At 40.5% G+C, this 144,179-nt stretch overlaps 1 protein-coding gene and 1 long non-coding RNA gene across 2 annotated transcripts; one reads left to right on the top strand and one right to left on the bottom strand.

Annotated features, from left to right (window-relative positions):
- Window positions 1-17,130: 17,130 nt before the first annotated feature.
- LOC131403263 (uncharacterized) lies at window positions 17,131-26,564 on the bottom strand. The gene is made up of 3 exons (XR_009219348.1): window positions 26,473-26,564; window positions 19,586-19,633; window positions 17,131-17,229 (listed from the first exon to the last, which is right to left on the bottom strand). It is a non-coding gene; the product is annotated as an uncharacterized LOC131403263 (long non-coding RNA).
- Window positions 26,565-34,524: 7,960 nt separating this feature from the next.
- LOC131403245 (centrosomal protein kizuna-like) lies at window positions 34,525-101,353 on the top strand. Its single transcript, XM_058537519.1, is given in 10 exon segments — window positions 34,525-35,122; window positions 35,567-35,882; window positions 65,992-66,105; window positions 73,813-73,960; window positions 81,376-81,432; window positions 82,059-82,110; window positions 82,113-82,217; window positions 83,344-83,409; window positions 98,057-98,161; window positions 101,253-101,353. Coding segments are annotated over 10 exon segments (1,662 nt in total).
- Window positions 101,354-144,179: the final 42,826 nt, after the last annotated feature.

The following is a 144,179-nucleotide window of genomic DNA, read 5'->3' on the forward strand; positions in this document are numbered from 1 at the left end:
TCCTTAAAAATCAAGATAAAACAATAAAAATGTGTACAGTTTCTATTTCCTAATTGCACTCTGACTGATAAGAAATATTTCTTGGAAACCCCTTCCTTAGCAATAGTTAGAGCTCGGCCACACTCTTTTCAATCTACATTGTGTGCTGTTCTGTGAGTGTATCACAATTTGCTTTCCCACCCCCTTGGAGCAGATTCCTGGTGTTTGCAAGCCCTGATGGACACACACGCTCCCTCTGCAGATTACTGCAGAAACTCAGTTCCACGAATGCTCTTACTTATCATTCTATCTCAAAGGCAGAAGGAACAGCTAGAAGAACTGTCACCCTAGACCTTCAGACACTCCCAGAAGTAGAACCAGAGGAAGATGTGAAAGTGCAGAAGCTTGGAGAGGAAAATAATACATCATCACATTTGCTCCCCAAGCACAGGGCCCACGGGCCAGAATTTCAGGGAAGTGGATCTGCAAGAATCTAGAGAAGAAAAAACGTGAGCCTCCAGGCCTAAGCCTCTGAGAAGGAAGAGGTTCTAGAAGGAGAGGGACGTCTGAAGGGTACAGCCCAAATCAGGGACAATAAATTCTGTGAGCTTAGAGGACTGGCTTTTCTGGCAGATCGCATGAGTTTCACAGGATTAGTTTGCTAGGGCTGCTGTAACAAAATATGACAGTCTACGTGGTTTAAACAACAGACATTTATCGTCTCACCGTGCTGGAGTCTGGAATTCTGAGATAAGGTGTCAGTGGGGTTGGTTTCTCCTGAGGCCTCTCTTCTTGGCTTACAGACGGTCACCTTCTCCCTGTGTCCTCATATGGTCTCCCTTCTGTGCATGTCTGTGTCCTAATCTCCTCTTCTTATGAGGACACCACTCATATTGGATTAGGACCCACCCTAATGACCTCATTTTACCTTAATCACCACTTTAAATGCCTTGTCTCCAAATACAGTCACATTCTAAGGTCCCGGGGGGTTAGGGCGGCAACATACCAATTTGGGGAGACGCAATTCAGCCATAACATCCGCATTCCAGATCCAACCATGTAATATGTGACCTTAACAATTGACAGTCTCTTTGACCCTCAGTTTTCTCATCTACTAAAAAATATTTGTCTACTTCACACAGTTATCTTGAGGACTAAATGAAACAATGCACAGAAAGCATTTGGCAGAGTAGGATGTACACAGTAAATATCTATCAGCTACTATCACTATTACTATACACTGCATACAAATATGTACATATATTATTTTTACAGGATATTACAATGAGGCTCTCTCTTAATTTGTCTGCAGCCCGCAAATGTGGGAGAACATAATAAGAAGAAACAAGAGAGCATTAATATTTCATCCAAGCAGAGATTGCAAAGGAGGTGACTAATAATGAACCTTCTGATTCCTTCGCCGAAGGTTCAGCAACTGTTTCTGTAAAGGGCCAGGTAGTAAATATTTTCAACTTTGCAAGCCATAGGGTCACTGTTGCAACTCCAGTGTTATAATGTGAAAGCAGCCATCGATGTTGTGAATGGATGTGGCTGGGTGCCAATAAAACTTTATCTGTGGACAACAAAATTTGAATTTCATATACTTCTCATGTGTCATGGAATATTATTTTTCTTTTGACTTTCTTTCACCATTTAAAAATGTAAAAACCATTCACAGAAGCACTATTCCCAATAGCCAAAAGGTAAACAGAGCCTAGATGTCTATCAATGGATGAATGAATAATCAAAATGTGACATAGCTATATATTGGAATATTATGCAGCCATGGAAAGGAGTGAAGCAATCCACAAACAAAATGCAGGAAGATTGGCAACAGATGTTAGCTCAGGGTGAATCTTCCTCAGAAAATGAAAAAATATATATATATATATTTGTTAAATGCCCAATAATCTAAAACATTCTAGTTATTAGAAAATTAGTTAAAAGTCACAGCTGTTACCAACAGGTATCTGATTATCTCCAGACTTCATGCTCCTTATGCAGGGAGAATTGTAGTCCTGGATTTAGGAAGAGCCCTCAGGAGAGAGAGGCTTTCTGTTGTTTTCACTGCACTCCCTGCCCAGAGAATGAGATTTCCAATGAGACAGGTGAGTATATGCTTTACAGAGACTTTCTCTACCTCTCTGTTATGTCCGTTATTCATCCGAGGAAATATTCTGGATGAGAACTGCAGAGTTGAAATGCTTCCTTAGTCAATTTAGTAATTGACTATTATAACAGGCCACTCTCCTTCTTGAATTAAGTTCATGTATCCTAAATAAAAATCAAATCAGCATTCCAAATCCAGCTATATTTTATAAGAAGGCCATATCATGACTAAGCTTGGGTCATGCCATGTAATTCAGTACTCTAGTCCCTGAAAAGGGAGAAATAATAACCTCGATAACTGCAGAAAAGGACATTTAATTAAATTCAACACCATTTGTGTATTAAAAAATAAACAGCAACAACAAAAACAACTCTTACAAAATCAGGAATAGAAGGGAACTCTGTCAATCTCATAAAGAGTATTTACAGAGTCAAACTTTATGGTGCAGTGTTGAAATCAAGGATAAGAGAAGAACGTTCATTATCATTGCTTCTACGAAACACACACTGGAGGCCCTGCTTAATGCAATATTGGCAGGAAATGATACAAAAGGAATGATTTATTGGAAAGGATGAAATAAAACTGACATTATCTTCAGCCGCTCCTCGGCTCAGCGGTTCGGGTTCGTCTCTCTCCGATTTCGCGGCCACAGTTCGGCTCTTTCCGTCTCTCCCCGCCAGGTCCCGGGCTCCGCCCACAGCCTGGTCCCCGCCCCTTGCCCCGCCCGCACCCTTGTCCCCGCCCACAGCCCCGCCTCTTTAACTGGTTTCCACCCACAGCCCCGCCCCTAGACCTGGTCCCTGTCCCTGGTGCTGACCCAGCCCGCGGACCGGTCTCACATTAACTCTAGAAACTAGACACCTCCCCCGAGGCTGGGGTGAGAGGCCCCGCCCCGCCCCGCCCCGTCCCCCCCGCGGCCTCAACCCGGAGCCCCCAATCGTCCGTCCTCCCCGAACTTCTCTCCTCCCAGACGCCCGCCCGAGACCGGAAGCGGAAGCGCGGGCGGCGCCCTGGATGGAGCGGGAGGTCTGCGCGGTGTGTCCAGTCTTCTCGGCGCGGACGGGATTCCCCTGGACCTTCGGCCGAAGGGGCGACGCGCGGTGAGCGGCGGGCGGTCCCGGCTCCGGTCGCGGTCCAGGGAGGGGCCTGGGCCGCGGGCAGCCCCGTCAGGGCCCGGCGTCCCCCCGTCCCCCCGGAGCCCCGTTTCCCCGGGCTGTTCGCTCAGGGCGCCCGAGGCTGCTGTTCCTCCCGGCTCCGGGCGCCGCCGGCCCCTCCTCAGAGTCCCCGTCACCGTCCTCCGTGTGATTTTGTCCGCAGGGCGCTTATCCGCGTCTGGAGGCGGTGTTTGGGTTGTTACAAATGGGGGCGCTCCTGGCATCTAGAGGGGGAGGCAGGGATGCTGCTCAGCGTCCTCCAGGGCCCAGGACGGCCCGACAGAGAATCATCCGGCCCCAAATGTCAGTGGTGCCGAGGTTGGGAAACCTGCTCCAGGGCCTGAAAATCTCCCGAGCCCTGAATGAAGTGTGGAAATTGTTTACAAGTCAGCGAGTCACTTACAGGGGCCCTAAATGACAAGCTTGTTTAAAGGGTCCAGAGTCAGCAAAAAGTCTCTGTCCAGCCAAGTGAGTTGAGCGACACAAGTGCACACAGCACGAAGCTGCTTCCTCCCATCTTGGGGAGCAGGTGACTGGATAGGAATCGGAAAAATCCAGTTTCAGCCAACAGTTACAGTTAAATCAGTAAATACAAAAAAGAAAAGTGAATTGGGTGGCCTTTCCATCCAACACCCTAGAAAAGGCCTCAAAAGCTTGTTTGCGCTTTTCTTCTCCCCTCAGACACGAAAACATCCGTGGAGCTCAAGTTTGAGGTGAAAGCAGGCTCAGAGTCCACCTGTCCTCGCTGATCCATGGATTTCTGTGTGACCAGGTGAGTACCCTGTGGACCTGGTACCAACAGGTTCCGGCAGCCTCCGCTGTGCAGAAGACCTGCCAGTGGGCTTTCCTGGGCTCAGGTTGTCACCACATGGACACTGAGAGTGAGGGTATCTTGAGAAAAATTATTGATGTTTGATGGATTATATTCAAGGGAAAGATGGTAAGCTGTGTGTGGTTCTGTGTGGTAAATATTTCAGTAAGTACAGTTATATGCAAATAAGAACACATAAAACAAATGTAAATAACTGCAAATGTGTATTATAGTAGAAAATATAGATTTACTTGCATTGCATAATACTCAAAAGTCAGGATTTATATATAATATAAATACAGAAATGTTTTGCGTGTGTATGTAGTATTAGAAGACATCCCATTAAATATTAGCAGGGATACTCAGCAACATTCCTTAGACCCATTCAACTTGACTTCTAAAGTCCTATAAATCCTCCACAAAAATTTGAAATAAAGGAGCATTCAGGGAAAAAGATGATTGGAACTTCTTTGTATTAATAACAAATTTAACATTGAATTTGCCAGTAGCCAGATTTATTTTGAGCATTTTTTTCTTTATGACATTTCAAATCATTTGGAGGAGTACTAAGCAACACTGTAGATTGCAGGGCAGGGCACTAGTCTCTAAAAAACCTGTTCTCACCACCTTGCCTTCTAAAGGGAATTAACTTTGTTTCTTGAAACTTTTCTGAAATAACGGTCTGGTGATTCATGTTGCAGAGAATCTTGTTAAGTAATTTTGTATTTAGTTGTTGGCCTCTACTAATTGTGTGTGTGTGTGTGTGTGCCTTTTTCATTCTAGCTTTCCTGTGATGTTCTTGAGGGGAATGTGTGCTTGTCATGCAATAGATAGTCTTTGAGTTTATAATTTATGGTGACCCACCATCCTCGTTTATTCAGGACAGAGGGGTTTTCCAGGACACAGGACGTTTAGTATTCAAACCAGGGCAGTCCTAGACAAACTGGGATGGTTCCTCATCTGATGAGCCAGGCTCTGGGCCACATGCATGGGGACCTGGAGAACCAGAGAGACCTTGTCCCACCTCCGTGGAATTTATATTGTATTTGGGAATTTGGATTTTAAACAGTTAATGATGAGAGTAATGTGGGAGTTTGGCACAAGGGGACTCAACCTGAGGGGGCAGGGAAGCCCTCTTGAGAAGGACTGATATTTAGCTTGAGAGCTAGAGTTTGGACAGGATTTAGCTAGTTGGAGGGTTAGACTGGAGTGAGGATGTGGGAGTGTGTTCAAGAGAGCGTTTCAGACAGAGGGACCCGCATGAGGACACCCCTGAAGCAGAGAGCCTGGTGTGTCCATGAACTGAGAAGAGGGATGGCTGAGCCGAGTCAACACAGGGGGAGGGGTGTGAGCCACGCCGGCGATGGGGGACAGGCAGGACCAGATCAGGGGTGACTTGGGACTCTGTTCTAAGACCAGTGGGAAGACTCTGGAGAGATGCGAGTAGAAGGAGGATGTGATTAGCGTTTGGTCTAAGCACGTTGGTTCAAATGGATTTCATGGTTAAGAATGTAGACTTAAGAGGCAAGATGGGAGGTGCTGGGAATAAGATGAGGAATAAGATGATTGTTCCCTAGGCCTGGGTGATGGCTGTGGAGTATTAATCAAATAGAAAGAAAAGACCTTGGAGGGTAGAACCGAGAGAACGTAACGTTACTTTCTTGCCTGCATGTGTCAGATGGCACAGGGCAGAGACTGTTCTCCTCGCTGCTGTCCGTGCAGAGCTGCAGGCACCCCCTCACCCAGGGCTGTGTGTTCACCCCTCTTTGTCACTCACAGGCCCCCCTCCACATCCTACAGGAAGTCAGGCCTTACTTGTGAGGGGGTTGTCTCACATGGGAGACACCGAGGAGAGCCTCTCCAGACATCAGAGCAGCCCCTTCAGCCTCTCCCTCAGCCTCCTCCCTTCCCCTCTCTCGCTTTCCACACCCAGAATGACCCCTGCTCAGTATTCCATGTCCCCAGGTTCTCCCTCCCCCAGGCTTGAGAAGGGTGGGGCAGCCACTGGGGTGGACATCATCTGCACCTTCCACTCTGACCCCCGCAGGTCCCGGGCTGGACAGAGAGTGACTCTACTGGGAGCCGTGCCATGAGACCCAGGGCGTCACCCACCTGGGCTCCCTCACCCTGGACGGGGACAGCCTCTACGTCAGTGGTGAGGGGCTGTGCTACAGCCACACTCTCTCTCCCAGTCAGAGTTCTGTGTTGCCTGCGTTGCTCTAAAGTGAGCTATGATCCATCTCTCTATGCTCCTGGTCTGGGATCAGTCTCCTCATCACTGTGTGATCACTGGGTCCAGCCACCTTCCATCTCGTTGCCTCCCCCCCTGAACACCACTCCCCTCTTCCCCTCCCCTCTTCCCCTCCCCTCTTCCCCTCCCCTCTTCCCCTCTGCTTTCCCCACAAAGCTCCCTACATCCTCCCTCTCCCTTAATCCTTTATGTTCACCCCAACTCTTGCTCAGCTCCTCTCGCCTTCTCTCCACAGATTACACCTATGGAGCCGCAGCCCCGACTACCACCAGTGAGTATTCCTGGTCCTGATCTCCTGGGTCCCGTCGACATTTGGGGTTGGGGAGCACTTGTTCTCCTTCACCCGCTGTCCTTGGTGAGGGAAGCACCTGGAAGGGCCCTAATTCATCCCTTCTCTCCCTCCCGGGTTCTGGTGGAGAGTCCCAGCCCAGTGTGAGAAAGCCTTAGACACAGACGTGTTCTCCACCACATTCTGACCCCATGTGGTTTTCACTTTAATTCTCCTAAAGCCCCGCCCTTGGTCCTCCTTTTCCAGGTATCCCATCCGTCTGTCCAGTTTTCTGCCCGTCCATCTGTCTCTCCTCCGAGTTCAGTCTCTCTTGTTCACCTATCTCTCTCTCTCGGGCTCCTCTCATCCACAGGCTTTCTCATCCCTCTACTCACACAGTCATCCGTCCCCTCACTCTCATTTATGCTTCACCTGTGAATGGTGGTCCTGGCACAGCCACTGCTGGAGCCCGGGTGAGCCTGGGGGCTCCTCCCACTCTGTCCCTCCCTGATGACAGCCCTCGCCACAGCTCCCGAGCCAGCCACCACGTCCCTGCATACTTCATCATCACCTGTGCCACCAGAAGCCACCACAGGTATCTGGGGGCCCCTTTTCCTTCCCAAGAGAAGCTCTCCGGCCCCACTCCTCCACCAGCCAGTTGTGATCCAGGAGCTGGGAAGCCAGGGTGTGAAATTCTGGTTTTAGGGCAATCATGCTGATCACAAAGATTATACTGACGATTCAGTCTAATGCCAGCCCTCAGAGAGCCCCTAATATTGTGAAATTAACACACCATTATAGTATGATGTGGGATGTTTTGGGGAGAGGCGCCTGGCATAATTTGGAAGGGAAGAGCTTGCTAGAGAAAGTTTCACCAGAATGGAGTCTTTGAGAATAAGTAGGAGGGACCCTGGAAACTAGAGGATGAAGGGTTTTCCTGGCAGAGAGGATTCCATGATCAAAGGCTCCGGCCAGAAACAACATGCTGTATGATGAGAATTGAAATGAATTTGGATTGCGTGAAGCATAATGTTTAACCCGCAGTAGATGGATAAAATGAGACTGAAAGGTCAGCAGAAGCCAGATTGAGTAGAGCCTTGAGTGCCAGGTCAAGAAGGTTGAACTAAACACTGAAGGCCATAGGGAGCAATGGGTGGTACTAGAGCAGTGGTGGCCCTAGTGAGGTATTCATTTCAGAAAGATTCTTCTAGTAGTCATGTAGAACATCCTTTAGACAGAGCATCCAGTGAGCCTGCTGGGGTGTTGGTCCCGGTGAAGGAAATTAACACCTAAGCTGGGACAGGGATGGAGAGAGGGAGTATATGTGAGGACCAGTGTGCAACTGGAATTTGTGTTACTGGGAGGGAGGAGGAGCTGAGCAGATGTGCTGGTTCTGACTTGGGTGACCACACGGGTGGGTGGTGGTGCCACTGGGAGAGAAGACGACAGATGATAATGAGTGCAGGACTCTGGTCCTGCTCTCAGTGATGGCCATCGCTCTCCCTCTCGTCTTGCAGCTTTGGGGCACAACCTGAAGTCCCTCACAGTCACCTTCCCCATCTCCACCCTCAAGTATTCATCAGACAGGAGCAACGGCTCAGCCACGTTCAACTTCACTGAGAGGGTCCTGCAGAGCCTGGTGAGACCCTGGTCCCAGCAGCTCCCGTTGGGTTAATCCCACCCAGCCCCTCCCCCAATCCCTGTCCCTCCTGCTCCTCCTCCTCCTCCTTCCTCCCCAGCTGGATCCTTGTTCAAGAAGAGCAGCCTGGGCCTCTTCTCCTTGAGTTGCAGACTGGTCTCCCTCAGGTGAGACCCTCCCCTGATTAGTTGCCCCTAATGACCACTTTTGTCACCACCCCTCTCTGTCTCGCCCCTGTCCTCCCATTTCCTCCTTCCTGTTCTGACCCCCACCCCAGAGGTTTCCGGACCTCTCTCTAGAGTCCCCACGTCCCTCTCTCCCCAGGCCTGAAAAGGATGGGGAAGCCAGCAGTGTGGACGCTGTCTGCACCTACCATCCTGACCCCGTGGGCCACCATGCCTGTGTGCTGGGAACGGAGAGTCTCCACCTGTCTGCTCTTCCTCTTGGTGGCTCCAGGCTCTGCAGCACAGAGTTTATCCATCCAGAGAGAGCACCAGCTACATTTCCACATCATCAGCTGGAACCTCAGCAACCCGGAGCCCACATCCTGGGAATACACCGCCCTGCTGAGGGACACCCAGGACCAGGTGGGTTCTCCCCTGTCCCGTCTCTCCTTGCCCTGAGGGCACCGTCATTCCTCCATCTGACTTACATCTGTTACGTGATTGTTTCAACCCTTCACTTTCCCTGCGTACCTGGGTTCTCTCAGTGTCCAGAGGTGATGTCCTAGCTGCCTTCCCCATTTCTCACGTGGGTAAACTGAAGCTCAGAAAGGGGATTATTGTGCCTAAGGTCACACAGTGAGTTAGGGGCAGAGCCAGGATTTGAAGTCAGGTCTCCCTTGCCCCAAGGTCTGTGATCTTTCACTGGCTCCAGTGGCCCCCTGCATCTCCAGGAGACCTCCATCTTCTCACCCACTCTCCCTTGTGTTTGTTCTAGGTCACCAAGCTTTAAATGAAATTACATGAGAAATTCAGTTCCTCACTCACACACACTAGCCACATTTTAAGTGCTTGATAACAACATGGGGCTAATAATGAGTGTATTTGGTAGTGCAGGCAAATGTTGACATTATTGCTGAAAGTTCTCTTGGACAGGACCCAGAAGCAGGGAATCTAGAATCAGGGTAGAATTCCAGAAACCCTTGTTCATCCCTTGTGTCCTTCCAGGTCGGTCTCCCATGGTAACCACACTGGGTGGACTCACTGTGTACCTAGCCGCCTTGGCACAGAGACTGGATAGAGTTGCCATCTATGAGGAATTCCTGCGGCTGACCAGAAGGGTACCCAGCTGCAGAACTTGACCCTGGACGGAAAGAATGCCCTTGGGGATGGTAAGGCTCCCTGGTCATTGGGGAAGAAAGTGAGGCCTTTCTAGGGACTCTGGAGGCCTGGGACTGAGAGAACACTGAACTTGCTCAGGCTGGCAGGAGGTGGCATAGTCCCCCAGTCTTTACCCACCATTGAGAGAGAGAAAAGGACACCAGTGTAGTATGGGAGGCCCTCACCTTCTCCTAGACAGCTCAGTGACCTCAAGCTAGTCACCTCCCCTCTACGGACTTTTGTTTCCTTATCTCTGCACTGAGAGCCACTGGGCCAGATGGTCAATGAGGGCCTCCAGCTGTGTGTGAAGCAGACTTACAGGTTTGGGGGTGGATGTGGTTTCTGATCCACAGGCTATAGTTTGCCAAGTCCCGCTCTAGGTGAGCACCAATGCACTAGAACTTTCTGCAGTGGTGGAATGTTCTATATCTGTGCTGTCCAGTGCATAGCTGCATGTGGCTGTTGAGTGCTCGAAAGATGGTATTGTGACTGGTCTTTATTGTTACTGATTTTTAATGTTACTGAGGTTAGAATTTTTATTTTATTTAACTAAAATTAATTTTAATTCAAAAAGAGACTTGTTGCTGCTGCATATCAGACAGCACACCTCTAAGAGGTTGTCTGGGTAGAGGCACAAGTAGGGTGACCTGCACCCCTCCCCCCATGCCCACTCCCTCCTGGAGTTTATGTTGTAGCTGGCAATAACAAGAATAGAGAATTGAAACTTATCAATTATTTGATCTGAACAAACTCATATTTTTAGGGGGTAACCAGAGAAGACTTCCTGCAGGAAATTACATTGTAGGTTAATCCTAGGAAATGAATATTAAGCAAATAGATAAAGGAGAAGGGGATGATGTGTTTCTAGGCACGGAAGAACAATTTTGAGTGGGAATTTACGAATTTAGAGAGATCACATAGGCTTGCCAACTGTGATGACCCATTCTCCCCCCCGGCCGTCATAAGATAGTCCAACCCAAATTCAGTCCTCTGTGCCCAGAGGTATTAATTTGGTTTAATTTATTACATTTTTGTTCTGTGATAATGGCCTTGGATTTTGTAGCAAAGTGTGCTCACTTTTTAGAGATGGAAAGTAAAATGGGGTGAAACATCATGATGTCTACTTGAGTTTAATATTTCATTGAAAACATGGGATGAATCAAGGGTGGCAAGTGTTAATAATTTATACATTGATGAAATATTGTTTTAATTGGATGGAATGTACATTGTTAAATCTAGATGATGGATGTTTATGAGACTGTTCCCTTTATTTTTCTGTGTCTAAAAAGTTTTATTAAAAAGAGTGAAACACACTCACATGCATTCTCCATTTCATTCACTTCCAGAATATTCTCCCAACAGAGATGACACCTTGACTGAGAAGCATGGTAAACCTGCAGGAAACCCCAGCCCATGGTAGGGGGCGAGTATCTTGATGCTGTGCCTCATTGAAGAGAACCATGCGCACAGGGTCTTGGATGATGAGGAAAGTTGGCCAACCCTTGTCAAGGACGGTTGAGGCACAGTGGGGTCAGCAGGAGCCCTGGGGCGATGACAGGAGGTGGCTCACCCCACCACTTGTCTCCCCAGACCTCCCCTTCTGGACCCTCATCCTCATCTGCTTGGCAGGCCTCCTGGTGCTCATCACAGGCCTGATCTGCTGTCTCCTGGTAAGCCATGACGTGTTGATTGTCTTCTTACCATTGGGTTGTAATCGCTCTTTATATATTATAAGTACACGTCCTTTTCTAGGGATATGTTTTGCAGATGTTTTCTCCCAGTCTGTGCGTGGCTTGCCTTCTCCTTCACAACATGAGTCATTGGGGAAATATAAGTGACAGTCATCATGAGATTCTACCACACTTGAGAATGGCTAAAATTAAAAAGACTGACTATAGCAAGTGTTGTTGAAGATGTCAAGTCACTGAAACTCTCATCGAGTGCTGGTGAAAAATAGCTTGGATGCGTCTTTAATAATTACATACGTCTATCCAGCCATTCCTCTCCTAGGAATCCATCCAAGGGAAATAAACTCATATGTCTACACACAGACTTGTACACACATGTTGATAACAACCTATTTATTCTAGACAAAAACGGAAAACAACCAAAATGTCCATCTACTGGTGAACAGATACACAAAGTGTGGTATATCCCCACGGTGGAATACTATTCAACCATAAAAAAGAATGAATTATTTTTTTTCTTTTTTAATTATTTTATTGAAATTATAAAGGGTGTTAACATTGTGTAATTTCGGGTGTTCATTATTATTTGTGAATTTCTGTATAGACTGCATCATGCTCACCACCAGTAGTCTAACTATTATCCATCACCATGCATATGTGCCCCTTTAACTCTTTCACTCAATGCCCAGCCCCCGTCCCCTCTGGTAACCACTAATCTGTTCTCTTTATCCCTGTGTATGTTTATCTTCTGCGTATGAGTGAAATCATGCATATTTGATTTTGTCTGGCTTATTTCATTTAACATCCTACCCTCAAGGTCCATCCAGGTTGTTGCAAACACGATGATCTTGTCTTTTTTTCTGGCTGAGTAGTATTCCATTGTATATAATACATACCACGTCTTCTTTAAGCATTCATCTGTAGCAGGGCGCTTGGATTGCTTCCATGTTTTGGCTATTGTGAATAATGCCGCAGTGAACACAGGGGTGCATAAATCTCTTTGAATTGTTGATTTCAATTTCTTTGGATAAATACCCAGTAGTGGGATAACTGGAAGGTATGCTATTTCTATTTTTAATTTTTTGAGAAATCTCCATAGTGTTTTCCCTGGTGGCTGCGCCAGTTTGCATTCCCACCAGCAATGTGTGAGCGTGCCCTTTTCTCCTTATCCTCTCCAACATTTGGTACTTTTTGTCTTGGGAATTTTAGTTATTGTGACAGGTATAAGGTGATCTCTCATTGTAGTTTTGATTTGAATATCCCTAATAATTAGTGATGTTTTACATCTTTTCATTTGTCTGTTGGCCTTCTGTATATCTTCTTTGGAAAAGTATCTGTTCATATCCTCTGCCCATTTTTAGATTGGATTATCTGTTTTTTTGTTGTTGGGTTGTATGAGTTGTTTATATATTTTGGAGATTAACCCCTTGTCAGATATATGATTTGCAAATATTTTCTCCCAGTTGGTGGGTTGTCTTTCCTTTTTTTTTTTTTTTTTGGTGAAGAAGATCAGCTCTGAGCTAACATCCATATCCATGGTAATCCTCCTCTTTTTTTCTGAGGAAGACTGGCTCTGAGCTAACATCTATTGCCAATCCTCCTCCTTTTTTTTTCCCCCAAAGTCCCAGTTGACAGTTGTATGTCATAGTTGCACATCCTTCTAGTTGCTGTATGTGGGACGCGGCCGCAGCATGGTGGGAAAAGTGGTGTGTTTGTGTGCGTCTGGGATCCGAACCTGGGCCGCCAGTAGCAGAACGTGCACACTTAACCACTAAGGCTCGGGGCCGGCCCTGTCTTTTCGTTTTGTTCATCGTTTCCTTTGCCTTGCAGAAGCCTTTTAGTCTCATGTAGTCCCATTTGTATATTTTTTCTTTTCTTTCCCTTGCGTGAGTAGACATGGTATTGGAAAAGATGCTGCTAAGATCGATGTCAAAGACTGTACTGCGTATATTTTCTTCTAGGAGTTTTATGGTTTCAAGTGTTAGATTCAAGTCTTTATCCATTTCGAGTTAATTTTTGTGTATGGTGGAAGATAATGATCTACTTTCATTCTTTTGCATGTGGCTGTCCAGTTTTCCCAACAGCATTTATTGAAGAGACTTGCCTTTCTCCATTGTATGATCTTGGCTACTTCGTCAGAGGTTAACTGGCCACAGATGTCTAGTTTTCTTTCTGGGCTTTCAGTTCTGCTCCATTGATCTATGAGTCTGCTTTTGTGCCAGTACCATGCCATTTTGATTACTATAGCTATGTAATATATTTTCAAGTTAGGATTGTGATGCCTCCAGCTTTATTCTTTCTTCTCAGGATTGCTTTGGCTGTTCGAGGTCTTTTGTTATTCCATATATATTTTAGGATTCTGTGTTCTATTTCTGTGAAGAATGTCGTTGGAATTCTGATTGGCATTGCATTGAATCAGTAGATTACTTTAGGTAATATGGACTTTTTAACTGTGTTTATTTTTCCAATCCATGTGCATGGAATATCTTCCCATTACTTCAGGTCATCATTGATTTCTTTCACTAATGTCTTATAGTTTTCATTGTATAGGTCTTTAACCTCTTTGGTTAAATTTATCCCTAGAGACTTTTTTCTTTTTGTTGCAATTGTAAATGGGATTGTATTCTTGAGTTCTCTTTCTGTTAGTTCATTATTAGAGTAGAAATGCAACTGATTGTGGTAAGTTGATTTTGTACACTGCAACTTTACTGTAGTAGTTGATTATTTCTAATAGTTTTCTGATGGATTCTTTATGGTTTTTTCTATTTACAGTCATGTCATCTGCAAACAGCAAGAGTTTCATTTCTTTCTTTCCAATTGGGATTCCTTTTATTTCTTTTTCCAGCCTAATTGCTCTGGACAAAACCTCCAGTACTATGTTGAATGGGATATGTCCTCTTGGTGGAAAGTCCCCTTTATCATTATATACTGCCCCTCTTTGTCTCTCATAGTCTTTTTTATCTTGAAGTCTGCTTTGTCTGATATAAGTATGGCAACACCTACTTTCCTTTATTTGCCATTTTCTTGGAGTATTGTCTCCCATCCATTCATTCTGAGCCTGTTTGTTTTTAGAGCTGATATGTGTTTCCTGGCGGCAGCATATCGTTGGGTCTTCTTTTCTAATCCACCCCACCACTCTGTGTCTGTTGATTGGAGAATTCAATCGATTTACATTTAGAGTGATTATTGATACATGAGGGCTTAATCCCACCTAATCTATATTTCCATTGTTCCTCTTCCTTTGTGTTTCTGACTACCATTTCATTTTGGGGGTTTTCTGTGGCAGTTTTCTCTATTTTTACGATCCAAGGCTCTGCTCTGATTTTTTGTTTGCTGGTTACTCTGAGGTTTGTATGAAGATCTCATAGATGAGACAGTCCATCTTCTGATAGCCTCTTATCTCCATTAGCCTAAGCAGGTTCCATCCCTTTCCTCTTCTCCTTCTGAGTTATTGTTGTCACAAGTTATTCATTTTTGTGTTGTGCGTTTGTGACTAAGTTGAAGTGTTTATAGTTACTTTTGATGCCTTCCTTCCCTTCTTCTTTTAAGTTATAATTAAGTATTTGCTACCCTGTTGTGAAACAGAGCTGTAGCTTTCTGATTCTGTCTATTTATCTCTTTGCTCAAAGCTTTGTAGACATTTGCCTTCTTTTTGTTTCAGGTATGAGGGCGTTCTTGATCATTGCTTGTATGGGAGATCTCGTGGCGATGAACTCCCTCAGCCTTTGTTTATCTGGGAAAACTTTTATTTCTCCATTGTATCATAAGGATCATTTCACTGGATAGAGTATTCTTGGCTGAAAGTTTTTTTCTTTCAGTATTTTTAATATATCATTCCATTCTTTCCTTGCCTGTAAAGTTTCTGCCAAGAAATATGCTGAAAGCCTGATAGGGGTTCCTTTGTAGGTTATTTTCTTCTGTCTTGCTTCCCTTCAAATTTTTTCTTTGTCATTGTCTTTTGCCAATTTTACTATTATACGCCTTGGAGAAGGTCTTTAAGCATTGATGTAATTAGGCGTTCTGTTGGCTTCATGTATTTGTAAGTCCGGTTCTTGCCCAGGGTTGGGAAGTTCTCAGCTATTATTTCTTTGAACAAGCTCTCTGCTCCTTTCTCCCTCTTTTCTCCCTCTGGAATACGTATAATTCTTAGGTTGCTTTTATAATTGCGTCATATATTTCTCCAAGAATTCCTTCATTTTCTAAAAATCTGAGTCCTTTCTCCTCGTCCACTGGAAGCATTTCTATATTTCTATCCTCTAAATCACTTATTCTTTCAACCATGATATCAGCTCTATTTTGTAAGGATTCTAGATTCTTTTTTATCTCATTAATTATGTTCTTTATATCCAGAATTTCTGCTTGTTTTTTTTTTAATAGTTTCAGTCTCTTTGATGAAGTATTCCTTTTCCTCATTAATTTTATTCCTGAGTTCATCGAACTGTCTGAACATTCTTGTAACTTGGTGAGTTTCTTTATGACAGTTATTTTGAATTCTCTGTCATTTAGATTGTAAATTTCTGTGACTTCAAGGTTGGTTTCTGGAGATTTGTCATTTCCTTCTGCTCTGAATTGTTACTGCAGTTTCTTATGGTATTTGATGAACTTATCTTTTGCCTGCGTATTTGTGGTAGTATCAGGTCGCAGACTGGTGAGGGTGGGCCTCTTTACATAGTCTATGGAATTGAATGCTAATCTCTTCCACAAACAGCCGTGTGAACACATCCAGAAATAATGCTTAACTAGCTTTCTGGGCATCCCTTAGCTCTGTCAAGTTGACACCTGAAATTAACCAAAAAGGGTCAAGTTACAGAAGTGAGATGGGGGGATCTTTCACTGGGTCAGGAAGGAAAAGGACTGAGGTGGTTTTGGAAGGATCTGGAATTTTCTGGACTTTCTCGAAGAGCTTTGATAGAGCAGTCTTAGCAGTCATGGGGAAGGAAGCCTATTTCAGAGGGTCAAAGAGTGACTGAGAAACAGAAGGGCAGAGAGGGAGTGGAGGTGGACGGCTGTGCCTTGTGCCTCCTGACAGTGGCCTCTGGATTTAACACAGTGATGGCTCCGTCCCAGAGCCCACAGCTTTGGTGTGGGGCTGACTCCTCACTAGGACTAGGGTGTTCTAATTCCTCAGTGTGAGCTAATCTGCATATTCCAAATCCCCAATGTCCTAGCAATGGGGTGTCAAATGGCCCTCTCTGGTCCAGCAGGATCCAGGCACAGGACCCTTTATGGAACAGGAGGAGGAGCTGGGTATACACGGGGTTCTTACTTGCCAGACCTGGAGTTCTGGGGAGTGGAGCTGAGCGAGGTCACAGTGTAGGAGCCGCTGACAGGGTTTGAGGCCACCTGGGAGGAGAGCAGAGTAGGGGTGGGCATCAGGGACGGTCAGGACAAGACCTGCCCCCTCATTTGTATGCTGCATCTCTGTGCCTGGACACAATCTACTCCTCAAGTCTCGTTACCAAGAGCTGATTTCTTCCCTCATTGACTCTTTTCTTCCTTCTTCTTATATTGTTAAATTATTTTAAGTTAAATTTAGCTGGGTTTTCTCTCCCATACATTTAAAATTATTCCTTACTGATTCTTAGATGGAGACTGTGATTTCAGTGAGTTACAATGAAAAATGAAGGAGTTCAGGGGTGATAACTGTGGACCTGAGAAATTTAAATGATGGCATCGGGCATGGTCCATGATCTTCAGGATAGCCATATGATAAGCCACATGATAATCAGAATTTTTAAGACAAGGTACTGTTAGGTTTTATGGTTTGAGTGAGAACAAAGGGAGAGGCCTACAATTGACACACAGTTTACACACAGCAGAGAACCCTCCCTCACCTCTTCCAGCTCCTGGTGGTTCCTGCTTCCCTGTCTTGTGGCAGCAGATCTCCAATCTCTGCCTATGTCTTTCACATGATCTTTTTCCCTCCATGTCTCTGTGTCCTCATCTCTTCTTATAAGGATGCCAGTCACTGAATTGAGGGCCCACTCGTTTAATCTTCTCAGCAATCCTGGAGGTAGATACTGTTGTTATCCTCATTTTATAGGGAGCCTCAGAGGGGTAAGTTAACTTGTCTAAGACTGTACAGCTAGGCAGAGGCAAAAATCAAACCCTGACCATTTGGCCCCAGCAGCCATACTGTTAGCCATCTTGCTGCACTGCCTTATAAGTGAGCATGGGTGAAAGGCTCTTCAAAAGTTGGGAGGAATTCCTGATCAGATAAAAACATCCTAGCTACATCATGTGAAATATTTCAATTATTTATTTAGATTCTGCATTTTTATCTAACTCTGGGAGCTAGTGAAATGGTCTCCCTTAGTGCTGTAATATTCCAGCTGAATCAGGTGAGCCGTGAAAAGCAGAGTGCCCATCTCTAAACTGCTCACATTTCCAATAAAAGGAGCATCCATTTGAGTTGGCTTTTTTGGAGAGAAGAAATACCTTCAAGCTCCACTGAAGAAAACTTCAAGCAAGAAGACAGATGTGTGCCTAGTGTGCAGTGGCTTTGCAGTGGCTTTGGCTGTGGATTTGAGCCATGTCAGGAGAGGTGGTAGAGCTGTGAGCGGAAGAAGCCCCACAGCAGGAGACGCACCAGACGAAGACACCCCAGCGTTACACAGTGGGAAGAGTTCCATCCTGAGAGGACAGCCTGCAGCTCCCAGGATCTGAGTAGTATTCATAAGACCAAGGCAGCCACTGTAGAGCCCAGGCTTATCTCCAAGGGGTGAAGTGACCCGTGTTCTGGAGGGGACACCTGGTTAAAATAAACATCCTGGCAAGGGGAAAGGAGTCATAAGACTATCCTGAAGTGCCCATATTTAAAGAGGAAATGACTTAGGTTGGAATTGCCGGGAAGCAGATCCTGAGACAAGGATTTGAGTATAAGTAGTTTATGTAGGAGGTGGTCCCAAAAATCCCAAATAGAGGAGAGAGGAAAGTGACAGGGCCGATAAAGAGTGTGACTGAGTAGGTTACCTCTGTGAGCAGCTGGAGCTCAGTCCCCTTACGGAACCTTGGAAGACTGTAGAACATGCCTCAGAGTTATTGCACACGGGGGTGGGAAAGGGAGGCGTTTACCCTTCCCCTCCCGTCTGTCACTGACTGAGTGTTGTGCCTGGCTCCACTTCTGGCAGCTGCACAGCAGCGAGGGAAGTGCTCCGGCCAGGAGGCATGGGTGCTTGTAGGAGGACACTGTGGGCATGTACTGGGGTGGTGAGGGCCCCAGGGATATGGGCCTGGCCTTGTCATACTTGCTACAGGAAAGAACAGTAGGGGAAGGGGGTGAAGGAGTTGGGTTCTTACTTAAAGTTGTCTGTATAAGCCTCAGTTTCTTATCCTTGCTGGCCCACAGTGCTTCCTTCACCAACAGTCCCCTTGAATCACTGCTCAGTTATACACAGTGCACAAGAATCTCCCTAATGTGCGGCTCTGAGCGGTTGCCCAGGTTTCTAATACCAAGCCATTGTGCCTTCATGGGGATGGTGACCCCTCAGCTCTGCCATCCTCAAAGATGTGACTTCATTTGACCCAGAGCGATGACAAGTCGAAAGGTAGTCTCTCTGTGTTCAGCTGGACCTCTTTTATCTTAATAGCTTTTAATTCATGTGTGTTTCTATTCAGAAAACAATTAGAAATTAAACTGAATACACAAACAGTTTTTCAAGTCCTGGCCCTAAAACTAGATCTGCAGGCCTGTTTTCAGGAGAGGGTAGTAACTGCTCTTCTCTCCAGGCTCGCTAGACCATGAGCTCCCGTGGGGCAGGGCCCAGGGCCCCTTCCCCTGCTACACCTGGTGAGTGAGAATGGCCCGCTGACTTCAAAGAGGGAGAGGAGACAGCTATTCTCTTTGAGCCAGGTGTGCACGCCTCCCATTTCACATGGAGTTAGAGGGCAAATGAAGTTTGAACTCTCCACATCCTGCTTCCTTTTAGGGGTGCCTTCCAGGTGGGTAGTGGGGAATGTGGCTCAGATTTACAGCTAACACTTACATTGGTCTTACTGTGTTTCAGGTACTAAGGTCTTTATATGTGTGTGTATATAAATATTTATAAATATACACACAAACATAAACATATACACACTCTCATTGCAACAACCTTACAAAGTAAGAACTATTTTTGTACCCATTTTACAGATTAAGAAACAGAGGCCAAAGAAGTTAGGTAACTTGTTCCCAGGTCACACAACTGGTCGGTAGAAGAGCAAATCTCAGCAGACTGGTTCAGAGCCTTAATTAATAAATATATCTACTCACTTTTCAGTTACTGGAAGAAAGATTTCACTTAGGAAAATGATGAGAGGGAGACTTTCTTTAAGGGATTTAGCTTCTCTCGTAGTCAAGAAAGAAAATAACAATAAAGTCTTACCTTTTGTGGAAATGTTTGGCTACCCAACTATCGTTCCTTTCGCCTTCTCTGTGGTGAAATTATGGGACAAGTGTGTTAGGTGTCAAGGCTCTTACAAGTGAGAAAGCTGTGTTCATACATATAGGTGCACATCTTACAGTGGAGTGATGGGGAAGAGAGAAAAAGTGAACGAGAATGGGAAAAGGAAACATAAGTCGATTTTGCATGAGGCAGATAAATTTTGTGAGTAACAGTTTCTTTTCTCCTTTTGATAGTACAAGGGATTACAGAGGCCTCCACAGGAGAACAAATATTGATTTCTTGTTCTTTAGAAGACTTTCCAAACTTTGTGTACTTATATTCTATGAAATACTGTATTAGTAGAAAAGGACAGCCTGCTTCATATAGTCTGAAAAAAAATGTTAGTGCCTAGAACTTTTTTTGGAAAGGAATCTAGCAATAACCATCACAGTTAATAGCCATATATACTTTATCCCAGCCATCCAACTTTTGGTAATCTATGCTCTAGGAATAGAAGCTCTAGTTAATTTAATAATGTTAATATAGTGAAAAAAAATTAAATATATGAGGAAGGAATGGACAGGTGGTTAATCCATTTTAGGAAAAAGGAGCCTGCCTGTGGATGAGATTGCTTTTTTAATTGTGGTAGAGTATGAGTTGCTTTTATCTTTACTCAGGTCTCTCAGAATTAGAAAATGGAGTTGGTGTTCTGTCTCTCTGTGGTAATTCTTTAGTGAACAGGGAACTCTAAGAGACATAGTTATATCCTGAGTCACCCTATTTGGGAATTTCCAAGCAGATACAGGGCATATTAAATTGTATTATAAAAGAATGAGCTGTTGCCTTGATATTCTCAGACACTTGTTAAGCTTCTGTTCTTTACTTGAAACCAAGACTTAACTTGTATTGTTTTGATGAAGGCAGTTGCTTTGGCTTAGAGTTATTGGGGAAAATGTTGAACAAAAAATGTTCCATCATTTTTGGAAAATCACCTACTGGTACAATTTAGGAATGCTGAATTTCTCCTGAAGCTTCTGTCTGCTTTTCTACTCTTCCCATTTACCCTACAGGGACTTGATTTTATTTATCAGGTACAAGTTCCACTTAGAGTCTATTTTAGTAGATCTGGTTTTGTACTGGTTGTATTTACTAAGAAATTAGACATAGACTTCAGATTCATTATTAGGGATTTTTATTTATTTTTTCAAAAAAGCTATGGTTCAGTAACACAATTTGAGTTTAAATGATTCAGTTTTGAGAATTGTAGCATAAGAAATGGGCACTGGAGTGCTTGTGTCTGGGTTTGAATCCTGTGACAGAGAGCAAATTGTTCAACCTTGCTAAATCTTGTAAGAGTGGGGATAATAATAATGGTTGTTTTGAAGATTAAAAAAGGTAATAGATATCTGCTTGACATCTGGTAAGTGCTTGACAAATGTTCACTGATCTTGTCACCACCACTCTTACCACTGTCACCATCATCACCATCTTTATTCTCCACTAGGTTAGCCATACTTTGGTCCTGGCTTCTTGCCGCTGATCTAGGATAGTGGAGAGGCCAGCTATGGGGGTAGAGAGGCTAGCTATGAATTAAAGAAATGGGAAGTAAAGCCCCCTGGTGGTAACAACTCATAATATATTGATTTTATAGTGATTTATCCTACAAAATAACTTAGAATACATCCTTTGAAGCCTAAATTTAATGGATCCATTTTAAAATTTAGATAGTTCCAATGACTATTGGATTTAATGGCCAGAGACATCTCTTTGTGGCCTCAGTTGAGAAAATTTGGTTGTGTCTATAATCTGTCACAGTGGCAAAAAGGAAAGAACAGTTACAAATCACATTGGTGTGGTGTCTTAGTTGGCTCAGGCTGCCATAACAAAATACTACAAACTGGGTGGCTTAAACAACAGAAATGTATTTTCTCCCTCTTCTGGAGGCTGGAAGTCCAAGAGCACGGTGCCAGCAGGGTTGGTTTCTGGTGAGGCCTCTCTCCTTGTGTTGCATGTGGCCACCCTCCTCTGTGTCCTCATATGGCCTCTCCTCTGTGCCTGTGCGTGGAGAGAGAGCGATCTCTGCTGTCTCTTCCTCTTCTAAGGACACCAGTCCTATCAGATTAGGGCTCTACCCTTATGACCTCATTTAACCTTAATGACCTCCCTAAAGGCCCTGTCACATTGGGGATTGGAGCTTCAACATAAGAATTTGGGGCCAGCACAATTCAGTTTATAACACACGGTAAAGTAAAATAATTCCTTCAGGATTGTTATATGTGTTTTTATTAAGGGATATTTTTGAAATCTTCTTAATGTAATTTAAGGACTTGTTTATGTGGAAACTAAAAAGTGATAATTATACTGTGTGAAAAGCTGAAAATTTAGTCTGACAGCTCTGTTTCCATTCTACATTCACCTTGATGCTTCCCAATTCCCTTGTCTGGGGAAAAAATATATTAAGAAAAAATTAAAATTTCCTCAGCATATTGTAAAACGAAGTATAACAAATATTTTTTCAAAGTACAGTAGTGGTCAAGATCCTCTTGCTTTGAAAATTCCGGTTAGTAATTATTAACCGAGACATCATTACAATAATTCTAAACTTGCTGATATCTCCTTATATATGTCCCCTCTTTTCCTCCAGCAAAGAGGAATGCCTGATTGAAGAAGTTACCTTCTGTTCCTTAATAAGTATTTTCAGTTGTGTTTGTTTGCTTTGCTATCACTTTGCCCAACTCTCAATATTTTTTAAGAAATTGCAGATGGGTAACTGTGACAGGAAAAGGAAGAACTGAACTAAAATCTTTGATTATAGATTTACCTCAAGCACTCAACTACAGAAAGTAATAGGAAGGCGTAAAAAAGTTGATCATTATGTCAGATCCTTAAATTCTGATACACGATCCTTCTTTCGGCAATAACATCTGTCTCTCAAAAACCTGTCAATTCCTAATATTATTCTAGTGTCAACAATAATGTGAAACGCGACATTCTCTCTTCAGCTTCCCTGGTTCAGAAACTGCTTTGAGAAGACGCATAATTATGTTCAGAATTTTAAGATTCAAGACCACCCTATTTCCTGTTGCTAAGCAAACCAACTGACAGACTATTTTAAAAAAGAAAAGAGACGCCTGTCTTTGTGCCTGTTCTCGGCAAGTGGGAAATCTGCCAACCTGCAAAAGCCCAGCTTGTATTTCGCTAGAGCCAATATTTTACTTTGCAAATGTTGAGCCCGTTCAAATGTAGCATTACCTTATGGTGAGCAGGAGTTAATTTTTGCAGATTTCTTGTACATTTTTTGTTATAAAAGTTTAAAGTATTGCTGGTGGGCATGTAAAATGGTACAGCCACTTTGGAAAACAGTTTGGCAGTTTCTCAGAATGTTCAATATAGTTCCCATATGACCCAGCAACTCCACACCTAGGTATATACTCAAGAGAGGTAAAAACATGCACACAAAATCTTATGTGCAAATTTCAAAGCAGCAGTATTCATAACAGCCAAAAAGTGGAAACAACTCAAATGTCCATCATCTGATAAATGGAGAAACAAAATGTGGTATATCCATGCAATGGAATATTATTTGGCCGTTAAACGGAAGTACTTATAACTGCTACAGCATGGATAAACCTTGAAAACGTTATGCTGAGTGAAAAAAGCCAGTCAGGGGCTGGCCCAGTGGTGTAGCGCTTAAGTACACGCGCTCTGCTTTGGCGCCGCCGGGTTCGCAGGTTTGGATCCCAGGCACAGACCTATGCACTGCTCATCAAGCCATGCTATGGTGGCATCCCATATACAAAACAGACGAAGATGGGGACAGATGTTAACTCAGGGCTAATCTTCCTCAGCAAAAAGAGGAAGATTGGCAACAGATGTTAGCTCAGGGCCGATCTTCCTCACCAAAAAAACGAAAAAGAAAAAAGCCACTCAAAAAAGACCACCTATTACACCTATTGTATAATTTTATTGATATGAAATGTCCAGAAGAGGCAAATCTTTAGAGACAGAAGGTAAGTGGTTGCTAGGGCTGGAGGTTGGGGAGGATGGGGAGTGATTGCTAAAGGGTATGGAGTTTCTTTCTGGAATGATGAAAATGTTCTAAAATTGATTGTGGTGATAGTGGCACAGCTTTGTGAATAAACTAAAAAACTGCTAAACTATATAGTTTAAAAAGATGAATTGTATGATCTGTGAATTATGTCTCAATAAAACTGTTTTTAACAGTTTCAATTAAGTTAAATTTGTTAAATTTGGGGAAAAAAAGCCAAGAAGACAATGTTCATTTTCCTGGCATAATCCTTTACAAACAGATTTTGGGTAATTTCTTTTTCCTGTGTTTAGATTGATCTTTACATAGGTATAAGCATACTGAATATATAATTTTTTTTTCATTTACCATATTTCAGCATTTCCCTTGATGTGACATAGTCTTCATTTGCCTCATTTTTATGACTTCCTAATCTTGCCTATTTTGTTGTCATATAGGTCGCTTCCAACTTTTCATGATTATAAATAATGCTGCAAATGAACTTGTTTGTCCACGTAGCTTTTTTTTCTGTTAGGTTTATTTCCTTACAATGTTTCCATGTAGAATTATAGAATCAAAGGCAACAAGGATATTTAGGACCCTTAATGTCTGACTCTTTTCCAAGAGGATTCTGCCTGTTTATTCTGCTACCAAGAATGCAAGAGCTTCTATTTTACCTATCATTCATCAGTACTGGGGGTTATAATTTTTTAAGTGAACTTTTCATTCTAGAATAATTTTAGGTTTGCAGAAAAGCTGCAAAGATAATATCAAGATTTCCCTTGAATTCCTTACTCAGTGTCCGCCATTGTTAACCTCTTACATTATAGTGCCACACTTGTCAAATCTAAGAAACCAACATAGGTACATCACTATTGACTAAACTCCAGACTTTATTCAGATTTCACCAGTTTTTCTATTAATGCCTCTTTGCTGTTCCAGGACCCAGTCCAGGATTGAGTGTTATAATTTTAATTTAAAAAAATTTAATGTAATGGGTATAAAATGATATTACATTGTTGTCAGTCTTGTTTTTTGTTTTTTTTAAGCCAAGTTTTTAAGGGAATATTTCTAACTATTTTGTTTGATAGGAGAAAGATTGGAAGTTAATTTCCCTCCCAATAAACTTAGTTTATCGGGGCTGGCCTGGTGACACAAGCGGTTAAGTGCGCGCGCTCCGCTGCAGTACCCAGGGTTCGCTGGTTCGGACCCCGGGCGCGCACCGACGCACCGCTTGTCAAGCCATGCTGTGGCGGCGTCCCATATAAAGTGGAGGAGGATGGGCATGGACGTTAGCCCAGGGCCAGTCTTCCTCAGCAAAAAGAGGAGGATTGGCAGATGTTAACTCAGGGCCCATCTTCCTCACAAAAGAAAAAAAAAAACTTACTTTATGAAAGTGTTATTCCTGTCACTTGAAAACTAGAAACACACTTCTGCGGTCTTCCTGCCAAAAATGCATAACCAGAATGTAACCATGAGGAAACATCAGTCAAACACATATTGAGAGACAGTCTACAAAGTAGCCAGCCTATATTCTTAAAAAGATGTCAAGGTCAAGAATGACAAAGACAGACTGAGGAGCTGTTCCAGATTAAAAGAAATTTAAGAGACATGACCCTAGATTGGATCCTGAACCTGGAAAAAAGTTGGCTACAAAGGAGATTGTTGGGCCAATTGACAAAATCTGAATGTGGACTGTGGAATGAAAAATAAGATTGTATCAATGTAAAATTTCCTGATTTTAATCATTGAACTCTGCTCATGAAAGAGAATGTCCCTGTGGACATTTGGAAATACATACTGAACTGTTTAGGGGGAGAGAGGGAAGATGTCTGTAACTTACCTTCAAATGGTTCAGGAAAAAATAGTATGCATATATATAAACATACTCACATGCATGTATGTAGAGGGAGAGAGAATGATAAAATAAATGGGGCAAAACATAAACAATTGTTAAATCCAGCTAAAGAGTATTAGGGAAGTTTCTTGTATGATTCTTGCAACTTTTCTGTAAGTTTGAAGTTATATCAAAATAAAAAGTTACCCCTCTCCCCCTCCAAAAAAGTAGAACTTTTTTCCCTATTGAGTCTCCTAAATAATTTTCTATTTATTCCTATTGGGTCTCAGCAGATCCTCAAATACAAGTTGCCTCCTTTGATCCTTATGGGGGAATAATGCACCAGACTGATTTTTATGCATAATTAAGGGTAATCTTTTTATAACTCCTGATTTATTACATGCCACTAAAATATAATGTTCTCATTAATTAGTGTATTACTAGAGTTTGTTGAGGACCCAGAGTTCCATATTCTAAAAAGTCTGGAATTCTTGGCAAAATGGCACTTAATAACTACTTGCTATCACAGAGAATTGTAACTTCTCCTGTTTTTAGGAAGTACCCACTGTTAACAGTGCTTTTTTGAATTGGTCATTGTTTTCAGTTCCTGTGGTTACGGAAGCGTTTACTGTAAGTTAAATCATGGTTTTGTGCTACTTTTGTTGATCGCACAGGTTACCATTTAGACTCTTGTTGTTTCTCTCCGCTTCTTGGCTCTCTGCATTCTTTGTCCAGTGGAAATGGGCCTGGAGTCTTCTGCCTCTCTTAGTGGGTCAGAGGAGTTTGAGAACTACTGGTTGCAAGGAGTAACTCAAGGCACTTCCTTTGGCCCTCCCAGGTGGCTTTCTCATCTCTGAGACAGGCCTACACCTTTGCTTTATGTCTTGGCCTTTAACAGACCAACAAAGAGGGAGGGACTGCTGTGTACTCCCTGAGCTGGGTTAGTAATTTCTCTGGTATTGGTTCATCAACACTCCCTAAATGAGTCTTGAAAGTGAAATATCCAGGGCCTTCCAAACTCACAAGTCTGGTCACTGATTTGCCTCAGGTCTTCACTAAATGACCGCTATTGTGTACCTACTCTGAGTCCTCACGTGCAGCCAGCTGAAGCTCAAGCACAGTAGCACATCACTTGGAGCCATCTTTATAAATAACTTATTTTGAGAACAGGAAAAATGAAAGTAGTTGTTACATTAGGGTACTGGTAATAGGTGATTTTTGCCTGTTTTAAAATTTGTCTTTGTTATTATATCAGCTTTTCAATTACAAAAGGAATAGAAGACACATTGTATCACAAATACTGTTCATATTGATAAATCAGAATGTTGATTAATATAATTTTGCTAATTAAACCATATGGTATAATGGAAAACTCTTAGGAATGACGTAATGGCCTCTTTGGATGGTGAAATTGCAATATCCTCTAAGGCAATCTTGACCCAACAATTTTATTTCTAGGAAGCTGTCCCACTAGTATTGTCACGTTTGCAGATAGACATACACTCAAGGATATTGTTGCAGCATGGTTTGCAGTGGTAGATGGTGGGAAACAAACCAAGGTCCATCAAAATGAGACTGGTTAAATAAATTATGGTGCATCTATAGAACAGGATAATATGCAGCTGTTAAAATTGCAATATAGTCTCTTTGCCAGTCCAACAAGTAAGAAACTTAGAAGTCACCACTCCATCCTAACAAGTAAAAACACAAACAAACCAAAAAATCAGCAACTCTTCTTCAGTCTGTCAGAGAAGTGAGATCATAGGGCAGTCCACTACTCCTAAAATTGGAGGGACCGCCAGGTGCATAGAGAAAACACAACTTACCAGAACAGAGCTGAAACCTCTACAATAACCAGTGCTGAGAGAGAGAAACCTCAACTGTAACTGACAAATTGCTGGAGGCTCAGTGTAAATAGGTTCAAGAGATTAAAAACTCCAGGGGGACTAGTCATAGGGAGACTCCCCTCTTTTGTGAGTTTACAGGTCCTCACAGTGAACATCGGAGAAAAATTCCCTCATAATTCAGGTAGAGGAATGGGGAAAAGGAACCATTTTTGAAATGCACTAGAGCATTCTGTTCTTAGCAGTATCTGCCCTCAGGAGAAGCTATTTAACCAGAGCCTAACTGATCTAGGGGAAGGGAAATACCCAACTCCAGAAGGCCCTAGGCTTCTATGTGGAGAAAAGGAAATAACCAATTCCAGCCCCTTCTACCCTTGAACCTAAAATTGCTCTAAAAAGATGATGTCTTAAAAATCAATTGACTTAGATGCATGGATTTATTTCTGGACTCTCAGTTCTGTTTCATTCATCTGTATGTCTGTCCTTATACCAGTACAGACTAGAATTACTCTAGTTTTGTAGTAAGTTTTGAAATTGGGAAGTGTGAGTCCTCCAACTTTGCACTTCTGTGGAAGATTTTTTTGGCTATTCTAGGTCCCTTGTATTTCCATATGAATTTTAGTATCAGCTTGTCAATTTCTGAAAAAATGCCAGCTGGGATTTTGATAGAGATTGCTTTGAATCTGTAGATCAGTTTAGGAGTATTGTTGTCTTATCAATATTAAGTCTTACATTGCTTGTACACAGAATGTGTTTCCATTTGTTTAGGTCTCCTTTAATTTTTTTCTTCAATGTTTTATAGTTTTCAGTGTATTTGTCTTGCACTTCTTTGTTAAATTTATTCTGTTGTATTTTATTCTTTTTGATGCTATTGTAAATGGAATTGTTTTCTGATGTCAATTTCAGATTGTTTATTGCTAATGTATAGAAGTACATTATTTCTATTTATATATTGATCTTGTATCCTACAACCTTGCAGAACTTGTTTATTAGCTCTGTTTGTTCCTTGTGGAGTCCTTTATATAAGATCACGTTATCTTCAAATAGAGATAGATTTACAGTGATGCATCACTTAACGATGGGGATATGTTTTGAGGAATGCATTGTTAGGCAATTTCACTGTTGTGCAAACATCATAGAGTGTACTTACACAAATCTGGATGGTATAGCCTACTACACACCTAGGCTATATGGTACTAGTCTTTTGGAACTACCGTCATATGTGCAGTGCGTCATTGACTGAAACATCATTATTCAGCACGTGACTACTTTTTCTTTTGCAGTTTAGATGCCTTTCGTTTCTTTTTCTTGTCATACTTCCTGGCTAGAATCTGCAGTACAGTGTTAAATAGAAGTGATGAGAGCAGACATTCTTGTGTTAATCTGAATCATAGGGAGAGAGCTTTCAATCTTTCACCGTTGACTATGATGTTAGCTGTGGGTTTTTCTTAGATGCATTTTATCAAGTTGAGGGAGTTCCCTTCTATTCCTAGTTTGTTGAGTGTTTTTTTCTTATCATGAACACGTTGGATTTTGTCAAATGCTTTTTCTGTGTCTATGGAGATAATTATTCAGAGGGATTGTCTTTTATTCTATTAATATGGTATGTTACATTACTTGATTGTCATATGTTGAACCGACTTTGCATTGCTGGGATAAATCCTCCTTGATCATGGTGTATAATCCCTTTTATATGTTGCTGAATTTGGTTTGCTAGTATTTTATTGAAATTTTTTACATCTATATTCATAAGAAATATTGGTCTGTAATTTTCTTGAGACATCTTTGTCTAGTTTCAGTGTTAGGGACTGGCCTCATAGAATGAGTTGAGAAGTATTTCTTCCTCACCTGCTTTTGGAAGAGTTGATGAAGGATTAGTGTTAACTATTCTTTAAATGTCTGGTAGAATTCACCAGTGAAGCCTTTGGTCCTGGACTTTTCTTTAGGGGAAGTTTTTTGATTACTAATTCAATTGCTTAACTTGTTATAAGCCTATTTAGATTTTCTATTTCTTCTTGAGTAGATTTTGTTAGTGTGTGTCCATCTAAGAGTTTGTCCAGTTCATCTAGGTTATCTAATTTGTTGGCATACAATTATTTTTAGTATGCCTTTATAATATTTTTTATATCTGTAAGGTAGGTAACATAGTACCCATTTTCATTTCTGATTTACTTAGTAATTTAAATCTTCTCTCTATTTATTTATTTATTTATTTATTTATTTATTTATTTGTCAGTCTAGCTAAAGGTATCTCAATTTGTTGATCTTTTCAAAGAATCAACTTTTGGTTTTGTTGATTTTCTGTATTGCTTTTCTCTTCTCTAATTCATTTATTTCTGCTCTAATCTTTATAATTTTCCTCCTTCTGCTTGCTTTGGATTTAATTTGCTCTTCTTTTTCTAATTTCTTAACATGGAAGTTTAGGTTACTGATTTGAGTTCTTTCTTCTTTTTTGATATAGACACATACAGCTATGAATTTCCCTAGTCTAAGCACTGCTTCTGATAGGTTTTGGTATGTTGTGTTTTCCTTTTCATTCATCTCAAACTATCTTCTAATTTCCCTTGTGATTTTTTCTTTGACCCATTAGTTATTTAAGAGTGTGTTTTTAAATTCCCACATATTTTTGAATTTGCCAAATTTCCTTCCTTTATTGATTTCTAATTTCATTCTATTGTCAGCAGAATTCATACTTTCAATCCCTTTAAATTTATTGAGACTTCACTTATGGCCTAACATATAGAATGTTCCATGTGCAGTTGAGAAGAATATGTATTCTGCTGTTGGGTGGGTTGAGTCTTCTGTATATGTCTATTGGGTCTCATTGGTTTATAGTTGTTCAAGACCTCTGTTTCCTTATTGATCTTCTATCCAGTTGTTCTATCCATTATTGAATGTGGGGTATTGAAGTCTCCAACTACTATTGTTGAATTGTCTATTTCTCCTTTTAATTCTCTCAGTTTTTGCTTCAGGTATTTTAGGGCTTTGTTGTTAAGATATGTGTAGATATATAGATATAGGTATAGATATCTGTTTCTCATTGTTATAAATTTGTCATAAACTGATCCTTTTATCATTATAAAATGTCCTTTGTCTCAAGTAACAATTTTGTGTCTTAAAGTCTATTTTGTCTGATATTAATATAGCCACTCTAGCTTTCTTTTGGTTACTGTTTGCATAGTATATTTTTTCCATGAGGCTTTGTTCATATACCCTTTTCTGTCTCTTTGCTTGGAACCTCTTTGTGTCTTTGAATCTAAAATGAGTCTCTTTAGACAGCATATAGTTGGATCATGTTTTTTATCCATTCTACCAGTCTCTTACCTTAATGGTAGTATTTATTCCATTTAAACTTAATGTCATTATCGGAAAAGTAGGATTTGCATTTGCCATTTTGCTCTTTGTTTTCTATATATCTTTTTTTGTTCCTTTAATCCTCCATGCTGCCTTCTTTTGCACTAAATATATATTTTCTAGTATACCATTTTAAATCTCTGTCATTTATTTTGCTGTGGGTACCTTGCTGTCATAATTAATATCTTAGCTTATAATAATCTAGTTTGGATTAATACCATTTTAATTTAAATAGCATACAAAAACTTTGCTCCTATATAGCTCCATTCTTTTCCCACTCCTTTGCGATGTTATTGTAATACAAACTTAATCTTTATATCTTATATGCTACTCATCAACATAGATTTATAATTACTGCTTGATGCACTTGTCTTTTAAATTATATAGGAGAAGAAGAAGAGTTACAAACAAAAAATATATTTATGCTTTGTTTTATATTTCCCAATGTAGTTACCCTTACTAGTGCTATTTATTTCTTACTATGAATGTGAGTTACTGTGTAGTGTCCCTTCATTTCAGCCTGAGGGATTCCCTGTAGTATTTCTTGTAGGGCGGGTATGGTAATGACAAATTTTCTCTGTTTTTGTTTAGCAAGGGATACCTCAATTTCTCCTTCATTTTTGAAGGAAAGTTTTGGTGGATATAGAATTCTTGATTGACAGTCTTTTTCTTTCAGCACTTTGAGTATGTTATCCTACTGCCTGCTGGCTTCCATGGTTTCTGATGAGACATCAACTGCTAATCTTATTGAGGATCCCTTATATATGAGGAGTCACTCCTCTGTTTTCACTTTCAAGATTCTCTTTTTCTTTGGCTTTCAATAGTTTGATTATGATGTATCTAGGTAAGGATCTCTGAGTTTATCATACTTGGACTTTGTTGAGTTTCTTTAAAGTGTAGATTAATGTTTTTCATCAAATTTGGGAAGTTTTTGCCATTATTTCTTCAGAATTTCTTTCTGCACCTTTTTCTTTCTCGTCTCCTTCTGGGACTTTCATTGTGCCTATGCTGGTATGCTTGATGGTGTCCCACAGATCTCTCTCTGTTCATTTTCCTTCATTCTTTTTTCTTTCTTTTCCTCAGTCTGATAATCTCAATTGACTTATATTCAAGTTTGTTGATACTTTCTTCTGCCTGTTTATATCTGCTGCTGAACCCTTCTAGTGAATTTTTTATTCTGGTGATTGTACTTTTCAACTGCAGAATTTCTATTTGGTTCTTTTTTTTTTTTAATAATTTCTATCTCTTTATTGATAATCTCTTTTTGGACATTGTTCTCATACTTTCCTTTATTTTTTTAGACATGATTTCCCTTAGTTCTTTGAACATATTTAAAATAGCTAATTTAAAGCCTTTTTCTAGTAAGTCCAACATCTGGGCTTCCTCAGGAATAGTTTCTTTTGACTGCTTTTTTTTTTTTTCCTGTGTATGGGCTTTATTTTCTTGTTTTTTTTCATGTCTCATAATTTTTTGTTAAAATTTGGACATTTGAAAATAATAAAATATGACAACTCTGAACATCTGATTCTCTTCCTCTCAGAGTTTGTTGTTGCTGTTTGTTTACTGACTTTCTGGACTAATTATGTAAAGTATTTTTTTGTCATGTGTGGTCACTGAAGGGTCTATTCACTTATTAGTGATCAGCTAATGATTAGACAGAGTTTTTTGAAATGCCTAAAACCAGTAAGTTTCACAGTCTTTGACAAGGGGCTTTGAGTGTGTCTTCAGGCACACCTTCAGCCCTCATCCAGACAGTTTACAATTCCACCTTGACCTTTGCTAAGTGCTTGCACAGAGCCTCAGGGTAAGCCTGAGGTGAGAGCTTAGGCCCTTCTCAGGACTTTTGCTGAGCATGCCCAAGGCCTGAGGGTGCAGGTGGCCATCTGGATTTCCAGGAGTATGTTGGAGCTTTTCAAAGCCCCCTATGGACATCTTGTTAATCAGCTTTTCCTTTTAAGGTTTTTGGTTAGCCTGTTGTTTGCCCAACTGTTATCTACTGCCCAACTTTTATATACAGCCTTGATGTTAAACAATTGTCTCTGATTTTTTTTTTTTTTTTTGTGAGGGAGATCAGTCCTGAGCTAACATCTGATGCCAATCTTCCTCTTTTTTCTGAGGAAGACTGGCCCTGAGCTAACATCCGTGCTCATCTTCCTCCACTTTATATGGGATGCCGCCACAGCATGGCTCGACAAGCAGTGCGTCAGTGCATGCCGGGGATCCAAACCGGCAAACCCCGGGCTGCCGCAGCAGAGTGTGTGCACTTAACCGCCTGCACCACTGGGCCGGCCCCTGTCTCTGATTATTTTTGACAAATACCCCCAAGGAGAAGGCTTTTTGCACTGTGTGAGCTCCAAGTCAAGTCAAATAAAGACAGTCTTGTGAGTGTAGCCTTCCAGGAAACCACCAGATAAGTCACGTAATGACAGTTCTCTGAGAATGGGGCGTTGAAGGAATTCCATCTCTTTTCCACTCCTTCCAGTAGCTGTTAGACTGCTGGGTTACAGGCTGTGGATTTTCAAAGTTACCGCAGACCTGAAGAGTGGGAAATGAGAATAGGACAAGTTAAAGCACCATAAAGTGTACTGTTCCTACCAAGATTCAGTTGTTTTTCTTGAGTAAATGCTCCCCTGATTGCTGCAAGCCTGTGGTTAATCTCCGGAATTCTAAGTTATTTTCCAGTGTTGAAGATGTTTTCCAGTGTCACTGTTTCTTTTATGAAACATAGAATTTTGAGAGGTTCTTATTCTACCATTTTCTCTGACATCTCTGTTCATTTGTTTTTAACATCCAAGTTGTTTCTTTTATTTTTTGGAATAGAAGAGATGGTATATTTGAAGAGAAGCAACACCTGATTCTGTTGCAGCTGTGTTTATAGCATTTTCTGTCTGAACATTTGGGCCTCAGTTTTTCCATATGCAGAAAAGGGGTGCAAATACGTCTCCCCATCTATTCTGTAGGGCTCTGTGAACTAAATGCTACTGTATATGTGGAGATGCTTTGGTCTCTTTGGAAGAAAAGCACTTAAATTCCTCAAGGCTTCAGGGTTGTTACTTCCAGTTCTGCTTCCCACTGTGTGTCCTTGATCAAGCCACTGAACCAATTGCTTCTGTTTCTTTTTCCACCTCTCCCCTCCCCTCTCTCTTTTCAAGGAAGAGACAATGTTCATTTTCCTGATAGACATGCCAGTAAATTTAAATTGCTTTAAATGTATTTAAAATGATTTGAAGATGTTCAGGAAAAACTGTTGTTATTTGAGGTTGACTAGAAATTATGGCTGTTTGCACATATGCAGAATATTTTAATGCAATCTCGAATGTGATTATTGGAGGGTTTTTTATATTACACATAATACCAGAAATAGAGTTTTGAAACCTCTGGTAGTCCTTTGTATGCGTCTCTCTCTCTCCCTCTCCCTTTTTTTTTTTTCCATCAGGTACCTTCCTAGCTCCATCAAATCTGAGCATCTCTGAGGAAAGAGGCTAGAACTCACAGCTGTTTTTTTTGCTTGTGGCAAAATATACATAACATAAAATTTACCATTTTAACCACGTTTAAGTGTACAATTCAGTGGCGTTAATTACATTCACATAGTTGTGCAATGTATGCATTTCTTTTTGAAAAATATAGATTCCATAGTTCCTTGACAATATTTGCTTTGTGAACCAACACTGTTTTTAAAATTAAAGAGTATGGACTATACCAGTTTTTTGCTCATTCGTTTTGTAGGAAGCCATGAGTTTTATAAACATGGTAGCTGTTGATTTCAATGGTCATGCTTCCTTTACCTCATTTCATTTCTGAAAACAACCTAAACAACCTAATTGTTCATACACAATACATTTAACTCACGTCTCTTTTGGTGCTGCAGGTTGCAATGCAGGCAGGGATTAACTTGGGGACAGCTGTGTCAAGAGGATTGTATCAACCAGCAACAATCTTTATGGGCCGCCAAATGTCAGCCATCTCAAGCACTGGAGATGTTAGTACAGAGCGGAAATCTCCCCAACCCACGAAGAACTTCAGAACAATTCCTGACCCATGTTCACAGCAACAGACAGCCCAGAGCAGTGATGTGACAGACAGCTATGTAGTCTGCACTAATAGTGGCACACAGTGCTTAAATAAGTCTGACAAAATAGATGGAAGGACATCTCTTCAGATTGATGAGAAAATGCCAGTCACAGCCAGCCCATTGTCTGAGGAGGAAGAGACTCATTGCTTGGAGATAGGAAGCAACTCACATCACGGCAAGAGTAATTTATCTGAAAGCAGAAAGTCTGCTGAACTCCATTCCCTGTTACGGGGAAGATTACGTCCAGGGAGCAGAACCACTGATTTAAAGTGTGACAGTTCCAGCAGATCAGGGGCATCAGAGGGAGATATACTGACACGGGAACATATTGAAGTCAAGGAAGACAGTGCCAGACTACCAGTCGCTCCGATATCAGTCTCAGAATACTGTGCATCTGAAAGTAAGTGTTCTCAAGAGAAGCATTCTGCTCAGGAAGGTTTCTCAGGTGGGGTGAGAGGCTGAGATTGTTTGCTGATTTTTGTTGATATTTAGTTTTTCTGGGTGGTAGTGGTCTTATGTAAGAACAAAGTGTACTCTCTAATTTTATCTTTTGTCAAAAAACAAAGTACAGTGCTGACTTTGCCAACAAATTCCATTCTAATGAATTCTTAAATATGTATGTGGAAATATTCTTACAAGCGAATTCTCTGATTTTTAAACTCATTGTTATATTTTTAATATATTTAATAAAATATTTTTAATGAGTTTTTAAATACTGTAATTAATCATAGATTGTTTCTACATGTTTTAACTGATGAATAATCGCACTCCGTGAGGTGGAACGTCTTACCTCGCTTCTCCCTGCACTTAGTGATCAGTAGTCTCTTCATATCCCCTGTTACAGATCATCCTCCTCACGGGGACCCCGAGGCACAGAAGCCCTTCAGGAAAATGCAGCAACAGCAGGAAGAGGAAGGTCTGAGCAGCAGCAGTGACCTCACAGTTGCCGTAAGTGAAGATGATCTGATTTTAGAGAGTCCAGAACCACAGCCAGATCCCAGTGACAAGATGGAGGGAGAAGATGGAATAGAGGCCTTAAAATTAATCCACTCTGAGCAAGAAAGAGGTGCCCTATCCACCGAAAAACATAATTGTATTTTGCAAACTCTAAGCTCTCCTGATTCAAAAAAGGAATCCTCCGCTAACTCACCAACAAGAGAGTAAGCCATTGAATTTTTTTTTACTATTCTGTTTTTAATTATAGACATTTTTAGAGATCATTCCACTGGGAATGTATTGTCGAACACTCAGTCATGAATGTATAAGTTCCTTACTCATAAATAATCTCTTAGCAAAGGTCTAATTTGCTTTCTTTTCTTTTTTTATAAAATAGCTTTAAAAGTCTGAATATCATTGAAATCATGGTGATTTGCAGTTTATAATTATATCCAAACAATCCCTGGTTAATTCATAAGTCATTCCCCCCACCCCTACCCTCCAGCCTTTTAAGAAAACAAATCATTTTGAAGTTGTGGTAACACAGAAGGTGACAAACGGTTAAACTTACTAGGAATTCAGCTTTAGAGGCTAGGAACTTTGTATCTAATTAATTTGCTTAATCCTAATATCCCTTGCCATGGTGTCATTTTTGTCATACGATTAAATATGAGTTAATAAGTTCTTCTAAGTGTATATCTAAGCCAGCTTTCCTTTTCTGAATGTAAATATGAGAACACTGGAATCTTTAATGTTAAATAGGAACAACATCAGTGTTATACATTTTGAGCACTTATTATAATATCCAACTCATGAAAGCTCATGTATAATTTTTTATTATTGATTGGAGGTACTAGGTGGAATTGTGTAGAAAACATGGAAACTGTTGAAAACCAATTCTGCAATGAAAAATAACTCTAATAGCATCAAATCTCTTTTAGGAGTGGAAGGAACCTACGTAACAAACTAAGGTAGATCTCGCCTTTTAAAAATGAAGAAATCAAGGCTAGGGGCATAGGAATGACACGGAGGCCGTTGGGGCAGACCTTCCATACAGCCTGCCTCCCCAACCCACATGCCACCACTAGAATTTTCTGTTACACTGTGATGCCATCACTCTTTCTTTCCAACAGTCCCAGCAACAGTGAAAAGCCAAGTGGGCATCCTTGTATATGAGGGGATATGTTCTCTTTTAGAGCAGCATTGCACCTTTAATGTATTGCCTCTTACCATTCATTATCTACTTATGGTGAAAATTTTAATTTATAGTCTGATTGACTTTAAAGTGATGTTCAAGAAATATTTATTAATAGCACATCCAAGTACAAAGTACTTGTACTGTGGATGGAAGAACCAACATGGTTCCTGTCATTGGGAAATTTGATTTATTAGAGTGGCAAGCCAAATGGATTTTTTTGTGTGTGTGTGAGGAAGATCGGCCCTGAGGTAACATCTGCCAATCCTCCTCTTTTTGCTGAGGAAGACTGGCCCTGGGCTAACATCCATGGCCATCTTCCTCCACTTTATATGGGACGCCGCCACAGCATGGCTTGACAAGTGGTGCGTCAGTGCGCACCCGGGATCCAAACCAGCGAACCCCGGGCCGCCGCAGCGGAGCGCATGCACTTAACCGCTTGTGCCCCCGGGCTGGCCCCCCATTGGATTTTTCTAGTAAGAATACTTCTCTCGTCAAAGAGGTACAGGTATTATATACTACATCATCAGAAACTTTATTACTAGAGATAGAATGTATCTGTTTTGGGTTTCGTATTTGTAGGCTTCTTTTTATAGCAATTCATTGGACCAGTAAGTAGTTTGGTGGATTAACTGGGGGACTAGCGTACTTACCCAGGACTCAGGCTTTTTCTGAGATGAAAAAAGTTGGGTATGTGTATAGAATTAAGAATGTTCTCTCTCTCCTTCTCCTATATGACTGACTTTTTCCTATGATCTTAAAGCCAAGTTCCTCAGAATTTTGGGATATAGTTTTCCAAAATTTGTTAGAAAATATGGGCATTTGGGGAATTTTTGAATAGTTTGTCCTAATGGAATGGTCCCAGAATGAAAGGTCAGTCACCAATGGTTGTTTTCTGTCTGTTACCAAATTTGAGCCCATTGATTTTTCTGTGGTAAAAGTACTACCCAGGGGCCGGCCCTGTGGCTTAGCGGTTAAGTGCGCGCACTCCGCTGCTGGCGGCCCAGGTTCGGATCCCAGGCGCACACTGACGCACCGCTTCTTGGGCCATGCTGAGGCCGTGTCCCACGTACAGCAACTAGAAGGATTTGCATCTATGACATACAGCTATCTACTGGGGCTTTGGGGGGAAAAATTAAATAAATAAATAAACAAAACAAAAAAAAAAGTACTACCCAGGAATAGGTTGAAGGTGGTTTAAATGATCCTGGTTAACCTGCTGACATCCTCACCGCTTTTGAGGCGCTGCGTTCTCTTATTTCCTCTTTAGCATGAGCTCTTCTCCTTGCTCTGAGGGTTAATTATTCATCTGAGACTATAGTGTCATATTTACAGAGCTAATACTATGACCTCAAAGGTTCATTATCTCAGTTTACTTTAGGGTCTGTTGGGGGCCTGGAGAAAAGTCACTTGAATGAATTTTAGTTAACAAAGATCGAGAGATGGGACAAAGGAAGACACATAGAAGGATCTGAACAGGAAAGCGGAACCTCTGATTTGATGAGAATGATGATAGATACTATGTTTGAGCACATCTATGTGCCAGCTGAGTTGCTGACCTTGAACATAAAACTTGGTCTTAAGCTTCCTGGCAGTGAAGGGAAAATAGATGTGCAGTATGCAGCGTAGTTTCCATCTGAGGAGAAAAGTGAAATCAAGGGTGACTTTTGGTGGTGTTTTCTCTTGTTTTTTGTTTGTTTTATTTAAAAAAACTTTTTAACAGCTTTATTGAGATATAATTCACGTACCATACAATCCACCCATTTAAAGTGTATAATTCAAGAGTTTTTGGCATATTATATTATTAATATTTAAATGCTGTGTTAAAATGTATATAACATAAAATTTTCCATTTTTAAGTGTACAATTTAGTGACGTTAATTATGTTCATGATATTGTACAACCATCACCACTACCTATTTCCAAAACTTTTTTGTCCCCCTTATATATTTGTCCTTTTGGTCTATTTCAATTCACATAACATTTTCAAGATTCATCCATGTTGTAGCAGGTATCAGAACTTCATTCCTTTTTAGGCTAAATAATATTCCAGTGTATGGATATACCACATTTTGTTTATCCATTCATCTGTTGATGGACATATGGATTGCTTCTCTGTTTAAAAGCCAAGCATCTTTGAGAAGGTTCATGACCCACCCCCATGGATATTTCCAGATAATTGAAGACCAGCTTGTGCTTCCTGCACAGTTCCTTCATTGCAAGCTATAATTCACATTTCTCACAAGGAAGCATACTAGAATGAAGCTGAGTAAAAGCAATGTTGTTAAAAAGGAGGACCTTGAATCTCATTGTTAAAGAGTAGTTTGCTGCAAACATTGGTACAAAGCTCCATGACCTAAAACACCAGACATTTATTATTTTTCAGGTGCCAGGTGGTTGGCCCAGTGTCATTTGGGGCTACAAGAATTATTTGGCCAGATGTCCCTTATCGTCCAGTAGAGTAGTCCAACCTCAGTCACCTGGTGGTGGTAGCAGGGTTCCCAGCACAGCAAGAGGGCAAGCCCCAGTGCACAAATGCTTTAAAGTGTCTGCTTGTGTCAGGTTTGCTCATGTCCCATTGGTTAAAGAAAGTCACAGGACCCAGCCTAGAGTCAAGAGGTGAAAAAATATAATCCACCTCTTGATGGGATGAGTGGCAAAGTCACATTGCAAATGATTGCACACAGGAATGAGAAGATTACGGTTGCTTTTTGCAATCCACCACAGTACTTGAGGACAAATTCAAATGAAGATAACCTCAGTGTGAGTCAAAAGGGTCAGGAAAGGTTTTATCCCAGGGTGTTGATGCAGCATCTTGAAGGCTGTAAAGGCTTGAATAAGAAGGAGGAGGGAAAGGAGTGAATGAGGTCTGGAGGAAGAGTGCAAGAAGGAATGCAGATACAGAGAACACAAAGGGCGTGGGAGGGCAGAGCAAAGCGTGTGACTAAGGGCTCATTGAGCAGGGCTTGTTGGAGTAAAGGTTTAAAATGTTGCCTGGGTCATGTTTGAGAAAGACCTTGAATATCAGGGTAAAGAATTTAAAGTTCCTTCTCTGTGTTTTCCAGAACTATTGAAGGTTATTTTAAGAGAAGAGTGGTATGGTGAGTAACTTGATTTAGGAGAATTAATCTGACATCATTAGTTTCATCAGGATTAATTGTATACACTGGTGGGCAGAATTCTGAGATGGCCCCTGAGGTTCCTGCCCCCTGATGTACACTCTGTATAATCCCCTCACTTTGCGTGCGGGCAGGACTGTGAGTTTGAAGGATTTCCTTTCTGTGATTAGGCTATGTTACGTGACAGAGGTGAAGAATTTTGCAAACATAATGAAAGTCCCCAAATCAGTTGACTTTGAGGTAATCAAAAAGGAATTGTTCGGGGTGGGCCAGACCTAAACAGATCAACCTTTAAAAGGGACTGGGCACTTACTGAAATCAGATTCAAAGCAGCTGAGATACTCTCCTGTTCACCTGAAGAAGCAAACTTGCCATCTTGTGACGAAGGCCACGTGGCAGACGATGGTATGTGCCCTGTGGGAGCTGAGGGCCTCAGTCCTATAGCCACGAGGACCTGAATTCTGCCAACAACCAGTGAACTTGGAAGAGGACCCTGAGCTTTAAATGAGATTGCCTATGAGGAGATGATAAAGATTAAATGAGATCATAAGGGTGAAGCCGTTATCCAATGGGGCTGGTCTCTTAAAAGAAGAGGAAGAGACACCAGAGCTTTCTTTCTCTGCCATGTGAGGACACAGTGAGAGGTGGCCATCTGCAAGTCTCACTAGGAACCAAATCAGCTGACACCTTGATCTTGGACTTCCCTGCCTCTAGAATTGCAAAAAATAAATTTTTGTTGTCTAAATCACCCAATTTGTGATATTTTGTTATGGCAACCTGAGCAGACTAATAAACCTGGCTAGAGGTTTATCCATTTTGTTGGGTTTTTCCCCAAAGAACCAGCTTTTTGTCTTTTGATTTTCTTTATTGTTTGCCTATTTTCAATTTCATTGGTTTCTGTTCTAAATTTTATTACTTCTTTTCTTCTGCTCACTTTGAATTTAATTTGCTCTTCTCTTTTCTAGTTTCCTAAGGTGGGAGCTTAGATTATTGACTTTTAGAGCTTTCTTCTTTTCTAATGTGTGCATTCAGTGCTATAAATTTCCCTGGAAGCACTGCTTTCACTGCATCCCACAAATTTTGATAAGTTGTATTTTCATTTTCGTTCAGTTCAAAATATTTTTAAATTTCTTCTGAGACTTCCTCTTTTACCCATGTGTTTAGGAGTGTGTTGTTTAATCTCCAAATATTTTGAGATTTCCTAGCTATGTTTCTGTTATTGATCTCAGTTTAATTCTGTTGTGGTCTGAGAACATACTTTCTATGACTTCTGTTCTTGTAACTTTGTTGAGGTGTGTTTTATGGCCCAGAATGTGGTTTGTCTTAGCAAACGTTCCATGTGACCATGTGTATTTTGCTGTTGTTGGATGAAGTATCTTATAAATGTCGATTAGATCCAATTTAATGGTGCTATTCAGTTTAGCTATATCCTTGCTGCTTTTTACCTGCTGGATATGTTAGTCACCGACAGAGGTGACTAAATATTCAACTATAATAGTGGCTTTATCTATTTCTCCTTACAGTTCTATCACTTTTTGCCTGTGTATTTCAATGCTCTGTTGTTAGGTGCATACACTTTAAGGATTTTTGTGATATTCCTAGGTGTAGATTTTTTGGGTAATTATCCTACTTGGTGTTCTCTGAGCTTCCTGGATCTGTAGTTTGGTGGTATATGTTGTTAACTTCGGAAAATTCTTAGCCATTATTACTTCAAATATTCCTTCTGCTCCTTTCTCTCTTTCTCCTCCTTCTGGTATTCCCATTACTTGTATGTTACACCCTTTGTAATTATCCTACAATTCTTGGATGTTCTGTCCCATTTTTTTTTCATTCTTCCTTCTCTTTGCATTTCAGTTTGGGAAATTTGTACTGACATATCCTCAAGCTCACTGATTCTTTCCTCAGCTATGTCCAGTGTATTGGTGAGCCCCTCATAGATGGTCTGTTTTGAGTTTGATGTTTAGTTTTTTGGTTTTGAAATTATGTAGACCATTTAAAATTAATTATTTTTTATAAACCCCTGTATTAAAGAACCAAACTGTTCTCTCTTCTAGTTATAGTACCTTAGTTGAAAATCCCATTTTGTAATTCCATTTTGAGTCAACCAAAATTTCCTGAATACCTAGTAGGCCCAAAGCTCTGTACTGTGAGGTATGGGGTTGTAGCAATCTGAAATATGGCTGCAAATTCTTCAACACTCCTCTTATTAAAAGATGGGATCTCTCTCCCCTTCCCTTGAATATGGATGGGCTTATGACTGCTTCAACCAAATAGAGCATGGTAGAATTGATCCTCTATGACTTCCAAAGTTGAGTTATAAAAGGCCGTGCAGTTGCCACTCTTTTTGCTGGAACATGTGTTCTTGGAACCCTGAACCACCATGTAAGAAGTCTGACTATTCTGAGACTGCCGTGGTAAAGAAATTATGTGTAGGTGCTCTAGACTGTGGTCCCAGCTGTGCCCATCCTTGCAGCTATCCCCTCCAAAGTACCAGACATGTAGGCGAAGCCTTCTTGGACCCTCTACCAAGTGCATCCACCAGCTGATATCACTGAATAACCTCTCTCAATAATACCTAAAACAGAAGAATCCACTCAGCCAAGCCCTGACTGATTTTCTGATCCACAAAGTCATTAGATATAATAAAATGGTGGTGTTTTTTTTTTTTATTATTGTTTTTTGTGTGTGTGTGTGTGTGTAAGGAAGATCAGCCCTGAGCTAACATCCATGCCAATCCTCCTCTTTTTGCTGAGGAAGACTGGCCCTGAGCTAACATGCATGCCCATCTTCCTCTACTTTATATGGGATGCCGCCACAGCATGGCCTGACAAGTGGTGCGTGGTGCCCACCCGGGATCCAAACCCAGGCTGCCAGCAGCGGAGAGCGCACACTTAACCACTACACCACGGGGCCGGCCCCAAAATGGTTGTTGTTTTAAGCTACAAAGCTTTGGGGTAGTTTGTTACGAGTCTATAGATAGCTAGTATAGGACTTTGTTCATTTAACATTAAATATTTACTGAGTGCCTACTCTGTCCCAGGCACTACTCTTGCTCTTATGGTATTTATGATCATGCGTGTGGAGGGGAGGAAGAAAACACAAACCAATAAACAATCTGTGTGAAAATATTATGACAAAGAACGAGCAGGTTAAGTGCATAGAGAATGCATAGATGCAATTTAGTGTAGGATACTCAGGGAAAGTCTCTGTGGTGATTTGACATTTGAGAGGAGATCTAAAGTGAGTGAGAGTAAGCCACATTAAATTGTACCCATGCCTTCTCTGTCTATTTAACCTGCTTTATTCTTTGTTACCTTAATTTTCACCCTGGTATATTTGTTTGTTTATCAATTTATGTTTCATTTCTCTCCTTCAGTGTCTTGGAGATGAGTGGGATATATCTTGAGGAAGAGAATACCATGCAGCAGGAACAGCAAGTACAGAGGCCCTCTAGTGGCAGCATACGTGGTGTTTCTAGGAACAGCAAAGAAGCCAGTGCAGCTGGACCACAACAGGTGAGTGAGGAAGGTAGGAGATGGAGTGAGAGAAATATCAGTGGGCCACATCACAAAGGGTCTTGTAGGCTGTCGGAAGAACTTTGGATTGTGCTTCAAGGGAGGTGAAGAACCACTCTGGCTGCTTAATGGAAAATGAACTGTAGGGGACAGGGTGGGAGCAAGGAGACCTGTTTAGAGAATATTACAGTAATCTAGGGAGTAGGTGGTGGTGCCTTGGGTCAGGGTGGCAGCAGTGAGAAGTGTCAAATTCTGGATATACATATATTTTTTGTGTTTAAAAAAAAATACAGGGCTGGCCCCGTGGCTTAGCGGTTAAGTGCGCGCGCTCCGCTGCTGGCGGCCCAGGTTCAGATCCCGGGCGCGCACTGACGCGCCGCTTCTCCGGCCATGCTGAGGCCACGTCCCACGTACAGCAACTAGAAGGATGTGCAACTATGACATACAACTATCTACTGGGGCTTAGGGGGGGAAAAATAAATAAATAAAATAAAATAAAATAATACATAACATGAGATCTATCCTCTTAACATTTTTTAAGACTTTATTTTTTGGAACAGTTTTAGGTTCACAATAAAATTAAGAATTAGGTACAGAGATTTCCTATATACCGCCTGCCCCTACACATACATAGCCTCCCCCATCATCAATATCCTACACCAGAGTGGTACATTTGTTACAACTGATGAACCTGCATTGACACATCATAATCACCCAAAGTCCACAATTTATATTACAATTCACCCTTGGTATTGTACATTCTATGAGTTTGAACAATGTATAATGACATGTATCCATCATTATAGTATCATAAAGAGTATTTTCACTGCCCTAAAAATCCTGTGTGCTCTACCTATTCATACCCCCACCCCCACCCCCTGCTAACTACTGATCCTTTTACAGTTTATAGTTTTGGCTTTTCCAGAATGTCATATTCTTGAAATCGTATAGTATGTAGCCTTTTCAGATTGGGTTCTTTCACTTAGTAATATGCCTTTGAGGTTCCTCCATGTCTTTTTGCGGCTTGATAGATCATTTCTTTTTAGTGCTGAATAATATTATGTTGTCTTGATGTACTGCAGTTTATCCATTCACCTACTGGAGGACATCTTTGTGACTTCCACATTGTTGGCAATTATGAATAAAGCTGCTGTAGACATCCATGTGCAGGTTTTTGTGTGGATGTAAGTTTTCAGTTCATTTGGGTAAATACCGAAGAGTGCAATTGCTGGATTGTTTGGTAAGACTATGTTTAGTTTTATAAGAGGCTCCCAAACTGTCTCCCAAAGTGGCTGTACCATTTTGCATTCCCATCAGCAATGAATGAGAGTTCTTGTTTCTATAATCCTTGTTAGCATTTGTTATTGTCAGTTTTTTTGGATTTTAGCCATTCTAATAGGTATGTAATGATATCTTCTTGTTTTAATTTGCAGTTCCCTAATGACATATGATGTTGAGTATCTTTTCATATGCTTATTTACCATCTGTATATCTTCTTTGGTGAGGTGTCTGTTCAGATCTTTTCCCGTTTTTTAATTGGGTTATTCGTTTTCTTATTGTTGAGTTTTAAAGAGCTCTTTGTATATTTTGGATATAAGTCCTTTATCAGATGTGTCTTTTGCAAATATTTTCTCCCAGTCTGTGGCTTGTCTTCTCATTCTCTTGATGTTATCTTTTGCAGAGCATAAGTTTTTTAATTTTAATGAAGTCTAGCTTATTAGTTATATTGTTCCTGGATCATGTCTTTAGTGTTGTATCTAAAAAGTCATCACCAGGGCCGGCCCCGTGGCTTAGCGGTTAAGTGCGCACACTCTGCTACTGGCGGCCCGGGTTCAGATCCCGGGCGTGCACTGACGCACTGCTTCTCTGGCCATGCTGAGGCCGCGTCCCACATACAGCAACTAGAAGGATGTGCAACTATAACGTACAACTATCTACTGGGGTTTTGGGAACAAAAAAAAAAAGGAGGAGGATTGGCAATAGATGTTAGCTCAGAGCCGGTCTTCCTCAGCAAAAAGAGGAGGATTAGCGTGGATGTTAGCTCAGGATTGATCTTCCTCACAAAAAAATAAAAAATAAATAAACAAATAAAAAGTTATCACCATACCCAAAGTCATCTAGGCTTTCTGCTGTGTTATCTTCTAGGAGTTTTATAGTTTTATATTTTACATTTAGGTCTGTGATCCATTTTGAGTTAATTTTTGTGAAGGGTGTAAGATCTGTGCCTAGATTCATTTTTGTTCATGTGGATATCCCGTTCCAGCACCATTTATTGAAAAGTTAACATTTTTACATGTACAGTACAATATTGTTAACTGTAAGCACACTGTTGTATACCATATCCCTAGAACTTTTTCATCTTGAATGACTGAAACTTCATACTCATTGAACAGTAAATCCTCATTTCCCTCTTCCCCCAGCCCCTGGCAACCGCCATTCTACTTTCTACTTCTATGAATTTGACTACTTCAGATATCTTATATAAGTGGAACCAACCAGTGTTTGTCCTTCTGTGACTGACTTATTTCGTGTAGCATGATGTCCTCAAGGTTCATGCATGTTGTAGCATCTGACAGGATTTCCTTCTTTTTATGGCTAAATAATATTCCGTTGCATTTATATACTACATTTTCTTTATCCATTCATCTGTCGATGACATTTAGTTTGTTTCCCCCTCTTGGCTATTGTGAATAATGCTGCAGTGAACATGGGAGTGAGGCTGTGTCTCTGAGATCCTGATTTCAGTTCTTTTGGATAAATACCCAGAGTGAGATTGCTGGATCATATGGTAGTTCTATTTTTAATTTTTTGAGGAACTTCCATGCTGTTTTCCATAGCGGCTGCAACATTTTACACTCCCACTAATAGTGCACAGGGTTCCAGTTTTTCCACATCCTCAACAATACTTGTTATTTTCTTTTCTTTCGTTTTTTTTTTAATAATGGCCATCCTAACAAGTATGAAGTGATATCTCATTGTGGTTTTGATTTGCATTTCCCCGATGATAGGTAATGTTAAGCATCTTTTCATATACCTGTTGGCCATTTATATATCGTCTTTTGAGAAATATCTATTCAAATCCTTTCTCCATTTTTTTTTTTTTTTTTTTGTGAGGGTATCAGCCCTGTGCTAACAGCCGCCAATCCTCCTCTTTTTTTTTTTTTTTTGCTGAGGAAGACGGCCCTGGGCTAACATCTGTGCCCATCTTCCTCCACTTTATATGGGACGCCGCCACAGCATGGCCTGCCAAGCAGTGCGTCGGTGCGCGCCCGGGATCCGAACCAGCGAACCCCGGGCCACCGCAGCGGAGCGCGCGCACTTAACCGCTTGCGCCACCGGGCTGGCCCCCTTTCTCCATTTTTTAATCAGGTTATTTGGTTTTTTGCAATTGAGTTGTTAGAGTTCCTTTTGTATTTTGGATGTGAACCTCTTACCAGATATATGGTTTGCAGATATTTTTTCCATTCTGTAGGTTGCCTTTTCACTCTGTTGATTGTTTCCTTTGCTGTGTAGAAATTTTCTAGTTTGATGTAGGCCCACTTATCTATTTTTGCTTTTGTTGCCTGTGCTTTTGATGTCATATTTAAGAAATCATTGCTAAGACCAATGTCAGGCAGCTTTTCCCCTATGTTTTCTTCTAGGAGTTTTACAGTTTCAGGTCTTACGTTTAAGTTGATTTTTAAGTCTATTTTGAGTTGATTTTTGTGTATAGTGTAAGATAAGGGTCCAGTTTTATTCTTTTGCACGTGAATAACAGCACCATTTGTTGAAGAGACTATCTTTTCCCCATTGTGCCTCCTTGATGCCCTTGTCAAAGATCAGTTGACTATATATATGTGGATTTATTTCTGGGTTTCTATTCTGTTCCATTTGTCTGTGTGTCTGTGTTTATGCCAGTACCATACTGTTTTGATTATTGTAGCTTTGTAATATGTTTTGCAATCAGTAGGTGTGACTCCTCCAGCTTTGTTCATTTTCTCCATGTTATTTTGGCTATTCAGAGTCCTTTGTGGTTCCATATGAATTTTAGGATTGGTTTTTCTATTTCTGTGAAAAATGCCATTGGAATTTTGATAGGGATTGCATTGAATGTGTAGCTCACTTTGGATAGTGTGAACATTTTAACAATATTAAATCTTCCAATCCATGAATATGAGATATCTTTCCATTTGTCTGTGTCTTCTTTAATTTCTTTCAGCTATGTTTTGTAGTTTTTAATGTACAAGTCTTTTGCCTCCTTGGTTAAATTTATTCCTAAGTATTTTATTCTTTTTGATACTATTGTAAATGGGATTGTTTTCTTTGGATTGTTATATAGAAATGCAGCTGATTTTTGTATGTTGATTCTGTATCCTGCAACTTTACTGAATCATCAGAGTATAAATGCACTTTAAAGCCGTGGACCCTGAGAAGAACATTAGGCAATGAGTGTGAATAGGAAAGCAGCCCAAGGCCTGGCTCCACATTCAAGGTCAGGAAAATGAGCAGGAAACAGCAAAGGAGTTTGAGGCGAAGCTGCAGGGAAGAATCAAGAGAACCGAGAAGAAGTTGTGCTGCAGATGCCAAGTGGAGTATTTCAAGTGAGGTTTAGAAGGATTAAATAACCTTAGAGGTGCAGCTAGCATTCGAACTGACCGCCGGATGCCAGAATTCATGCTCTTAATTTCTGTGCTCTACCATGCAAATCACAATCATAATGGTGATATACCCTTCAATAGCACCCACTCTGTGCCAGGCACTGTTGTGAAAAGCTTTGTTTATAATAATCCATTTATTCCTATCATCATTACCCTTTTACAAAGGAGAAAACTGAGACACAGAGAAGTTATGTTCAAAGTCACAAAGTGGCTCAGTGTACTTTGAGCTCGGCCGTCTGGGTCCAGAGTCTGTATTCTTAACTGATACCCTGGGCTGGTTCCCAGTAACTCTCTACTGCCTAAAAAACTGGAATATCAGAGATAATATTTCATTAGGTTGAATAAGGAAGCTCCAGAAGCAAATGAGATTATTTAATTAGGAAAAGAAAAGAAAACTAAGCGGTGGCAATTTGACCTTTGGCTCTGTCCGTATTGATTTTTGTGCCTTCCAGCCTCAAATAAGCTGAGGAAGTGCTGTGTGCCCTTCTTCAAGCCCGAGCAAAGCACTCGCAGAGTTGCTTTGTTCTTTCCCCCCTGGAGTATGGCTGAAAGCAAAACGTAATGCTGCCTTTTACACTAAATAAGTGAAAGCCTTGGTTTCTCAGGGTCATAAAAATGTGATCACATGAAGTGAATCTCCTCTAGTGATTTTAATTTAGCCCCTCTTCAAAGTTAAATATGGGAAGGAAGTTCTTGCATCTGAAATTCTTGCATAAAACTGTGTTTCTTGTAGCATTTACCCGCAAGTCACTCTAAGCGGAGCTGGCAGCATGTTTATCGATTCAGTGTTCCTTCAGATGTGATGATGCCTTCAGGTGTCTGCTTCACTTGCTTTTTTTCTTCACCACTGTCTCTTGTTTTTCCTGGACCTGACCTCTGCCCCTCAACAAGTGGCCCCCTGAGCTTTTTCTTGCTGCCCCACAAATGATCGCTTTTGTTCCCAAAGTAAGGTTGTGCATTACACTTTTGAAAAGATAACCTGGTGCCAGCAGGTGGGGCTGTCAGTGTATCCCCTTCCTGTTCTGCCTGGCACTTCATTCCCCAGTCTTGCCTGTGCCTCTCCTGTTAGCTCACCTACTTTGATCTGAAAAATCTAAGACTTTCCTTATCTTTATTTTGGTTTAAATTTTTAAAAGTCCAGAACCAGGCTTCCAAGAGGGCAGCAGTCCTCAGACCAGATGGTCAGCAAAGTAGGCATTAACTGTCACTCAGTGTCTGTGCGGGAGATGTTAAAAGAAGTCTCCATTGACCGACCTGAACCTGGTTCCCCAGCCTTTCCCACCCTTCTCACCATAGGCTTCTGGCCTCAGTCAGAAGAGGTGGGTGCCCTAGAGCAAAGACAGGAGTCGGGGATACTGAGAACACCTGCAGAGGTTAAACCAGAGGAACTTTTAACATTTCTTGCAAGACAGGTGCACTGATGAAAATTCTCTCAATTTTTGTCTACTTTTTCCGTTTCTTAAATTCTTATACATATATTGATGTTTTCATTCATCTTGAGTCAATTTTGAAAATGTAGAGTGTACTAGAAAAATTTTCTAGTTTCTTAATACTTTTTTAAGTTTTCAAATTTGTGGGCAGCTTTTATATTTTACATTTTTTTTTCTTTTTTTCTTTTTTTTTTTTTTTCTGAGGAAGATCATCCCTGAGCTAACATCTGTTGCCAGTCTTCCTGTATTTTGGGTGTGGGTTACCACCACAGCATGGCTGCCGACAAGTGGTGTAGGTCCACGCCCGGGAACTGAACCTGGGCCGCCAAAGCAGAGCATGCCAAACTTAACCACTAGGGCACGGGGCTGGACCCTATATTTTAGAATTTTTACCGTGTCAATAATTATGTTTCTTTTTCATTCATAATTTTATGTCTGCCCAACTTTTTTCATCAATCAATCCTGCATGAGATTTGTCTATTTTATTAATTTCTCCAAATAATCAGATTTCATCCCATCTGTTGCTTTTTAAAAATCTCGTTTGTTTCTGTTATTATCTTTATTATTCCCTTTTTACTTTGCTTGGTTTTACCAGGTGGTTTTTTCTAACTGAGTTGAATGCCTAATTTTCAATCTTTCCCATTTTAGAACATATACTTTTGAGGCTTTAAATTTCCATGTAAGTACTGCTTGACTTGCACCCCACTGGTTTTGACAAATAATGCTATCACTCCCATTCAGTTTTAAGTATTTTAATTTAATTATCTAAATGTTTATAATTATTATATCTTTTTCTTGACATAGGTATTATGTAAAATGATTTTTGGTTGTTTCTAAACATATTAGGGGAAAAGAGGATTCTCTTTTCATTATAGATTTCCAATTTTATCACATTGTTGGCAGAAAATGTGTTCTGAACAACATCTGTGCTTTGGTCTTTGTTGATTGGCCATAGTAATGGCCAATGTTTATAAATGCCCATAATGCTTGAAAACATGTATATTCACTCTTCATTGGGTAGGGTTCTGTATGTTTCCGTTAGCTCGAGCTTAATAATTACATGATTCTAATCACCTATATATTTACTAATTTTTGTTTCATCTATAAGTTTCTGACCTTTCAAAATCTATTGTTAATTAATATTTTTACTTTCTTTCCAGACAGTATAAGTACCTTAGAGACTGGATCTCCATTTCTTCCCCATGGGTCTGCTTCTGTTTTCTTTTCTTTCTCTCGCTTTTTAATCACTCTTGTCTTGTTTTTCTCAAATCTCTGGCAATTTTTGAATGGATATTGTGTAGGAGCATTTTGGGAGTGATTTGAGGACAAGGAAGTTTTCCTCCTCTAAAGAGGATTTGCATTTGCTTCTGGCAGGCGCCTGGGGCACAAGTGATCCTGGGTCCCTTTCATCCAGGTTGAAGAATTGAGACAGTGTGAAGCCAGGCCTTGGTCCCTTTGAGGGCCAGACTCAGTTTCACCATTATCCACAGGAAGCAGCCCTTTGAAGTTCCAGTTCAAAGTGTGGGTGATTTATTAGGGTTCCCCTTCGTTGGTAGACCTGGACTTCAGTTTTTATTCTCCCACTCTGTGGGATTGCCTGGAGCTCCACTCAGCTTCTCAGACTCTCAGCTGCCTTTTCTGGAATTGGCACATGCCCTTCAAAGAAAAATTGCCCCAGATGTTAGGCTTATCTCTCTGAATTTCCTTTTTTTCTAGGTTTTGATCCTGTAATTTATCACTGCCTTATCTCTCTAAGCTATCAAAGAGATATTTTTTATACTTTTTTTTGTTCTTAGTGCAAGGATTGGCCTGCATTACCTAGGATGCCTTTACAAGAAGCAGAAGTCCTTGTCATGTGCTCTTTTTAAAATGAATTTTATTATTGAAGTATAGCCTACATACTAGTGAACAAATCATGAGTGTACTGCTCCATTAATTATCACAGAGTGAACACAGCTGGTAACCCCCACCCAGTCAAGAAATAGTATCAGCACCCTGAAGCCTACCTGGTGTCTCTTCTTCCCTTCTCCCTCATAGTCGCTTCCACTTGGCTGCTGCTTCCTTTCTGAAGGCCGGGGAAACCAGATATTGTTTGGCCACTTTCAGTTTTAGTTATGAAATGCATAGCTTTGACAAAGTCATTTCTAATTTAGTTTGTCTTTTACCTTTTAAATCTATTGGTGGAACAGTTTTCTCCCCTTCCATTTCATCTTTCTTTCCTTGTGATGAGCCCTCCCAAGTCTTTTAACAATTTGTCCTTTTAGATTATACACAGTACTTTCTTATTTTATTATGTGTGGTTACTAGAAAGCCTTCCAAACTCATAACCGTCTGCTGACATGGAGAATATGTGATTTCAGAATATTATGTTTTGTACACATTTATGAAAAATTATCCAGAATATGAACCTGTTCCCTTTTATTTCTCCTGTCAGGCTAGCCCTGTCCCTAATTCCCTTTCTTTAACTAGAGAGGATCACAAGAAACAAATCAGGAACTTACTGATTTGTTTGGAATGTTCTCTTTCTCTTTCCCTGCTCTAGACCACAGGAAGACTGGCAGAGCCATGACCTTTTGTGATTATAGTCTTGGATCTCCTTTTGACCAGTATCATCTTTTGACTAATTAAATTTGACTTCAAAGTTCTAGTTTACTATCTTCATCAGATTGATTTTTTCAGCTAAAGCACCTGGTACAGTGGCTGGCACATGTTGGCATTTGATAGTTAATGGTAATCTGATAGTGTGGTTCTGGAAGTCAAGATGCAGGGACATACATGACATATAAAGGGAATGGCCAACCTCTTTTTTTTTTTAAGTCAGAAATGAACTTGGCTTCTGTCTCTCCTACTCTGACTCTTAGCAATTTGATAAATTTAATTTCTAGCATCAATGAATCAGAATCCTGACAAAATGGACAGTTTGTTTTATTTAGCCCTTTTCACTGAGAAGTGTTGGGTATGATGCCCTGTAAGTAGAGCTTGTGCTTAGCATCAGTACATGAGGTCACCAGCGAGGCTCCAGAAGTCTGCGAGTTCAACCAGGAAATCATCATCCAATTGGGTGTGATCAGAAGTTTTCCTAAAACCTGAGATACCTTCCAGAAACAAGATAATCAGGGCGGAAAATTGATCATAAAGGAAAATCGTAGACCAGGGAGCTGTAAGAGGCTCTCTGAAGCAAGGATGTGTGAGCAGCTGGAAAAGGGTCAGCTTGCAGCTGGGGAAAGGGAAGGCGAGAGGCAGAATTGAGCAATTATGTACTGGGTAGTACTGTTCTGCGGAGGAGGGTGCTGAGTCCGGGGTGGACAACTTGGGAAATGTCCTCTGGAGTGGGACAGTGGTGTTTTACCACACTTCACTGTGGCCTGACTGAAATCTTTAATCTTTTGTTAGAGTTAGGCTTAAGGTTGTTATATAAACTTGATATGCTAATGTTTATAATAATGGTAATAATTTCGATCATCTTTGAGTGCTTACTGTGTACCCGATGCTGTGCCAGCTGCTTTACATACATTATCTCATCTGCTGCCTCAGCCCTATGCAGTGGAGGTGTCGTTACCTGCGCTTTACTGATAAAGAGACCTGGAATCTTTTCTGGGCCTATGTCTGGTGAGAGGAGTTCTCCTGCACTCAGGAGGGGCAGGTGGGCCAGGCTGGCTTTCCTAGTTTTATGGCTCCAGAGCTCCCTCTTCTGTTGTTCTCCCAGAATGTTTGTATGTGGCCTCTTACTTTCTTAGATCCCTTGGCTCTTTTCCCCTCCTCCACTTGAAATGGGAAGATTCTTCCTCTGCCGTTATTGTCCCAGTTAAGTTCAATTTAGAGTTCACTCCCAGCAGCTTCTCCTCAGTGCAGAGCTCTACTGAAAGGGCACTTAGACTGGTAAGGTTCTGGAGTGGTAGGGCCCGGATTGCTCCTGCACCTACCGCAGTCCCTCTGTTCTAACCCTTGAAATGGACCTGCAGCCCCCTTCCAGATGGGCTGCCCTTCTCACCTCAGCCTGCCAGTGAGTACCACTTGACGATGTGGAGGTTCTTGCATTCTCAGGAACGTCATTCATACTTTTGCTGTCCCTCCACTTCCTTCTGTACAATTGCAGATATAATGGGGGTTTAGTTGCTATCAGTAGTTTGTTCCACTCACTCATATTTTGTCACATAATTTTGTCATAGATATTATGCATGAATTTTTGGTTTGCTCTCCTAGTTGTTCTATCTTTTTTTTTATATTTATATAAGGGAATTCAGGGAGATTTTTAAAAATAAAGGCTGTGCTGCCACTGTTTTCCTAGAATCCCTCTTATCATTTGATGTTTAAGTGAGTTACAACATTTTTGGGGAGATGTCTCAATGGAGTGTTAAGAGGCCCTATCCCAGCACTCCGGGAGCCAAATAAGAGATGTAGAGGGAGAGGAGGGAGGAGGCGATTGGGGAGAGGGAGAAAGGGAGGGCAGGGGGAAAGAGAGACTAGGGAGGCTGATGAGAGAATATAGCAGGCCTGCATCTCTGCTAGGGAGGGAACCAGCAGCCCAAATTCCACGAGGGCTGCAGAAAAATGAGACCTCTTTCAATACAAATTTGAGATCTAAAAGTAGTTTATTCTGAGTGGAACAAGTTTACCTATGGTTTCAAAAGTTGGAGAGGAGACTCTAGGGGTCAAGTCTTGGTTGTTTAAGATTCAAATAAGGTAGGAGAGACTGGAATATGGCCAGGTTTCCAAGAAAGTGGGGCTAACAGCAAACAAGCCTCAGGGAGAGGCCGTGTGTCAGTGTTGCAGTCAGCAGGCCCAGCTGAGCCTGAATTTAGTCCAGCCCAGGCTCCAGATGTGAGTGTAGAAGCCTCCAGATAATTCCAGTCACCTGTGTTCCACATCACCCCATGATATTCAGACTGAGGTCCCTGACATTGCAGAGCAGAGACAAGCCACCTGCCCTGTGCCCTGTCCAAATTCCTGACCCGCAGAAGCCATGAGCATAACAAAAAGTTGTCGATTGTTGTTTTACACCACTAAATTCAGGTTAGCTATTACAAGCAATAGAAAACCAGAATAGCCATGGTGATTGGTTTGGCTGATGAAAGGAGATTAGCCATTCCAGATTTTAAGAGAGGAATGGCTGGAGCACAGGCCTGAAGACAGACCAGCATGGCCCATGTCTAGGGAACTGTTGGTCACTCCAGCTGAAGGAGTGGCTCATGTGGCAGAGTATAGCACCACTGCAGGCCAGGGGAACACATTCAGGGGCTACAGGGGTCTTTTTCTTATCCCTCCACACCCAGCACATGAACAGCCCCTCGATCCTGCTTTGTGCTGGCCCAGCCACACCAAGAGCAAAGATTCTGCTGTTACTGGTATTTATAAAAAGGAGACATGGTAGGGGAGCAGAGTGACAGGGGTAGGATCGTCATTTTAAGATACCTCCCTTAAATTCTTTTCAATGAAATGTAAATTTGAATTATGGAAAAGCCATCCATCAGAGTTCTTTTTTCAAACTTGGCTTTCTGGCCTTGTTGAACATTTACCTATTAATTATCTTGATATACCAGGCTACAAATAACGGGAACACTGTCTCGAACTGCCTTAAACAATAAACACATTTTTGTTTATTTCTGGAAGTCCGGGAGTAAAGCAGGCCCTGGGATTGGTTGATACTGCCCTTCACTTTTGTCATCAAAGACCCAGGTCCTTTCCGTTTCCCTGCTCTGTCATCCTCAGTGCTGACCTCATCCTTAGGCCAGGAACAAGATGGTGGCAGCGGTGTTCTTATGGACTGAGTTGTGTCCCTGCAGAATTCATATGTTGAAGCCTGAACCCCCAATGTGATGGTATTTGGAGATGGGCCCTTAGTGGGTAATTAAGGTTAGATGAGGTTATGAGGGTCAGGCCCTCGTGATGGGATTAGTGCCCTTATGAGAAGAGACCTGAGAGAGCTCTCCTCCTCTCTCTGCCCTGTGAGGACACAACAAGAAGGCAGCCGTCTGCAAGCTAGGAAGTGGGCCCTCACCAGGAACCAAGCCAGCCAGCACCTTGATCTTAGACTTGATCAGTTCCTTATGGCTCATCTTCCCTTTTATTCTCTTAAACTTGTATTTCTCACCTTTTGAAGAGCAGTTGTTGAGCTATTGGTGATAGGCTTCTAGAAAAACGAAACTTATTTTAAGGTGGGATTTGATAAGGAACATTTGAGCTTGATAACTGAGTGGGAAAGCTTCCATTCAGTGATGGCTTCTGTGAGGGAATCTGTGCAGATAGGCCAAGCAGATAAGAAAAACTCAAAAAGCAATAAGTGAGACCTTGATATGTTTTCTTGTGCTTTTGTACTGAATCTCACTGTTTTGAGTCCCAGTTAGGAGACTTACAGTATTACTTTAACCTACAAGAGAGATGTGAGGAGCACTTCTGAACACCTTGTGTTTAATGGCCTTCAACTAGTTGTCTAACTTTTTTCTATTTTCCTTTGTCAGCGTAAATTCATTTTAATTTGCTTGTCATTTTTGTGGACTGGAAGTGTGTTTGAATCTGCTGCTTAAAACAATGCTAGATTCGTTTTCTTTAGTGCAGTGATTCTCAGATATATTCCAGTAGAATTCTCCTGCTATTGAGTCAAGTGGTCTTTTCCAATTTTTAGGAAAATAAATCTTTGTAATTTTGAGAACTTCCTCAAAATTATTTTAATAAAACTTTGGTTACCTGCTATAGCTTGCCTACTGGAAGAGAAAATGAATGAGAGTACCAAATGAATAATAATGAAAAATGTGAAATCAGCTGATCCTGTTAGGTTTGATAGATTGGTTTTTCATCATGGGTATTTGTGTTAGTGGTTTGATTTTTATATTGTATATTCATTGTCCGCTAGTAAAAATGTTCCTAATTTGTGTGATGAAATGACGTATATCAGTACTTCATGATATTTTACAGAAAGTTCTAAGAATTCCAGGTGTTCTGCCACCTTAAACATTGAAAAGCACTACTTTCTAGGATAATTGAATCCCTAAAAGAATTTCCAGTGCTGGGTCTGGGATTGATGGTGCTTGCTGATCAGATGTTATATATTACATGGATGTATGCTGGACATGGTTGTTTTGGAGCATTATTACATCTGTAATCATGGGCACAGCTGAAACTGGTTTCTGCTGTTTTGAAAGGTGTACTTACCTGGAATTGGGGATGTGCTTGTCTTACATCCCCTGAACTTTCACACTGACGAGAAGCCTTTTCACCTGGCTCCCAGGGTCTACCCAGGAGGGCATTATTTCCTAGCTTGCATCCCGCCTGCCTTTCCTCCCGGTTAATCCCCTTTATTCATTCATAATGATGGTTTGTTATCATTCACTTTCTTGTTTCTTTTGGCTTCCTTTTAGCAGCTTCTTAGGTGAATGAGCATTTGAATAATAAATTGATTCAGCTTCTTCATTTTAATACAGTATTGGCCCTCTGAAGGAGCCAGCAGAAAACCAGCACAATTTTGTCAGTAATTCTGTCTTTGATTTCTACCATACTCACATAGCAGGAGGCAATCATTAATAGCCAAGTGTTCAGTCTCCTTCCTGCTGGTGCCCTCCCAGGGTGCTGCCACTCCCATCTCATTGTCATCATGGAGGTGGGCCCGGAACACTGAGTCAGAACCCAGGGAGGGACCTGCCCTACAGGTCTGAGCTCTCCCTCAGTGGAGGGTGACTGCCCTAGACCCCATTCCCATTCATCAGAGTTAATTGGCTTCTAAGGAGACTCACTTATCCCAGAGAAGTGACATACTAACTTATTTCAGAGTCTGAACGTTGCCTGAGCCCTCAGTAAGCCCATCCACCATCCCATCATGCCTTCTGATTTGCCTTCTCCCTGGATCCCCTCACGTAGCATAATCTTTGCCAGCCCAGTCTGGTCCTCCTTGTCTCTTCTCTTACAGAGGCACGTACACCCGCACCGGCACATACACACATGTGGAGACAGACGGAGAGCCGTGTGACAGCAAAAGTCTGGTGTTTTGTTTTATGATCCTCTGTTAGTCCTTAAGCTCCAGCAAAGATGATTCTACCCTGAAAATATCAGATGCCCTTTTACAAAAAGCGCCCTCTAGAGTTTAATTATAGAACCAATTATGATAATGTCTAATAAAAAAATTTATTATGTTCATAGTATTCTTTAAATTTAGTCAAAATACAAGGCCTGATTGTATTACATTTCTGAAAGGTGTCGGGGGAAGAGGGGGAATCTCCCTCTGTCCTTTTCCTTAAGGTTCTTATGGCTGGCCAAATAACAAGACAGGTTAGCAGGAGAAAATAATACCAAGTTTAATAACATGTATACATGGGAGAAAGCAGGGACACTGCGTTTATCAACACAGTAGCAGAGATTCTCGTCTTAAATACCATGTCCAACCAAAGACAAGGAGGATGTTGGGGGCGGGGGTGTTAGTTACAGGAGATTATCACTAAAGCACTATAAACAAGAGTAAGGTTTATTATGCAGTTTTAAGGCCTCACCTTCTACATTGATAAGTCTCTAGAAATGAGGTCATCCCCTCTCTTCCCAATACAGAGAGGGAGATACCTTTACAAATGGAGACTTCCCTTGTAAATGATTGTCTGGTAACTCCTCGCAGGGCCATCTAGAGCATGTGGCCAGAGAGACAGAGCTTCCGATAAGATGGGCTTGTTGGTGCCTTTTCTATTGTAACCTCTATCCTACATTATCTTTATAGCAGTCATGATAATAACTCCTTCCTGAAACAGATCTTTTGTTTTAAATTCTTTAGGCAGTTTGGGAGGGGAAACTCAAATATTCTTCCTGAGTTCTCTGAGTCCTTATTGTCTTCAGCTCGAAATAATCCGCATACCAGAGTGGTGCTTCCTGGGGTAGCTTGCCCTGAGCACCATCAAAGGCATAAAGTTGTACGATAAGACATTTACCCTCCATGTTCTTTTTTGCAGCAGATATTTAAAGCTAGGTCACTTTAGGTGACTGGCTCCATAAATCCGTTGTGTGCACCTCAGATTGGAGGGTGCAGCCAGCACCCTAATGACAACACCCCACTGGCGACACATCTGTGCTGATTTAAAGGAAATCCAGGGAGCAAGAGTAAATGTTTCCAGTGTTCACCTTCCCAGCAAAGAGGATTTTTATCAACTCAGGTGTTGTTTGGGATCCACAGACCTATCAAAGAGCAAATTAAGAACACATCCATTTCAGGGCCGGCCCCGTGGCTTGGCGGTTAAGTGCTCACGCTCCGCTGCTGGTGGCCTGGGTTCGGATCCCGGTTGCACACCGACGCACCGCTTCTCTGGCCATGCTGAGGCCGTGTCCCACGTACAGCAACTAGAGGGATGTGCATCTATGACATGCAACTATCTACTGGGGCTTTGGGGTAAAAAATAAATAATAAAAAAAAAAAAGAACACATCCATTTCATAAAGGAATCATCCTTTATGCAGCCATCGCTAATGACTCGGCTGCTAAAATCTCATTATGGGTTCAGGCTGGTTATCTCTGTTTAAGGGTAGAGGGAAACACCCTATTATAAATTCTCTCAGGCCTCCCAGCACCTCAGTAAGCAACTTAAAAAAAAAAAAAAGGAAAGGTGATATGGGAGAAGGAGTAGTTCTGAAAATTAAAATGGAACAGAATGATGTTTTGAAGCCAAAGAGGGGGAAAAGGCAAGGGTTTTGCTTGTGAGGCCTCTGCTACAATAAAGAGGACCTTAACGCAGACGGACCGTACCCTACAAAATGCAGCCCATAATTCAAGCTGTCAGCTTAATCACGCTGTTTCCAGGTATAGAGAAGGAGCCCTTGTTTCCAGGGCTAAACAGAGAGCCTTGTTTGCTGACCCCTAGTCTGCAGCCTGCCGCTGCAGACCGCCCAGCTCTGTTGGCCTTTGTGTTGCTGTCCCCTCCTTCCCTCATTTTTGGCATTGTGTTCCCTTCAAGTGGCCCCCTGGAAGGGACCACCCAGGGGGCTGCACAATGGGGACCAAGGGAGCCACCAAAACATAGGTTTTGTAAGACAGCCCGTTAAAAGAAAAATACTCTTTAACTATGTATGTGTTTGTCCTTTCTACAACTGTTTTGTGTGGCAAACAAAACCCCGTATACAGACTTCACTGTGGCCGCACATACAGCTGTTCCAGCCATCGGGTGTCAGGCTTGAGATAGTTCCTCCCAGTTTATTTTCCCAGGGCACTAATTCTCGATGTGGTTTATATTTACATGTTTGGATTTATGGTCAGGAAACTTGATATCAGAGTAAACAAATTGCACTGGCTTTATGAAACTATTTTATCAATAGTCTTCAGAATTGGTGGCATTGCTCTTGGGTGAAACTTGTCTGTAATGCTACTTAACAAAAGCTAGCAGCCGGAATTCAGTTCTCAATAGCCATTTACACCTCTGTAAAAGGATTAGCTCTCGCCAATTGTTACACTGTTTAAATCTTAATTTGCATCTTTATGGAGGTAGGGCTTCTACAGACCTCTCTGGTTCTCTGTTGTATTTGTGTACCTGTGGGTGGGAGGTCACTGGAGGTTTTCTCTTATTGGTGAAGGTGCTAAATTGCTTCAGGATGACCAGTAAGCTACACAAATTGAATTAGCATATCAGGGTTTGACTGACAACAGCCCGCTTTGGTTCGTTAGTTATATTTTGTAGCAGTTGTGGTCTTTAAGTGTTGGGTGCATGAATGCATTCTGTTACTTCTGTTTAAACTTAACAATTCTCCTGGGTCTTAGGAGGATTTTAAATGTTGTTGATTGTAATCAACAAATTTCCTTGGGAATTAAATGTGAAAAACAGAACCAGAACATGATCAAGTGATGGTTTTATTTATTTATTTTTTTAATAGAGATAAAATATGCAACTAAGACTTTATTTATTTATTTATTTATTTATTTATTTATTTATTTATTGGTGAGGAAGATTGTTCCTGAGCTAACATCTGTGCCAGTCTTCGTCTGTGTTGTATGTGGGATGCCACCACAGCATGGCTTGATGAGCGGTGTGTAGGTCCGTACCCGGGATCAGAACCTGAGAACCCTGGGCTGCCGAAGCAGAGCGCTCCAACTTAACTACTATGCCACCGGGCCAGCCCCAAAGTGATGGTTTTAAAAGTAATCTTTTCTATCCAGGCCATGTGTTCTTAGTTTAAAGATCAAAACCTTCTTATGTTTTGGAAGGAGTGTAGGGTCAAACCCATGAGAAGGAAGAAGTTGAGTGTGCAGGCCAGTGTTCTGCAGGCACTGGAATGGGAAGCAAAGGCCGGTCGTGTTGCCCTTTGCCCACTGTTCTGTATATGGGATGTTCCTAAACCCCACACTCAGAACTACAGACCACCTCTGCAGATGATGCCTTTTTGTTGTTGCTCATTTAGCAATACAATTTCCTTCCCCAAAACGTTGTTCCGGATGTGACCAACTATGGTGCTTTATTATTCTTCAGTCTCATTAAAAATACAGTAAATGTATAAAACTTTTTAAAAGTAACATTATATTATGTAAATTATGAAGTAAACTCATTACTAGTTATGGGCAGTGATTACCACACCATTTTGAGACTGTTGTTCCCTAGAGAAAATAAAACCTGAAAGTCATGCCTTTAGTGCTGCAACTGAAACATGTCCACTCTGATAGAACACCCACGGGAATGTGTGGAAGTTACCTGGTGGGGTTAAGGAAAAGTTTATTTTCTACAGCCCTAATACAGGGTCATTTTTGCCAAAATGTAATTCTCAGTTTGCAGTACTGAAAGGAAAAGCATGGCACTTTTTCTCTCTTCCTTGCTTCCAAAAAAAATTGTACCTTCCTTTGAGTGTTCCCATTAGCCTGGAGTGGAGTTGTTTTCTTTTAAATTCTCTCTTAAATTCTGTATGACTGAAAGATGAAAATGAAGCTAGAAAGCAATTACTTTAAATTTGGCCAAAAAAATTTATTTATTATCTGCCTGCACTGTTGGGTAAAATAAAATATACCTCTTTAAAGTGCCTTTTGTGCTTCTAGAGATTACTTGTCATCCATCACGTTTGTCCACTTGCTGGAGTTCACAGAGACAAACTGATGGTAAGGCCCAGTGTGTTAGTGCCAGGCCCGTCTACATATTCCCCAGGAAGGACTGGGCATGGGCTGGTCAGACTGATGCCCCTCCAGCTGGAATTATTTTGATGGGAATGCAAATAGAAGACATGAAAGAAATTGAGGTCTTGAATTCTAGGATAGTGTTTTTTATAACACATAGTCTTTAATCTTTAGCTCCATAGTGTTTGAATTCTTTAATAGAGGTTTTTTCAGCAAAGGACTGATGAATATTTTGTAAGCTAAAGTCAGGTATCACGTGGAGAAATAACTACTAGAAACCCTCAGCACAGACCAACTTGTCTTTTAGCCAGAGAAGGTTCTGAATTAATCTAGAGTAGACCATAAGCTCTGTGCAGACAGTACTTGTGGCCGTCTTATTGATCGCTCCTTGCCAAGCCATGGACGCCATGGAAGCCCTGGACTGGTCTAACAGCAACCGTATAAAAACATACTGTAAAAATAGGTGTCATGGATTTCTCTAATCTAGGTTTAAATCTTGGCCTGTCATTCAACTCGTGGTGTTAAGTATGTCTTCAGTATTGTGCTGAGTGCAACATGAAACTTCAAGTAAGATAAAAATTCAGAAGTCCAATTGTTGTTCTCAACAAGCTTTTGGTCTTGTTGAGAAGACTAGACAGACATGACATAACTAGAGAACAGTACAATGTAGGATGTGGTCTGTATTGTGCTAAAGGAATTCAGGGATAAGAAAGATCCCTGTGAATGAGGTAGTCAGAGAAGCTCCTAGACAAGTATGAGAAGAGCTAGTCTAAGTAAGCCTGATATTTGGATTGATCAAATTGGAAAAGAACAAAGGTTATCTGGCATCTGTCCTGACTGGACAATCAGGTATTATTTAGCACTGGCATACCATGGTGGGGGGGTGGGGGATACAGGCAACAAAGGGTGCATTGTCTGTAGAGCATTTATAAACAGTAATAAAACCACTAAAACTGTTTTCTCTTATCACCATTCCTAAGAATGGCAGAGATAAAATACTCCTCCTTGGAGGGAGGCTGCTGCCACCCGAACACCCTGCCTATACCCCACTGTGGTACCCCAGCATTGGTGAGTGTCTGCTAACTTCCGCCATTGTACCAGCATTTCAGAGGAGGTGCAAAAACATCAAGCCCTGGTCCTTGCTCAGGGTCTACCACCTGGGGTGGGAGGTGAGACTAGAGGCAGTCTAAGCTGGAGACCCCAAGCCTGCAGACCAGCTCTGTTTGTCCAGCATAGTATTTAACCTCCTTTTGAATTAGCTGCCAGATTTTTAAATTTGGGAGATGTCACGTAAAAATAAAACTAGCAATTGTGAATTTCCAGCTTCTCTTGAAAACTAGGAAGATCGACGTCACTGAGACACATTCCACTGCGGGAGCTGGGAGTGACTGGCCCTTTGAGTGAGGCACACACCCCAGTTTTTCGCGAGCCCACCCCACCAGCTGTAGGCACTTGACTTCCCCCCAGCTGAGCCGTGAATGACTGTTCTCCCTCTCTGCCACCCCCACCACTGCTCTCCCACTTACACACTCTTCCCCTGCCGTCTAGAGCACAAGTTCAGTCTCCTGGCTGTGGTCTGGGTCTCGTGTCTGTCCCCTCACCAACTGCATCTGTGCACGGCTGCCAGGCTAACCCTCTCAAAAACACTGCTTTCAAGAAACCAGCCATAGCTCAGAAATCCGCAAGATTTATTACTATTTTCTCACCCGAGTTTCATATTGAATTTTATTTCCCATTACTATCTTATCACCACAAACAGCAACCCCCACCTGGCCAGACTTGTGTCCTTGCTGGTCCCGACACCCCTCCTACCATGGCATTTCCTCTCACCTTTGCCTGTGCCGCCCCTTAGCTTAAAGGGTCATCTCCCCTTCTGTCTAAATCTTGCCCAGCTGAAGTTCCTCCTCCATAGTCAAGCCCTTGTGATGCCAAGGAGCTCTCTGTCTCTCTACTGCCTCACAACTCCTGATTGCCTTCCCAGTGATTATGTGCTCTCCTTTGCTGCTCTGAAATTGGCTTACCTCCGATGGGCCTGTCTTCCTTTTCTTAAGGGCAGGTGTTATTTTGTGAATTGAGTGGTGACGAGATAAAGCCTTCCAGGAAGAATTAGGAACCAGATTTTGCCAAAGGAAAAAGAAGTATTATAGGTACTGTAAGTCATATAGGCCAGGAGTCTGGAAGGATTTTTGTTTGTTTGTTTTTTAATTTATTTTTTAAATTATTTTATTGAGGTCATATTGGCATATAACATTGTATAAATTTCAGGTACACAATATCATATATCAGTTTCTGTATAGATTGCTTTGTGTTCACCACCAATAGTCTAGTTTTTATCTGTGACCATACATATGTGTCCCTTTACTCCTTTCACTCTCCGCCTACTCCCTTCCCCTCTGGTAACCAGTAATCTGTTCTCCGTATCCACGTGTTTATCTTCCACATATGAGTGAAATCATACGGTGTTTATCTTTCTCTGTCTGGCTTATTTTGCCTGGTATAATACCCTCAAGGTCCATCTATTTTGTCACAAATGGCATGATTTTGTCTTTTTTTATGGCTGAGTAGTATTCCACTGTATCTATATACCATGTCTTCTTTATCCATTCATCCGTTGATGGGCACTTGGGTTGCTTCCATGTCTTGGCTGTTGTGAATATTGCTGTGATGAACATAGGGATGCATAAATCTCTTTGAATTGTTGCTTTCATGTTTTTGGATGAACACTCAGTAGTGGGATATATGGATCATATGGTATTTCTATTTTTAATTTTATAAGAAATCTCCATACTGTTTTCCATAGTGGCTGCACCAGTTTGCATTTGCACCAGTTATGTATGAGGGTTCCCTTTTCTCCACATCCTCTCCAATATTTGTTATTTCTTGTCTTGTTAATTATAGCCATTCTGATGGATGTAAGGTGAAATCGCATTGTAGTTTTGATTTGCATTTCCCTGATAATTAGTGATGTTGAACATCTTGTCATATGCCTGTTGGCCATTCATGAACAAAATGAAAAAACAACCCACCAACTAGGAGAAAATATTTGCAAATCATATATCCAACAGGGGGTTAATTTCCAAAATATATAAAGAACTCATACAACTCAACAACAAAAAACAAAACAACCCGATCAAAAAATGGAAGGTTTTTGGCAGCAGAGCTCAGAGGTGAAGGATCCAACACAGGATGTGGCCCAGAAGGACTAAGAATCTTAGGCTTAGAGTTTAGACAAGAGCTTGAGACAAGGCAAGGAACTGGAGCGCCCATAGGGTGGCCTAGGGTCCAGAATAGGGCTTGAATGGGGGGTGGGGGGGGGTGGGGGTGGGGGACGGACATGACACGACATTTGTATTTCCTGCCCAGGATAAAAGCCTGCTTCAGAGTGAGGGTGCCGAGCCTACACTTGTCACTCACCCTCTAATAGACAAACAGAGCACATCTCTTTCATCCTTTTGATATTAGGCACATGGCCATCAAGTGGATCCAGTAACTTAACCCACTGTTGTACTAACTACAAGTTAGTAAGATGTTGCTAATTAACACATTGCTTTACAAGTTGCTTCATTTTCTTTTTGGAGTACATGTTGAATATTCCCAACTACGTATGTCATCAGCTTCTTTAAAGTAGAAATACTGTTTTGTCTTTGATGTCTTCTCCTATAGCTTTTTAGAATCATGCTTTCCCCCAAATAGACATGTTTTTAAAGGAAGTTTCTAATCAGTCTCTTTGGAAGCTACTATGATACCGTGACAGACCTAACCTAAAACAGTGGCCAAATTGTTAGACTAGACCAGTCCCCCAGTAGACTGGAAATAGATAATGAAGGCTAAATCCCTCTTTCCCTCCCTTCCTCTTCTTACTAAAAATAAAGAAAATTGTATTGCAGTGGGATCTGAATGGAGAAATAATAGTCATTTTTCTGCGTTCAGAAATAGAGGACATAACCAGTATCCAGCCAGCAGTTTTCAATTTCTTAGCAGTGACGATTTAAGTAAATTTCACATGAGTTGTGGAGATCTAACTTTGTTATGATTGACAATAGAAAATTAGCCTTTTCTGCTGTTAAGATTATCTAGCATTCCTATCAGTCAGGTGGAATGTGGAATGAGATTGCATAGCTGTCGATTTGAAGGTCATTAAAGTCTTCAAAGGGTTAAAAGTTACTTCCACTGATGGATTTAAAACTGCCACATACACACAAACAAGGTTTTCAAAATGCCCCATTTTACATCTTTGTCGAGAGATAGTCTGGTTGCTGCATTTTTGTGTCTAGATTATATTACAGATATGTCAATAAACCACGAAGAACCTCCATAGATTCTAGAAGCTGGGCCATCTGTGCTTAAATAAACATCTCATGCAGCACCTGTTTTATTTTATAGGCTCTATAATCACAGTGACATTCTGAAAGAAGACCTTGAAGCCTGTGGAACAGCTGTCCTTCACCAGCCTCCGAGACTCTTACCTGGAGGTGGCAGCCATGAAAAGCAAGTCAGGTATTATTGGGATGAAATTGCTGCTGTGGAAGGATGGCCATTCTTGTTCCCAGATGCTTCCAAATGAAAACAAAACACTAGTCCACACGGTCACCACTGGGATAGACACTTGTAGTTGTCAGTTTAACTGTTTTATGGACTTGACCATTAACTTCTTTGTAAATGTATTTGTTTCTAATTGTTAATTGGATATATCCACTCAATCCCTACTCATAACAACGTTTTAAGGGCTTACTTGGGGGGAGGGAGCACAGGTAGCCTTCATCTGGTATATTAGCATACCTTCGTGAACAACCCAGGATATAATCTAGTCTAGCCACCACCCTAGAGGGATGTCATTGGCAAGTCCAAACCCCAGATGGATTCCTCAATTTCCAAGGTCATGCTGGTGATACAGGCCCCCAATCTAGAAGATACAGGCCCCCAATCTGCAAGTATGGTCTCTGGACCAGCAGCATCAACAAGACCTGGGAACACGTTTTCCCCACCCAGGCCTCACTGAATCAGGAATCTGGGGGTAAGACCCAGCCATCTGGGTTTTAATGAGCCCTTAAGGGAACTACCCTCACTCAGGTTTGAGAGCCACCACTTCAAGGATATCCCTTAAAGGCCATAAAGCTAGGATGAGAGAGAGAGGGGGTTAATTATTTGCAGGGTAGTTGGCACATGTGAACCATGATTCTTGTACATCCTTCCTGAGTCAATCAGAAATCTGTTCTCTACCCTCTACCCACCTTTTAGGTAGTGTGGGTTTCTTTTCATGGCCTCAGAAGCTTTGTGGCATCTGAGTGACTTATTGAGGTCATAGAATTACATATGTGTAATTTGTGTAATGGTTTGTCCAGCGTTGGCACCTGGTCGGTGCCTAATTCATGTTGCATAATTGTTGCCAGTGACCTAACTCTGATTTTTATTTTGGGGACTGACTATATTTCCTTTTATTAAAATATATCCCCACTATTTACTAGCAGAGAACAAATTATTTCTCGAGCATGGTCAGCAGATGAGTGTCTGTGAAAGCCCACCTGAAAGGACCTTGTTTCGCTGAGAGTGAGAGGGGCTTTGGGTCTGGTTATCTTATATCAAACATCATTTTCTCTACCTTCAGTGTGCCACATAGGCTGTTTTATGTTAATGATTTTCTTCAGAGTAGAATTCAGCATAAATCCCATGAAGGCGTGAGAAGTCAAGATGATGGTTTCTAAAAGGGCCTTGTCACAAGAAGACTTGGCCAATCATATGTTCCATTTAACAGAGCACAAGATGAGGTTCACAAGTCCTGAATGTGTATACATTACCTTCTGCATCTGTACTAGTGATCTCCAAACTGTGGAAAATGCTGGAAATGACCTTCCTGGTCAGTAACTTTTCAACCTGAAGCAGTAAAGGGCAATGCAAGAAAATCCTCTTTCCTGTTTTTTTTTTTTTTTTTTTTTTGTGAGGAAGATCAGCCCTGAGCTAACATTCATGCCAATCCTCCTCTTTTTGCTGAGGAAGACCAGCTCTGAGCTAACATGTATTGCCAATCCTCCTCCTTTTTTTCCCCAAAGCCCCAGTAGATAGTTGTATGTCATAGTTGCACATCCTTCTAGTTGCTGTATGTGGGACAAGGCCTCAGCATGGCCGTTCAAGCGGTACGTCAGTGGGCGCCGGGATCCGAACCTGGGCCGCCAGTAGCGGAGCGCGCGCACTTAACCACTAACCCAGGGGGCCGGCTCCCCCTCTTTCCTGTTGTTTTATCATGCAAAATAAAAAACAGCAGTCTCAAATACTCCTTTACAAGGCGGTGGAAGAAGCTGTCTGGGGTGGAGTCTTTCTGCACTCTGTAGGTCATTTGGTGATTATGTGTTGTGAGGCTCTGTAACCAGGCCCCTGTTTCTTTCTCACTGCTTTTTGTATCTGTTGATATACTATTTTGCATAAACCACAGTTGTGGTATGTGGCGTAGAAAGCATATATGCATTTGTAATTCTCTGTGCAAACTGACTTGTTAGACTAAATGATTCATTGTGTGACTCTCTTAACCTACGCTGCCAAACTGTGATTGTGGGTGATGAGATAAAATATCTACATCTACTAGACTAGACATTTGTATAGTTTCTCAACATGCATAAGAGAGCATTGATTTCCATTATGAAAGATTGCATTTTGCATGACTGTTGGTCTACAGTTATGTATAAATCAGCTTTCCCTAAGAAATGATCCTTCTTTATGACCAACACAAATTTTAAAATTAATATCTGGAGGCTGCAAGACTGCTTCTTTACCACAATCATTTTTTTAAGCCAGATAAAGAAGTCAGGAATGGTTACTAATGTCAGTGTTATGTTCTGTTACGATTAGGATTGCCCTTTTATGCCACATTGTGTGTTGTGACTGGGGGTGCTGTTTAATGCACACTGATTGTCACTGGTTCACTGTCTAGCCTTGGAAAAAGTGCCAAGTGTTTATATGACCTTTGAGAGATAAGCAGTCAGGTCTTTAAATACAGATTCTTTCTAACGAGTTTTATTTATTTATTTATTTTTGCTGAAGAAGATTAGCCCTGAGCTAACATCTGTTGCCAGTCTTCCTCTTTTTTTGCTTGAGGAAGTTTAGCCCTGAGCTAACATCTGTGCTAATCCTCCTCTATTTTGTATGTGGGTCACTGCCACAGCATGGCTGATGAGTGAGTGGTGTGGATTCACACCTGGGATCCGAACCCGTGAAGCAGGGCTGCCAAAGTGGAGCACGCCAAACTCAACCACTAGGTCACCAGGCCAGCCCCTCTAACAAGTTTTAATCATGGCATCGGGCTCCTTGCTGCTCTTCTTGCTCTAGCCACCCTCTGTGCCCCTCAGCACCCAGGAATTATTTTGGGCACTCCCCTAAGTGATATATTCCCATCTGCTTTGAGATCTCCCCTGGACCAAAGCAGTCAACTGGTCAACTTGATAAACTATTTCAGAAACACAGATTTGGAGAGAATGATCTACTTTTGTTCCTTAATTGTTAATGACACTGATGTCATTAGAATTCTAAGCCAGGCAGAGTAGGAAGGCTCTAATGGGTTATGAACTCCTTAAAGCCTGTTGAAGAGAACTGTGTTTGGTGTGGCGGCAGCCCTGCTTGTGCCCCTGACCCAACCATGGCTGTCGAGGTCTATCTCTTTACTATAATCTCATCTGCAAAATGGGATACCTGCCCCACAGCGTACTCTAAAAGATAGTGAGAAGACTTCTGAATTCCTGCTCACAAAGTGAAGCATCTTAAAAGGAAAAAGAACAAAACCGTTCCTATCATCATTATTGATTTTTGTTATATCAGGGATTAAGTGTTCAAAGACCTTCATATGAAAAGTTTACTGTTATTAGGTGGAAGACCAAGTTGTTATTTTAGACAATCGTGAATTATTAAAATATAATTCATGTCATTTGGGGTAATTGATAAAAAATTTGTTCATTATTGCCTTCTGGAAAACATATTTTAACATAAAAATGATTACTTAAGTAATTTTATCGTATATGAAATCCATATTGAGAGTACTCATTATTTTATTTTTTTTCCAGGTGCAACTAATTAATTGTCTCTTGTTAGTGGCTACTTTCAGATACAGTTGCCCAATTGTGCTCTCAAACTCATGCTGAAAAATTGAGTCAGCTTTATATTATTTGGATTACAGTATGTAAAAACCTCTTTATTTTATTCTGCCTATTATGTTCAGAATAAAATTCAGGGTACTTACTATTTTGTCTGCATTTAAAACTTTGGTCAAGTTACCAATCTGTTGTAAATCAGTTGTAATTAGGAAATGTTGGTACATTTACTTAAATTGCAGTTTTCTGATTGGAAGCCATTCCAAGTGTATGAAGTTAATTATAGACTGTTTAAAGTCTATTCTTTTATTATCTTTTTAATTAAAGGAGTATATCATTTAGCTGACATTGAACTTTGTTTTTTCTCTGTGGCATTGATGTTATAAATTTTCCAATGTAAAGTAGACAAAAGAGAAAAAAAAAACTCCTTTAAATCCTTTGTACCTTGGGCCGGCCCAGTGGCACAAGCGGTTAAGTGCTCGCGCTCCTCTGTGGCAGCCCGGGGTTCGCTGGCCAGGATCCCGGGCGCACACCAGCGCACCGCTTGTCGGGCCATGCTGTGGCGGCGTCCCATATAAAGTAGAGGAAGATGGGCACGGGTGTTAGCCCAGGGCCAGTCTTCCTCAGCAAAAAAGAGGAGGATTGGCATTGGATGTTAGCTCAGGGCTGGTCTTCCTCACACACACACAAAAAAATCCTTTGTACCACTTTGCAAATTTTCTGATTTGGTGTGTTTATGTAGAAACATGGGCAAGACTCCATGCAAGGAGAGCCATGGCTGTTGTACTCCTCACCCAATTTGTCCTGAAATCAATCTGCACGAAAGCCTGGTTTTGTGCTGTAAGTGTTGGCTTAACTGTTCAGAAGTCACAGACTCTAGATGCTGTACCTCCTTCCATAGCTCATTTGCTATTTGACCCCATGCAAGTCAATTAATGGGTTTTGTCCTTTTGTGAGGTATGTATAATAATTATAGGAAACCTTAGCTAGTTCTTTCATACCAGAGCCCAAAGGATGGTTACAGTTGGTGGGGACATTAGTAGCCTCTTGCCTTGGCTTTGCCTCTGCAGAAGTCACGTGTATCAGTCACCAGCGAGACGGTCTCTGATAATTCAGTCCATCCCAACTACTTGAACTAACTTAATTCACCCTACTTCAACTTGTTTCCAAGTTTAACTCAACCTAAGTAAGCATCTTTTCAGACCAGAAGCACAATTGATTTACTCATTATGAGAAATGTAACGGCTGAATGGACTAGAATTTGCTGGTAGCCTGTGATTGCATTTTCCCGGTAGGGAAATCTCTTGTGAAACCAAATGTAGAAAAAGGTTGCTTCATTTACATAGAAACAGAACAAAGGAATTGGGTGGCATTATGACATTGGTGAGGTCTAGACAGAACCAAGAAAGGCAAGTTGCTGAAGGGGCTTTCTACCAAACCAGCCAGAAACCTTAGAATCATTCTGGGAAGTTTTTAAATAAGTTCAAGGATTCCGATGACCCATCCCACTTTATTCAACTCTTGGGAAAAACTAGAGTTAGGTCAGGCAAAGATTATAACAATTAAGATTTATTAAAGAAGGTTCTGAATTGTACCTAGACTTACTTTTTTTCCAAATATTTTCTTATGAAAATTCCAAACATACAGAAAAGTAAAAGGAACTGTGTAATGAGCATCCATATACCCACCACCCAGAATCTACCATTGACATTTGATTGCACTCCCATATGTCTGTCTCTTCATATTTCCATCCATCCATCAGTCACAATCTCTTATTTTTATGCATTTCCAAGTAAGTTGCAGACATTAGTACACTGTTTTTTAACTTTTTACTTTGAAATTTTTAAAACATTCACAAAAGCCACTATAATAACATAATGAAGTCCCATGTACCCCTCACCCAGATCCACCAGTTGTCAACATTTTGCTAGTCTTGTTTTATCTTTCCCTCATCCACACTTTTTTCTTTGAGTAGTTTAAAAGAGACAACATATTTTACTTATAAATACTCACAAATACTTATATCTCTAACATATAAGGATATAATACATTACCATTTAACAAGATTCTTTACTTTATCTGATACCTATTTCTTGTGAGTTTGTCTTGATTATCTCAAAAAAGTCATTTTACATTTGCTTTGTTTGTATCAGGATCGAAATGCTATCACCTGTAAACTGCTGGTTCAATCCAGATACATGATTATACTCCAGCCCAGTTATTTTGGCAAGACAACGTCATAGGTGGTGCTTGTACTTCTTCTTTTTTTTTTTTTGTGAGGAAGATCAGCCCTGAGCTAACATCCGATGCCAATCCTCCTCCTTTTTTTTTTTTTTTTTTTGCTGAGGAAGATTGGCCTTGAGCTAACATCCATGCCCATCTTCCTCTACTTTATATGGGATGCCGCCACAGCATGGCTTGACAAGCGGTGCGTTGGTGCACGCTCGGGATCCGAACCTGCGAACCCCAGGCCACCAAAGCGGAGTGCGCGCATTTAACTGCTGCGCCACCGGGCTGCCCCAGTGCTTGTACTTCTTATTACACCCCCTCAGGCCGCATGTGATATCTGGTTGTCATGTTGTTAGGAAGACTGCTCTGTGGGTTTGAACATTGATAGACTGATGCTTCAGTATAAAGTTTACTGTTATGCAGTTTCCACAAAATTATGATCATTTCCTAGATGCATTCATTAATTTGGACTTACAAAATGGTGACTTTTCTAATTTGTTAATTTCTTCTGCATTTATTAGTTGGAAGAACTTTTCCCATCAACTACTTGTTAATTGTAAAATGCATTTTTTGACCACAAAGGCAGGATAAATGCTTGATTCTATCCCTTTACTTACCAATTTTCAGAATATCAAGTTGTTGCCCTAGCAGTCTCCAAAGGTTTGTTTATTTGTTTATATTTTTAATTTTGGTGAAACACACATAACATAAAATTTACCATCTTAACCATTTTTGAGTGTACAGCTCAGTACTGTTAAGTACATTCACATTGTTCTGCAACAGATCTCTAGAACTTTTTCATCTTACAAAACTGAAACTCTGTATCCATTAAATAGCTCTCCATTTCTCCCTCACCCAGCACCTAGCATCACCATTCTGCTTTCTGTTTCTGTGAATGTGACTGCTCTAGGTGTCTTATGTAAGTGGAATCATAAAGTATTTGTCTTTTTGTGACTAGCTTATTTTACTTAGCATAGTGTCCTTAAGATTCATCCATGTTGTAGAATGTGACGGGATTTCCTTCCTTTTTGAGGCTGAATCCAAAGACTTTTTATTATTTTTAAAACTTTTTATTATTTATTTTTTAAATGAACTTGTAGATTTTTATATATTTGCTGTGTTTAAGTCCATTGCACTCATTGTTCTTTTTGGTGCTCAAATTGTCCCATCTTTGGCCAGCAGGAACCCTTTCAAGATGGCCTCTGAGGCCTTTTGACATGACTCAGTAGTCTTTGATAGCTTCCATGCTTTCTGGTATGACAAGGTTTTCCAGGCTCATCTTGTACATTTCCTGCCCCAGAACTAGAACAGGGCATTTCCCTAAGGGAACCTGGTTCCTTTTAGTATCTAAATACCGTAGTCTAGGCAGCAATATAGGCTTCCTTTTAACTCTTTCCTAATAATATCTTAATTTTTAAAAAATTTCATAGTAAGTATATAACAGGAATCAACTGTTGTTGAGATGGAAATGTGATTTGTTTCTCTTAACTACACTTAAGAGGAGGCTGACTATCTGTGCAGTGATTTGAAACCATGGCCGCGCATTAGAATCGCTCTGTGAGCCTTAAAAAATCCAAATGGCTGGACCACACCTCAGGCCAATTTTACTAGACTCTGTAGGGGTGGTATTAGGCACCTGAATTTTGCAAACCTCCCCAGGTAGTTCCAGTATGCAGCCAAAGTTGAGAATGCTCATCTAGCAATGAAATCATAACCAAAATAAAATTAAAAAAGAAATACCAAGACTCTGGAAATTCCCTTAGTCCAGAATATATTAGGTTCTAGACTTTTCTGGATGAACTGTCTTTAACCAACTTGATTAAGGGGCCTTTGAAAATATGGGAATCTCATAAGTAACCCAATACTACAAATTTCTAATGTGTCTCCTATTTCTGTGTTATAGATCTGAACAAGCGTCAGCCTCAGGCTTGTTGAGGGCACAGTTGGGTCAGCACATGGCCACCTTGAAAGAACGTGATAATTCTATCACAGAAGAGGTAGCTAAGAAGTCTGAAGTTTTCCTAGTCAAAAACGTGGACCAGAGGACAGGGGTTAGTAATTTTTATTTTTTTTAATAAGTTTCAAGATGTACAAATTATTCATTTAAGGAAATAGTCATGTTCTTAACAATGGTTAACATATTTGAAAAAAGATTAAATAATAGTGAGGTTTTATGGTTGGTTTTAACTTTCTGCTCTCAGGCCTTTTGCATAGTGTTTTATGTAGGAATCTCAACTCCTTACATAAAGTTGATTCAGGTTTTGGAGCTAACCTAATTAAGCATATCTACCCCAGCATTTTCCAAGGAACTTAGAAGCCTCTTGTAGCATCCTGGTTTTCTTTCTCCACTCCATCGAGACCCGGGAAACAGAGCCGTCTTCTGTGGCTGGTGTGTGGGCTGGTGGGCGAGAAGGTCCAAGGGAGTGGAGCCTTGTTGTGCCGGGTCCAGCCTAGGCTAAGGAGTTTGTGTTTAATTGAGTAGATCTTGAAAAGCCGGTAGAGCTTTTCGAGCGGGGCTATAATAAGATCTCTGCTGCGCCTTGGGGAGTTCTGTCTGCTTGGAGTGGGACTGAGACGGAGAGGAGCGAGCCCTGCTGTGGGTCAGACAAGACAGCAAGGGGCCTGACTCAGGAGCTGGCACAGAGGGGAGTGTGAGCTGCTGAAGAGACAAGGGAACCGATGGAGCAGATTCCCAAGGAAGGCAGGATGGGCTCCCACCCAGGAGCCCAGATTTAGAGCGTTTCCGTCGTAGTCCTTGTCATTCCCTGGAAAAGCCATATGTTCAGAGAGATGGCCTTTCCTTTCCTAAATTTAATGTCTTGTGAACGTGTCTAGTTTCATGTATGGTTTCTCATCCTTATATGTAATATAGGGTTTTCTGGCTTTGATCCTTTTTATTTTTATCATGCACAAAGTTCGAGGATTCTGCATGTGCCCCTCCCGGAGGCGCGGCTTGCCATCTCTGCACTGAAGTGACACACCTGTGTGGCTGTGCGGTCCAGAGCCTCGGCCATCACCCCTCAAGCCTCTCAGAGCACCTTCAGTCCTTCTCAAGCCCCCCTTTCTTTGCCCCTTTGATTAAAAGAGAGTAGAAGTGCTTTTTTAAGCATTTCAAACATACAAACAGAGAGTGATAAAATGAACCCAGGAATCCCATGCCTACCAGCCCAGACTCACATGTGTCGTTACCATTGCACCCTATTTATTTCAGACCTGCTCCTCATCTTCCTTCTCCTCATCTTCCTACCCGTCCTCCTTTTCCCCCTCCCTCTTGGCTTCTCTCTCTCCCCCTTTCACGCACCTTCCCTCCCTTCTTCTGCTCTTTCTCTCCTCTTCTTCTCCCCTCCTTTTCTCCTTCTCCTCCTCTCCCTCCTCTAACCTCCTTCCTCCCCAATTTCTTTCTCCTGAAATAAATTATTATGGAGATACAGCCCCTGTGCGCTTCTCCTCAAGCCCATGCCCCTTTTCAGAGGTAATCTTGTGCTATCCTTCCCACACATATTTTCATTTCACTGCACTTCCTGTGACTCAATAAATAACCTATAGTTTTGTTTTGTTTGAGGTATGATACCACTTGTGTGAATGTTCTTTGAGAAAGAACCATGTTCTTGAGGAAAAACAGAACCTGTGTTTTTTAGATCCGTTCCACACCTATTGATAAATGTAGATCTTTTTTTTTTTTAGGTCAGGAAGGTTAGCCCTGAGCTAACATCTGTTGCCAATCCTCCTCTTTTTACTGAGGAAGATTGGCCCTGGGCTAACATCCATGCCCATCTTCCTCTACTTTATATGTGGGATGCCTGCCACAGTATGGCTTGATGCACCTGCCATGCATCTGTCCACGCCTGGGATCCCAACTTGTGAACCCTGGGCCGCTGAAGCGGAGCAGGGAAACTTAACCACTATGCCACTGGGCTGGCCCAATAAATGTAGATCTTAAGAAGGATTTGTTTTCCGGTTTTGTTGTCCATTTTATCTAGTACCATTTTGTAACAACATTGTATTCCATTCTTGTTCACTCAAGTAGGTCACATTTCAGCCGTGTCAAGGCTGAAATAAGCAGTGGTCTACTGCCCTTTCCTATCTAGTCATCTTTTTTTAAAAAGGTGTTGTTTATATTAGAAAACGTATTCCCAGTTCCAGACAACCAATCCACTCATAATTTTTCAAATAATAACTCCATTATTTTTTTTTTTAAAGGATCTCTCAGTGTTGCTTGGTTTTTGTTTTTGTTTTTTTAATTTTATTTATTTATTTTTTCCCCCAAAGCCCCAGTAGATAGTTGTGTCATAGTTGCACATCCTTCTAGTTGCTGTATGTGGGATGCAGCCTCAGCGTGGCCGGAGAAGCAGTGCGTCGGTGCGCGCCCGGGATCTGAACCCGGGCCGCCAGCAGCGGAGCGCGCGCACCCAACCGCCAAGCCACGGGGCTGGCCCAATAACTCCATTATTAATGAGAAGGGGCTGCCCAATTAATAACTTATGAATCAAGTGCTATTCTGCCTCCCCTCGTAGGTTTTTTGTTCCCTTTTAAATCATCCTGATCTCATCTTAGTGACAATCATAAAAATTACCAATAAATTAATCACAAAATCTGTCCTTAAAAATCGAAGTAAGCAGGCAGTTTCTGAAACTGTTAGGTTGTGACTGAAGAAATGCACAGCCGTAAAGAACAATGTTACCAAAATGACGTGGGCAGGGCAAGCCTTGCAAACTTTAGAACAAAATGCTTTTGTGAGTTCTAGGACTGTTTTGATTTACATGTCATGCTTTTACTATTAGCAAAATCAAGTATCTTTGGTTGTTTCCCTGTATTGAAACAATATACACCTTTAGTAAATAGCATGAGTTACATATTTCTCTGTAGATAAAAATCTTAAAAATAAGAGATTTTCAAAATTTAAGAAAGTTCTACTAAAAATTACTTGGCTAAGAGTCTAATGAAGCTCAGAAATATTTACTTTGATCTCTTGGGTAAATGGCTAAGTAAACAGTCACATGTAAATGATGTTTACCTGTGGGTCCCCTTGCTGTCAGCTAGAGTCAATCCTGTCTCTTGAGTAAATACATCATTAAAGCCGCTGCAACTCGGATTATGTCCCCTTGAGACCAGATAAGATCCACAGCACCCGCATACCCTATTAGGCAATTACATAATTGAGCTGCAGGCTTTTAAATCAGAAAAATTTATAATTACTTGATGTGGGAAAAAAAATGAGTTGGGTGCTTCATTAAAACACAAAGTGACTTAATACTCCTTCTCTCCTAAGTGATGTCTGTTTCCACCCAGGAGAACTTCTCCAGGGAAAGCAGAGTGGCTTACTGGTGGCACTCATAGAGTGCCCCCACCACACATACCAGCAAGACACATGACTAGTCACAGAAATCCCTTCATCTCTCCCTAAGGATCGACTGTTCTCTTGATCTTCTCTCTTGAATACTCATTTGCTGGCTCATATGAATACTTTCCGCTTTCTTTTAATTGCTGCACAGATAAAATCCCCTTCCTATAACTTAGACATACCTTAGGTGATGATGCTTGCATTTCTCTTTAAACATTGAAAAATTACTTCTGGTGTGCAAGAGGAAGGTTCTTGAGGAAAAAGTCAGTTAAATCTGTGTATTAGGGGAAATTGTCATCTACTGTCTACATCCGTGGTTTTTAATTCTCTTGCTTTTCTGTATCTGCATTAATAGCACTGATTTACATATAGAAGGAAATGTAATTTTATTAAATGCTTTCACATTCGCTTTCTGTTTGTATTTGTACCATGCATCGCAGAAATCAGATTCCTTTGGAGCTAGCATGTGTTTTTCTTAAAAAACTAGCAGGAAAAAAAGAAAACCAAACTTGGAATATTAAGGTAAACAAAAAGGAGAAAATAAAATTGCCCGTTGACGTTGTGGTGTATGGTTTTTAATATTTAATATATTGGCAAACATGGGTTGTACTGTTTGTGTCCATAGCTTCTTTTTTTCCCACTTGTCACAAGTGAACTTCCTTTCATACCCATCACATGTTCTTCTACATCATTTCCAACAGCTGTGCAGAAACCCCTGCGTGGATATTCCACTGTCCCTTTAACCAGCCTCTTGTTCAACATTTAAGTTGTTTTTAATTTTTCCTGTAGTAAAAAAATTTCAAAGAACATCTGAGCAATTCAGTTTGTACAAATATCCATGCTATTTCCTTAGAATGAATTCCTAGATGTAGAGTTGTTAGGTCAAAGGGAATGTGTGTCTTTCAGCCTTTTGCTCTGCACTGCCAGATCTCACTCTGGAGGGGTCATCAAAGTCACAAGGAATGGAGGAAAATATATATATATATAATCTGAGCTCTTTATGAAACTGGGTGCTATCAACTTTTTTTTTTGGAGCACCAAATTGAGAAGTGCAAATGACATCCAATTTTTTTGTTCATTTGACCTTTATATTACCATTGAGGTCAAACTTTTCCCCTACCTGTTTGTGAGCCATTTGTGTTTCTTCTTTTATAATTTGCCAGTTCATGTCCTTTGCTCATTTTTCTATTAGGTTAGTAATGTTTTTTCTTGTTGACTCGTAAGAATTGTTTTTATATAAATTCGTACAATTTGTTGCAATATTTTGAGCAGTTTGATTTTTGCCTTTCATTTTTCTTAATGATATTTTGGACACAAAGTCTTTTCCGTTATTATCTTCATCTGTCTATTTATGCATTTGAATATCACAGTTAAGTTTCTGGATATAAATTAAGAGGCAGCCTAGATGACTCTTGGGGTTCTAGACCTAGCAGGAACCGTAACGGACCTTTGAGAAAAATTCTGGTAGAACTGAGCCAGTAATTCTAAGTGTCCTGCTAAGTGTAAATCATAGGACGATTTGTCTTTCTAAGATGTGAAATATGACCATCAGTCATTCTACAAATAGTGTGTGCCTTGGCATTGAATTTCTAAGCCTTTTCTCCTGGCTTCTGGGAAGGCAGAAAAGTGAGGAACTAGTTTGTTCTATTGACTTAGGCTTCAGACTGCTGAGAACAGTGAGACAGTCCCCAGTCTCCCTCCTGGGCTCCAAATGTATGAAATCAAAGAGAGCCTTTATTAGCTAACAGATAAGTTGAAACCCAAGCATAGTCTATTCATAAGCACCATCAGGAGGCCCATGGTAAAACTGTTGTCTGGTGGCATTTTTCAGATAGAGAGCTCCAATTTGCAGAGCCCATTCAGTCCCAGCATGAGCTGTGTAAAGCAGCTTGTTTCCTCTTCTCTGGGCTTTTGTTTCTTTGTAGGTATGGGTTAGTGTTGTCAGTTTCAGACTACAAGCTCCTTCAAATTGGGGGCTTCCTTAGAAATATGCCTGGCTAAAGCATCTGCAAACAGTACATCCTGAGAATGTATTACAGATGTTTTTCCTGACTCTGCAGAAGTTGTTTTTGACTAGAAACCTCTAACCATTCCTTGTCTGAGATTGACTTTTGTTTCTGTCCCTGCTTATCATTATTACCTGCTTATTAGGGATTTATATTGTGGGTTCCCTTATGAATGACCCATTGGGCAGATCTGCTGCTCTCTTTGTTGGCTCTGTGGTCCAGTAAAGTGAAGCCAACCATTCTCATGTAATTTGACCATCCATCAAAATCCTTATAAAATAAAAGACTCATCTTTGAGAAATTATCTCTAGGATTATCTTAAAAGATGAGTCCTTTTATAAACATCTCTATCAAAAAAGTAAGAGAAATCCTAGAGATAAGAGTATTGAGTAGTGAAGATAAATGGGATAAAATATATGAAATAAATGAAAACCTGCAGTATGCCCACTACTTTATTTACCTCACCATGGTAAAAAAAAAAAAAAAAGAGGGCAGAGTGTAGAACTAGTAGCAGTGGTGGTATTCTTATCAAGCATACAAGGACTTATTAGAAAGACATTTGCAGGATTATTATAGCATTTTATTCTGTGTTCTTTTGAAACCCAGTTGGAACCCAGCTAAAGCAAAAGAGGGTCTTAATATGAAAGGGGTGCACAAAACAGTGAGATAAATTGTGTGTCATCATTGAGGGCCCAGTTACAAGTAATCTGAGTCATTGACAATCCAAAACAGTTTCCATTATCTGCAAATTCTACAGTAAAAAGTGTAGAAAGTCCTTTAACAATTTTATTCTTAAAATAGGTGTTAAAACAGTGGCTATTATGAAGTCATGCCAAGAAATTATTAGTTACAGCTATTGCATAAGGTAATACGACGAAGAAATGCATATTTGAGGCTCTCTCAGAATGTTTGAATTATTTTAGGAAAAGAAAATTATAACTTTCACTTCAGAATTTGGGTCAGTTCTTTTTGTTCATATTCTAAAATGCTTTTCATAGATCCAGGATGATTGGGCACACAAAATAGGAGCTTTTCTCTCTGTGGAAACAGACAGACTAGAGCAGGAGAGGTGGAGATCTGGAAATGAGACAGGCCACAGTGGTCCAGCTTGCGTACTGACAACTGAGAGATGGCAGATCAAGGAGGTGACACTCTTCTTCACACCTGTCTTCCTGGACAGATTCTGGAAGCAGATGTAGTACAGTGGTCCATGTAGGCAGCTGGAATTGAGGCATTATGGCAGCCAGTGATGGGAACCAGCCCTGGCCTGAGCTTCGAGGGCAGGACTCTACACCTGAACCCCAGTGTGCAGAAACAGGGATACAATGCAGGTCATCCCAACAGAGAATTATCACAACTCGAGTAAAAGTCAGGGACTACTTTATGTAAATAGAGGAAGAGCTCCTGGTTACTAGAACTGGACCACAGACAGGTGCTGGCTACAAGGCTAACTTGACACCAAGTCCTTCGGCCGAGGAGACTAGAATTCCTTAAATCCCCTGAAATCAGCTGCTCCGGCCCCTAGGATAGGCCGTGGATCCAGGTGGCCAGCTGGTCCAGGGGAGGGCAGAGGGCAGGAGCCTTGCAGGGATATCAAGGCCGATGGCAGTGGCCTTGTATGTTCAAAGCCAAACTTACAAGGCAAGATCTTCCATATTCTGCCTCTGTGATTCTTCCTGTCAGGGCATCTTCATGAGGAGAGATGATTAATCTTCCCCCTTGTTCACTAGAGAATTATGTTGTTACCCCTTCGCTCTCAAACTAAAGATGACCTATGAGGCTTTGTCCAGTTTTGCTCTTCATATTAACTTGTAGAGTCTCGTGTCCATTCTACAGGTTGAGTTGGACATTTCCTTGTATTTACTACTGTTGCCAGAGACCAGGGAAAGGTCAGCACCACCACCGCGATTTCCTCTCCCAGCTGCCTGGGCAAATCACCACTTCCAAGTAGGAAATGAGAGAGAAACACACTCTGGCAGTGGGACAATGTCATCATTGGTTGTTTAACTCTTGTTACCAGTACAGTTTTATTTCTTGGGGGAAGAGTGTTGACCTAGAAATTAAGAGACATGGGTATTTACCTGTCCTGTTAATTTTTACTTTTTCTCTGCCTCTCAAGTTGGCTGTGATAAAATCTGTGCCCACCTCCCTGCCCAGGACACATGAGGCGATATGGGTAAGACAGTTTGGTGCCCTTTGAAAACAGATAGGCAGTGTGGCTAGTAAGTTTCCTGAGCTCCCCAGCAGACTTAGCAGCAAAGTGCAGAGTGCGTTTATCCTTGATTGACAATTATGCTTTAAAATAAGGGCAATTCTCTTTTTGCTTAGTGTCTCCTTCTCAGCCACCAAGTTTTTCTACAGTCTTCTCATTTGGGGGAAGTTCAGGGGTCATTTCTGGAAGGATGGGGATACTGCAAGGTCACATTTTTCCAGATCTCTTTCTCAATCCAAACCAACAGCATTCATGCAATGAGAGAGTCGATCTTGGATAAACCAGCCCAGGTTCACAAGAGTGGTCACATTTCACATACGTACTTCACAAGTAGAACACTTCAGCATGACATAAGATTCAGGCCACAAAAAAATGTATTATTACAAGTGTAAGTTGTTGTAAAGAATTAAATTATGCTGCAAAATAATCAGATGTTATTTTATCTTGAAGACATTTTAATTTCAGTTAAATGTCAGGAAGCAAATTAAATCCAAAGTAAAGCTTAACCTAAAGTTATGTCTGAAGGCTGGGTCTTTGAGACCAACGGGAATGTGGCTAGAGTTTATTTTTATTTCTTTTAAACACTGTAGGCAGCAGCGTTATTGAAAAAAGCCCCTACAGAAGAGTGTGACGATAGTTCGGCCGTTCTGAATCATCTTGCAGCTTGCCATCTATTCTGAATGACAGTAGTGGAATAAAGGAAGCGAAACCCACTCTATGGCTCAACAGTGTTCTTACAAGGGAACAAGGTAACTGTTGTTAAAGGGTCTGTCCACAGCAAAAACGCATTCAGAGTCAACGCAAACACCCTTTCTCAAGGTGTACCTATAAAATAAAGCAGACTCAAGAACACTTCTAATTTTAATATGTATAATATGTTATTTGTTTTATACCACCTTCCAATAAATATATGTTTTCATTTAGTCTAACAGGAATAGGAAACCTAATTGTAGATCTGCTGTCCTGCTGAATTTCCAATAAAATAAGTTTTTATAAATTGAAATCTTAACAGAACTAACAGCACTTGGCAGTAGATAATTATTATCATCCCACAAAGATGAAGATGATTCTATGAAAATGAGTCCATCAAGTACTTCACATAGAGTACTGTGATGTTTTTGATATCACTTAATAGAATTTACTCATAATTGGTAAACATTCTTTTTAATTATATTAGAACCTTTTACAAGTTTAAACAGATGATCAAGAATCAGAGTTTATGCCCCCCAAAACTTAATAACCAATTTTTAGTATCCAGAAATTGTGATGATTATTTTTTTTTAAAGATTTTATTTATTTATTTTCTTCCCCCCAAAGCCCCAGTAGATAGTTGTCTGTCATAGCTGCACATCCTTCTAGTTGCTGTATGTGGGACGCGGCCTCAGCATGGCCGGAGAAGCGGTGCGTCGGTGCGCGCCCAGAATCCGAACCCGGGCCGCCAGCAGCGGAGCGCGCGCACTTAACCGCTAAGCCACCAGGCCGGCCCGAAAATTGTGATTATTTTAACGTTATTGTTAAGACATGCCAATAAACCGCTATAATGTATTCCCAGGAGAGCTATGAGTTGCTCAGGATATTCAGAAGTTAATACACATGCACAGGATTTGAGGCTCGCTTGTTTTAAGCCCCAGTCAAATTTGGTAGATGTCAGGCTAAATCATTTTGCATGAAAGCAACATAGAGATACCTTAGTTTTAGAATAGGTTTCTTTTTAGGAACAGTACTATTTCAGACAAGAAATAAACTAAGCAAAGAAAGGAGGTGGGGAAGCAGTGAAAATAAAAGGAATGGCAGTTAAGAAAAAAAAAAAGCAAAGGCCTATTCCGTAAATATAACCTTGAAATACACTTTTATTATCGTGTGTTTGATTTTTAGACGTTTCAAGTGGCTGCGGAGACGAGAGCAAGGAAGAGAGCATGGCAGCAAAGATTCCAATCACAGGTAAAGTTATGGTTGCCTAAGAGTTTCAAACACAGGATTCAACCTTGTTTTATAATCAGAACATTCTAGGTTAGTGGTGTGTGGACTCTGCTAAGAGCAAGTATATTCAACTACTACGTGCTGGAGGGGACGATTAATTGTAAGAGCATGACATGTGCGCTTACATTAACATAAACTGAGGTGGAAAATAACCATGCCTATTGAATTCTTCAGATCATGTTACACAGTTACACGTGTGAGCACCCCATCACATAGCCTTTCAGCACCTGCGTCTGTGTGACAAGGTCAGTCTCCATGGGGAACACCAGTCATTGTGTGGCCAACTACAGCTGTTTCTGATTTTACTCTTTTCTTTCCTGTGATAATTGAATGTGTCTCATTAAAATAAGAGCAGGAAAAAAAAAAATGCCAGACAAGAAGCTTGCTTGTGCCTCAGTTACAAAGCCCATGTGATAATTTAAAAATTTTAGCAGTAACGTTTCATCAAGACCTATTAAGATTTCTGCACATGTATTACGCTTGTTTAGCTGGAATCTGAATATCATTACGTTTTTAGTTTTAGAATATCAACAGCAGCAATGAGTATTCTGAACAGAGTTCTATTTGTCATACATCTAAATTTACTAGGATCTCATTTTGTAAAGTGGTACACTACTTCATTATAAATTCAAAGGTCTGACTTTAAATATTTATACAAGTAACCGCACCACTGCAGTGCGGTACTGAGGCACGCATCTGCACATGTGGTCGTTTTGTTGTTTATAAGCGGAAAAGAATGGCTTTCTTTTATGACAATACAATTCATAGCCTGATGATTAATTTTTTAAACTCATGTTTCTGTGATGAACTCTGGTTTTGAAAAAAGAGTTTATAGTAGAGCAATTATTGTATATATTCTGCATCAGATAATATTTCATTCCGAAATACAGAGGTTTTCTTTTCTTTTAAACATTTTCCCAGTGATATGTTTATTGCATTTTTATTCTTCATTTTGAGAAAACTCTGGTAGCGTTCCCTCTTTATTTTTTTGTTAGTAGAAGTGTAGATGATCCCAAATTGCAGATAATCAAGAAGTCATTTGGAGACTTTTCTCTTGCATTTACCTTTGAATGCAGAAGTATCTAATGACCTCTGAATTTATTTCAGTTAAAATTATAAAGACTTATTGGAGAGAAACCAGGAAGTGATCTCGTTGCCCATTCTTGCTTCTCTTTTCAGTATTCTTTCCAGTCATTCCTTGCTGTGAGCAGATGACTGCCCTCAAAATTAGTGCAAACGTTATTTTCTCATAGACTTTCTTTATAAGAGAAGAGACAGTCAAGTACTGGAGTTTCAAATCTTTCTTTTTTTCTTGCAGAAAGAGGTGTGATGTGCCTAGAAATAATAAGGGCTATTTACCATTAAGATTTTTAAAGAAATTTTAATTCCAACAACCTGCCATCAGTCAATTAATAGTTGGCAGTTTTAAAAAAATGCTTTGTGGGGCCAGCTCGGTGGCGTAGTGGTTAAGTTTGCACGCTCTGCTTTGACGGCCCGGGGTTCATGGGTTCAGATCCTGGGCGCGGACCTACACCCTGCTCATCAAGCCATGCTATGGAGGCATCCTACATACAAAATAGAGGAAGATTGAGAAAGATGTTAGCTCAGAGACAATCTTCCTCAAACAAAAAGAGGAATATTGGCAACAGATGTTAGCTCAGGGCCAATCTTCCTCACCAAAAAAAAAAGAAAAGAAATAAAGAAAAAAATGCTTTGTGCCTGTTGCATGCCAAAGTTTTAGACATATAAAATAACTTGGGAGATATAAAAATAAACTTTCAAAGCCATTTACTTTGAGCATTTCCATTCTGTCCTCGCCACCATACTCTCTTTCTTCTTTGCTCCCCACCCACGGGACTTCCCATGAAATTAATGTTTGAGGGCCTCATGTGCCTTGACTCTTTAATGCTGTTGTCATGTCTGTCATTGAAACTACTTTGATCTCTAAGTTCTTTTTTCCCCAGTTTTTTAAATTGAGATATAATTGACATATAACATTGTATTAGTTTAATCTCTAAGTTCTTGACCATTATCTCTTTATTAAATCTTTGTGTCTTTGGCATAATTATTTGGAGATTTGGCCTTGGTAGAGTAAAGCAGGTATATAGTTTGATTTAAGATAGAGTCTGGGGCCAGCCCGGTGGCGCAAGTGGTTAAGTATGCGCGCTCCGCTGTGGCAGCCCAGGGTTCTCAGGTTCAGATCCCGGGAGTGTACCGATGCACTGCTTGTCAAGCCATGCTGTGGCAGCATCCCATATAAAGTAGAGGAAGATGGGCACGGATGTTAGCTCAGGGCCAATCTTCCTCAGCAAAAAAAAGAGGAGGATTGGCATGGGATGTTAGCTCAGGGCTGAGCTTCCTCACAAAGAAAAAAAAAAGGGATAGACTCTGCCTCCCCCTTTATAATAGTTTTATTGAGACTTTCCTGTTTTATGGGCTGCATTCCTTCTAGAATATTCCAAAGAAAAGGAATATTCCAGAGGCTGTTCTCAGGGTTGAGGGGATGTTGCAATTGAGCCTGGGCTTTGGCATCAGCCGTCAGTGTCAGCATTTTACTCCCTGCTCTATTTCTCCACCTCTCTGAGCCTCTGTACTGGGAAGGCAGACATACCACCTGGCAAGATGGTCTTAAAGTTTACATGAGATCGTGTGTGTGCAAGTGCCAGGCGTGTACTAGACACTCAATACATGTAAGCTGCGATTCATAATAATAATATTCATGTGAATGTTAGTAGTAGTATTGATCTTCTGCACTGGCCCCACAGTCCCCAGTTTTTCAAGCCAATGCCATCTAGTTAAAAGGAATCTCACAAAGCAAACTCAAAGAGGAAAAGAAGCAGGGGGCTGGGGGTGCAGTGCCATAGAAAGCATAATCCTGAGACGAGTCTTGGAAAGGCATCTGAACACCACCTCCTGAATTGCGGTAGCCACTTGGGACCAAGACTCGCCCAAGCCCTGTGCTGCCATAATTCCTCCTAGACAGTGCTTCCCAGTGGTACCGCTAAATTAGTTTCTGCAAGAAATTTCCGCTTAAGAACTCAATTGATGATTTGAATCCAGAAGGATATTTACCCCATCAAAAAGGAATCTTGAGGAGAGTTGCATGATATTTTTGGAACTTCTAATTAGTCCCGTGGAGAAACCCTTAGAGAAGAATCACAACAACGTGGTGCAGTGGCTCCTGGGGATCTCACTGGTCAAGGCCCAGCATCTCTGCCTGTGAGTGACTATATGCCATAACTCTTACAGGCTCACAGGTGAGGGCATTGCAGGGCACATGGTTCCCAGGCGACAGTCCTCCCCTGCTGTGCCGCCTCACCGTGTGGATGGGCGGATGCAGCGTTTCCCCAAGCGTGTTCTGTGCAGGCTCCACCCCGAAAATGCTTCAGGGAATACACATTCTCTGACCAAATCCCGCATAATCGCTCTCTCCCTCTGCAACATGCACAGTGCAGGGAGCACGTTGAAAACTTTTAGACTTTCAGTAAATGACCCATTTAAAGGTGGGAACTTAAAGTTTCAAATAATTATCTTCTATTTGAAAATGGAATCCTTCCTATGAACAGCCAACAGAATTAATATTCTGTGGAACGTGTTTTGGGAAATATACACAGATATACACAGAATGTTTTTTAAAACCTTGAGTCTAATGAGGGCACCAGTATTCTTAATACACTAAAATTATCGTCAACATTTTCCCATGAGTCCTTTTTGTGGGAATCTCCCTTGTGGATGAGATTGCTTTATAATGAAGCTTTGGCTACTTTAGTGTAACTAAACCCAGTTGATGTTATGATTGAAAGTTATTTGTTAAAGCTGCTTTCTGAATTGATGTATTGACGACCAGCATGTTCCAGTAGTGAGTTTGGACAGTCCAGAAGTGCTCTTCTTTAGTGTGTGTCCTTCTGCGTGACTATTTGCTTTACAGCCGTCTCAGAGGAGATGTAGTAGAGAAAGACACCGAAGTGAACCCAGGCAGGCACCAGGAGTTTGGGCAGAATGGAGGGGAAGCTCTGAAGTTAGACTACTTTCAGAATGATGAGGGCCCTGGGGAAGTTTAACCTGAGAAGGGTACAAAAGCTATCTTTAAATATTTGCGAGGCCTCCACGTACAAGACAGAACGTTGATCAAGCGTAATTTTAGATTCTAACTCAGGGGGCTCTGTGTGTGAGTGGTGCAGGGAAAGAATTCACAGCTCAGTAATGGAAGAACTTTCTAGCTCTTCTTTGAGGCAAAACCAAGCTGAGTGTCTTCCAGGTATAAGATTCTGTGCTGGGTGCTTGAACCATGGCAGGAACCTACTCTCTAGAGGGACACTGTGGAAAGAATTCTTGTTTCTGGAACTGACATTCCTTCTAATGCTAAGAGACTGTGATTCTCATTCCATATGAAAGAAATCAAATGTGCCAATATTCTCATTTCTTTATTTCCCTTTCTTATTTGCTTATCACTTCCAAATATAGGTCTCCGTGGCAGAGGGGCTCATCCTTAAAGAGTTTGCTGTCACTCTGAAGGCATCTGCTTTGTTAATCATTTGCAGAGTGTTGGTTTCATAAGTTGAGCTCCTGCAGTCTGTGCTAAGATTTACATAGAAACCCTCCCGTACACAGACCCACACACACAACCAGAATAAGTATTCCCACAGCCTGTATGATCTGTTGTTGTTAACACAATCTACCCCTTTTATTAGTCTGGTTGTTCACACTGAAGAATTAAGGTAGAAATGAAAGAATAATTTTGATGTCTATGAATGTGTGGTTTTCTCCCTATAATAGATAGTATATCATTTGCATGTATATTACACCTTTACTTTGGCTAAGTCCTGGGAATAAGACTGGGTCCTTGCCCCTCCTAAGTCTTCATCATCTCTGATCCTCACAACAGTCCTGTGGGGTAAACATTAGGGACCCATTCTACAGTCAGTCCAACAGAAACTTAGGAAGGTTGAGTCCTGCTCAAGGCCATATAGCTAGTGTGTTGGATCTTGAATCGAACTCAAACTTCAGGATTTAATCCCTGAACTCCTTCTGTTCCACCAGCCTGCTGCTTTCGTTTTACGAGAGGCGACTGCATCAAGGTGTCTGGATTAATTAAACATCAGTGTATATCATCACAAAAGATGAGCTCCACAAGGATGCTTTGCGAGTGACGATGAGCGAAGCTATACCTTTCCTTCCTCTTGTGTTAGGCCTAGAGAGGTGGGCACTTGCAAGGATTTCCGAGTATGGATTTTGCCAAGAGGTGTGTGTGCCCTTTATAAAGCGGGGCGAGCCTGAGAACACGCGCAGGACTAGAATACTCAGGCCAGTGCTTCCCTGGAACACTTAGACCAGGATTAAAGCCATGCTTGTCTAGACTATGAGAGAAAATCTCATCTGAACTACTTATACCCCCAAGTGAAATTTCCCACGTTGGCAATTTTATTTGTATTCATACTGAGTTTACCTCTGAGAGTGAAGTGAGTTTTAGTTTTAGCAAGTGACACAGGTTATGCTAAATGTCATAGAAACCCATCACCTGACACGGTATCTGGCACACAACACAGTGGGCACTCAGTTTGTCAAACGAATGAGTAAAAACGAGTTGGAATCCAAAGATTAAGGAGTTTCCTTAAATGCTTGTTGATTCAGGCCAGAACGCTGTCTCTTTCACTCAGTCACTCTACCAATGCTTTCCCCACCCCACGTGCCCATCCTGGCAAAACTCATCTCCTTAAGCTCCATGTGAAAAGGGCTCTCAGCTTTTATCTGAAGAGGATTAAGCCTCTAAGAATGTCCATTCAGCCTCTCATTCTTTTGACTCCTATTCTCTCGGTCAAGCTGTGTTGAAAGTGGTTGCCTGACAGTGCCATTTCTCACTGATATTCTTTGGCAAGCTGAAATATTCAATGTCATACTAAGGTATGTCCATTTAGAAGCTGTGAGGGAGGTCAGCCACTTGGGGTTCTGGGCAGTGCTTCTCAAAACGTTATTGCTTGAGTTTTACATCAAATTGGAAAAGGCTGGGAACATACAATAGCCAGGTTGTCATTGGTGACTGGATTTACCCTGGGAGAGAAGACTGTGGTGACAACGTTGGACGCCAGAGTACCGTGGCGTAACACTGCACTAAGGAGACTTTACTAAGAATGGGTCTCACCTGTCCTGTCCCAGAAATGCATGAGAATCAGGAAAGACGTGTTACCTGCCAAGCCTGGGAGCCCCAACTCGTGCAAAACCAGGGGAACCATCTCATGCTGCTGGATTGTCCACTGCAGTCCCTGTGGCCCTGTCTCTGTGGTAGATGTCAGGCTGCTGGGGCTTCCCCTTTGCTGCTACAGCAAAGCGTCTTCACTCATGACATTGCAGGGCGGTGGTGTTTGTTTAACATGGTCAGTAAAGAATGAAAGGCACCTTTCTGAAGAGTGTTTTCGATTGGTTGCTCCTGCATTCAAGGAAATTAATTCATAAACGACTAGAGAAATTCTCCTTGGTCGTTGACAGTAGAATCCTGGGTGGATACCTATGCCCCAGCCACACCCTTGACCAGTTACATCAGAACCTCTAGGGGTGGGGCTCAGGCATCAGTCTTTTATAACACCCCCAGGTGACTCCCCAGGTTTGAGAACCATGGAGCAGGGGGTCTCAAAGCTGAAAGAGCCTTTGTAGGTCATGTTGTGAAACACCTTCATTTTATACAAGAGACTCAAGTGGGGAGAGAAGAGGTTGGGCTTCAGATATTTTAATAAAATCGAGGATCAGGAAGTGTATTATTTTCCTAGGGCTGTTGTAACAAAGTACCACAAACTTAAAACAACAGAAATGTATTCTCTCCCAGTTCTGGATGCCAGAAGTCTAAACCAAAGGCCAGCAGTGCCGTGCTCCTGAAGGCTCTAGGGGAGAAGCCTTCCTTGCCTGTTGCAGCTTCTGGTGGCTCTCAGTTTGTGACAGCTTGACTTCAGTCTCTGCCTCCATCTTCACATCACCTTCTTTCCTGTCTCTGTGTCCACTCTTCCTGTCAGGATACCTGTCATTGGATTTAGGGCCCACCACAAATCTAGGATGATTTCATCTTGAGATCCTTAACTAATTACATCTGCAAAGAACCTATTTCCAAATAAGGTCACATTCTGAGGTTCTGAGTGGACATGAATTTTAGGGGAGACATCATTCAACCCACTGTAGGGGGTGAAGAGAGATTTCTTCATATTTTACATTTCTAACATCTAGTTCATCTTATACATTGATTATTCCTGACCCTACTATAATGCTAATGATAATATTATTGTCTTTATTTCTGATTCTTCTCATTATATAAATCATTGAATGCAAATTGCTAAAAATATTGTTTTTAAAAATATTTAATTATGCCAATAAAATATAGCTTCCTGATCAAGATTACTCAGTCTTTGAAAAGTTCAAGATTGCATGACTTGGAGAGTTAAAAATTCCCCTCCCATGGCTGAACAATGTTAAGTGGCAGGCACTATGGTTATAAATTTACATATGAAGTAATACCGGCAGGACTGTTCAGTTCAGTTTTGGAACATTCGTTAAAGTTCAGTTACAAGCCTGACATTTATCTTCAAGTGTAATTGTTGAATTACTCCGTAGAAATTAAGAATGTGATGTAAATATTTTTTTTTTAACTGAGGAAGATTCACCCTGAGCTAACATCTGTTGCCAATCTTCCTCTTGTTTTTGCTTGAGGAAGGCTAGCCTTAGGCTAACATCTGTGCCAGTCTTCCTCTATTTTGCATGTGGGTCGCCGCCACAGCATGGCTGACAAGTTGTATAGGTTGGTACCCAGGATCCGAGCCTGCGAACCCAGGCTGCCGAAGCGGAGCATGCCGAACTTAACCACTATGCCATAGGGCTGGCCCCTAAATATTTATTTTCTGAAGCAGCTCCAGGCAACTCATGTGAAGTAGGAGTTTCTCTTCTCTGTACATCAGCAATCTCTGAGAGCACAGAGAAACCTTGGCAATAGATTTACAGGCCCACGACACTGGGGGAGTGGAGTTTATTGCAGAAAGTCTGGACATGAAAAGTGATTCTGGTCATGGATCCAACCTATGTATCTCAGGTTCACATTGACTTATGGCCTTTGAAAAAAATCCTAAATATAGATGAGTTTTCTGTATTTTCAGAATTGTGAAGGCACCCATATCCTAATATTTTCTTGTTTTCATTTGAGCAGATTACTAGACAAATGACTTCTGGATTTTCAGTGATAATATTTATCTTTAGAATTAATTTTAGAAATATATGTCACAATTTTTATTTTATTTTACAAAAATGACTATGTTTGCTGCATCAGCAACACATCTAGTAACAGTGTGGAAAAAAATTTGCATGGGTGTAGAAATATGTGAAAAGTAACAGCACTGGGAAACTCAGTGGACAGAAAATACTTTTCAAATTTAATTTTTAAATTTCTACATACTTCCTATAGGAATAGTAATTCCCCTTCCTTACTCAAAGATGCCCAGTTCTTTGTTGGTTCAAGGTTTTTCTATTTGTAGTGATGGTATTGTTTGCATCTCCCTTTGTTACTCCTTTTCCGGGCCCAACTTTTCTTTCTTTCATTAGGGATTTCTGCGCAAGCCAGGGGCAGATTCTCTGCCTGGAGACACCCCTAGGGGCTGGTGAACCCTGTCTCTCTCTGGTTCTTGTAATGAGTTGTTAAAAGCACTTGTTCATCAGATATTTTCTTTTTCTTTTTATTTCTAGATTTAGAAGTATTTTAGCAGGTGTACATTTGCATATAAAAGAGAATAAAAGATAAGAAGTTGAGGCTTTTTCTTTCTTCCCTCCTCAACATCATCTCTCTCCTACCTCCCTTTATTCAGCATGTTTTCACTTTCCTTCTCTGGCTGTTTCCGTTTTCTAGACACGAAATGCATATCAAAAAAAAAAAAAAAACAATCTCAGTGATTCTTCACCACTTTGTAGGAAGATAGATGATTGGGTTTGGCTGGCTTATGTAACAAAGTAGGGAAAAACATATTTATCTCTTTGTGTCATCAGTCTGGAATTAATAGCCAAGGATGGATTTTAACCCCCTGGACTCCTTTATTTTATGTTTTAAATTGCAATATTTTCTACTTTTTAAATTAAATCTTGACACAGATTTGAGTGTATAATAGATGCTTGACTGAGAGATCCAGAACTGAAAGCTTGAGCATGCAGATATATTTGTTTCTGTGTGTACCAGAACATTCTAATTGACAATGATTGTATTCTTTAGAAATATTTGTTTTATCTAATTATATGCACTTCTCAATAATTTTCTGGGAGTTTGACATGACTAATGAGCGGAAATGTTGCTCTGGAGTTCTCAGTCACAGGCTGGAAAGTAAAGCCTTAAGGGGCTACCTAGTCCTCGAATTTGCAGACTTAGGGTTTACTTGCAGTTGAGAAGACTCAAGTCTTTTCTCCTTGGAACTGGAGGAACTCGGCCCCCACTTGTCTATAGCAGGCTGATTTGAACTCTAGACTTGTTACTTTTGCTCTTTTGTTCGTTCATTCATTTCGTAACTATAAATCTGCAGGGCAATACAGTGCAGCTTTGAACTGCGTGATTCTTCACTATCCTTCTTCCTTCTAGGAAAGCCTGGGCCTGAGTTACCAGAAACTTCACGCCCATAGCTTTGCCTCCTTGACTTATGAAGTTGGCGTCCTGGCCAAGACCTCTAGGCTTTTCCAGGAGGAGGTCTGAATTGTTTGAGTGCCCCTAGCAAGACGTAGACTCTTGCCTCCAAAGAGTCTGAAACCTGGTCTATTTGATACAAACAGCTGCTTAAAAACCTCCACACAGCTGTTGCAGCCTGCCTTAGATAGTGTGTTCCCGGGTCTCTCAGCTCTGTCAACTACGAAAGCTTTTGCTAACATCTAGCTTCTAGCCCTTGGCTGAAGTTTTTCTCCGAGTGTTCTTGTGCCACTTTTAGGGAACACAGAAAAAATTGCTCACCACCATCTAGTTTCGAGGTTTCCAGTGTGTTCTGTTTGGCCTGTGCAGTGTTGTATTTTTTTTTTTAAGAAAGGCAGGAGTCTGGCAAGACTAGGCCCACTTTCCCACCTGGCAGCAGTTGGCTGTAGCCGGAGAACAGCTGTCCCCCTGGCCAGGCATGTGCTCTCCAGCTGGCCAGACTCACTTCTCTCTGCTACCTGCTTGGCCCCAGAGCATCTGCATTTATAATCCTGCCCTGTCCAATCTATGCAATTTCTGTTCTTAAACCCTCTTCCCTTGTTTCTACGCAGGCTATGTAGCCTTTATCCTCTCATTGTTATTTTTTAACCAAACCTTAATTTTGTTTTTCCTTTTTGGGTTGTTTCCCAGTCCTTCAAATGTTTTGTGCAGCTCTTCTGACTAAAACAGGGGTGACTGAGGGTGTGATACATGCCATGGGAGAATGACCACAGCTCTGAGCATCTGCTGCCCGACACAGACCTCCTGTTAGACAGCAGCACCTGCCGCCTGCTCCAACCCCTCTGGCTGGTTTGGTGTCTTGGTCCTGCCTCAGTTAGTGTTTCTTCCTCCAAGTGAATACACTTAATCCTTTCACCTTTTAAACTTCACTTTGCCCTTAAACCACACGAGGAAGCATGCATCGGGGATGGGAGCAGGCCATGTGCCCAGCAGTCCTCAGCTTGATTTTGCCAACCCTCTATTACTTAGGTCAGGGCGGCTATGTCCCAGATAAAAATTGTCCAGGTGAGCTTCACTGACTTTCCGCTTAGAGAAGGGCTACAGAAGGTTTAAAGATCAAATACCAGTAAGGAGCTATGGCTGGGAAGCGGGGTGGGCTCTGGGAGAACGAGACTGGAGAGACAAGCTACATCCCTCCAAAACTGTGTACGGTTGAAAGCAGACTCAGGGCAGCCTTGAAGGGAAAGGCCAGTTACAGAGTCCAAGTCCTTCAAGAAGCAAGGGAAGGGTAGATCCTACAATTCCTCACCCACAAGAAAAGAAACTTTGTAACTATGTATGGTGACTGATGTTAACTAACTGTGGTGATCATTTCACAATATGTACAAATATTGGATCATTATGTTGCATACCTGAAACTAATATAATGCTGTATGTCGATTATACTTCAATTAAAAAAAAAGAATAAGAGGAAGGAAGAGAAGGAAACCAGAATGGAAAGTGTGTGGAACATGGAAACGGCCTTTCTTTTCCAGAGTGGTAAAATGGTCCCTTGCTGCTAATGTGAATTCACTTCACATTCCTCCCTTGCTAGACTCAGACCAGTGATAATATCCGTACTGTCCTATATTTGGACAGAATACTTAATCCTCCCAAATGTGAAATTAACTCACAACTACTAGCTTTATATTTTTCACGAAAATCTTCTCCTAAAAATAAAAGGCACGTGTTTTCTGAGGAGCAGGAGAGCCAGCTCACTGGAGTCAGATGATTTACCTCACAACAATAGATGAGAGGAAAGCCTAACTCCAGCTTCCAGCTGCCAGGAGCCTTTGTTTACCAAGAAGCTACTCTTTTTTTCTTTTCCTATTCTTTTTTTTTTTTAACTTTTATCTTTGCTCTCTTTTCCTTGACCAAGTCAGTATAATTGAGTGCAGAAATAGCATATGGTCATTATGATCTGGACTTGTATCCTAAAAGCTGAAAAACTTTTTGGTTGATCTTTTAGAATAAAAACAAAACAGAATATTTTTACCTCTTTTACAGTGATTCCTTACCTTTTTAGAATTCTTTGATTTTATTGATACTTCTCCTCTCCCAAAAGTACCTTACCACAAATCTGAAGTAATATAGGTAGTAGGACTGACAGGAGAGTGTTATGATGCTGTCCTAGGACAGTGGGACTAATCTACAGCAAGAAACACTTTCTGTCCCAGGCCAGTACCCAACACATTTACAGAAGTTATGCAAAACAGTACTTTCCCCTTCTGCATGCATGACATCTGGTGTTTTCTTTATTAAATTTGTCAAAATACTAGTTCAGGTTTGCCCAACTAATATCACAATCCAGCAATGTTAAAAAGTGTTGCCTTAGGATTTATTATTTTCAGAGTTGAGTCCCTGATCTGTACATATTTTAACTATATAGCATTTAATATTTCAAAATATGATGCTCATTTTAAGTACTTATTTTTATCTTGATTGATTCTCAGTAGGGCAAGATAAGTTACATTTTTATTCGTCAGCGTGACGGTAGTTTTAATCCAGTAATAAGGGGCTCATGGTTAAGTTCTTAAATTGAACCAGCAAAAGCAGGAAAGCAGTGATTGCCAGCCTCTGGTGCTGACAGCAGGAGTCCTTTTGTTTGTGGCCACGTTGGAGATGTGGACGTGGATGCTGTTTTGTTATGTCTGTGCTAAAACTCTATTTCTCCAGCCTCTGTTTCATCCAGGCATCCTTGAGACTTGAGGTAATGGGAAAGTTGTGTCTCTCAGGTTCTTTACGTGATCATTATTTATTGTTTTTCCCAACAGTCTTCCCCACTTTAACTTACAGCAGACACTGTTAACAGTCCTGCAGGGTAAGGGTGTCCTGTGGGTGCCCAGGCTGCTGCTGACCCCTCTGGGGCACCTGGCTTTGCTCCCTGCAGATGCTCTTCTCTGTCCCTACCATGAGCCTGGTTAGATTTTCTCAGCGGTGGGTCCCCCAGCTCATCCTGCTGCCGCCTCCCCTTCCTGACCTTCCCGCCCCTCACTCAGCCCAGAGACCCCACACTCAAATGTGCAAGCCTGAGGGCCAGGGCAGCGCGTGCTGCAGAGGACCAGCTGCCCAACCAAGGCAGTCAGTTACGTGTCCTCTGATTCATTCCTGTAGCCGCTTCTGCAAGGCCTGGACTGGAGAGAAACCATTTTACTGTGAGGTGAACCTATCCACAGACCCACTCAAAATAATGACTGGAATTTGGCCACCTCAAATAAATTCATACAACTTGACTTCGAGTCTTGAAACCTGGGTTCAACTAAATTGTTTTTTGTTTGTTTGTTTTCAGAGTTTCTAAAAAGGGACAGTTCAAAAAACTAATTTGCATGCATTTGAAAAGTGTTAACGTCGTAGGAGGAATTCAAGAAACTTGTTTCTAGGTAGTAGAAAATTCAGTATTTCTGTGTATTTTTTTCACACCTAAAGCAGTTAATAACAATTTAGCAATATCATATATCCAATCAGTGTTCAGTCAGGAGCCAAGCAAATATCTTTTCAGTTGATTTTTTTTGATGAGTAGCCCAACTGTGCCATTGCATTGCATTTGCTTCATATGTCTCTTAAGTAGCGTCACCATATAATTTATTGTCTAAATTAGGAAACTTTTGATTAACAAAAGACAACTCTATTAATTATTATGCTGGGACAACAGGCAGAAACCTGAATTGTCATGGACAAATTCTACTTTTTATTTTAATTGTGGTAAAAAAATACATAACTTTAAATTTACCATCTTAACTGTTTTTAAGTGTGCAGCTCAGTAGTGTTAAGTATATTCACATTGTTGTGCAACAGATCTCTAGAACTTTTTCATCTTGCAGTACTGAAACACTATACCCACTAAACACTAATACTCCCTCCCCCTTCTTCCCAGCCCTTAATAACCACCTTTCCACTTTCTGTTTCTATGATTTTGACCACTTTTGTTACTTCATATGAGTGGAATCATACAGTACTTGGCCTCTTGTGACTGGCTTATTTCGCTTAGTATAAGGTCCTCAGGGTTCATCCACACTGTAGTATGTGACAGGATTTCCTTCTTTTTAAAGGCTGCATAATATTCCATTGTATGTACATGCCACATTTTCTTTATCCATTCAACTATTGATGGACATTTGGGTTGCTTCCATCTCTTGGCCATTGTGGAAAATGCTGTGATGAACAAAGGTGTGCCAATAACTCTTTGAGATCCTGTTTTTAGTTCTTTTGGATATATACCCAGAGTGGATTGCTGGATCATATAGTAATTCTATTTTTAATTTGTTGAGGAAGCTCCATACTGTTTTCCCTAATAGCTACACCCACCAGCAGTGCACAAGAGTTCTGATTTGTCCACATCCTCCACAACGCTGATTTTCTGTTCTTTTGATAGTGGTCATCCTGATGGGTGTGAGGTGATATCTCATTGTGGTTTTGATTTACATTTCCCTGGTGATTAGTGATTTTGAGCATCTTTTCATGTGCTTATTGACCATTTGTATATGGAGAAATGTCTATTCAAGCACTTTGCCCATTTTTAATTGGGTTATTTGATTTTTGTTATTGTTGTCAAGTGGTAGAAGTTCCTTATATATTCTGGATATTAACCCCTTTTCCAAATATATGATTTCAGTTATTTTCTCCCATTGTGTAGGTTGCCTTTTCACTCTGTTGATTGTTTCCTTTGACATGCAAAAGTTAAGTTTGAGATAGTCCTGTGTGTCTATTTTTAATTTTGTTGACTGTGCTTTTGGTGTCATATCCAAGAAATCGTTGCCAAAACCAATGTCCTGAAGCTTTTCTCCTATGTTTTCTTCTGGGAATTTAATAGTTTTCAGTCTTATGTTTAAGTCTTTAACCCTTTTTGAGTTGATTTTGTGTATGGTATAAGGTAAGGGTCCAACTTCATTCTTTTGCATGTGGATATCCAGTTATCTGTGCCTTTTTTTAAATCTGTAGAAACAAAAGCCTACCAGTTGCTGAAGTGGTCTACCCTTCAGGATAATACAAATCAAACTGAAGACAGGTTCCAAAAGGCAGATGCTTCTGCATCACAACTGTCAGGTAAGTGAGCAGATTCAGCACTCACAGCCAGTGTCTAGGTGATCCAAGGCAGCAGCTAGTGCTGTGCTCAGGGAAGGGTGGTCATTCTTTGAAAGTTTCTGGAGTTTGCTTTGTAATAAGCTATCACTGGATCAGAATCAGCCAGTACTTTTTCAGTCCTTAACAAACAAGAGTTTGGAAGAGTCTTCCCTCCGGGATATGTGCCAGCCCTGGCATGGCGATGGTCCTTACAGGCCCTTGGATTATACCTGGCATGTCATGATAGTAACTTGTCGCTAAGTACCACAGGAGACACCCCAAGTTCTTTCTTTGCCCACATCTTCCAGTTTCTTAATCATCAATGGGGAACATCATCCTGGGCTATTTTCCCTCACCAGAATGTTGGAAAACTTTGGGTTTTTTAAATGAAAAGACTGTAAATCCCAGTAAAGCTAAATTTTAAGCTTAAGTGTAGTTCCTTCAATCTAGGATTTTTGTTTTAATTGTAATTTTCTTTGTTTTCGTATACTTTATTGCATTTTTATTATTTTCATTGGTTTTTATTTTATTACACCTTTTTTTAGTATGTCACTTCAGCTCCCTTTGTGAAAGTAAATGGATTCATACAGAAGGAAGTACACCTTAGTCACTTCCTTATCCTTACATAAACCACCATTCCATAATTTCGCCCATCAGAATGAACAGTGATCTCTTAACATCACATAATTCCCAGGCCATATCCAGATTTCCCAATTGTCTCAAAGATGTCTATATCAGACAGGCATTTTTTCGAGGGACATGTGGTGCATTAGACTTAGCTGTCTGTCTTCAGAGAGCTATTTCCTAGATAATATTAGTGTTAGAATTGGTTGCTGCAAAATTCTGTTATTTTGGTTGTTTTGAGGATTCAGTGAGCCACTGCAGGCGAAATGCCCAGCACAGGGCCTGTTAGAGAGCAGCCCTCGGCAACTGCTGGCCGCGGTGGTGCTGGGTGTTATGTGAACTCCGCAAATGTGAGACATTGTAGTTGGCTGAGGTATGAAGCAGGGCCTCTGCCCCAATGGAGGGCTTCATCACTTTGGAAAGATGTAGCACTCGTGAGCCCTTAACCGTTTGCTTTTCACCACTTTCTTCACATTTGAGTCACAGAATTAGAATCCAGAGAGATTTAGAAAGTATTTATCCAACCCCCTCATTTTACAAAAGGAGGCGACAAGAGAGTAGCACCTCCCTCGGAGCCTTACAGCCAGTTAGCAGACACACGTGGTTGGAAGGTGACTCCACAAATCTGTGTTTGGTAAGTTTATTTTATATGGATAGTTAATTGGACAAGTTCAAAGGATGAGTAAATTTGACATAAGTTGTAGTCCCTTGGATGTATATCAAAAATGTTGGGGGCCAGCCTCATGGCTTAGCGGTTAAGTGCGCGCGCTCCGCTACTGACGGCCTGGTTCGCATCCCGGGCACACACCGACGCACAACTTCTCCAGCCATGCTGAGGCCGCATCCCACATACAGCAACTAGAAGGATGCGCAACTATGACATACAACTATCTACTGGGGCTTTGGGGAAAAAAAAAGGAGGAGGATTGGCAATAGATGTTAGCTCAGAGCTGGTTTTCCTCAGCAAAAAGAGGAGGATTAGCATGGATGTTAGCTCAGGGCTCATCTTCCTCACAAAAAAAAAAAAAATGGTACTATTAATATACTAATGATTAATGTATTTGTTTATTAATTTATTCATAAGTGAAGTGATACTTTATAGGTTGTATAATCAAGCACCCCTAGATTCAGTTCCCTCACTCCACACTCAAATTTACACTATGTGCTTTGCAAGATTCCACATTTTCCTGCGTTGGGATCACAGAAGTCCTTCTGGTGGTGTCAGCCATCTCTGAGGTCAGATACGGCCTCTGGCGTTTAGTTTACGTGTGGTCACACAATACTTTTCACTCTCACTCTCACTCTCTCGCTCTCACTCTGATCCTGGGGACTTCTCTGAGCTCCAAAGAGAAGCAGGAGGCAGGCTGGCAGGGTGGAGGGAAATGGAAGCCACGTACCCTGTGGTTAGCGTACCCCGCTACTGCTGTTACAGGTAGTGGTGAGGATGGGCACCCTGAACTCAGGAGCCACCCCAAATCTGACTATTGAAGAAGCAGTGCATGTTTCAGTTACTTTCTGCATCAGATGTGTTAGGTCTCTGCCTCTGGACCTGTCACTAAGGAAAGCCACTGCCACCTTGCGCCTTCCTTTCCATGTCTGAAAAGGCCTTATGCTGTTAAGCACATGGAAGCCCTCTTCAGGCTGAGCACGGACACATTGTTAAGAGAATGGCTTGGCTGCAGAGGTTACATGCAGGCAAGCAGGTTACAGGATAGAAACTCAGCAAATGCCTTTTGCAGAGACACCCATGCACTCTCTATCCGTGATCTCAGGTGAATGCCAGTTAAGAATCAGACTTGAAGCAGAAACATCCAAGGCTGAAGTCACCCAGCAGGCAGAGGTCAAGGATTGCCCTGCACGCTGATAGCATCATGGGAACAGTCTGGTTCCCCTGGCTCCAGGAAAGAGGTGGATTGTGCATCTTCCCCATCAACTTTTTCAGGCTGGTTAAAGAGTGGCCTTGATGGTTTTCAATGGAGATTCAGTCTCTCCTGGGAGATGGAAAAACAGAGGATTTGGCAGAGGGCTTAAGGGTGGGTGGGGTGGGTAACTGTCATCCAGCGGTGTCAGTTATTTCTGAGACCTGGTTCCCAGCACCCATTATTTTGATGATCCCTTGCTGCCCATGTGTTATAACAAGGTGAATTATCCAGTGCATGGTGCTGTAGTAGAGACCCATGTGCTCACATGTGCATCGTGGTCATTTGGAATAGAGCTCTTCGAATGATTTTATTTTTTATTTTTTGTGGCTTCTAAGTATCACCGGAAAACACTCCACTTCCTTTCAGAGTTCTATCAACATGTTCCTTGCCTCAGAAGCTCCCTGCCTTCTGTGGCTTGAGCAGCATCTTCCCCTGTTGACATTTGTTTCACCAAAGTTATTGTGAGCCCTCTTCTTCACTCGTTGCTGCGTGGTGGCTGACACTCTCCATGTTTGTGCTTCTCACAGGTTTGAATATTGGCAGCGGTACATTCAAGACAAAGACAACTAACAAAATCGCTTCGGAAGCTAGTTTTTCATCTAGTGAAGGAAGTCGTTTGTCAAGGTAAAGTCCTGAAAGCCTGTCTAAATAGTGGCAACAAGATGAGAAATGTCGCTACGCAATGAATTAAACTCCGGCCGCGTGTTCTTTTGTTTTGTGACTTGATGGAAGGTTATGGTTTGGGGTTTTGTTTATCTAAAATAACAGTTGAAACTTTAGTCTACCTTTGAAAATATTTGCACCAGAGCCAAGTATTGTTTTGCAGCTGTTGTTTCCTTGGTTTAAGACTCAATTGACACCTCAGTGAACCACGAATTAGCGTCTACAGCTGCTCGCAGTAGGGCTGCTTAGAGACCACACAATGGAGGGTGTCGGAAAAGGGCAGAGAGAAAAATGTCAGGCCTTAAAGGAAATAAAGTGGCCTGTTTCTTCTTTCTGAAGTGGCTGATACATATACTAGCAATTTCTGGTTATTTGTTTTTGTATTCCTGTTTCTTACCGAGTATTTGGCCTAAATTATTCTTTCCTTTCCTGATACTTTCTTCCTTATTTTCCATAAAGGACAAAATGTATTTTTTCAGTTTTGTTAAACAGTAGCACTTCTTGTAAGTTTTTCAAGCAATGATAAGTGAGTTGTGTGCGAGATTTGTCATCAACATAAAATACTGATCAGGCAAGGGCACTGAGTCACTGGGGAAGAATTTATAGATGGGAATGGAAGCAGTCACCTGCTGAAATACCTCCCTTGTTGCTTTGGGCTAAATATCATTTAAAACAGCCCAAGTCTCCTTTAGTAATAGCATTGCTCATTAAAAAGATGTCCTTTAGATGACTGCATTCCATTTGAATTAGTTGCTTGCCCCTGATGAAATTTTAAAGCAGGAACTTTACATTTCTCATATTCCTTAATTTTGATGATGAAGTTTAACTTATTTATTCATTTATTTAGTTGCTTCTGCTTTTGGTGTCAGATCTGAGTCCATTGCCAAATACAAGGTCATGAAGATTTATGCCTGTGTGTTCTTCTAAGTGTTTTATAGTTCTAGCTCTTAAATTTAAGTGTATGATCCATTTTGAGTAAACTTTTGCTTATGGGATAAGGTTAGGGTCTAACTTCATTCTTTTGCATATAGCTATTCAATTGTCACAGCACCATTGGCACCCTTGTGCAAAATCAGTTGACCATAGGTGTATAGGTTTATTTCTGGTCTTTCAGTTCCGTTCCATTGATCTGTATGTTTGTCCTTGTACTAGTACCACACTGTCTTGACAACTGTTGCTTTGTAGTAACTTTTGAAATTGGGAAGTATGAGTCTTACACTATTTATTCTTCTTTTTCAGAATTGTTTTGTTAGCTGTAGCTTGTTGCCTTAGAATTCCGTATGAATTTAGAATCAACTTCAGAGTATGAGTTTTGCATTTCTTTGGTTAATTTATTCCTGGTTTTGGATACTATTGTGAATGGAATTGTTTTCTTAATTTTACTTTTGGGTTTTTCAATGCAAATGTATAGAAATTAAATTGGGTTTTGTATATTGATCTTGTATCCTGCAACCTTGCTGAACTCATTTATTACTTCTAATAGTTTTTTGGTAGATTCCTTAGGATTTTCTATATACAGGATCACTTCATGCAAATAGAGATAGTTTTACCTCCTCCTTTCCGATATAGATGCCTTTTATTTCTTTTTCTTGCCTAATTGCCCTGGTTAGAACCTCCGCTACAATTTAGAATAGAAATGGCAAGAGTGGAAATCTTTGTCTTGTTCCTAATCTTAAAGGGAAACCATTCAGTATGTCACCATTAAGTATGATGTTAACTGGAGATTTTTTGTAGATGGCCTTTATATTGAGGAACTTCCCTTCTGTTCCTAGTTTATTGAGTTTTTTTTTAAATCATGAAAGCGTGTTAGATTTTGTCAAATGCTTTTTCCTACATCTGCTGAGATGGTCTTGTGATTTTTTGTTTTTCATTCTATTTGTATGATGTATTACATTAATTATTTTTGGATGTTAAACCAACTTTGCATCCCTAGGATAAATCCCACTTGGTCATGGTGTATAATTCTTTTTATATCTTGCTAGATTCAGTTTGCTAGTATTTTGTTGAGGACTTTTACATCCATGTTCGTAAGAGATATTAGTCTGTAGTTTTGTTTTCTTTTTTTTTTGGTGAGGAAGATTAGCCCTGAGCTAACATCCGTTGCCAATCTTCCTCTTCTTGCGGAGGAAGATTGGCCCTGGGGTAACATCCGTGCCCATCTTCCTCTATTTATTTTTTTTTATATGGGACACCGCCATAGCATGGCTTGACAAGCAGTACATCAGTCCATACCCGGGATCCAAACCTGTGAACCCTGGGCCGCCACAGTGGAGCGTGCAAACTTAATCTCTACGCCACCAGGCTGACCCCTGTAGTTTTGCTTTCTTGTGACATCTTTGTCTGATTTTGGTATCGGGGTAATATTAGCCCCATAAAATGTGTTGGAAAGTGTTTCTTCCTCTTCTTTTTTTTTTTGGAAGAATTGGTATTAATTCTTCCGTTAGTGTTTGGCAGATTTCAGCAGTGAAACCATTTAGGCCTGGGCTTTTCTTTGTGCATAGTTTGTGGATTACTGATTCAATCTCTTCACTTATTATAGGTTTATTCAGATTATCTTGAGTCATTTTTGTAGTTTGTGTTTTTCTAGTAATTTGTGTATTTCATCTAAGTTATCTAATTTGTGTACTATTATTCATAGTATTTGTTTACAATCCTTTTTGTTTCTGTAAGGTTGGTAATCTTGTCCTCTCTTTTTTTTTTTTTCCCTCCAGTTTTGTCTTTTTATTTTATTGATGTTTTAATAGTTTTTAACATTGTGAAATTTTGGGTTGTACGTTTTTGTTTGTCCATCACCATATATATGTCTCCCTTCACCCCTTGTGCCCACCCCCCACCCCCATTGCCCCTGGTAACCACAATACAGTTTTCTCTGTCCATGTGTTGGTTTATATTCCACATATGAGTGAGATCACACAGTGTTTGTCTTTCTCTTTCTGGCTTCCTTCATTTAACATAATACCCTCCAGGCCCATCCATGTTGTTGCAAACGGGACGATTTTGTCTTTTTTTATGGCTGAGTAGTATTCCATTGTATATATATACCACCTTTTCTTGATCCAGTCATCAGTCGAGGGACACTTAGGTTGCTTCCACTTCTTGGCTATGGTGAATAATGCTGCAATGAACATAGGGGTGCATAAGGCCCTTTGGATTGTTGATTTCAGGTTTGTTGGATAGATTCCCAGTAGTGGGACAGCTGGATCATAGGGCATCTCTATTTTTAATTCTTTGAGGAATCTCCATACCGTTTTCCATAGAGGCTGCACCAGTTTGCATTCCCACCAGCTGTGTACGAGGGTTCCTGTTTCTCCACATCCTCTCCAGTGTTGGTTGTTTTTTGGCTTGGTGATTATAGCCATTCTAATGGGCGTGAGGTGATATCTTAGTGTTGTTTTCTCTCTTTTGTTTTTGATTCAAGTAATTTGAATCTTCTCTCTTTTTCTTGGTCAGACTGGACAGAGGTTTGTCAATTGTGTTGATCTCTTCAAAGAACCAGCGTTTTCTGATTTCCCTTTAGATTTCTTCTTCGACTCGTTGGTTATTCATGAATGTGTTGTTTAATTCCCACATATTTATGAATTTGCCAAATTTATTCCTACTATTGATTTCTAATTTTATTTTATTATGGTTGGAGAACATACTTTGTATTATTTTTATGCTTTTAAATTTATTGGGGTTTGTTCTATAGCCCAACATTTGATCTGTTCTGGAGAATGTTCCCTGTGTACTTGAGAATGTATATTCTGTTGTTGGATGGAGTGCTCTGTAGAAGTCTGTTAGATCTGGTTGGTTTGTAGTGTTGTTCAAGTCGTCTATTTCCGTGTTGATCTTCTGTCTAATTGTTCTATACATTATTGAAAGTGGGGTATTGAAGTCTCCAACTATTGTTGAATTGTCTGTTTTCATTTCTATTAAAAGTTTCATGTATTTCAATGCTCCATTAATAGATGCATATATGTTTTTAATTGTTATGTCTTGAACTATTGACCGTTTCATCATTATAAAATGTCACTGTCTCTAGTATTCTTGTTTTAAAGTCTGTGTTGTCTGATGTTAGTGCAGCCACTCCAGCTTTCTTGTGGTTGCTGTTTGCATGATATTCTTCCCCATCCATTTACTTTCAGTGTTTTTGTCTCTGTGACTCTCGTGTGTCTCCTGTAGACAACATATAGTTGGATCATGTTTTTTTTAAATCCAATCTAACAATCTTTCCCTTTTGATTGTTCAATCTATTCACATTTAATGTTACTGATAGAGTTGGATTTACATCTGCCATTTTAGTTTTTGTTTTCTATATGTATTTTCTAATGTAGCATTTTAATTTCATTAGTGATCTGTTTTTTAGTTTTTTTTTTTTTGAATTTTTTTAAGTAATTGCTCTAGGGTTTACTATACACGTCTTATCAGCTTTAGATTTGTACTAGCTGAATTTCGGTAATATGTAGAACCTTTACTGCTATGCAGCTTGATTCCCATTTTCCCTTTTTTTTTTTTTTGGTATTGTTGTTATATGTATTATATCTGTTAATGTTACAAACTCAACATTGCATTGTTATAATTATCATTTTACCATCTGCAGTCATTTCCTTAGCTCATTGCAACTTTGCTTCCATCCACCTCCTTTTGGGCTGTTACTAGGAAATATATTACACTTATATTAAATTGTGCGTTTGAAGCCATGATACGTTGTGTGATATTATTTTATACAATTGGTTTTTAAATCAGTTAAGAATAGAAAGGATAAAAAATATGTATAATTACCTTTACTGGGGTCACTTGTTTTCAGCCTGAAGAACTTTCTTTAGTATTTCTTGTAAATCAGGTCTACTAGCAATGAATTCTCTTAATTTTTGTTTATCTGGCAAAGTCTTTATTTTTTCTTCATTTTTGAACAGTACCTTTCCTGAATATAGAATTCTTAGTTAACAGTTTTTTCCTTCAGCACTTTATATGTGCTATCCCACTGCCTTCTGGCCTCCATTGTTTTGTCCCAAACTAGCGTGGGACAAAAGGAGAATTTACTGGCTCATAGAATTAAAGAATAGGTTTACCAACCAAACTGCAGGAAGAGGGATTTAGCTGTACTCAAAAACCACTGGAACCAGGGACTTAAATCTGCTTCTCTCATTGCGGACTGGCAGCAAGTCCCATTCTCTTTCAGCTTTCAGCTATCTGGGAGGGACTGCCTTACCACCTTCCTATGGTTCTCAGTTCAAAAATGCTGGGCAAGGACTCTCAATGGCCCAATTTGCCCAGCTGTTCAATCACCTACCTTGTGTGTGGTCTTACAAGAACACAGCACCTCCTAGGGGAACCAAATACTTGATGAGGAGGGCCTGTTTCCAGAAGAAATGAGGGACTTCACAATAGACACAATACTCCGGAATAGTTCTGGCTGTCCTTAAGTAAAACATGGGCTAACCATTTCTCTTAATTTCCACACCAGCAGTTTAAACAGTTTAAAGAAGTTTAAAGTGGCATCAGACCACAGAGGAAGGGGCAGTAAATATTTGCACACCAGGTAGCACGGAGAAATACTTTCATAAAGGCCTCTTGAGGTGAGCCTTTAGGACTGAGCGTGATTTGTCAAGCCAAGAGGGGATTCCATGGAGAAACGCTTCCAGGCTTGAACAAATGGACATAAATCTCTCTTCTTCCAGATCTCTTTGTATATGCTTAACAAAAGGATTTGAAGCCATCAGAAAATAAAGGATAAAAGCATCCTGTTAGTGTAAGGACAGAGCATTAAATGATCTTTACTTGGACTAAAACACAGCAGTATGAATAAGCAAGTAACTTAACCCCTTTACAGCTCGGCTTTCTCATCTGTTCCATGAAGATGATAATATGTAACACTCTCAGAAGGTTCACGTGACAATTAAATGAGATAATCCCTTAGCCAAAGCTTTAGTATGTGGTAAGCGCTCAAGTAAATGCTGGAGAGTGATATCAGCAATTATTTTATACTCATAAACGTAGCTGGAAGGTTCAATTAGATGCTAAATGCCGGCTAGATCCCATTTTATAACTAAAGGGAGTTCCGCAAACCAGCCATCATTGGTGTAAAATACCTAAAAATATTCCTTTTCATAGTCCAAGTACGTACTGTGGCACAAAACCGGGAGAAACCAGGACATAGAAATAATGAGTGTGTTTAGATGCTTTGATTCTACTCTGAATTGAGATGGGTGAGAAAAAGGAGGTGATCAAACCGGCAAGGAAGACCTACCTCCCCAGGCGCCTGCGGAGCACGGGGATCCCGGCCCAGTGGAACCCGAGGGCTGGGGAAGCAAGACGCCGGCGCAGCCCGGGATTCCCCGCGACTCACATGAGGTCGACCTCGGGCTTCAGGGCTGGCACCACTGAAAGCTAACGCCGCAAGCGAGGCCAGCCGCAGCCCCCACCACCCGGTCAGCCGTAGAACCGCGAATCCGACAACCAGCCCGGTCCCGAGCCTCCTTCCCGGCTTCCCCTGCGGCGGCGGCGCCGTGACATCACTTCCCATTGACGGCGCGCACGTGGGAGGAAGTCCCAGTGCCGCGGCTGCTGCTCCCGCCTGTCTGTCTGGTTACGTTCGTTGGGGGCCGCGCCGCTGCTGTAGGAGGCCCGGCTTTCTCTCGCTGGCTCAGCCGCAGGTCCCCGTCCATCACTGTCGACTGCGTGGAAGAGAAGGTGAGGAGGCGCCTGGCGGCAAGCCCGGAGCCCCAGCGCGTCTCGGCCGCGGCCCTCGGGACCCGCCGCCTGTCCCCGGGGTGCCGCGCCGGGGCCCGCGCTGCTCTGTGGGCCCCGCGGGCGGCCGCGGCCCGACACGCGGTTGGTCGCCGACACTCATTGTCGGGGCCCTGGGAGAGCGGCCTCGGCGGGGCGAGGGCCGAGCGGGGTCTGTGCTCGCTGGAGGGCGGCTCCTCCCTGCCCGCTGTTTCCGGCCCGGAAGGCCCCGCCCGAGGCTGTTTCCTCTCGGCGCAGCGCGTTTCGGGTTTCAGAACAGGCTCGAAGGTGTTGGGCTGCGCACGCCTGGTCCGCTGAGTTAGCTGGAGAGCGAGGCGCACGTGTTGAGCCCAGCCTCTCACAGCCTTGTAAAGTCACCCCCCGCGGCGAGCTTTTTGTTGTTTACTGCCCGTGCTCGAAAGGTTTTCTCCTGGTGTGAAAGGACTGTTGTTGCTGTTTTAGATCCTACGGTGAAAGCAGCATCTTAGAAACGTCTAGGACGAGACAGAAGTCTCATAAGTGCCCCCTTCTCTAGGTGCCGCGACTGCTGGCCAGAAGGCTTGTTGAAATTTTCAGAATTCCTGGATGCACTTAAATACTTGGTTGTTTGTTTGTTAATGTATGTGTCGACTTCTGGCCATGATTGAGTTTTCTCTTTATCGTTCCCGTGATCCCGTCCGAGTTCGATTTTGTGCTTGGAATTTCTGGATTGGGAAGGTTCAGCGGCGCTTCATGCCCCTCGCCCCTTCGTTTTTGAAGGAAGTGCCCGTCAGTCACAGTGAACTGCATTCTTTTGCTGAGGTTGGTGAGATCTTGATTTTTACTTAGCTCCTATCCAGGAGGAACCGAAAGGCTGGTTTTGACGGCAGTTTCAGTATTCCTTGTGTTTTTCCCAAAGAGAAACTGTTAAACTGAATGCTGGTTTCCTTTGTTTTTAAAACTTCCATCAAACTTGACTTGCATCTCATCCCATTTCTACTCTGTAGAGATAACCATTTTTAACTGTTTTGGTTCTGTCCTTAGATATCATGATTATGGCTGATTTATTGGTTTTGGATCTATCTATTGAATTCTAGCTATGATAGAAGAGGATTTCGTCACTTATGCGGCATCCCCTGCCCCATTCCTAATAGTAAATCACTGTCTTTATTTCTTCTCTTGGTAAGCTTTATAACTTTGAGTAATGTGTCTTTTTTATTACATCTTCTATTTAAAGTATCCCTTGACTTCTCACTTTCTAAGGTTAGGTATTAGCTTTTCTACCTCTGCTGCTCTTACTCTTCACCCCAAACTTGCCAGCTGTCCTTTTGCCTTGTTGGCATCCCAAATTAAATTGTCAGGGCTTTGGCTATATATGGGATTGTTTTAAAAGCTGAAAAATCAAATAGTATTGTAAATTCTTGTCACTTTCCAGATTCAAGTTATGCTGTGATACTGTTTCTTTTCTTGTGCTACTTTTGTCTTTTTCTTGGTGTTCTCTTTCTGTTTTCCTCTTTATATGGTTCCACATCCAAACTCCCTGTTTTATTAGGTATTCTATCAAGTCCTCTTTCTTCTTGGAGACTCCTTCTTGAGGTCTTTATTTCTGTTGCTGTCACACCTGGTTCTTTAGGCTTGCTGGAAAGCTGCTTCCTGAGATTTTTAAAAATTCCTTTCTTCAGTTGAGGGTACTATTTTCTGATCATCTTTCTTGCCCTAAATCCTTCCTTGGTTTTTATTCTCAATTGAATTCTTAAGAAATGCCGTGCGGGGTGTGAGTTTTCTGAATCTGTTCTACCCTTGTACACATGAGTGGTCATTAGCTAGGCATCAAGTTCGAGTTTGCAAATTAGTTTCCCTCAAATCTTTGAAAGTGCTGTTCTTTTGACTTACGTCATCCAGTATTTTTGATGAGTTTTTTTTTTTTTTGGTGAGGAAGATCGGCCCTGAGCTAACATCTACCAATCCTCCCCTTTTTGCTAAGAAAGACTGGCCCTGGGCTAACATCCGTGCCCATCTTCCTCCACTTTATATGGGACGCTGCCACAGCATGGCTTGCCAAGCGGTGCGTTGGTGCCCGCCCGGGATCCAAACCGGCGAACCCCGGGCCGCCGCAGCGGAGTGCTAGCACTTAACTGGTTGCACCACCGGGCCGGCCCTTTGATGAGAAGTTGAATGTTAATGTGATTTATTTATTTAACCGATACTTATGTAGTATTTAACACATACCAGGCACTGTTCTAGGCACTTTATAGATTAATTTATTAAATTCTCATAACAACCACATGACTGTTACTCCTTACTATTATTACTATTACAGATGAGAAAACTGAAGCACAGAGGGGTTAAGTAATGTACTCAGGGTCACTTGGCTAATACATGGCAGAGCCATTGTCAAAATCAGGAAGGTCATGCGCTTAATTTTTATGTTCTGCTTTCGTTCTTTTGTAGTTGATCTATTTTTCTTTCTGAATTTTTTCAAGATCTTTATCCTTGGTAGTGTAAGTGTTCATGATTATGTACTTAGGTATAGATTCTTTTAAAATTTCAGTTTATTTTGATCGGTGCTTGGCTGACTCTGAGGCTGAGGACTTGTGTTCTTCAGTTCTAGGGAATGCTCCTTGATTGTTTCTTGACCTCTTTTTTCACTGCCCTCTCTGAACTCTGGATCCTGGTCCTCCTAGACTGATTTATTTTTCTTTTGTCTCTCTGTTCTCCCCCTCCTCTCGCAGCTTTATTGAGGTATTATTGACCTACAACAAACTGCACATATTTAAAGTGTACAGTTTAATACATTTTGAGATATGTGTACATCCATGAAACCGTCACCATAATCAAGATAATGAGCGTCACCTCTAAAACATTCCTTCTGGCCCTTTGTTATTCCTCCCTGCAACTGTGTGCTGCCTGTCGTTAGTCAACCACTGATTTGTTTCTGACTCTGTAGATAAGTTTTCATTTTCTACAATTTTATATACATGGAATTATATAATATGTACTCTTTGTTTTACCTGGCTCAGTTACTTTCATTCAGAATAATTATTTTGAAATTCGCCCATGTTCTTACATATATCAATAGTTCATTTCTTGTTATTTTTGAGTAGTATTCTGTGTTGTGCATGTATCACATTTTGTTTGTTCCTTCACCTGATTGAGGAACATTTGGATTGTTTCCAGTTTTGGGCTATTAAACAAAACACTTCTGTGAACATTGGTGTACAAGTCTTTGTGTGGACATGTGCTTTCATTTCTTTAGAGAAAATACTCAGGAGTGAAATGGTTGAATTGTGTGGTAGGTGTGTGATTATTTAAAAACTTGCCAAGCTGTTTTCCAAAGTGGTTGTACGATTTTACATTGCCGCCAGCATGTGTGCAGGTTCTGGTTGCTCCACTCCCTCTCCAGCACTTAGTCTGGTTAGTCTTTTTTAGTTTTAGCCGTTCTAGTCTAGTGTTATCTCGTTGTCGTTTTAATTTTCATTTGCCTGATGACAGATGATGTTGACCATCTTTTCAGGTGCTTATTTGCGTGCTGTATATCTTCTCGAGCAAGGTGTCTATTCAGATATTTTGCTCATTTTTAAGTTGGGTTGTTTGTCTTATTGAATTGTAGAGTTTCTTACGTGTTGATATATCTTTTGCAGGTATTTTCTCCTACTCTGTGGCTTACCTTTTTACTTCTTACCAGTGCAAAGAACAGAAGTTTTTAATTTTCATGAAGTCTGTTTTATATATATTTTTTTATATTTCCTCTCTTTGTATTGTATTTAACAATCTTTGCCAAAGCCAAGGTCACTAAGATTCTAATCTCTTGTGTTTTCTTAGAGATGTTTTATAGTTTTAATTCATCCCATGGTTTCTGTTTTTAGTTTTTTAATATGATGAATTACATTGATTTTGAAATGTTAAACTCGCCTTGCATTCCTTGGGTAAATCCCACTTGGTCATGGTATATTATTTTTATATACTGTTGGATTCAATTTGCTAAAGATTTCTTCATTTACATTTTTACATTTATGTTCAAAAAGGATATTTGTCTGTAGTGTTCTTGAAATGTCTTTGTCTAGTTTTAGTTTTTGAGTAACCTTGGCCTCAGATTGAGCTGCGCGGTATATACCCTCCCCAGTTTTCTGGAAGGGTGTGTCTAGAATTGGTGTTATTTCTTGCTTAAATATTTGGTAGAATTCACCAGTGAAGCTTTCTGGGCCTGAAGTTTTGGGGGAAGGTTTTTGTCTACAAATTCAATTTCTTTAGTAGATATAGAGCTATTCAGATTATCTATTTCTTTTTGAATGAGCTGTTGTAATTTTTAACTTTCACAGGTTTTGTCCATTTCATCTGAGTAGTCAAATGTGTTGACAAAAGTTGTTCATAGTATTCCTTATTATCCTTTTACTATTGATAGAAAATGTGGTGATGTCACCTCTCTTATTTCTGATACTAATTTTGTCTTTTCTCTTTTGTTCCGTTAATAGTCTGGTTAGACTGATCTCAGAGAACTATCTTTTGGTTTCATTGATTTTTCTCTGTTGTTTCTCTGTTTTCTTTTTCATCACCTTCTGCTCTTATTTGTTTCTTATGCTCACTTTGTGTTTAGCTTGCGTTTCTTGTCCTTATTTCTTAAGGTGGAAACTTAGGTCATTGCTTTGGTACATTGCATTTTCTATAATAAAGGTGTTGAGTGCCATAAACAGCCTTCTAGATACTGTTTCAACTCTATGCCACAAATAATGACATGTTGTGTTTTCATTTTCATTCAGTAACCAATATTTTCTGATATCCTCTTTGACTTCTTCTTTGGCCCATTGCTTATTTAGAAGAGTATTATTTAATTTTCAAATATTTGGGGGATTTTCCAGACTTTTTTTCTGTTATTGATTTCTAGTTTAGTTCCCCTGTCAGAGAACATGCTTTGCATAATTTGAATCTTTTAAAAGCTTATCTGATTTGTTGTATGTCCCAGGATATGGTCTCGGTAGATGTTTCATTTTGACTTTAAAAAGATATATGTGCTGCTGGTATTGGGTGGAGTGTTCTATAAATGTTATCACGTTTGTTGATAGGATATGAAAGACTTGAACAACATTTACTGATTTTCTGTCTCCTTGTTCTGTCAATTATTGGTAGGGGTGTGGAAATCTCCTATTATAATTTTTTGGATTTGTCTGTTTCTTCTTTTAGTTCCATTGTTTTTTGCTCCTTGCATTTTGAAGCTCTTTTATTAGGTACATAAATGCTTAGGATTGTTATGTCTTCTTGATGAATGTACTCCTTTATCGTTATAAAGTGGCCCTCTTTATCCCTGGTAATATTCTTTGCTCTGAAGTCTACTTTGTCCAATATTAATGTAGCCAGATCTTTTGACTAGTGCTAGCGTGGTCTATTTCCATCCTTTTACTTTTAGCCTGTTTGTGTCTTTATACTTAAAGTGTTTGTTTTTGTAGGCAAAATACACTTGGGTCCTGCTTTTTTATAGTTTGATGATCTCTGCCCTTTTTTTTTTATTGTGGCAAAATATACGCAACATAAAAATTGCCATTTTAACCATTATAAGGTTTAGAATTCAGTGACATTAAGTACATTTACAATATTGTGAAACCATTGTGACTCTTCATTTCTGTAAGTTTTTCATCATCCTAAACAGAAACTCTATACCCATTACACAATAATTCCCCGTTCTCCCTTCTCCCCTACCTTCTGTCTTATGAATTTGCCTATTCTAGGTACCTGAGATGAGTGGAGTCATATAGTATTTGGCATTTTGTGTCTGGCTTATTTCACTTAGCATATTTTCTAGTTTCATCCATGTTTAGCATATATCAGAGTTTCATTCATCTTTAAGGTTGACTAATATCCCATTGTATGTGTTTATCACATTTTGTTTGGACACTTGGGTTATTTTTACCTTTTGACTATTGTGAATAATGCTGCTGTGATCATTGGTGGACAAGTATCTGTATGCCACATCAATGCTTTGGGTGTATACCTGTGAGTGATTCCTGCTTTCATTTCTTTGGGTATGTACCTATGAGTGGAATTGCAACATCATATGGTAATTCCGTGTTTATCTTTTTGAGGAACTGCCACACTGTTTTCACAATCTCTGCCTTGTAATTGGGGCATTTAGAACATTTACGTTGAATGTAATTATTGATATGGTTAGATTTAAATCTATCATCTTACTGTTTGTTTTCTGTCTCATCTGTTTTTTGTTTCCCTTCTCCATTTCTTCTTCTTTTGGTTTAAGTATTTTTTATGATCTCGTTTTATCTCTTTTTTTAGCCTTTTAACTATTAATTCATTCAACCATCAATTTCTTCACTTTGTGTCCTTGGCTCATACAGTCCTCCATTCGTTAGCTTTCTGATCTAGGGAAAATGACTTAAACTCTCCTGAACTCTAAAGAACTGGAGCTTCTTGCATTACACCACACTGCTCCCTACCATCTCTATTCTCTGGTCATTTCTGTATGAGAGCTGAAGTAAGGCAGAGTGTCACCTTGTTTGACCTCAACTGGAACGTGTGTGTTGATAGACTGAAATTTTTCACTGCTCTGCTCATGTTTACGAATGACCATGAGAATGCTGCAAATACTGATTTGGGATTCCAAAAAAATTTTAGTGAGTAGGTGAATTCACAAATATGGAACTTGTAAATAATGAAGATCAGCTATGTATGTACCACATAGGGTGGTTGTGTGGGTTAAGTCAATTAATACAAGTTAAGTTCTTCAAACAATGCCTTACACAGACTCATTTGATGTTTCAGAAATTTATTTGGTAAGTTAGTTTTTAGTAGTTTGTATGTCCAGGTATAAGTGAGGATTTTTTTTGTGTGTGTGTGTGTGTGTGTTTTGAGTTAAATTTAATATAAATTTTGAGTAAAGTTTTTTCCTCACCCTTTGGATTGCAAAGTAGCAGTTAGACTTCTTTTTTTTTTTATTGATGTTTTAATGGTTTCTAACATTGTGAAATTTTGGGTTGTACATTTTTCTTTGTCCATCACCCCATATATGACTCCCTTCACCCCTTGTGCCCACCCCCCACCCCCACTGCCCGGGTAACCACAGTCCAGTTTTCTCTGTCCATGTGTTGGTTTATATTCCACATATGAGTGAGGTCATACAGTGTTTGTCTTTCTCTTTCTGGCTTATTTCACTTAACATAATACGCTCCAGGCCCATCCATGTTGTTGCAAATGGGACGATTTTGTCTTTTTTTATGGCTGAGTAGTATTCCATTGTATATATATATACCACATTTTCTTAATCCAATCGTCAGTCGAGGGACACTTAGGTTGCTTCCACTTCTTGGCTATGGTGAATAATGCTGCAGTGAACATAGGGGTGCATAAGCCTCTTTGGATTGTTGATTTCAGGTGCGTTGGATAGATTCCCAGTAGTGGGATGGCTGGATCATAGGGCATCTCTATTTTTAATTCTTTGAGGAATCTCCATACCGTTTTCCATAGAGGCTGCACCAATTTGCATTCCCACCAGCTGTGTATGAGGGTTCCTGTTTCTCCACATCCTCTCCAACATTTGTTGTTTTTTGTCTTAGTGATTACAGCCATTCTAACGGGCGTGAGGTGGTATCTTAGTGTTGTTTTGATTTGCATTTCCCTGATGATTAGTGATGGTGAGCATCTTTTCATGTGCCTATTGGCCATCTGTATATCTTCCTTGGAGAAGTGTCTCTTCATTTCCTCTGCCCATTTTTTGATCGGGTTGTTTGTTTTTTTGTTGTTCAATTGTGTGAGTTCTTTATATATTATGGAGATCAACCCCTTGTCAGATGTATGTTTTGCAAATATTCTCTCCCAGCTGGTTGGTTGGTTGTTCATCTTGATTCTGGTTTCATTTGTCTTATAAAAGCTCTTTAATCTGATAAAGTCCCACTTGTTTATTTTTTCTTTAGTTTCCCTAGTCTGGGTAGGCATGTCATCTGAAAAGATTCCTTTAAAACCAATGTCAAATAGTGTGTTGCCTATATTTTCTTCTATGAGTTTTATAGTTTCAGGTCTCACCTTCAGGTCTTTGATCCATTTTGAGTTAATTTTTGTGAATGGCGATAGCACATGGTCCACTTTCATTCTTTTGCATGTGGCTGTCCAGTTTTCCCAACACCATTTATTGAAGAGACTTTCCTTTCTCCATTGCATGTTCTTAGCACCTTTGTCGAAAATTAGCTGTCCGTATATGTGTGGTTTTATTTCTGGGCTTTCAATTCTGTTCCATTGATCTGTGTGTCTGTTTTTGTACCAGTACCATGCTGTTTTGATTACTATTGCTTTGTAGTATGTTTTGAAGTCAGGAATTGTGATGCCTCCTGCTTTGTTCTTTTTCTTTAGGATTTCTTTAGCTATTCGGGGTCTTTTGTTGCCCCATATAAATTTTAGTATTCTTTTTTCTATTTCTGTGAAGAATGTCATTGGGATTCTGATTGGGATTGCATTGAATCTGTAGATTGCTTTAGGTAATATAGACATTTTAACTATGTTTATTCTTCCAATCCACGTGCATGGGATATCTTTCCATTTCTTTATGTCATCGTGGATTTCCCTCAATAATGTCTTGTAGTTCTCATTGTATAGGTCCTTCACTTCCTTGGTAAGATTTATTCCTGGGTATTTTATTCTTTTTGATGCAATTGTAAATGGTATTATGTTTTTGAGCTCTCTTTCTGTTAGTTCATTATTAGCATATAGAAATGCAACTGATTTTTGTAGATTGATTTTGTACCCTGCAACTTTGCTGTAGTTGTTGATTGTTTCTAACAGTTTTCCAACAGATTCTTTAGGGTTTTCTATATATACAATCATGTCATCTGCAAATAGTGAGAGTTTCACTTCTTTGTTGCCTATTTGGATTCCTTTTATTCCTTTTTCTTGCCTAATTGCTCTGGCCAAAACCTCCAGTACTATGTTGAACAAGAGTGGTGAGAGTGGGCAGCCCTGCCTCGTTCCTGTTCTCAGAGGAATGGCTTTCAGTCTTTCCCCGTTGAGTATGATGTTAGCTGTGGGTTTGTCATATATGGCCTTTATTATGTTGAGGTACTTTCCTTCTATTCCCATTTTATTGAGAGTTTTTATCATAAATGGATGTTGTATCTTGTCAAATGCCTTCTCTGCGTCTATTGAGACGATCATGTGGTTTTTATTCTTTGTTTTGTTGATGTGATGTATCACGTTGATTGATTTGCGGATGTTGAACCATCCCTGCGTCTCTGGTATAAATCCCACTTGATCATGGTGTATGATCTTTTTAATATATTGTTGTATTCGGTTTGCCAATATTTCGTTGAGGATTTTTGCATCAGTGTTCATCAGCGATATTGGCCTGTAATTTTCTTTCTTTGTATTGTCTCTGTCTGGTTTTGGTATCAGGGTGATGTTGGCCTCATAGAATGATTCAGGACGTGTTCCATCTTCCTCTATTTTTTGGAATAGTTTGAGGAGGATGGGTATTAAATCTTCTTTGAATGTTTGGAAAAATTCACTGGAGAAGCCATCTGGTCCTGGACTTTTATTTTTTGGGAGGTTTTTGATTACTGTTTCAATCTCTTTACTTGTTATTGGTCTATTCAGATTCTCCATTTCTTCTTGGTTCAATTTTGGGAGGTTGTATAAGGCTAAGAATTTATCCATTTCTTCTAGATTGTCCAATTTGTTGGCATATAATTTCTCATAGTATTCTCTTATAATCCTCTGTATTTCCATGGTATCCATTGTAATTTCTCCTCTTTCATTTCTAATTTTATTTACTTGAGCCTTTTCTCTTTTTTTCTTAGTAAGCCTGGCTAAGGGTTTGTCTATTTTGTTTATCTTCTCGAAGAACCAACTCTTTGTTTCATTAATCCTTTCTACTGTTTTTTTGGTCTCAATATCATTTATTTCTGCTCTGATTTTTATTATTTCTCTCCTTCTGCTGGCTTTGGGCTTTGTTCTTCTTTTTCTAGTTCTGTTAGGTGTAATTTAAGGTTGCCTATTAGGGCTTTTTCTTGTTTGTTAAGGTGGGCTTGTATCGCTATGAGTTTCCCTCTCAGGACCGCTTTTGCTGCATCCCATATGGTTTGATATGGCATGTTATCATTTTCGTTTATTTCCAGATAGTTTTTGATTTCTCCTTTAATTTCATCAATGATCCATTGGTTGTTCAGTAGCATGTTGTTTAATCTCCACATTTTTGTCACTTTCCCAGTTTTTTTTTCCTGGTTCATTTCCAGTTTCATAGCCTTATGGTCTGAAAAGATGCTTGTTATGATTTCAATCTTCTTAAATTTATTGAGGCTTGCTCTGTTTCCCAACATATGGTCTATCCTAGAGAATGTTCCATGCGCGCTTGAGAAGAATGTGTAGTCAGCTGTTTTTGGGTGGTGTGCTCTGTATATGTCTACTAGGTCCATCTCGTCCAGTTTTTCATTTAAGTCTACTATTTCTTTATTAACTTTTTGTCTGGATGATCTATCCATTGCTGTAAGTGGGGTGTTAAGATCCCCTACTATTATTGTTTGTTTTTGATTTCTCCTTTTAGGTTTGTTAATAGTTGTTTTATATACATTGGTGCTCCTATGTTGGGTGCATATATATTTATAAGTGATATGTCTTCTTGATGGAGTGTCCCTTTTATCATTATATATTTCCCTTCTTTGTCTTTCTTAATCTGTTTTATCTTGAAGTCTACTTTGTCTGATATGAGTATGGCAACACCTGCTTTCTTTTGTGTGCCATTAGCTTGGAGTATTGTCTTCCATCCTTTCACTCTGAGCCTGTGCTTGTCTTTAGTGCTAAGATGTGTTTCCTGAAGGCAGCATATTGTTGGGTCTTGCTTTTTAATCCATCCTGCCACTCTGTATCTTTTGATTGAACTCTCCAATCCATTTACATTTAGGGTAATTATTGAAATATGAGGGCTGAATGTTGCTGTTTTGTCACTTATTTTCCGGTTCTTTTGCATTTCCTTTGTTTCTTGTCCCATTTGTTTTGGACTGCCAATTCAGTTTGGTTGTTCTGTCTTATGATTCTTCTAGTTTTCTCTTTGTTTATCATATGTGGTTTTGATTATTTGTTTAGTGGTTACCTTGAGGTTTGGGCAAAAAATCTTGTGTATGAGATAGTCCATTATCTGATAGCTTCCTATTTCCTTATACTAAGTCAATTCAGTCACTTTCCTCTTCCCCTTCTAAGTTGCTCTTGTTATACCTTACTCTATCTTGTGTTGTGGTTGTGTGTTTACAGTGATGAGGTTAAATTTATTTTTGGTGAATTTCTTCCTTTGATCTTTGAGTTTAGTATTTAAGTGGTTGCTAACCTATTCCGGTAAAGATCTACTATTTCTCTGATTTTGTCTACCTACTTTTCTCCTTACTCCAAGCTTTGTGTTCCCTTTCTCTTCTTTTTTTTAGGCCTGAGGGCCTTCTTGAGTATTTCTTGTAGTGGGGGTCTCGTGGCCATGAACTCCCTTAGCTTTTGTTTATCTGGGAGAGTTACTATTTCTCCATCATATTTGAGGGATATTTTTGCTGGATAGAGTATTCTTGGCTGAAAGTTTTTGTCTTTTAGTATTTTGAATATATCATTCCAGTCTCTTCTAGCCTGAAAAGTTGCTGTTGAGAAATCCGCTGAGAGCCTGATGGGAGTTCCTTTGTACGTTATTTTTTGTTTTTGTCTAGCTGCCCTTAATATTGTTTCTTTGTCGTTGACCCTGGCTAGCCTTACCAGTAGGTGTCGTGGTGAAGGCCTTTGTCTGTTAATATATATAGGCGTCCTGTTGGCTTCGCTTACTGGTATTTCCTGCTCCTTCCCCAGATTTGGGAAATTTTCAGCTATTATTTCCTTGAATAGGCTCTCTGTTCCTCTTTCTCTCTCCTCTCCCTCAGGAATACCTATAATTCTTATGTTACATTTTCTAATAGAGTCAGATATTTCTCAGAGTCTTTCTTCGTTTCTTTTTAGTCTTAGTTCTCTCTCTTCTTCCATCTGGAGTATATCTGTATTCCTATCCTCTAAAGTACTAATTCTTTCCTCCATATTGTCAGCTCTGTTCTTTAAAGATTCCAGATTCTCCTTTATCTCTTCCATTGTGTTCTTCATCTCCATCAGCACTGATTGGTTTTTCTTTATGATTTCAATCTCTTTTGTGAAGAAACTCCTAATCTCATTTAATTGTTTGTGTTGTCTCGTATTTCATTGAGTGTTTTTATGATAGCTATTTTGAAATGTCTGTCATTTAGTTTATGGATTTCTGTGTCTTCGGGGTTGATTTCTGGGTGCTTGTCATTTTGTTTCTGGTCTGGTGATTTCATATATTTTTGCATTGTCGTTCCTGTGTTGGTTTTGATTTTCCTCATCCTGGAAGTCTCTGGTTGCAATTTCCACCTGCCGCCACTGTCTGGTGGTAAAGGGCTGTGTAGTCTAAGCCCCCTGTGCTCTGCCCCAGTTTTTCTGCAGCGATCCGCAGTTTTTTTTGTTTTTTTTTTCCCCCCCACTGCGATCCACGGGTCCAGTCCAGTTTGTTCAGGTCTGCCTCGGATCGCTAGGTCTGGTCGAGCTGCAGACCACGGGTTGCGGGGAGGGGGGAGCTCTCTCTTTTGCCCTCTGGGTCCCTGACGTGGGAGGCTTCTCGTTTGCCCCTCTTTATCCGCTCTCTGGGGTGCTCAGATGTTGATGGTAGCCCTGTGGCTCCTCTGAGCCCTCTGTGCGGGAGTTTCCCACTGGCTGAGAGAGCCCGAAGAGCTACAGTTTCCCGCCGAGGGCCGCCCCTCCCCCCTCTCTGGGAGCCGCGCGGACCGGATCGCTGATCTGATGGGGAGGGAGCGGAGTTCTCCTTACCTCTCCCCACTTCCTCCGGGGGCCCAGCACGTTCCGCTCTCAGATGTGCGGCAGTGTGGATCCCTCCGCTCCAGCTTTTCACTGTCTGGGATTCCGTTGTTGGTCTGTGGCTGTTGCTTTTGTTGTATCTTGTGGGGGAAGAATTCACGGGAAAGCTCACTCCGCCATGATGCTGACGTCACCCCTCTAAGTGAGAATATTTTTATGTCTAATTTTTGGTGACATTGCATAGTGTAGAATTGTGCTCTTTTCATGTGGTGAAATCCAGGTTTCCTACCCTGCTTTTTTCCTGTCACTCGTCTACTTCATTTAGTCCTTTTTTTTTTTTGCAAACATGCAGGCATGGCTTTAAGGTCAGGAAGGATTAATAATGAACAAAAGCGATGTTGCTCCCTGACCCTACATTCTGCTTTCTTCACTATGATGCTTTTTTTTTGGAGCTGGCTACTACATTTTTTAGGCAGCTTTATTGAGATATGATTCACATACCATACAATTCACCCATTTAAAGTTTATAATTCAGTGGTTTTTTTTTTATATATTCACAGATGTGTGTAACCATCACCACAGTAAATTTTAGAATATTTTCATCACCTCAAAAAGAAGCCTGAACCCTTCAGCTACCATCCCTTTATCCCCTGACCCTGTTTACCCCATCCCTAAGCAACCACTAAGCTACTTTTTGTCTCTATAGATTTCCCTATTCTGACTTTCCTATGAATAGAATCATATAGTATATGGTTTTTTTTTTTTTTTTGGTTGGCTTCTTTCACTTAGCATTATATTTTCAAGGTACAGTTATGTTGTAGCATATGTCAGTATCTCATTCTTTTTTATGACCAAATAATGTTTCATTGTGTGGATATACCACATTTTGTTTATCTGTTTGTGTGTCAGTGGACATTTGGGTTGTTTCCACCTTTTGACTATTATGAGTGATGCTGTTACATTCATGTACAAGTTTCTGTGTGGACACGTTTCCATTTGTTGGATATATACCTAGGAGTAGAATTGCTGGGTTACATGGTAGCTCTATGTTTAATTATTTGAGAAACTGCCAGACTATTTTCCAAAGTGGCTGCAACATCTTACATTCCTGTGGCAGTGTTTGAGGGTTCCAGTTTCTCCACATTCTCACTAACACTTGTTATCTAACTTTTTTAATTTTAGCCATTCTAGTGGGTATGAAGTGGTATCTTATTGTGGTTTTGATTTGCGTTTCCCTTATTACTAATGATACTGAGCATCTTTTCATGTGCTTATTGGCCATTTGTATATCTTCTTTGGAGAAATATCTGTTCAGATTCTTTGCCTATTTTTTTTTTTTTTTTTTTTGTGAGGAGATCAGCCCTGAGCTAACATCCGCCAATCCTCCTCCTTTTTTTTTTTTTTTTTTTTGCTGAGGAAGACGGCCCTGGGCTAACATCGGTGCCCATCTTCCTCCACTTTATATGGGACGCCGCCACAGCATGGCTTACCAAGCAGTGCGTCGGTGCGCGCCCGGGATCCGAACCAGCGAACCCCGGGCCGCCGCAGCGGAGCGCGCGCACTTAACCGCTTGCGCCACCGGGCCGGCCCCTCTTTGCCTATTTTTAAATTGGGTTGTCTTTTTATTACTGAATTGTAAGAAGTTTTTTTGGGGGAGGAGGTGGGGAAGATCAGCCCTGAGCTAACTTCTGTTGCCAATCCTTCTCTTCTTGCTGAGGAAGATTGGCCCTGGGCTAACATCCGTGCCCGTCTTCCTCTACTTTATATGGACGCAGCCACAGCATGACTTGATACGCGGTACGTTGGTCTGTGCCTGGGATCAGAACCCATGAACCCTGGGCCGCCAAAGTGGAGCGCGCGAACTTAACCGCTACACCACCGGGCTGGCCCCAAGAGCTTTTTAATATGTGTTCCGAATACAAGGTCCTCATTAGATATATGATTTGCAGATATTTTTTCCCATTCTAGATTGTCTTTCCACTTTCTTGATAGTGTCTTTTGAAGCATAAAAGTTCTTAATTTTGATGATGAAGTTTAACTTATTTATTCATTTATTTAGTTGCTCCTGCTTTTGGTGTCAGATCTAAGAGTCCATTGCCAAATACAAGGTCATGAAGATTTATGCCTGTGTGTTCTTCTAAGTGTTTTATAGTTTTAGCTCTTCAATTTAAGTGTATGATGCATTTTGAGTAAACTTTTGCTTATGGGATAAGGTTAGGGTCTAACTTCATTCTTTTGCGTATAGCTATTCAATTGTCACAGCACCATTGGCACCCTTGTGAAAAATCAGTTGACCATAGGTGTATAGGTTTATTTCTGGTCTTTCAGTTCTGTTCCATTGATCTGTATGTTTGTCCTTGTACTAGTACCACACTGTCTTGACAACTGTTGCTTTGTAGTATCTTTTGAAATTGGGAAGTATGAGTCTTACACTATTTATTCTTCTTTTTCAGAATTGTTTTGTTAGCTGTAGCTTGTTGCCTTAGAATTCCGTATGAATTTAGAATCAACTTCAGAGTATGAGTTTTGCATTTCTTTGGTTAATTTATTCCTGGTTTTGGATACTATTGTGAATGGAATTGTTTTCTTAATTTTACTTTTGGGTTTTTCAATGCAAATGTATAGAAATTAAATTGGGTTTTGTATATTGATCTTGTATCCTGCAACCTTGCTGAACTCATTTATTACTTCTAATAGTTTTTTGGTAGATTCCTTAGGATTTTCTATATACAGGATCACTTCATGCAAATAGAGATAGTTTTACCTCCTGCTTTCCGATATAGATGCCTTTTATTTCTTTTTCTTGCCTAATTGCCCTGGTTAGAACCTCCGCTACAATTTAGAATAGAAATGGCAAGAGTGGAAATCTTTGTCTTGTTCCTAATCTTAAGGGGAAACCATCCAGTATGTCACCATTAAGTATGATGTTAACTGGAGATTTTTTGTAGATGGCCTTTATATTGAGGAACTTCCCTTCTGTTCCTAGTTTATTGAGTGTTTTTTTAAATTGTGAAAGCATGTTGGATTTTGTCAAATGCTTTTTCCTACATCTGCTGAGATGGTCTTGTGATTTTTTGTTTTTCATTCTATTTGTATGATGTATTACATTAATTATTTTTGGATGTTAAACCAACTTTGCATCCCTAGGGTAAATCCCACTTGGTCATGGTGTATAATTCTTTTTATATCTTGCTAGATTCAGTTTGCTAGTATTTTGTTGAGGATTTTTACATCCATGTTCGTAAGAGATATTAGTCTGTAGTTTTGTTTTCTTTTTTTTTTTGGTGAGGAAGATTAGCCCTGAGCTAACATCCGTTGCCAATCTTCCTCTTCTTGCGGGGGACGATTGGCCCTGGGGTAACATCCGTGCCCATCTTCCTCTATTTATTTTTTTTTATATGGGACACTGCCATAGCATGGCTTGACAAGTGGTACATCAGTCCATACCCAGGATCCAAACCTGTGAACCCTGGGCCGCCACAGTGGAGCGTGCAAACTTAATCTCTACGCCACCATGTTTAGCTTTAGTAGAAACTGCACAATAGCTTTTATGAGTTATTTATTTTCAATAACATGTGAATACGAGTTTATACTAATCAGTTTAATGGAAATCAAACAGACACCTGTGCTGTATTGCAGCTGTTTTTATGTTGTGATGGTGAGAGGTGACCTGAGTCCCAGAGTTTTTTCCTTTGAGGTGGTGATCTTGGAGCAGAGTCCTCCGGGAACAGAGCCTTGGGTTGCCTTGGGACCTTGCCCTGGGCAGCGCAGAGAGTCTTCCTCAAGAAGACAGGAATCAGAGAAGAGGCCATAGTTGGCAATCCAATTGGTAATCCTCCATTGGCCACAGCTGCCAGACTTGAATCTTTGGGCAAATTAGAAAAGTCATCCCTGTGGGGATATAACTGGTGGCCCCTCTGGATGCATCAATTAGCAAAAAGCTCCCCTTCCTCTGCTGCCCCAGCCCCATGCCTTGGGACAGGGGGTCTCAGTCTCCACTGGTCCCTCTCTTGAGTGGTGCCCTGTGCTTCACTGCACTCAGGAACCTACGGGAGACTGTCTTGCTTTGGCTGTGGTGGTTGTAAATGAGGGGAAAGAACCAAATTAAAATGGGAAGGGACCTGGTAAACAACCCCAAGCCTCCAGGGGATGCTACAGACCAGGCTGCCTTTCCTGCCCACTGCTTCTCAGGCCTGCCCTGGGCAGCTCCAGCCAGCGGTAAAGGCTGCCTGACTTAGTTTGCGTTCCCCCTCAAAAAGTTCTCTGCTTGAGTTCCTCAAGCAGAGCTGAGGCATCAGGTGGAAGGATTTGAGTTCAGATGGTCTGCTTGGGGGCTGATCCCAGGAAGCCCTGTGAGGAAGTGATGCAAGTGAGGCAGGAGGGAACCCAATGTGCATTAGTGAGTGTGTTACCACTGTGGGCACCCAGAACTCAATCCAGCGGGACCCTCTGAGAGGCTATGGGGAATTGTCCTGAGGACATTTCCTCAGAAGCCAGGACACTGGAATGTTTTTGTGCTAGTGCCCGCCACTCATTGATTGAGGGTCCCTCCTGGCACTGGTGGTCTGCCCTATGCATAATGACGGAAGCTTAGTGGGTGAGGGAACTGTCTGCAGGCCACCTCAGGGGTAGGCTAAAGGAATATGGGCAGGGTCCTGAAAGCATCTGCTACACTCCGGCAACTGCCGAAACTCAGAATTCAGATTTTCTCCTGCCCTTCATGGGCCTACTGGCTAAACCATTCAGATTATAACAGAGCAGTGAGTGGGACCCTGACTATAATTTATGTGCCCTCTTCCATCACCCTATCTGCTGGAGGAGGGATGGAGAGAGTGGGAAAATTTTGATGCAAAAATGCGAAAGACCACAGCTTGGAGCAGATAAGCTGTGCTTGAATGAATTGCTTGTTCTCAAAGAGAGAAGGAACTTTATTTGAATGGTTAATCCTCACGTGTTGCAACATCCAGAGATCGCCCCACAAAGACTATTATTTGCCCAGGGTGTTGCAGACTGGGGAAATCTTCATGTGCCTCTTTTCCTTTTAAACAGATTCCATGGCCAGACCAAGACGTTTGAAAGCCAGTTGTGAGCCCCGCGTGCCAGCTGGGGGCATGCGGAGACAAAGGAAGGATTCTCACTGGCAGAGCTCACCGGCCAGGAGACCCTTAATCCAGTCAGACTGATTTTAACACATTTGTTCCCGTGTTGCGTGGACGTTCCTCCATCCTTGAAGATGCTACACCAGAAAGAGCTTTTCTGCTTGTTAGCAGCTTATTTACAGTTTTAGATTTAGCTGTAGCTCATGTCATATCAATCTCGGCCAGCTGAGGGGAAATCTCCCCAGGGTTCCAGCTCAGTTATAAGTAAATAGGTGGTGTAGCTGGAGGGGTCACCAAATGGAGCCCTTGTGATTCTGTAGGGTGGCTTCAACAGGACCTCTTCTAGAAAACAATGAGAACTGAGGGAACAAGAGGGTATATATGCCACAGAGTAATCCTTGAGGTCATGGGTTACTTTGAAAGGAACCATTTAAAAACTTGCTCTCCATAAAACTTCTCCAGTGAGCTCCAGTCGGTTGAGCAAGCTCAGTTTGGCAGAAAATCACGCAACATTGCGGAAATTAACAGTCTCTCGGGCTGTCAGGTAGAAAAACTCTAGGAATGAGCCACTGATGCCGAGTTTGAGAGTGAGGAAAGAAAAATAAGCTGAGCCCCAGTTCAGAAAAGGTTGAGCATATTTTTACAAATGCTCTCAGAAACACACTCAAAAGTCCATTTAAAATTCTAAACAAATAGGCTTAGAAATATAGTTAGATTTTCAATAGTTAACCGTTTGCTCACGTCTATGCAATTAATACATATCCTAAAGCGGAGACTTCGTTTATCCAGATTGCAAAGCCTGGGGCTTCAGCTGGTATTGTGATCACCTATTTGGAAATTTCTATGTTATGAAGGGAAGCCTTCCTGAAGGCAACATTAGTAAAATTAGTCAAATATAAAGAAGAGTACTGCAATTTTCAAGGTCGTATAAAGTTTGTTTACTTTAATTGAGAAAAAATTTTAAAGGATGCTTATAAAAGAGACACGGTAAAAGATGAAGTCATCATATATTCTAGATGGTCTTCTATGTTACTGTCCTTGTAATTCATTCATTTATTCATTCATTCAATGAAGTAAAATTTTGCAATTCCTTCATTCATCTGTTCATTCAACAAAGATATGCATGACTTCTCTGCCAGATACTCTGCTGGACACTAATGGTATAACTGTGTGGAAGTTGGCTGGGTTCCTGCCCCTTGAGCTTACCATTTTGGACACAAGTGAAAAGTGAGATATTTTATATTGTGCATGGATGCCCACTATAAAAAAAAAAAGTATTAGTTAAAAACTAAAAGAATTTTAATAGTTAAAAACCGGAAGGGTCAAAAGCAAAGATGTTGAGCTGGGTTCTGAAGGAGAAATGAGCAAGGTTGTGTGTTTCCAGGTATTTCCCTTCCCCCATAACAGGTCTCCAGATGAACCAAGGAAATACCTAGCCTCTCTCACCTATACAACAGGGAAGTAATGATACCTAACTCACAGGATAGCTGCAGGGCATATGCATGAAGAGCTTAGCCTGGTGAGACCCATCATAAATAATCGATGTGACCTGCTGTGATATTATTAAATAACTCACATAGCACAGTGCTTGGCACTAGGAAATGGCTTATAAATGTTGATTCACTTCTCTTGCTACACAGACACACACACACACACACACACACATCACCTTAAGCCAGAGTCTCCAAAGTGGGATATGCACAACAATCCATTGGGTGAAGAAAAAAAATAAGACTTCTATTTGTAAGTTTTTATACAAAAATGGCAAAGTGATTAGGCTTCACTGAAATATATTGTACAGATTGACACTAATGCCTTTCCTGGGTCTGTGTGTCAGTCTTGCATTATTGGTACCTGAAGTACCCCAGGGGCATGTGGGAATCCCACCACTCCAAAGAACTGAGAGGGGCACGCTCGCTTGGTGGCTTTCCAGCTACTGTGACAAAGGGCACTTCTGTGAGCTCCTTAAATGGGTGTACAGGTTATATAATTCTAGCTTTAACTAAATTAACTCTCCCAATTTGGGAAAGTGACTTTAAAATATTCTAGTCAAGAAATCACAGATTGAATATAACCCTAATACCACAAGCAGAAAGGAACAAAAAAACGGCAGAGCTGACACTTCCATTCCCCTTATTCCCCGTTTACCTCATTACAAGGCAAAAACTATAACGATCCAATTAATATGACAAGAATCCAGCCAAAAACTCATAGAAATTACAAAGAAGACTACTGGTAAAAAGGATATATAATCATTATTATTGACAATGAACCTAACTCTACGTGTCTGTTGTGGTTTGAATATGTCAGCTGATGGCAGTGTAAAGCCATGGTGATAACAAAGACGTATATAGTAAGCATCAGTGTGTAAAAGGAAATGTCTACCATTTTTTTCAGCAATGTTTAAAGTTGTGAGATACTCAATCCAGGATATTATCAAAGTTTCACTCAGTTTAATGAAAAACATTGCAGTTTTTAAATAAATAAAAAAACAAAAAGTGACTTACTGTTAGGTAAATCATTTTCTTTAATGCCACAGTAAAAATGGCTGCAGTAACACAGAGAGAACAATATGGCAGCAAGTTCAAGTGCCTTCCTTTCTTAGCAACACTGTTGGAACTGCATAGCAAACAATGCTGAAGATTTAAAGATATACACATTAGAACAAATCATGACTTATGTGAAAGTTGTTAGGAAAGTATATCTTAAAACTTCTCATTACAAGAAAAGAAAATTCTGTAACTATGTATGGTGATGGATGTTAACTAGACTTATTGTGGTGATTGTTTCCCAATATACACAAATTTCAAATTATGTTGCACCTGAAACTAATATAATGTACGTCAATTATACCTCAATTTAAAAAAAAGAACAAATTATATCTTACAGAGATTTACCATGGAGTTGAATGAAAGTACAGATATCTCCTGCATGTCTCACTTTGGAGTGTTTGCTAGATTCAATTTAAATAATGAAGGGCCATTTTTTATGAGCCACTAAACCATTACATTCTCAATAGTAAATGACTAAAAAAGGTATTGGGGGAGGAAGTCAGTAAGTGTAATTAGTAAGGGAATGGCTGAATTATTGATCTTTTTGAAGAAAGAAAGAATTATGATAAAGTTTACAAAGAAAGCACAGCACATAAAATGCATTTAGTACATCATTCTAGCAACCTAGAGCAGCAAGATGTCAAACCAGAAAAAAAAAACGGAGTATGACGGATGTCATTTATGGGGTTAAATTATAAAAACAAGACTTTAAAAATATGGTTGGATCTTTACCACATTTGTAATGTGCATGGAAACAACCATAAAAATCCTTTAAACCACACAGAGCAACAATGTACCTAAAAGAATAGGGAAACCAAAAGGGCTCCAGATTTCTGGACTTTTCTATAATGACAAGAAGCTGTCACTAGTATACGATCTTACACATATTTTCCAAATAAATAAACACACAATCTGTTCCTTTAAGGTAAAAAAGAGGGGAAGTTCCCTTCACTTAACAAGAAGCGTAAAAGTCACCGCTTTTAAAAAGAAACACGTGATCTGATGAAGCTTTTTGAAGAGTGTGAATTTGGAAATGTTTTCATCATCACATAAATACGTTTATTCTCCAAAACTCTCGTATTCATACCCTCACAGACAGAATTTTTAACTTGTCTAAAAATCTTCTAAGCACAGACCTTGTCTTTGCTCTGAACAAGTTTTCAAAAATACAAAAAAGCAACATTTTCCAACTATTTTGCAAGATTGATATTGGGGAAGATAAAAAGTCTACCAGCCAATTGCAATAAAAATTTTTGAAAATTGAAGGATGATATTAAAAATATGTTTTACAACTTAGACCAGCCATTGATGCGATTCTTCCATTTGGATATACAAAACTTTGTGAGGTATCTTTTTTGAGACATTAAGGGCAAGAATTGAAATAAATTAAACTTAGAATCTGACTTTCAAATTTACCATATCAAAAATCAATCATTCCTTAATATCATCAAATAACCATTTGATGTTCAAACTTCCAATTATTTCATAAATGTCATAATATTTTAGTTTGTTTCTTAAATTGTGATAATAACAGAAACCTCAATAAATTGGAGTCAGGAGGCCAAAATGGGGAGCTCTCACACCCTACATGGATAGGAGAGCCCAAGAGGAGGAAGAAAAACTTCCTCTTCTTGATGGGCAAGAAGCTCAGCCAATGAGAGACTATCACAACTCAACCAATAAAAGGCCAATATGCCTCGAGTTCTTCGTTTACAATAGCCCTCCCAACTTCCTCTTCCCCTCCATAAAAGAGTTTCTCTTCCCTTTGCTGCAGGGGGACTTGCACATGACTTTGCCATTGTTGTAGACCCTGAATTGCAATTCTTTGCTGATCTTGAATAAACCCATTTTTGCTGGAGAAATAACTGGCTGTCTATTTGTCTAAGGTCAACACTTTGGTGGCCCATACTGGGACCCAGAGAAGACTCCGAACTACTCCAAGGCTGGTGAGCAAACAGGTGTGGCACTCTCCATAGAGCTTATTGAGATCACTGCGTTTCTTGTGGACCCTGGAGTTTGAGAGTCGTTCTCCTGGATCCAAGCTTCCACCTCTTTGCATTTTGAGCTCTCCAGGCTTTATTCGGTATCTATTTTAAGGCCGTTTCTGGTTAAGGCCTTAACCAGAAAGGCCTTTTGTCTGCAAGTACTCAGGTGGCACTTCGTCCTGACTCTCTGAATCAGGCTGATCCTTGGAACTGCACTAGCCATCAGTCTGATTCTTTTTGGAACTGGACTGTTTCTACTGAGACTGTGCTAGCCTTCAGTCTGACTTTCAAACTGTTTCATCGGAACTGAGCTGGTGCAGCTTTCAGCCTGAATCCCTTGGGAGCAGACTGTTCTATTGGAACTGCATTGATTCAACCTTCATTCCACCTTAATGAAATTGGACTATTCCTTAGAACTGGCTGGAATTAAGCCTGTAGGCTGTTTGAGCTGTTTAGTCTTTTGGGGAATTATTTCTTTGCTCTAAAGATAAAACCTCTAAGAAATGGGATCTCAGTTATCTAAATACTTTGAGGGCACCCCCCGCCCCCCACAGGAACCCTGGTCGATTTTACTTTTAAAAGCCACAGTCGTTCCTCCTGTGCATGTCTAACTAAATGGACTTGTTTAACCACAAGTAATTTAAAATACAATAGCCACTGTGAGGAACTTTTGAACTCCCCAAACTTACTTCTCTTAGAGTCAAATTGGACAACCATAGGTCTGTAGTTTCCAAAACCAAATGGAACACCTATTTTGATTGGTATTTTGAGGCTTCCAAACATTATCAGGTGTCTAAAATTACCTCTTTGAACAGCAACTAGAAGGATGTGCAACTGTGACATACAACTAGCTACTGGGGCTTTGGGGGGGGGGAGGAGAAGGATTGGTGATAGATGTCAGCTCAGAGCTGGTCTTCCTCAGCAAAAAAAGGAGGATTGACATGGATGTTAGCTCAGGGCTGATCTTCCTCACAAAAATAAAGAAATAAAGAAACAAAACTATTTAAAAAAATAAAATAAAATTACCTCTTTGAAAAAAAAAATTAAGATTAACTGAGGCAACCAAATAAATAAGAAAGGGAAAATGGCTTTCAGAGCCTCAGGTTTCTCTTCTCCAGTTTCTTTGTCTCAGGCTCTGCCTCTGGCGCCATCATGTCCCTCTTGCCCAGCTCCTCGGCTCCTCGTGCGCAGGCCTCACCTCTGGTGCCATCTTCCTCCTTCCTTCTATACTGCCTACACCTCCTCAATACCCTCAGTTCCCCCATGCTAACTCTTACCAAACTTCCCCTTTTCCCTGAATCTCTCCCCACTCCCTCTTCCTCTGAACCTATCAGAAACTGTCCCTTTAAAATTAAGCCTTCTCAGGATCCAAAGGCTAAACCCTTAATTGCTTATATTCTCTGGACTAAAGCTGAACTGTGAACCATAGTCAAAGATTTTCCCAAAGTAACTGAAGATCCTCACAGATTTGCTGAGAAAGTTAATATAGTCATTCAAACTTATCAACCTGGTTTCTGCAACTTATATCAGCTGGTTCATATGCTTATCAGTGAAGGGCAGTCCCAGCTAGTTTTATTGAATGAAAACTGCTAGCTGGGAAAATCCTGTAAGGTCTCTAGAATTACAACCAGGAGACCAATCTGCTGACCTATTGTATGATCAGGTTCAACAATTTCTAGACGACTTCATCAGGCAATTCCTAGGGCTGTCCCAAAGCCTGTTGATTGGAATGAAATTCAGCCTTATGTACAAAAACCTGGTGAACCTGTTCATGACTATTATGATCAACTTCAGATTGTTTTTAAAGAAAATTCTGGTCTTCCTTTAGATGTTGATTCCACCAAGGTAACTTTTAACTCTATGTTTATTAATAGGCTGAACCAAGACTTTTCCTTTCTAGTGAAAAGGACCAGATTGGAATGGGAGACTGCGTCCACTCCAGACTTAGTTAATCTGGCAAACAAACTCTCTCACACTCTAGATGAGTCACCTAAAAGACAGACTGCTAAAATTCTTCATCTTCAACTCCAGCAAATGAAGGCCCCTAAAAGAAACCAAAACCTCCTAGTTTCTGTTATTATTGCAAAGATCCAGGACACTGGAAAAGAGATTGTTACAAATTTAAATGCTTCAGGTGCCTTCAGCCCTCTAACTAGCCTTTCCAATGTCCTCCAAATTCTCAGTATTGGGGCTCTGAGGAACTACAGGGGCTCTTCCCAATCCTCCCTCTTAATCAGCCTGGAGAAACATTTCTCCAACTTGGAGATCAATCTGTTTCTGTCCTAAATAACACTGGAGCCACCCTCTTAGTGCTCAACCCCACTACTACAAAGCAGCCCCTGCCTGCCCGGTACAAAAACAGTTCAAATAGAGGGGGTTTCTAATAAACCTCAAAAGGTTCCTGTCTCTGAACCTATTCCCTTTGTGTAGGCCCTTTGAGAGACAACAACCTTTTTCTCCTAAGTCCCTTCACCCCTATTCATTTATTAGGCCGAGGCTTCTTGGAAAAGTTTGATGCCAGATTTTCTTTCTCCCCAAAGGGGGAAATAATTCTAGAATTTGACAGTAGCCATCAAAATTGTCAAATAGGTGAATTAAATGGCCCTTTGACATCTTTTATTTGCTCCATCTCTGATGATACTAGAGCTGATTCTGGAAACACTGATCATTTGTCCCTGTTAAATCAGCTACCTCCCTCCTTATGGGCAAAATCTCCAACCAATATTGATAAAATTCACAGTGCATCTTCCATCAAGATTCAAATAGGTTCTTCAAAACCTCTGCCCAGAATTAATCAATACCATATAAGTAATGAAGGCCTTCCGGGTATAAAGCCCATAATAGAGGATTACAAGGCTCAAGGCCTCATTACCCCTTGTACTAGTCCCAGCAATACTCCTCTTTTACCTATGAGAAAACCCAAGGACTGAGGGTGGATATTTGTTCACAGCCTTTGAGCAATCAACAACACTGCTATCCCTCAACACCCTGTTGTTCCTAACCCTCATCCACTACTAACATTTATTCCCAGTGGAAGCAAATTGTTTGCAGTAATTGATTTACGTGGTGCATTCTTTCGCATTCCAGTTGATGAAGCTAGTCAATACTTTTTGCCTTCACTTGGGAAAGAAAACAATTCACCTGGATGGTAATGCCTTGGTTTTACTGAGAGCACATCTGATTTCTCACAAATCTTCAAGGCTGATCTGGATGATATAAAGAGGTTCTACTTTGTTGCAATATGTGTACAATTTGCTTCTTTGATCTCCTTCCCAAGTCTCCTTACAGGAAGACAGCATCCACTTGCTAAATATTTAGACTTAAAGGGACATAAGGTCACCAAAGAGAAATTGTAGTTTGCCAAACCTTGGTTCAATATTTAGGGCATCCGATATCAGAACAAGGGCTACACTCAGATCCAGATAGGCTCTATGGTGTCTTAAGTTTCCCAAAACCCAAAACTAAGCACCAACTGCGAGGTTTTCTTGGGGTAGTTGGTTATTGCTGAAACTGAATTTGAAATTTCTCTCTTATGGCCAAAGCTTTGTATGTTTTACTAAACAATGAAAACCTTAACCCAATTTTATGGGAAGAACCTGATGACACAGCATTTAAAGCCTTAAAGCAGAGTTTGATGAACCCACCTTCCCTTGGATATCCCAATTACCAGATTCCCTTTTTCCTTTTTGTATATGAAAAGAAAGGGAATGCCCTTGGGGTACTCACCCTAAAACACAGGGACCACCTTCGACCCAAAGGGTATTATAGCCGGCAACGGTCCCTGTGGCATTGGGATACCCCCCTTGCCTTAAAGACCTTACTGCTATTGCTCTTTTAGTTAAAGCCACCAAGAATCATTATGGGATTCCCTTTAACCATTTTTGTACCTCATGCAGTAGAAACTCTCCTGAATTCTCATCACACTCAACATTTTTCAGTCAACCACGTCACCTCCTATGAAACCTTTTGTTAACTGCTCCTCACATAACTCTTTTACATTGTAATCACCTACTCTACTGCTCTTCTCTTCTCCATTACTGACAAAGTCCCTCATGACTGCTTAACACTGACAAATCACCTCCTGACTTCTAGTGATGATCTGCAGGAAACTCCTTTGGGTAACGCCAACTTCTCATGGTTCATAGATGGTTATTATTTAAAGAGTGACAATGGCAAATACTGTGCTGGGTATGCTATTGCAACTCCTTTTGATATCATTGAGGCAGCACGTTTGCCTATGGCTACTTCAGCCCAACAGGCTGAGTTATATGCTCTTACACAGGCTTGTACTTTAGCCAAAGGTAAAACTGCCAATATTTGTACTGGTAGTAGGTCAATATAAATGAGTAGCTCATGACTTTGGAATGTTCTGGAAGCAATATGGCTTCCTTACTTCCAGAGGAAATAAAATTAAAAATGGCCCCTATGTTCTGGAATTATTATACGCTATACTTTTACCTGCCACTGTAGCTATTATTAAGACCTTGGGGCATTCTAAACTTGACTCTCTGGAAGCTGAAGATAATCACCTTGCTCATATTTCCAAAAGGAATGCAGCCCTTAAAGGAACCAACAACAACCAAACCTCTGTCATTGTCCAGAGGGATATTTCCCCAAATAATAACTTAGAAAAACTGGCTAGATAAGCCCAACAATTGGCCTCAGAAAAGGAAAAACAAAAGTGGAAATTCAACAATTGGTTTGAAACTGAGAACAAAGAAGTTAAAATCTTCCCTAGAGAAAAACTTTGAGATAAGCTTTGTTAACTGCAGCTGTGCATATTCAGCGTAATCAACTGTTGTTTAAAACTAACCAGGTCTTTCTGTTCATCTTTAGTACATGAGTGAGCTGTCTTTCCCAGAAATTCAAGGTCTAGATGTCCAGATTCAGGCTTACAAGGCCAAACACAGGCTGAAGATGAAAACTAACTGGAGAAGCCCAGACAGTCAAGGGAAAAGAAATTCAGTCTTCAAGGCCAAACACAGGCTTCTGGGAAGGTGCCAACCAGCAAGGCCACATACTCCCCCTCCCCTACCTAAAACCCTAGGAAAAAAAACCTTAACTTTTTCCCTTTGAGGAGGTGGATCTGAGTTTTAACTCCCATCTCCTCATCTGGCCGCCTTTCAATAATAAACCTCTTTCCTTGCTGCAAGCCTGGTGTTCCAGTTATTGGCCCCCCTGTGTGGTGGGTAAATGAACCTGTGTTTATGTTTGGTAAGAGGTTTGATAAAAAGAGAAAGCTCTTGTTTGGACCAAATAATAACCCAGTCCTACCAGAAACGCTAAAATTCCCATTTTTAACCATTGTACGTGCATTAAACCATTGGTCTACTGACAAAATGATAGCATTCATGATTCAATATTGGTGGGAAAATAATGAGGCCAGAAACAGTGCCTATCTCATTTGTCCCATTTGTTCAAAATACAATCTAAGGAAGCCTGCTCATACCGCTCCCAGACATTTTAAACTACCTAATGGGCCATTCAAGTTTTGGCAAATTAATTTCATACAACTTTCCCAATCTCATGGATATAAATATGTTTAATCATGGTTTGTATGTATTCTCACTAGACTGAAGCCTTCCCTTGCAGACGGGCTACTGCCTCTTCTGTGGCTAAAGTCCTTTTGGAAAAGATTATCCCTACCTGGGGACTCCTCTCAAACTTCATAGTGATCAAGGAACCCATTTTACTGGTCAGGTACTTTGACAAGTCTGCACTGTTTGGCTGGTTTTACACTTTCACTGTGCTTACCACCCTCAACCCTCTGGTTCAGTCAGATGCACTAACAGCATTATTTAGACTCAATTGGCAAAATTTGTAGACCCTCCAAATACCTTGACCAAAAGCATTGCTATTGGTCTTTCTAAATCTCAGGTCCACCCCCTTTAGAACTCATAAACTCTCACCATTTGAGATAGTCACAGGATGCCCAATGCACTTGGCTTCTGCCTCTTTTGACCCACAGCTGATAAAAAGAGATATACTCCATTATTGCAAAGGCCTAATTGCTTCTAGTAAAAATAATCATGTTTTGGTAGGGAAATCTTTCACAGTGTGCTCCAGAGAGACAAAGACCTTAAGCAACCTGGAGATTTTGTCTACTGGAAAAAACACCTCCAGAGGGACTCCCTTGGATCTCGCTGGAAAAGCCCCTATCAGGTACTATTAACTAACACTTGTACCACCAAACTCTAGGGAATAGACTCTTGGGTTCACGTGACACACCTGAAAAAACCACCAAACCCTGACTGGACCTGCACACCATCTAGTGACCTGAAAGTAAAGATTTCCCAGAATTGAAGCAGGTGACATCTGATGAGACAGCTTTCTCAAGATGTCCAGACCAGGCCTGTTGGAAGTTTGTCTGCCAAACCTTTGATGATGACATATCGCCTCAGATGATCTCCAATGCCTATGATCTTGATAACTTATAGAATTTAGAAAAGAAAAGTGCCTGAGAGTGCTCCCTCCTACCCCTCCTTATTACTTGAATGTGACCTCAATAGGTTTCCAATCTGTGCACTTTCCCTCCAACTTGGGACATGACACTCAGGAAAGGTCCTTCCTGGCATCAAGGGACAAAAGATTGATAAAACCAGAAAAAACCTGACTCTTGATCAGCAATGCTTTCAGAGAAAGATCACGATCAAAAGTGGAAAATGTGAAAATTAATAAGCAGAAACCTCATTAAATTGGAGTTGGGAGGCCAAATGGGGGAGCTCTCACACCCTATGTGAATAGCAGAGCCCAACAAGAAGAAATAAGACTTCCTCTTCTTAACCAGCCAGAAGCTCGGCCAACAAGAGACTGTCACAATTCAGTCAATAAAAAGCCCTACACCTCAAACTCTTTGTTTATAACAGCCCTCTCAACTTCCTCTCTCCTTCTATACGAGTTTCTCTTCCATTTGCTTCAAGGGGACTTGCACTGTGGCTCACCATGGTTGCAGACCGCGAATTGCAATTCTTTGCTGATCTCAAATAAATCCATTTTTGCTGGAGAAATAACTGGCTGTCTATTTGTTTAAGGTCAACAAAATACAGAAACAAGTAATGCCCACACATTGCACTTGATTGCTCTGTCTTTTAGGTGTATTTTATTCTGTGGGTCCTCCACTCCCGTCTTTTCTTTCCTTGCAATTTATTTGTTGAAGAAAGTAGGTTTATTGGCCCATATGAATTCACACAGTCTGCATTTTACTGAGTCCATCTCCATGGTGTAGATTTTCATGTTCATCAGTCCTCTGTATTTTCTGAAAAAAAATAGTCATTGGATATATATACAAGTTGACCAAACTCTGGCTTTTTTTTCTTTTTGGAAAACTGCTTTATTGTGGAGTTGTGTATTTCCATCAGGAAGCACATAATGCCTGCTTCTCACTCTTTTTGTGATAACAGGCTGTGATATTGTGATTTATAATAAGAAATATATATTTGGTCTTTGTCCCTGTTTGATACAGAACTTCCAAATCCCTTGGAATTTCCTAAGTGATGATAGCTATAAAAAGTGTCTTTTGTAATGTGGATGATGTGAATTTTGGGCTACATCTGAGGATGGGAGCTGGTTGCCAGTGAAGCCAACCATGTGATTAGAGGGTTGAAACTTTCAGTCCCACCCCTGACTTCTGGGGAGGGGAGAGGAGCTTGAGATTAAGTTCAATCACCAATGGTCAATGACTGAATCAATCATGCCTACATAATGAAGCCTCCATAAAAAACTCAAAAGGACAGGGTTTGGAGAACTTCTGGGTTAGTGAACCCGTGGAGATTTGGGGAGACTGGTGCTCCTGGAGAGGGCATGAAAGCTCCACGCCCCTTCCCACATACCTTGCCCTATGCATCTCTTCATCTGGCTGTTGGTTAGTATCCTTTAATGTCCTTTGTAATTTACCGGTTAGTGAGTGAATGTGTTTTCTGAGTTTGTGAGCCACTCTAACAAGTTAACTGATCCCAAGAAGGGGGTCATGGGAACCTCTAATTTATAGCCAGTTGGTCAGAAGTATGGGTAACAATCTGGACTTGCGATTGGCATCTTGAGTTGGAGGGGGTCATTGGAACATCCAATTTGTAGCTGGTTAGTTGGAAGCACAGGTAACAACCTGGGCTTGTTATTGGCATCTGAAATGGAGGGCGGTCTTGTGGGACTGAGCTCCTTATCTGTGGCCTCTGATGCTATCTCCTGGTAGATAATGTCGGAATTGAGTGGAAACCCAACTGGTGTCCAAGTATTTCTTGGTAGTGTGGGGGGAACCCCCCTCCACATGTTGGAATTGTGTCCAGAACATAAATATAGGCATTGACAGATCTCTTTTAAAAAGTATTTTATTATGAAATGTATAATATAAACACAAAGTTTAAAACATACGATTTAAAGAATGAATTAAACATCCATATACCTATCACCCAGGTTAAAAAAGAAAAATAATTATGCACAACTTCCATCTCTTATTATTCTCCTTTCATTCTGTCTTCCCAGAGATAAACAACAGAACTTCTATAATAATCATTTTTTGTTTTTATCTTTTATTGAAATGCATCTAATGCCTATGTATGTATTCCTAAACAATACATTACTACTTTTTTGACTACATAAGAAATACAAGTTTCTCTGTGTAAAGAAAGGACAGTATTACCACTGTGAGATGATGGCTTCTAGAGAAAATAAGCTGAAGAGTCTCTGGGATATGGTTTCTCATCAACCATCTCACTGGTTTACAAGAACCCCTTTTGAAGAAATCAGAGGGCGAGGTTTTGAGTGGAAGCCTGGCAGACTTAGAGCTCAGTACAGTCAGGGCATCTGGAATGACTTCAATGTGATGAGCACTGGAGGCCTTGCCAGAACATGATTAATGAGCATGGATCACTCTGCATTTTCTGTTTCTCGACTCACCATGCCGTACCTCAATCTTTCAGGTGTCGGTTCAAGCAGACCACTTCTGTAAGTTGAAATGAGTGCCCTCAGCCAATCCAGGCTGCAGAGCATGGACCAAAGAGCAGCAGCTTCTTCAGAACAGGGTCAATATGAACAAAGGGCATATAAGAATCTGGGCCGGGCCCAAGTAGATGGTCTGTCTTCACATTAAAAAAAATACATACAATGGTAGTGAATATCTTGATGATGTTGCTGTTACCAAGTTGAATCTTGAGTTATTCTGATCTATCTATACTAGTTGCTCTCTGTGTTTGGTGCTTAGCTCTTATCCTGGGATCTTATTTCTCCATCATTCTGGAGACTTCCTTCACCTCTCTTATGATGGGCTCCTTTGTTTTCAGTATCCCATGTCTTCCTCTTTCTTGGTTTACTTCCTAATTTTGATGGAGCACATCTTCCAGTAGCTTTTTGAGAAAGATCATATGGAAGATAAATTTCCTTTATTGAATGTGTCTTTATTCTACCTTTATAACTACTTGATAGTTTCACTGTCATAGAGTTCTAGGTTGGAAATCACTTTCCTTTAAGATTTCAAAAGCATTACTCTGTTGTCATTTTGTTTCTGATGTTTGCTTCTGAAGCCATTTTGATTCCCAATCATTTGTATGAAACTTTTTCTTAATTCTCTAGGAGCTTCTCTTTGTCCCTTGTGTTTCACTGTGATGAAATACCATTGGGCTTGTAATTGGTGAGAACATTCAACCTGGTAACTCCATCTTCTGTTCTGGGACTTTTTTCTTAAATTATTTCAACCACTTTTTTCATTCTGTTTCTAGAATTGCATTATTTGGATGTTGAATCTGAACTGGTCCTCTAATTCTCCTTTTCTATTTTCCATTTCTTTGCTCTAGTTTCTAGGCCATTTCCTCGACTTTATTTTCAAAACCTCCTATGAAGGAATTTATTTTTGCTATCATATTTTTAATGTTCAAAATTTTCCAAATATTCTTTTATTAAGAAAACTTATTAGAGAAAGAACATCATATAGAAAAATGCAGAAGTCATCTGTATAGTTCAATGAATTTTTAAAAACTAAATACACTTGCCTAACTACGACCCAAGTGAAAAAATATTATGTTATCAAAACCAGAAAATTTTCCTCATATCTCCCCCCATAGTTATCCCCCCACAAAAGTAATCACTATTGTGCCCTTAATCACTATAGAGTAGTTTTGCCTGGTTTTGAACTTAATATAAATGGAATCATACAGTATACATTCCTTATGTCTGGCTTCTTTTGTTCAACATTTGTTGGTGAGATGCATGTAGAAATAGTTTCATAGTTCCTCCATTTTTATTGCTGTATAGTATTCCTATTTATTCATTCTATTCTTGGTAGACTTTTGGGTTATTTCCAGTTTAGAATCTTTAAATAATGCTGAAACATTCTTATACAAGCCTCTTGAGCACATGGGCACACATTTCTGTTGGATATATAGGAATGGAACTCTTGGGTCATAGGGAGTATGTATATGCTCTGCTATAGTAGATATTAACCCAGGTTTCCAAAGTGGCTGTACCAATTTACACTCCCACAATCAGTATATGAGAGTTTCAGTTGTGTCACATCATCATCAATCCTCAGCATTGTCTTTTTTTTCTTTTACTGTAGGCATTCTGGTAAATATGTAGTGCTAACTCATTGAGGCTTTAATTTGCATTTGCCTGCTGCCTGATGAAGCTGAGCAGTTCTTCACATCTTTAAAAGCTTTTTACCCATTTTTCAAATTGTGTGATCTATCTTTTTCTAACTGATTTGTAGGAATATTTTACATATTCAATGTATCTATCTTTTGTCATATATATACATATTACAAATATCTTCTCCTACTCCATGGCTTGACATTTTATTCTTTTATGTTTAGTGACTATTGAGTCCACTTAAGAAATGTTAGCCTTCTAAGGTCATGAAGATATGCCCCTATGCTACTTCTATATTTGTTTTAGCTTTCATATTTAGACGTACAATCCACTTGAAATTGGTTTTTGTGTATGGTGTAGGTAAGAGTCAAAGATCCTTTTTCCTTGTGGCTAGTCAAATAAATTGGAATTATTTATTGGAGAGACCATCCTTTCCCTACTGTACCCTAGTGGCAATTTTGCAATAAAATCAAGAGACTAAATTTGTATGAGTCTGCTTCTGGACTATTGATTCCATTGGTCTATTTGTCTACGTTGCATTTGTTCCGTATCTTATTATAAAGCACTAGTAGTTAAATAAATCCATCAACTTTGTTCTTCTTCACGATTGCCTGAGCTATTCTTGACCCTTTTCATTTCCATATGAATTTTATAATCAACTTATAAATTTCCACCAAAAAATAAAATCTGCTGATTTTTGCTGAGATTGCATTGAATCTACAGATCAATTTAAAAACAATTAGCATCCTTATAATGTTGTTTTCCAATTCATTCATATCTCTCAGTAATTTTGTGTAGTTCTCTATGTAGATCTCTTGCACAAAAAAATTTATTCCTAAATACTTCATTTTTTATGCTATTGAGAGTATTGTTTTTTGAAGTTTCATGTTCTAATTGTTGCTAATATATTGAAACTAAACTGATTCAGGTATATTTTTATTGCATTCAGCAGCCTTGCTAAGCCCATGTATTACTCCTAATTATTTATCTGTAGATTGCTTTAATTTTTCTATGTACCAAAACATATCATTTTATTTCTTCCTTTTTTTTCTTTCTTCCTCTCTTCCTTTCCAACCTTCTTTCCTTTTCTTCTCAATTTGCACTGGCTAGAACCACCAGTATAATGTTGAATAAATGTCGTGATAGCAGGCATCCTTCTTTCCTTCCCAATCACAGAGGGAAGACTTTTAATTAATAATAATTAGCAATAATTTAATAATGTGATATTTTTGTAGGGCTTTACAGACTCATTTTGTCAGATTAGGAAAGTTCTCTTGTATTCCTAGTATGCTACGAGTTTTTAAATTATGAATTTAACTCAATGCTACATTTTTTTTGCTGTGAGATAATAATTTGATTTTTTTCTGTTAACAAGAGTGACATCAATTGATTTCCAAATATCAAATTAAGCTTGAATTCCTGGAATCAACTCAATTTAATCATGATTACCTTTTTGATATATATTGCTGAGTTAGATTTGCTAATAATTTGAGATTTTTCATCAATATCCATGAGAGATATTGTCCTGTTATTTTCCCTTCTTATACTGTCCTTGTGAAGTTTCTGTATAGGGGTTATTCTGGCTTCATGAAACAAGTTTGAGTGTTTTCTCCATTTATTTTCTCTGAAAGAGTCTACGTAAGTTCAGTATATATCACCCTTAAATGTTTGGAAGATTTCAACAGTAAAGCCATCTCTCTTGGAGTTTTATTTATTGGATGGCTTTTAAGTTATAAATTCAATTTCTTTAATAGATATAGGAGGACTATTCAGATTTTCTATTTTTTCATGTGTCCATTTGGGTAGGTTGTGTTTTCCAAGGAATATATACAATTCATCTAAATTTCAAGCTTATTGGCATAAGTTGTTCATATATCCTTTTATGATCTTTCTAATGTATAAAAGACTTGTAATTATGCCCTCTTTTTCATTGCTGATAAATGGAAATTTGTGACTTTTTTCTTCTTGAGAAGTCTTGCTGAAGGTTTAATAATTTTATTAAATTTTTTCATAGAGCTAACATTTTACTGTATTGGTTTTATCTATTATATGCCTATTTTCTACATAACTAATTTCTGATATTATCTTTTTTATTTCCTTCCTTTAGCTTTAATTTAATATTTTTTTCTGACTTCATAAGAGAGATATTTAGATCACAAATGATCTTCTTTTATAATATATACATCTAGAGCTAGAAATTTCCCTCTAAAAACAGCTTTAGCTACCTCCCACAAATTTTATATGTCATATATTCACTGTAAGTCAGTGCATAATATTTTCCAATGTTCATTGTGATTTCTTCTTTAATCCAGGGGTTATTTAGAAGAATATTGCTTAATTTACATTAGAGATTTTCCTAATTATCTTTTGTTATTGATTTCTACCTTAATTCCACTGAAGTCAGAGAACATGCTCCCTATGTTTTTAATATTTTGAAGTAAAACTTGATTTATGACCTAGAATTTGGTCATTTTTGGTGAATGTTCCATACGAATACGTCTAAAAAATTATTCAATTTCCAGTTGCTGTTTGATATATTCTATATGTTATTTAGGTCAAGTTGGTTAATCATGTTGTCCAAATCTATAATTTTACTGATTTTTCTGCCTGTTTGTTCTATCAGTTACTGAGAGAAGTTTTCTAAAATTTATAAAGATGAATATGATTTCATATATTTTTTCTTTTCATTCTGTTGCTTATATATTTTAAAGCTGTGTTATTAACTGCATACAAATTTAGTATTGTCATGTCTTCCTGTTGGATTGAACATTTTGTCGTTATGAAATGTTCCCCTTTATCTCATAATTTCTCATTCTTAAAGTCTATTTTGTCTGATATTAATGTAGCTATACCAGGTCTCTTTTTGTTAGTGTTTGCATGGTGTATTTTCCCAGAGTTTTATTTTCAACAATTCTGTGTCCTATTAGTAAAACTGTGTCACATTTAAGTAGCATATCATTGAATTTTTAATGCAATATGACAGTCTTGATTTTTAATTAAGACATTAGCCTGTTCGTATTTAACATATACACTAATATATATGGGTTTAAATCTACCGTCTTACTATTTGTTTTCTATTT

The sequence above is a fragment of the Diceros bicornis genome, unplaced genomic scaffold, assembly GCF_020826845.1.
Source record: "Diceros bicornis minor isolate mBicDic1 unplaced genomic scaffold, mDicBic1.mat.cur scaffold_61_ctg1, whole genome shotgun sequence".
Lineage (NCBI taxonomy): Eukaryota > Metazoa > Chordata > Mammalia > Perissodactyla > Rhinocerotidae > Diceros > Diceros bicornis.